This window comes from Hyla sarda, chromosome 6 (genome assembly GCF_029499605.1).
Source record: "Hyla sarda isolate aHylSar1 chromosome 6, aHylSar1.hap1, whole genome shotgun sequence".
Classification (NCBI taxonomy): Eukaryota; Metazoa; Chordata; class Amphibia; order Anura; family Hylidae; genus Hyla; species Hyla sarda.
In genome coordinates, this window is record NC_079194.1 from 17,030,750 (window position 1) to 17,162,657 (window position 131,908).

At 45.5% G+C, this 131,908-nt stretch overlaps 1 protein-coding gene and 1 long non-coding RNA gene across 2 annotated transcripts; one reads left to right on the forward strand and one right to left on the reverse strand.

Annotated features, from left to right (window-relative positions):
* Nucleotides 1-41,611: 41,611 nt before the first annotated feature.
* On the reverse strand, nt 41,612-45,617 carry LOC130275363 (uncharacterized). The gene is made up of 3 exons (XR_008844744.1): nt 45,594-45,617; nt 42,072-42,157; nt 41,612-41,793 (listed from the first exon to the last, which is right to left on the reverse strand). It is a non-coding gene; the product is annotated as an uncharacterized LOC130275363 (long non-coding RNA).
* A 73-nt stretch (nt 45,618-45,690) lies between these two features.
* On the forward strand, nt 45,691-119,811 carry LOC130275362 (putative nuclease HARBI1). Its single transcript, XM_056523239.1, has 3 exons — nt 45,691-45,736; nt 57,356-57,410; nt 119,257-119,811. Exons 2-3 carry the CDS (start codon nt 57,377-57,379, stop codon nt 119,628-119,630), a joined length of 408 nt encoding a protein of 135 aa, XP_056379214.1. The 5' UTR covers nt 45,691-45,736; nt 57,356-57,376; the 3' UTR covers nt 119,631-119,811.
* Nucleotides 119,812-131,908: the final 12,097 nt, after the last annotated feature.

Consider the following 131,908-nt stretch of genomic DNA (forward strand, 5'->3'; position numbering starts at 1 on the left):
TGTGTGTTGTTTGCTCTTTAAAGTAAGAGTTGTAATTTTATGTTAAATGGTTTAAAAAAAAAAAAAGAGATAGATAGATATGAGATAGAAAGACAGATAGATCAGTGTTCCCCAACCAGGGTGCCTCCAGCTGTTGTAAAACTACAACTCCCAGTATGCCCACAAAGCCAAATACATGCTGGGAGTTGTAGTTTTACTATAGTTAGAGGCCTCTGCTGGGAAACACTGATAAGAGTTTCCCTTTACCTGTCTCCCGATCCTGACCCCCCCCCCCCCTCCCCCAAAGTTACTTACCATGAAGGGCAGCATCAGTGTGGGCAGTGGGGGGTCTAGAGGCATCGGGTGGTTGTCTGGGCCTGTGGTGCAGGGCAGTAAGCTGAGACCGGCCTGCTGGAAACACAGAGGGGTGAGAGGGGGGGGAGCTTATCTCTTCCCAGCCCCTGCACAGTGTAATGGCTGCAGACTGAATGATGCTGAGACCGAAGCATCCTCAGCACTGACAGGCAACCCGTGCGGCCGGCAGAGAATAGTGTCCTGCAGAGAATGGTATCCTGCAGAGAATGGTGTCCTGCAGAGAATGGTGTCCCCGGGTGCAGTTGGGGCTGACAGCTCCAGCTCATCACTAATATAGTATCGGGGGGGCAGCAATCTCGGGGGGGGGGGGGCAATTGCGCCGTTGCCCCCCCCCCCTGGATCCGCCACTGGGCACAACAAGGTGAGATATGGGGACTAATGGAGACAGTAAAATCTCTGGCAAAGCTTACCTTGCTAGGGACTTTTGATAAGTCCCATTTGGATTTTTATGGAATGAAAGGCAGGATTGGAAGTGGGACATGCCAAGTTTTCTGAGAAGCCCAGAATGGTACATGTGACATTCAGAAAGTGTGTTAACCCTTTAGGTGTTTCACAGGAATAGCAGCAAAGTGAAGGAGGGAATTCAAAATCTTCATTTTTTACACTTGCATGTTCTTGTAGACCCAGTTTTTTAAATTTTACAAGGGGTAAAGGGAGAATAACCCCCCCCCCCCACCAATTTCTCTCAAGTAAGGAAATGCCTCATATGTGTATGTAAAGTGTCCGGCGGGTGCAGTAGAGGGCTCAGAAGGGAAGGAGTAACAATGGGATTTGGGAGAGTGAGGTTTTTCTAAAATGGTTCTTGGGGGGCATGCAGCATTTAGGAAGCCCCTATGGTGCCAGAATAGCAAAAAAGAAACCCAACATGGCATACTATTTTTGAAACTACACCCCTCAATGAACATAACAAGGAGTTCAGTGAGCCTTCACACCCCACAGGTGTTTGACTACTTTTCGTTAAAGTCAGATGTGTAAATCATTTTTTTTCCCTCTAAAATGCTGGTTTTACCCCAAATTTTACATTTTACAAGGGGTAATAGGAGAAAATGCCCCCCAAAATTTGTAACCCCATTTCTTCTGAGTATGGAAATACCCCATGTGTGGACGTCAAGTGCACTACGGGTGCACTATAATGCTCAGTAGAGAAGGAGTCACATTTGACTTTTGGAAAGCAAATTTTGCTGAAATGGTTTTTGGGGGGCATGTCGCATTTAGGAAGACCCTATGGTGCCAGAACAGCAAATAAAAACACATGGCATACTATTTTGGAAACTACACTCCTCAATTAACTTAACAAGGGGTACAGTGAGCCTTAACACCCCACAAGTGTTTGACAAATTTCCGCTAAAGTTGGACGTGAAAATGAATGAGAAAAAGCCTCCCAAAATTTGTAACCCCATTTCTTCTGAGGATGGAAATACCCCATAAGTGAATGTACAGTGCTCTATGGGTGAACTACAATGCTCAGAAGAGAAGGAGCGCCATTGAGCTTTTGGAGAGAGAATTTGGTTGGAATGGAAATCGGGGGGCCATGTTCGTTTACAAAGCTGCCTGTGGTGCCAGAACAGTGGACCCCCTCCCCACTTGTGACCCCATTTTGGAAACTACACCCCTCACAGAATTTAATAAGGGGTGCAGTGAGCATTTACACCCCATTGGCGTTTGACAGATCTTTGGAACAGTGGGCTGTGCAAATGAAAAATTGAATTTTTCATTGTCATGGACCACTGTTCCAAAAAATCTTCACTTCACCCCTTATTAAATTCTGTGAGGGGTGTAGTTTCCAAAATGGGGTCACATGTGGGGGGGTCCACTGTTCTGGCTCTATGGGGGCTTTGTAAACACACATGGCCTTCAATTTTGGACCAATTCTCTCTCCAAAAGCCCAATGGCGCTCCTTCTCTTCTGAGTATTGTAGTTTTCCCGCAGAGCACTTTACATCCATACTATGTTCTTACTCAGAAGAAATGGGGCTACAAATTTTGGGGGGCTCTTTTACTATTCGCCCTTGTGAAAATGAAAAATGTTGGGTAACACCAGCATTTTAGTGAAAAATATTTTATTTTTTTCATTTTCACATCCAACTTTAATGAAAACTTGTCAAACACCTGCCTGTTAAGGCTCACTATACCCTTTGTTACATTCCGTGAGTGGTGTAGTTTCCAAAATGGGGTCACATCTGGGTATTTATTGTTTTGCGTTTATGTCAGAACCGCTGTAAAATCAGCCACCCCTGTGCAAATCACCAATTTAGACCTCAAATGTACATGGTGCGCTCTCACTTCTGAGCCATATTGTGTGCCCACAGATCACTTTACACCCACATATGGGATATTTCCGTACTCAGGAGAATTGCATTGCAAATTTGGGGGTCTTTTTTGCTTTTACCTCTTGTGAAAATTTAAAGTATGGGGCAACACCAGCATGTTAGTGTAAAAAATGTAATTTTTTTACACTAACATGCTGGTGTAGACCCCCACTTTTTATTTTGTGTAGTGTACTGTAGTGTTTTTAGAGTACATTCACACGGGTGGGGGTTTACAGTGAGTTTCTCACTGGGAGTTTGAGCTGCAGCGTTAAATTTGCCTGTACATTCACATGGGGGGGGGGGGGGGGGCAAACCTCCAGCTGTTGCAAAACTACAACTCCCAGCATGCACTGACAGACCATACATGTTGGGAGTTGTAGTTATGCAACAGCTGGAGGCACATTGGTTGCGCAACACTGAGTTAGTTGTCCTCCTAGCTTAAAGTTTTGACTTTTTGATTTTTTGGTTTAGGGTTTTTTTCATTTGCTTTGTTTATATATGAATTGCTTGCGCCTGTGTGGATGGGGGGTGGGTGTAGGGACTTATGTCTCCTGCGCCCTCGCCTGCACCCATGCAGGGGCATAACCATGTAGTGGGTTGCGACTGATTGACGCACCCAGAAGATGCATCTTCTTGTAAAATATAAAAATTATATTTATTTATAATCCCTTTTTTTAATAAAAATTTTATTTTATTTTATTTATTTTTTTGTTCCTTAGCCGGGGCTATTTATCATTATTATTTAATAATTTTTGTACTTTTTCATATTACACCTTATGTCTTCTGTGTGGGCGGGTTTGCGGTGTCTGCTCTCGTCCCGCCCCTCTCCTACTCGTTTTTTTGTGGGGTGGGGGGGGGGGGGGACGAGACCTGATGCCCGACTATAACTGTCAGGCTGGGTGGGATGTGTGTATTATACTCGCATCCTGTATATAGGATTTTTATATACAGTTGTTGTGCATATATATTCAATATATCCAAATTTTCGGCCCCACTTCCGGCCTCTCTGTGTGTAGTGTGATTGCCCCGCTTCCGGTCATGTTGGCCGACCTATAGCACGCCAGGATGGGTGGATACGCGTGTCCGGATGTGCGGCTGAATATTTTGACCGCACACCCGGATATGATATTGTGCGAGTACAGCCCCACTTCCGGCTACGTCACACACCACCTGAGCGTGCTTCCGGTAATGTGATACATGAGAATATTGACTATGGGGAGACGGGGAGAGCACGGAACACGGGGCCACAGGTGAATATGATTCATTTACAAATATTCATATATATATAAGGGATCGCAACACAGCACACAGTCACTCCTGAGGAAGCTACCAATAGGTGGCGGAACGCGTGGAGCTGCTGTGTCCTCCCAGGGTGGTGAGGGGTCCTGTCCTATGCCTTGCATTTAGCTACCATATTCTCCTGGTCGCATAGGTGGTTTTAGCGGCGTTATCATTGGGGCATTTATCCCCTGTTATTGTGAATTGTTTATATTACAGTTGCTGCTATATATTTTTTTGCACCTTATATTTTGTACTGTATTACTGTGCAATATTGTGAATAGGTTTTATCAGGGGATTGATTTGTATATAGGACAGGTTTTTCCTTCAGGTCATCAACACCATTTTTTCCCCCTGGGGGGGCTTGGTGTTTTGAGGTTTATCTTTCCTCCACCTAGGATTGTATCTTTTTAAGTGTTTTTAACTGTGTGTTGTGTTTCCTAATAAAGGTTATATATTATTGATCATTATTTGGTTGTGCATTTGAATATAGTGATCAGCTGTTTTCTACTGGAGGTTTAGTTGTATATTTTGGTCACTGTTTGCACCCAATTCAATATATTACTATTATTTTTATGGTGCCCATCCACTCATCTCTTTTTCCAACACTGAGTTAGGACACAAACTCTGTTTCACAACTAATGTGTCCCCAGCTGTTGTAAAACTGCAACACTCAGCATGCATTGACAGTCAAAGGGCATGCTGAGAGTTGTAGTTTTGCAACAGTTGGAGGCACACTGCTACAAATCCCAGCATGCCCTTTGGTAGTCTGTGCATGCATAGAAAAAATGTGCCTCCAGATATTGCATAACTACAACCCCCAGCATGCACAGACTACCAAAGGACATGCAGGGAGTTGCAGTTTGAACTCCAGCTGTTGCAAAACTACAACTCCCAGCACGCCCTTTGGCTGTTCATGCTGAGAGTTGTTGCTAAGCAACAGCAGGAGATGAACAGATGAACAGATGAATAGATATCAGCAGTCATCCCGGTCCGGTCCCCGCCCAGCACGTGGCGGGGACTGAAATTCCCACGGGCATACAGGTACGCCCTGGGTCCTTAACCCCTTAACGACGAAGGACGTATATTTAGCGATATGAAGCGATATGAAGCATCACATCGCGTCGGTCCCGGCGCTCATCAACGGCCGGGATCCGCGGCTAATACCACACATCGCCGATCGCGGCAATGTGCGGTATTAACCGTTTAGAAGCGGCGCCGCTTTTCTCAGTCAGGCTGTTCGGGACCGCCGCGGTGAAATCGCGGCGTCCCGAACAGCTTAAAGGACACCCGGAGGGCCCTTACCTGCCTCCTCGGTGTCCAATCGATGAATGACTGCTCCGTGCCTGAGATCCAGGCAGGAGCAGTCAAGCGCCGATAACACTGATCACAGGCGTGTTAATACACGCCAGTGATCTGTGTAAGAGATCAGTGTGTGCAGTGTTATAGGTCCCTATGGGAGCTATAACACTGCAAAAAAGAAGTTAAAAAAAAGTGTTAATAAAGGTCATTTAACCCCTTCCCTAATAAAAGTTTGAATCACCCCCCTTTTCCCATAAAAAAAAATAAAACAGTGTAAATAAAAATAAACATATGCGGTATCGCCGCGTGCGTAAATGTCCGAACTATAAAAATATATTGTTAATTAAACTGCACGGTCAATGGCGTACACGTAAAAAAATTCCAAAGTCCAAAAAAGCGTATTTTGGTAACTTTTTATACCATTAAAAAATTTATAAAAAGTGATCAAAAAGTCCGATCAAAACAAAAATCCTACCGATAAAAACTTCAGATCACGTCGCAAAAAATAAGTCATCATACCGCCCTGCAGGTGGAAAATTAAAAAAGTTATAGGGGTCAGAAGATGACATTTTTAAACATATAAATTTTCCTGCATGTAGTTATGATTTTTTCCAGAAGTACGACAAAATCAAACCTATATAAGTAGGGGATCATTTTAACCATATGGACCTACAGAATAATGATAATGTGTCATTTTTACCGAAAAATGCACTGCGTAGAAACGGAAGCCCCCAAAAGTTACAAAATGGCGTTTTTTTTCGATTTTGGCGCACAATGATTTTTTTTTTCCATTTCGCCGTGAATTTTTGGGTAAAATGACTAATGTCACTGCAAAGTAGAATTGGTGACACAAAAAATAAGCCATAATATAGATTTTTAGGTGGAAAATTGAAAGGGTTATGATTTTTAAAAGGTAAGGAGGAAAAAGCGAAAGTGCAAAAACGGAAAAACCCTGAGTCCTTAAGGGGTTAAGTACCAAGGAGCCAGGGCGTACCCATACGCCCTGGGTTCTTAAGGGGTTAATATTTCCTTATTAACGCTATGGCCAATAGTGTTTTTTCTGTGGTTTTATTTAAAAAAAAAAAAAAAAAAAATGTCTAAAACCACAATGTTTTGGGAAAACAGCTACTGTGGTATTTGAGCCTAAGCCAGAAATGGATCTAGCAGGAAAGGGAAGTACAAGTCCTTCCTTCATATTTCCATTTTTTTTTTCTTAAATCCATTTCTGGCTTTGGCATGTTCTGTTGGCGCTCCACTATCAGAGGGAATTTCCGCACAGAAAATTTCCATGCAGACATTCTCCTTGTGAACATAGCCTTAGAGTTCAGCATCTCAATCTATCGACTCTTAATCTGAGTGAATGCTCTGAAGATCATTTTTGCCCTATGATGCTGTAGGAGACATGTCTGTACATGTCTTTACTCACCTGTTTTGGATAAATCCTCTGAATAAATGATCCATAAGGTTTCCCAGCTATATATTCTGCCATATACATATTGGTCAAGGCGTAAGCAACAGCATAAACTGCAAGGTAGACACTGTATGTGGTACGAAAGTTTTCAACATCATAATCCATGTTAGAAAGTGATTCTAGTGTATAGTTCTCCCTGCACCAGTACTTTTTATTTACTTTGTTATCTGGTGGCACACAATAAAAATATGAAAACCATACATTTTGTAGCATCTTGTTATTTGGGTAATCTACGGGGTTGACTTTTTGAAGCACTTCCTTTAGGCCAATAATGTTGCCTTTTTGAGGAACAAATAATAATGCTTTATCCAAAAGAAATAAAACTCTGTCATCAATGGCCTTATCAGTCAGTATATCTTTTGTAAAAATTAAATTGTTTGGGTTTTGTAATACCATCCTTAATACATTACCTAATGACATTAATGAAACATTAAGGATAAGAACTTTTGAATTTGTCGACTTCAGAGGTTTGATTATTTCAAGAACACTTTCAGGAATTTTATGGCTATATTCCACACAAATCTGACGTTTAAAACTTTCCTCCTTGAGATTTTCACTGGCTTTTTGAAGGTCATCTTGATTTTCAGTAATTAATCCAATCCATGTCCAACCAAACTTTTTCAGTAACTTTATTATCGCTTTGTTCACAACTTTTGGCCCATGTGCAGTGTGATAGAAGAATGGAAAACTCATTTTGTTATTAAAACTTTCTCCATAACCTATCTGACAAACATAAAAAATGATTTATTACTGAAAATGATCTAGTGATCTAAGCGTAAGGCTACACGTGGCATATACACTGGGATTTACAGCAGCAGAAAAAAATGCAGCTTTTTCTCAGGGAGTTTTTGAAGTTTTTGAAGGGAGTTTTTGGATTTGAAGGGTCTTCATATTAGAAATACCCCACAAATGACCCCATTATAAAAACTGCACCCCCCAAAGTATTCAAAATGACATTCAGTAAGTGTTTTAAGCCTTTAGGTGTTTCACAGGAATAGCAGCAAAGTGAAGGAGAAGATTCAAAAGCTTCATTTTTTTACACTCGCATGTTCTTGTAGACCCAATTTTTGAATTTTTGCAAGGGTTAAAAAGGAGAAAATTTTTACTTGTATTTGAAACCCAATTTATCTTGAGTAAGGACATACCTCATATGTCCATGTAAAGTGTTCGGCGGGCGCAGTAGAGGGCTCAGAAGGAAAGGAGCGACAAATGGTTTTTGGGGGTCATGTCACCTTTAGGAAGCCCCTATGGTGCCAGAACAGCAAAAAAAAAAAAAAAACACATGGCATACCATTTTGGAAACTAGACCCCTCGGGGAACATAACAAGGGGTAAAGTGAACCTTAAAGGGGTATTCCAGGAAAAAACTTTTTTTTATATATCAACTGGTTCCAGAAAGTTAAACAGATTTGTAAATGACTTCTATTAAAAAATCTTAATCCTTTCAGTACTTATGAGCTTCTGAAGTTAAGGTTGTTCTTTTCTGTCTAAGTGTTCTCTGATGACATGTGTCTCGGGAACCACCCAGTTTAGAAGCAAATCCCCATAGCAAACCTCTTCTAAACTGGGAGGTTCCCGAGACACGTGTCATCAGAGAGCACTTAGACAGAAAAGAACAACCTTAACTTCAGAAGCTCATAAGTACTGAGAGGATTAATATTTTTTAATAGAAGTAATATACAAATCTGTTTAACTTTCTGGAGCCAGTTGATATATAAAAAACGTTTTTTCCTGGATAACCCCTTTAACCCCTTAAGGACGCAGGACGTAAATGTACGTCCTGGTGCGGTGGTACTTAACGCACCAGGACGTACATTTACGTCCTGTGCATAACCGCGGGCATCGGAGTGATGCCCGTGTCATGCGCGGCTGATCCCGGCTGCTGATCGCAGCCAGGGACCCGCCGGCAATGGCCGACGCCCGCGACCTCGCGGGCGTCCGCCATTAACCCCTCAGGTGCCGGGATCAATACAGATCCCGGCATCTGCGGCAGTGCGCGATTTGAATGGATGATCGGATCGCCCGCAGCGCTGCTGCGGGGATCCGATCATTCAGAACGCCGCACGGAGGTCCCCTCTCCTTCCTCCGTGCGGCTCCCGGCGTCTCCTGCTCTGGTCTGTGATCGAGCAGACCAGAGCAGAAGATGACCGATAACACTGATCTGTTCTATGTCCTATACATAGAACAGATCAGTATTAGCAATCATGGTATTGCTATGAATAGTCCCCTATGGGGACTATTCATTTGTAAAAAAAAAATTAAAAAAAAATTAAAAGTAAAAGTTAAAAAAAAAGTGAAAAATCCCCTCCCCAATAAAAAAGTAAAACGTCCGATTTTTCCTATTTTACCCCCAAAAAGCGTAAAAAATTTTTTATAGACATATTTGGTATCGCCGCGTGCATAAATGCCTGAACTATTAAAATAAAATGTTAATGTTTATTTTATAGGACAGTTCCCTGCTGGATGGGATTGTAGTGCATTAACAGACTTATGCAGGTAGTAACAGAAGGTCCCTGTCAAGCCCACAAATTAATAGTGTGCTCACCTTGTAATGTGATAGTTTTGCAGGTTTGGATCACTTCTTTCTGGGATTTGTCGTGCCCAAACAGACTTCTGTTCTGCAGGTACTGACAGGACAAAAGGCCCATTTGTGAGATCAGCCCACAGATCAATGCTGTGCTCAGCTTGCTGTGGAATTGTATAGATTAGCTCTCAGCAGTGCTTGCTCACACACAGTCATGGGGCTTTTTCTCTGTCTACTGCAACACCCCAACCCCTCCCTTCCTCTTAGAACTAAACTTCAGAAGCTCATAAGTACTGAAAGGATAAAGATTTTTTAATAGAAGTAATTTACAAATCTGTTTAACTTTCTGGAGCCAGTTGATATATAAAAAAAAGTTTTTTCCTAGATAACCCCTTGAATACCCCACAGGTGATTCACGACTTTTGCATATGTAAAAAAAAAAAAAAAAATTTTCCTAAAATGCTTGGTTTCCAAAAAATGTTACATTTTTAAAAAGGGTAATAGCAGAAAATACCTCCCAAAATTTGAAGCCCAATTTCTCTCAATTCAGAAAACACCCCATATGGGGGTGAAAAGTGCTCTCCTGGCACACTACAGGTCTCAGAAGAGAAGGAGTCACATTTGGCTTTTTGAAAGCAAATTTTGCTCTGGGGGCATGCCGCATTTAGGAAGCCCCTATGGTGCCAGAACAGCAAAAAAAAAAAAAAACACATGGCATACCATTTTGGAAACTAGACCCCCTCGGGGAACATAACAAGGGGTAATGTGAACCTTAATACCCCACAGGTGATTCACGACTTTTGCATATGCAAAAAAAAAGAAAATACCCCCCAAAATTTGTAACACAATTTCTCCTGAGTACGGCGATACCCCATATGTGACCCTAAACTGTTGCCTTGAAATACGACAGGGCTCCAAAGTGAGAGCGCCATGCGCATTTGAGGCCTAAATTAGGGATTTGCATAGGGGTGGACATAGGGGTATTCTACGCCAGTGATTCCCAAACAGGGGGCCTCCAGCTGTTGTAAAACTCCCAGCATGCCTGGACAGACAGTGGCTATCTGGCAATACTGGGAGTAGTTGTTTTGCAACAGCTGGAGGCTCCATTTTGGAAACAGTGGCGTACCAGACGTTTTTCATTTTTATTGGGGAGGGGGGCTGTGTAGGGGTATGTGTATATGTAGTGTTTTTAACTTTTTTATTTTATTTTGTGTTAGTGTAGTGTTTTTAGGGTACAGTCGCACGGGCGGGGGTTCACAGTAGTTTCTCGCTGGCAGTTTGAGCTGCAGCAGAAAATTTGCTGCAGCTCAAACTTGCAGCCGGATACTTACTGTAAACCTCCGCCCATGTGAGTGTACCCTGTACGTTCACATTGGGGGGGGGGGGGGAATACCTCCAGCTGTTGCAAAACTACAACTCCCAGCATGTATGGTCTATCAGTGCATGCTGGGAGTTGTAGATTTGCAACAGCTGGAGGCACACTGATTGTGAAACACAGAGTTTGGTAACAAACTCAGTGTTTTGCAACCAGTGTGCCTTCAGCTGTTGCAAAAGCTACAACCCCCAGCATGTACGGACAGCGGAAGTGCATGCTGGGACTTGTAGTTATGCAACAGCTGGAGGCATACTACTTTGGCTGGGGATTGTATTTATGCAACAGCTGGAGACACACTGGTTTGCTACTTAACTCAGTGTTTCACAACCTGTGTGCCTCCAGCTGTTGCAAAACTACAACTCTCAGCAGTCACCGACAGCCAACGGGCATGCTGGGAGTTGTAGTTATGCAACCAGCAGATGCACCACTACAACTCCCAGCATGCACTTTAGCTGATTGTGCAAGCTGGGAGTTGTAGTTATACAACAGCTGAAGGTACACTTTTCCAAAGAAAAAATGTGCCTCCAGCTGTTGCAAAACTATAAGTCCCAGCATGCCCATAAGGGAATGCTGGGAGTTGTGGTGGTCTGCCTCCTGCTGTTGCATAACTACAGCTCCCAGCATGCCCTTTTTGCATGCTGGGAGCTGTTGCTAAGCAACAGCAGGAGGCTGTCACTCACCTCCAACTGCTGCTCCACGCCGCCTGCAGGTCAGTCCCTCGCCGCCACCGCTCCTGGGGCCCCGATCCCAACAGGGACGCCGGGGATCGGGGTCCCCAGCTCCCGGGGTCTTCTTCCCGCACCCGCTCACGTCCTCTGGAAGAGGGGCGGAGCGGGTTGCGGGAGTGACACCCGCAGCAGGTGCCCTGATTGGTCGGCCGGGAAACCGGCCGACGAATCAGGGCGATCGTGAGGTGGCACCAGTGCCACCTCACCCCTGCTGGCTATGGCTGTTCGGGGCCGTCAGAGACGGCCCCGATCAGCCAGTAATTCCGGGTCACCGGGTCACTGGAGACCCGATTGACCCGGAATCCGCCGCAGATCGCTGGACTGAATTGTCCAGCGATCTGCAGCCATCGCAGACATGGGGGGACATAATGACCCCCCTGGGCGATATGCCGGGATGCCTGCTGAATGATTTCATCAGGCATCTGGCAACGGCTCCCCTCCAGCTAGCGGCAGGGGCCGGAAATGCGCAGGGCATATCCATATGCCCTGTGTCCTTAAGGACTTGGAAACAGGGGCGTATGGATACGCCCTGTGTCCTTAAGGGGTTAACATTACCCTATTTTTTGTACTTGTAACCTCAGTGCCATATCTCAATTTTTAGTGTTCTTTAAATACTAATGTTTTTATGTATTTTCATACTAATAAAGAATTCAATGTTTTGTACAAGATTTGGTGCCTGATTTACTATTGTAAACTCGACCTGTGAATCCCTTCGTAAATAGTGTGGAATTCTGCAAGTCGAAAACTTGAATGCTTTAAATGCATATTTATGTTAAAATATAGGTCAGGCCCCTACTTTGCTCAACTTGCTTTGTATGGTAATGTGATCACTTTTATGGGCTTGTTCTTCAATGACACTGCTGGGATCTGTAGTGCACCAACTGGACACAGTAATTCAGATGACAGGAGGTCACTGTCTGTGGTCAGCCCACTGCTCAATGCCTTGTTCAGCTTGTTTTCTGTTGAATTAGTGAAGGCTTTCTGGAATTAGAAGTTCCTGTGCACTGTCTGCTCTCTCTGTTTTCTTTTATCCAAGATGGTGGCCACACTGCAGTGTATTGGGTTTTATCAGCCTTTTAAACCCACTACTATGCTGTCTCTTGATTGGCCTGTAAGCTGTATGTCACATAATACAAGTAATAATTGGCTAACCTGGGGGTCATGTGATCTTGCTGCTAGCTACAAGGTATGCTGGGCTACCCTGATGTCATTAAAGTGTTCCTAGTACTTCTACCATTTATTCCGACAACAGAATGCCGTGTTCCTCATCTTTTCTGCTACTAATAGCGCCGTGACAAGCCTGGCATAGTTTGAAAGCTCTGCGAGCCGAGTACTGAGCAAGACCGACTCGCTCAATCTTTTTTAGATTTCTTTGTAACAATCTCTTACCTGGGGGTATCCATATAGATTGAGTATCTGTGATATTGATTCTGATGGAGTAGGAAGTAGATGACCAATAAATGCTGCGATTTTGCCATTGTCACCGCACCTGTAGTTCCAATGGTGCTTTACACCTCCTGACAGAGCTCTCATTGTGGCTTGCATTGCTTGCTCAGGAAAGAAGCAAGTGTCATAAATGTCATATCCCAGAGTGATGTTGGGAAGAATATCTGTGTTTTTGTTTATTTCTTCAATAGCAAAATCAAATGCAAGGAAATGGCGCAAGTATTGAAGATGAATGCTGTAAATGAATCAATTAAAGAAATGTAATAAATACAAGATAAATGATCAAACATTCACTGCTTTTACAAATTATTCTAAACACTAATTTGTGACGCCTCACCTGGGATTTTCATTAAATTGTCACTTTAAAAAAACTTTTTACATACTGTATCGCACAGACATGCTAAAACTTTTAATCAGTAGGTGTCTGGGTGTTCAGACCCATCGTTTGATAGAGCTGAGAGATTTGTGGGGCTCAGCTCTTCTCTCCCTATCTCTCTGCCTATTTGGTCTCTCTCTGAAGGAGAAAGGTTCCGTTATAAGTCTTTGGAGCCTTTCCCCCACAGTGAGCTAGGTTCAGGTTTGTTGTTTCATGTATTGAACATAAAGCCAGAATGGATTTGGAAAGAGGAGGAGTCCTAGTCTTTTTTTTTCAAAAGGGTTATCCACCATAAGGTGTCTTTAGTACATACCTGTCAGACAGTAATGGACATGCTTAGGAAGGATCCGTGCTTATTTTGCGACTAAATGACATAGTTGTGAGTCCACCTTAACGCTGCTGCTTTTTTTGTGAAATGTCTTTTTCCTATTGGAATTCCCTTCCTCCAACTATAAGTCCCAGGATCCCTTGTTTATTAGTGTGAGGCCGCTTTTCTCTCTCCCACACATCAGCCACCCGACTCATTGCAGCACTGCTAAGCTCCCTTGCATGCTGTGCTGTGGTCAAAACTACAATTCCTCGTTGCCCTGAGGACAATGATCTCCCTCCCACCAAACGGTCACTCCACCCATTCAACTACAGACAGGCTCCAATTCAACACCTGACTAGGGATGTAATGTCTGGGGCTACACTGCAACCTGGAAAAAGCTTAAGACAAAACTTATTTTTTATGCTTCCAAAAGTAAACATTGGGGCAAAGATCACATAAGAATTTTGAGACCAGCCATCAAACACAGGTAAAGACTCTATATTATGAACTACACTAACTCGACAACCCCTATAGCACAGTCAAATAAATAAAAAAATCCCTGAATACCCCTTTAATATTACATTACATTACATTTTCTATTACTGGATTTATATTCAGTAATTGAAAAACTGAACGTGTACACATCCTCAAGGAAATACAGGTCACAAAGACATAATAAATAATTTTAATTGGAAAGATGTACAGGTTGTTTGGGAGTGATAGGCAGCCGTAACTACACTCCTAACCTACCTTTCAAAACGCATCCCTACCTAGGCATCCCAGCCCAGTATGGTACAGTAGCAGCAGTCCGACTGTAAACAGAAATTCCTGCTCCTGTAATTTACCACATCAGCACACAGTGGCACAGAGGTAGGCAGGAGACCTCTAGCTGCCATGCTAACTGAGTGTAACCGTCACACTGCACAGCAGAGATCCCAATCAGATATCCGAACCCACCATGACCACTGGCACTTTAATATTTAGATGTCACAATCTACATTGATTGCAGCATCTAAAGTGTTAATTTGGCTTGTGCGAACCTTGCAATGTGCACAGTTATTACACAAGGGACGAGGAACACATGGGGGAGATCTATGAAAACCTGTCCAGAGGAAAACTTGCTGAGTTGCCCACAGCAACCAATCAGATCTCTTTCATTTTTTAAATGGCCTCTGGAAAATGAAAGAAGCCATCTGATTGGTTGCTATGGGCAACTGGGAAACTTTTCCTCTGGACAGGTTTTGATAAATCTCCCCCACAGGAAAGGAGGAATTACTGAGGCAGTAAGATGACAGCATGGTATACCCACCATACCTTGCACTTATCACATGACCCCAGGTTAATACAATGATTTGCTGTTTGTGTCAATCAGCTTCCGGGCAAATAAGGCACAGAACTGGGAGGAAGGGAGGGGTTGGGGTGTTGCAGTAGACAGAGAAAAAGCCCCATGACTGTGTGTGAGCAAGCACTGCTGAGAGCTAATCTATACAATTCCACAGCAAGCTGAGCACAGCATTGATCTGTGGGCTGATCTCACAAATGGGCCTTTTGTCCTGTCAGTACCTGCAGAACAGAAGTCTGTTTGGGCACGACAAATCCCTGAAAGAAGTGATCCAAACCTGCAAAACTATCACATTACAAGGTGAGCACACTATTAATTTGTGGGCTTGACAGGGACCTTCTGTTACTACCTGCATAAGTCTGTTAATGCACTACAATCCCATCCAGCAGGGAACTGTCCTATAAAATAAACCACATGCAAATATTTAGCAAACTGAGCAAAGCAATGAGCTGACTTATATTTTGGCAATAGGTATTAAAAGCGATGTGAAAGTGGCATCGACATCTAAGTGTCAGTTACAGGTAGTTACTCAGTTTAATCATGCATATTTTTCCTGTGTGTAACATAATATTGCAGTTCAAGGCATTGAAATTGAACAAGGCTTTGTCATCTAAGTATCAGTTGTGTATAGTTAATCTAAGTATCAGTTGTGTATAGTTACTTAGTTTAAAGGGGTTATCCAGGAAAAAAACTTTTTTTTATATATCAACTGGCTCCAGAAAGTTAAACAGATTTGTAAATTAAAAAATACAATGTAGCCCGGACCTTCTAGGTGAGTATAAAATGGATATACGTGGATCGTGCTTCAATAATAATTATCATTTATTTATAAAATATAGATAAGATTTCGACACTTCTCACAGGGCCCTTGTGAGAAGAACATACATATTAAAAGGCAACCTAACAATGTATTAGGCAATAATATAAAAACTATAAACTTGGCATAGAATAATAAAATGTAATAGCAAAGTAAGATCTGTACCATGCAAGTATATTAGAGAGTTGCTCTTCTAGATATTTAGGGTAGATATGTCCCTTTTAGATACAGTAGCAAACAGTCTGTGTTATTAGAAATTGTTACCGGTCTGTAAATTGTAACTCAGGCGATGGATATTGCTCCCGCAATGGCTGAGTGTCCGTGGTGTGCACAGTTCACTGTGCGGTGCTTCCAATTGTGACCTGGTCCAGTAGGATCTGAGCGTGGTGGCAGTCGCTGTCGGGGTTTCAGGGTTGTATAATGTAACCCTTTCCTCAGTAGTCATGACTACTGAGGAAAGGGTTACATTATACAACCCTGAAACGCGTCTAGTCGTTATCTACTGGCATAGCAGTACTTTAACTGTGCCCAAATTTTATGGCCAGTTACCCTTCATGAACTGTACCATCATTAGTGCTCTCACTCTGCTACCTACCCGGTTCAGCAGTTCAGATCCATCCCGATGCAACTATCCTGTTGTAGCCATCCCGGCTCTGACGTAAGACGCCGGCACCACGAGGTGAACTTCCAGCCCTCCAGTACATGGTCCTGTCTACCAACTAACAAAGCGGTGAGGAATACCAACTCCAGCGCACGCCAGCGCCAGCAGTCCCCGGACACCACTACGATCTTCGGCGCCTGCCAGCGCCTTAGCCGACAGCGACTGCCACCACGCTCAGATCCTACTGGACCAGGCTCACAATTGGAAGCACCGCACAGTGAACTGTGCACACCACGGACACTCAGCCATTGCGGGAGCAATATCCATCGCCTGAGTTACAATTTACAGACCGGTAACAATTTCTAATAACACAGACTGTTTGCTACTGTATCTAAAAGGGACATATCTACCCTAAATATCTAGAAGAGCAACTCTCTAATATACTTGCATGGTACAGATCTTACTTTGCTATTACATTTTATTATTCTATGCCAAGTTTATAGTTTTTATATTATTGCCTAATACATTGTTAGGTTGCCTTTTAATATGTATGTTCTTCTCACAAGGGCCCTGTGAGAAGTGTCGAAATCTTATCTATATTTTATAAATAAATGATAATTATTATTGAAGCACGATCCACGTATATCCATTTTATACTCACCTAGAAGGTCCGGGCTACATTGTATTTTTTGGTTTCCCTTTTTCTAGCAATTAAGGTATAGTTGCTCGCCCAGTTTGACCTCAGTGCGTAATAGTTGTGAGCTGCACACACCTACATAGTTTTTTCTTTTTAGATTTGTAAATTACTTCTATTAAAAAATCTTAATCCTTTCAGTACTTATGAGCTTCTGAAGTTAAGGTTGTTCTTTTCTGTCTAAGTGCTCTCTGATGACACATGTCTCGGGAACCGCCCAGTTTAGAAGAGGTTTGCTATGGGGATTTGCTTCTAAACTGGGCGGTTCCTGAGACACGTCATCAGAGAACACTTAGACAGACAAGAACAACCTTAACTTCAGAAGCTCATAAGTACTGAAAGGATTACATTTTTTTAATAGAAGTAATTTACAAATCTGTTTCACTTTCTTGAGCCAGTTTATATATATATAAAAAAAAGTTTTTTTTCCTGGATAACCCCTTTAATCGCACGCAATTTTGCCTACCTGTGTGAAACAATACAACACAGTTAAAGGTGTTTGAAAGTTGACCAGTAGGTGAGAGACAAATCACCCAAAAAAAAATAAAAGATAAAATCCAAATCTTTTACAATAAAAATATATTTCTGAAAGTAATTGCTGGACGGAGTAGAGGACAGAACCATGCCCTCTGCTAGTAAGAATGTTAGTGGCAGTACCAGTACAGGTAACAGCAGCAGGCAGGTGCCTGGTGGTAGTAGCAGCAGCCATGTCAGCAAACAAAAGTTTATGCTGTCTTCAAGGGATTGTGTTGTGTCAATTGATACTATAGCTCTTGTGGACTGGTTGAACCTACACAAGCTGGAACAAGCTGGCCCCTTGGAAAAGCTGGCCAGGATGGCAAGCCGCAGACGCGTAGCTTGTAGCTTCTGGGCCCCGATACAGGTACACCGTTGGTCCCCAGTACTTAATGACCATGGGCGTACCTGTATGCCCTGGTCCTGCTCCCGCAGTTTGAAGCGCGCGCATGAGCTGAGCGCGCTTCATACCCAGTGGGTTCTGGTTGCTATCAGCAGCCAGGACCAACAGTTAATGCCAGGCATTGTGATTGGGCCGGTGCCTAGATTTAACCCTTTAGACGCTGCAATCAAATTTGATTGCGGAGTCTAAGTGCAGGTTTTAACATGATGAAAAGCAGGGTTCTGTACACTTAGGACAAGCAGGGCTCTTTAGACTAAGGACAAGTAGGGCTCTGTACACTGAGGACAAGTAGGCAGTGAGGTTCTCTGACATGCTCCTGGCTCACACAGCAGGATGATTGACAAGCCAGGAGCCTGCACAGAGCCCTGCTTGTCCCGTCCTCACTTCCTGTGTTTGGACTCCTCATAGACACACAGACAATAGCTGCAGGGACATCATTTTTTCACCCAAAAATTTTCATTTTTGTTTACCAATGAATATTAGAAATATACATATAACGGTATTACCTAGATTATATAAAACGTTTTTGCAAACGACAGGTACACTTTAAGTCCCAGCTGCTGAAATTTACCATCGATGGAGCAAGTTTAGCTCCTAAGTTCACTTCATTGTGACCATGCACGCACACAGCACACATATACGTTGTGTTTCGTAAAGCGGATGAGTAATTCAGTGCAGTTACATCCAGTGACTCACAGGTGACATTTTTTCTGATCAGAGGCATTTTCTCTGATAATTTCCGTCCAACCAAAAGTGGTATGATAATTCCTTCCAGCAACAACTTGTATGTGCAGAATCTGCCTCTGTCAAACATCTTAGATTTCTCATTTAGGCTTCTGGACAAACAACTTAGTTTCCTTACTTTTCCTCATCTTTTAGTGTCCTGTACAATAAATTGGGTAGGTAAGTGGGTTGGGTCAGGGGGGGGGGGAAAGGTAGGTCCTCCCAGTAGGTAGACTGATCCCCACACTGGGTAAATATCCCTGGTAGGTAGCTGTCTCCTGTAGGTAGTTTCTCCCATTAGGTGGGTCCCTTCAACAGGTAGAGATCAGGTAGGTCCTCTAGTAAATAGTGCCTCTGTTAGGTGGTAGATGGGTAACTCAACAGCTAGACAGATATCCCTAGAAGGTAGGTCATAGTCCCCATTAGGTTGACAGGTTCCTCCACTAGGTTCATAGGTAGTTTCCCCTATTATTCATAGCTAACAGCAATAGATATTAGACAACAGGAGAGACACATCCAGTAGATCAGTCAGGCAAATTTCAAAGTCTAATCTTTTTAGTCAGGCTGCAGACAAGAACAGAGTTACCTCAGTGACGCCTGCTGCAGATAAATAAAGAGGACATTGAGGCTACAGGTAGGGGTTAGGCTGCATTCAGACCTAGTTTTCACAGTACGGGTGCTGGATCTGGCTGGGGGAGGGCAAAATCGGGCGCTCCCTTACCCCAGCCGGACCAGCGCTGAAATCCATTTACTTTAATGGGCCAACCGGAGTCAAACGGTGACTCCGGTCGGCTCATTTTTGTACCCGTATCCAGTTTTGTGACCGGACCTAAAACCGTAGTATACTACGGTTTTAGGTCCGGTCATAAAACTGGATACGGGTCAAAAATGAGCCGACCGGAGTCACCGTTTGACTCTGGTCAGCTCCTTAAAGTAAATGGATTTCAGCGCTAGTACGGCTGGGGTACGGGAGTGGCCGGTTTTCCCCTCCCCCAGCCGGATCCGGCACCCGTACTGTGAAAACGAGGTGGGTGTGAATGTAGCCTTACAGAGGAAGCCATGGAGACTACAGAGAAGGACTATGGATAGGGACATGAGGGCTAAGAAGAAATATGAGGACAAGAAGGCTGTGGAGGAAGATAATGGTAAAAAACACGGAGGCTAAGGAAGGAGGGCACAGAGGCTAAGGAAGCTAATAAGGGCACTAGAGCTACAGAGAAGAAGCCATAGTGGGGCTCCCTTGAACCCTATGTAATCTTTTGTTGATGGTTTTCCCCATCAGTATTTTTGTGGGATTAAAGCTAGCCAAAAATGTAAACCACACAGAGCATTTGGTTGGTTATAATGTATATGTCATACTTTATTAATAGTGAATGAGCCCAATGGCTCTCTATTGTGTTCCTCCTGGATAAAGTATCAATCAAGGAATCCTGAAGGTGGTCATAAACCTCAGATAACTCTTGGATAAAGTCTCTTTCATCTGACAATTATCTCTTCCAAACCCTCCTACACACATCCAGGCGTTCTAAATTTGAAGAGGGGAACAGGTTGCTGCCATACACCTCTGACAGTGGCTTATCGCCTATGAGAAAAAGGTTTGGCCATGATGAAATCCAACATGCCAAATCATTTTTCACCCAACATCTGTTGTATTGAAAATCAGAACTCCTCCATAACTTTTAGGCTGTTGGTTGGCCCTACCAGGATTAAACGTTTCAGCTGATGCTAATCTAAAGTGTTTGACAATCTTTAGTTCTCATAAATATACTAAGCTTTCAGCCAAACAAGGCATGATTCTTAATGGGATATTGGGTGTCAGAAGTATGGGCAGCTGAAGGCAGTACATTGCAGGTTATACACACACAAGACAGAAGGAATATAGTTTTAAAATTGTACATACGATTTACACATATGATCTTCTGGTTGTATTACATTGTTGAATTGAATCTCCTGATAAAATCCATGTGTAAACTGAAAGATCCCGGCCAACATTATATCTCCTTGTTTAAAAAACCTAGGTATATCTCCTGCTGAATGGAGCACACAATTTTTTTGTGATTTAGCTGTGTGTAAGGTAGAGAGTAATAACAGAGTTGCGATCTTTAGCAATTTCCATCTGAAAAAAAGAAAATATTATATTATTCCATCATATCATGTAATTAGAGATGAGCGAACTTTTCAAAAATTCGATTCGGCCGATTCGCCGAATTTTCCGAAAAGTTTGTTTCAATCCAATTTTTTTTGCGGTGAATCTATATTAAAAAAGACTATTTCTAGCCTACATACAGCCTCTATAGGGGTATAGAACACTTTGCTTTGTTCTAAAACGCATATGGAGTGTGCTGGGGTAGTGAAATAATACTGTTATTCAGAATAGCATGCAGATTACCGACATCGCTCTTAGAATCACTGACGCACAGCAGCACAATGACAGAGCATGGTGGTGGCATCAGTGTCAGGAGACCATATAGTGACTGAATAACATAGTGTGGAGGTGTTGGCAGCATGAGGACACCATATAGTGGCTGAATGACACAGCATGGACATGTTGCCAGCATGAAAAGACCATATAGTGGCTGAATGACACAGCTTGGATGAGGCTGAAGCATGAGGACACCATATAGTGGCTGAATGACACAGCTTGGATGAGGCTGAAGCATGAGGACACCATATAGTGGCTGAATGACACAGAATGGAGGTGTTGGCAGCATGAGGACACCATTTAGTGGCTTAACCCCTTAAGGACCCAGCCCAAATATACCTTAAGGACCCGGCCATTTTTTGAACATCTGACCACTGTCACTTCAAGCATTAATAACTCTGGGATGCTTTTACCTTTCATTCTGATTCCAAGATTGTTTTTTCGTGACATATACTACTTTATGTTAGTGGTAAAATTTTGTCGATACTTGCATCGTTTCTGGGTGAAAAATTCCAAAATTTTGCATTTTTTTTACTTTGAAGCTCTCTGCTTATAAGGAAAATGGATATTCCAAATAAATTATACATTGATTCACATATACAATATGTCTACTTTATGTTTGCATCATAAAGTTGACATGTTTTTACTTTTGGAAAACATCAGAGGGCTTCAAAGTTCAGCAGCAATTTTCCAATTGTTCACAACATTTTCTAAATTGGAATTTTTCAGGGACCAGTTCAGTATTGAAGTGGATTTGAAGGGCCTTCATATTAGAAATACCCCATAAATGACCCCATTATAAACACTGCACTCCTCAAAGTATTAAAAATGACATTCAGAAAGTTTGTTAACCCTTTAGGTGTTTCACAGGAATAGCAGCAATGTGAAGGAGAAAATTCAAAATCTTTATTTTTTACACTCGCATGTTCTTGTAGACCCAGTTTTTGAATTTTTACAAGGGGTAATAGGAGAAAAAGCCCTCCAAAATTTGTTACCCAATTTCTCTCGAGTAAGGAAATACCTCATATGTGTATGTCAAGTGTTCAGCGGGCTCAGTAGAGGGCACAGAAGGGAAGGAGCAACAATGGGATTTTGAGAGTGATTTTTTTCTGAAATGGTTTTTGAGAGGCATGTCAAATTTAGGAAGCCCCTATGGTGCCAGAACAGCAAAAAAAAAAAAAAAACACATGCAATACTATTTTGGAAACTAAACCCCTCAAGGTATGTAACAAGGGGTCCAGTGAGCCTTAACACCCCACAGGTGTTTGACGACTTTTCGTTAAAGTCGGATGTGTAAATGGAAAAAAATGTTTTCACTTAAGTGCAGTTTTTTCCCCAAATTTACCATTTTTACAAAGGGTAATGGGAGAAAATTCCACCCAAAATGTGTAACCCCATCTCTTCGGATTATGGAAATACCCCATATTAGGGTGCAAAATGCTCTTCTGGCTGTAACGGACCGTTTCAGCAGACAAGGGGTTAAAATCTGTTTAGGCGATATGCCCCTTTCTGAGAGACAGGCACAGCTACTGCAGAACACCAAACTCCCGAACTGGATACAAAATAGCACTCCAAACTGGAACCTCACGAATGGCTGCTAGCAGACGAACAGGAAAAGCTCCCAAGCGGCTTACACTCCTGGCAGTCAGTCCCTATCAGCATACAGTGAATCCCCCCAAGAACGAGACATGGCTCCGTGTTGAGGGTCAAGCAGTGGTCTGACTTTAATTGGGCTACCTGCCCAGTATTTATGCAGGTCTCCACCAGATGGACACTCCCCTAGGGGACCTGATGGAAGAAAGTAGAACATAGTTGTCAGGATTCGGCAGGCTGGAGGTGGATCCTCTGTGTCAGAGAGGGATTGGCGTGGACCGTGTCGGTGGACCGGTTCTAAGTTGCTACTGGTTTTCACCAGAGCCCGCCGCAAAGTGGAATGGACTTGCAGCGGCGGTAGCAACCAGGTCGTATCCACCGGCAACGGCTCAACCTCTCTGACTGCTGAGATAGGCGCGGTACAAGGGATTAGACAAGAGCAGGGTCGGACGTAGCAGAAGGTCAGGGCAGGCAGAAAGGATCGTAGTCAGGGGCAACGGCAAGAGGTCTGGAACACAGGCTAGGAACACACAAGGAACACTTTCACTGGCACAATGGCAACAAGATCCGGCAAGGAAGTGCAGGGGAAGTGAGGTAATATAGGGAAGTGCACATGTGAAGACACTAATAAAAACCCATGCGCCAATCAGTGGCGCACCGGCCCTTTAAATCGCAAAGACCCGGCGCGCGCGCGCCCTAGGGAGCGGGGCCGCGCACGCCGGGGCAGCACAGACAGGGAGCGAGTCTGGTAAGCGGGTCGGGATGCGCACAGCGAGCGGGCGCGTCCCGCATCATGAATCGCATCCCGGCTAGGGACATTATCGCAGCGGACTCGGTCAGCGGGTCTGACCGGGGTGCTGCGAACAGGAGAACGCTGTGAGCGCTCCGGGGAGGAGCGGGGACCCGGACCGCTCGGCGTAACAGTACCCCCCCCCCCCCTTGGGTCTCCCCCTCTTTTTAGAACCTGAGAATTTGTGGATAAGGTCCTTGTCAAGGATGTTGTCCTCGGGTTCCCATGACCTCTCCTCCGGGCCTCAATTCTCCCAATGTACAAGAATTTTTTTTTTTATCTCTGACCGTCTTGGATGCCAGAATTTCTTTAACCGAGAAGATGTCAGAGGACCCGGAGACAGGAGTAGGAGCAACAACCTTAGGAGAGAAGCGGTTAAGGATGAGTGGTTTAAGGATAGAGACATGAAAGACATTAGGAATACGGAGAGAAGGAGGAAGAAGGAGTTTGTAGGAGACAGGGTTGATTTGGCATTTGATTTTAAAAGGACCAAGATAACGTGGTCCCAGTTTATAACTGGGGACACGAAAGCGGACATACTTGGCGGAGAGCCACACTTTGTCTCCAGGAGAAAAGACAGGAGGAGTTCTTCTTTTTTTGTCGACATGTTTCTTCATCCGGGATGAGGCCTGTAGGAGAGATTTTTGAGTCTCTTTCCAGATGGTGGAGAAGTCCCGAGTCACCTCATCAACAGCGGGAAAACCAGAAGGCATGGGAGTGGGGAGGGGGGGAAGAGGGTGACGGCCGTACACCACAAAGAATGGGGATTTAGCGGAAGACTCAGAGACTTTGAAATTGTACGAGAATTCGGAGATCGGGTAGGAGATCGGCTCAGTCATCCTGGCGGGAGGAAACAAAATGTCGCAAATAGTCACCAAGAACCTGATTAACTCTTTCCACTTGCCCATTGGATTGGGGATGATAAGAAGACGAGAAGTTTAATTTGATTTTAAGCTGATTACAGAGGGCCCTCCAGAATTTCGACACAAATTGAATGCCTCTATCCGAGACGATATGCGTAGGAAGCCCGTGAAGGCGAAAAATGTGCACAAAAAATTGTTTTGCCAACTGAGGCGCAGAAGGAAGACCTGGAAGAGGAATAAAATGTGCCATCTTGGAGAAACGATCAACGACCACCCAAATAACTGTGTTGCCATGGGATAAAGGTAAGTCTGTAATAAAGTCCATAGCAATCTGAGACCATGGTCGCTCAGGAACAGGCAGAGGATGGAGGAGGCCGGCAGGCTTTTGGTGAGGAGTCTTGTCCCGGGCACAGACTGTACAAGCCCGAACAAAATCAGCAACATCTGCTTCCAGGGTAGGCCACCAATAAAAACGAGAGATGAGCTGGACGGATTTTTTGATGCCAGCATGGCCGGCGAGGTGTGAGGAGTGTCCCCACCTGAGAATCCTGAGGCGCTGGCGTGGAGGGACGAAGGTCTTTCCTGGAGGAGTTTGTCTGATGGAAGCTGGAGAAGCGGAGATCAGACAGTCAAGAGGAATAATGTGTTGCGGGGAGGCTTCCATTTCAGAGGCATCCGAGGAACGAGAGAGAGCGTCAGCCCTAATGTTCTTGTCAGCGGGGCGAAAATGAATCTCAAAGTTAAAACGGGCAAAGAACAACGACCACCTAGCCTGGTGAGGGTTCAACCGTTGGGCAGACTGAAGATAAGAGAGATTCTTGTGATCGGTGTATATAATAACTGGGAATTTGGACCCCTCCAGCAGGTGCCTCCATTCCTCGAGAGCCAGTTTTATGGCCAGTAGTTCTCGATCACCAATGGAGTAGTTTTTCTCCGCCGGAGAGAAGGTCCTAGAAAAGAAACCACAAGTAACAGCATATCCGGAAGAATTTTTCTGTAGGAGTACAGCTCCAGCTCCCACCAAGGAGGCTTCTACCTCCAGTGAGAAGGGTTTAGATGGATCAGGTCTGGAGAGTACGGGAGCAGAAGAAAAGGCAGTTTTGAGACGGTTGAACGTCTCTTCCGCTTGAGGAGGCCAGGACTTAGGGTTGGCATTTTTCTTGGTTAGGGCCACAATTGGGGCCACAATAGTGGAAAAATGTGGAATAAATTGTCTGTAGTAATTGGCAAACCCCAAGAAACGTTGGATAGCTCGGAGTCCGGAGGGGCGTGGCCAATCCAATACGGCTGATAGTTTGTCCGGGTCCATTTGGAGTCCCTGGCCAGAGACTAAATATCCTAGGAAGGGAAGAGATTGACATTCAAAGAGACATTTTTCCATTTTGGCATATAACTGATTGTCCCGAAGTCTCTGAAGAACCATGCGGACATGCCGGCGGTGTTCTTCTAGGTTAGAAGAAAAAAATCTAAATATCGGCCAGGTAGACCACAACACAGGTATATAATAGATCACGAAAAATTTCATTTACAAAGTCCTTGAAGACAGCAGGGGTGTTGCAAAGCCCAAAAGGCATAACCAGATATTCAAAGTGTCCATCTCTGGTGTTAAACGCGGTCTTTCACTCGTCCCCTTCCCTGATGCGGATGAGATTATATGCACCTCTTAAATCCAATATGGTAAAGATGTTGGTGCCACGTAGGCGGTCAAAGAGTTCCAAGATAAGTGGTAGGGGATAGCGTTTTTTTATAGTGATTTTATTAAGACTGTGGTCTCCAAAAAAGGAGCCGTCTTTTTTGGAGACGAAGAAGAATCCAGCTCCGGCAGGGGAGGAAGACTTGCGGATAAATCCCCTTTTTACATTTTCTTGGATGTACTCCGAATTGGCTTGTGTTTCCGGAGCAGACAGAGGATAGATTCTGCCCCGGGGTGGAGTAGTACCAGGGAGGAAATCAATAGGACAGTCATAAGGCCTGTGAGGAGGCAAAGTCTCTGCTTGTTTTTTGCAAAAAACATCAGCATAGTCCAGATAGGCCTTGGGGAGACCTGGTATCGGAGGAGACATAGGGTTTTGACTGACAGGACTGGGAGCAGACATAAGACACTTTTTGTTGCAAGTAGTACCCCAGTTCTTGATTTCCCTGGTGGTCCAATCGAGGGTAGGGGAATGGCGTTGAAGCCAAGGTAGTCCAAGAAGAATTTCAAAAGTGCAGTTAGAGAGGACCAGAAATTCAATCTTTTCATGATGGGATCCAATGCACATTAAGAGGGGTTCCGTGAGGTAACGCACAGTACAGTCCAATCTTTCAACATTAACAGAGGCGATGTAGAGGGGTCTGGCGAGACTGGTCACTGGGATGTTGAACCTATTAACGAAAGAGGCCAAAATAAAATTTCCTGCAGATCCGGAATCCAAGAAGGCCACAGCTGAGAAGGAGGAAGGTAGAAGAAGAAATCCGCACAGGCACAGTAAGACGTGGAGAAGCAGAGTTCACACCTAGAGCTGTCTCACCTTTGTGCGGAGTCGGAGTGCGTCTTTCCTGGAGTGGAGGTCGGATAGGACAATCCTTCAAGAAGTGTTCGGTACTGGCACAGTACAGGCATAGGTTCTCAATGCGGCGGCGTGTCCTCTCTTGAGATGTCAGGCGAGACCGGTCTACTTGCATAGCCTCCACGGCGGAAGGCACAGGAACAGATTGCAGCAGACCAGAGAAGAGAGGAGCCGGGGAGAGAAACCGCCCCGTGCGAACAAAGTCCATATCCTGGCGGAGCTCCTGACGCCTTTTGGAAAAACGCATGTCAATGCGGGTGGCCAGATGAATAAGTTCATGCAGGTTAGCAGGGATTTCTCGTGCGGCCAGCACATCTTTGATGTTACTGGATAGGCCTTTTTTGAAGGTTGCGCAGAGGGCCTCGTTATTCCAGGACAATTCGGAGGCGAGAGTACGGAATTGGATGGCGTACTCGCCAACAGAAGAATTACCCTGGACCAGGTTCAGCAGGGCAGTCTCGGCAGAAGAGGCTCGGGCTGGTTCCTCGAAGACACTTCGAATCTCCGTGAAGAAAGAGTGTACAGAGGCAGTGACAGGATCATTGCGGTCCCAGAGCGGTGTGGCCCATGACAGGGCTTTCCCAGACAGAAGGCTGACCACGAAAGCCACCTTTGACCTTTCAGTTGGAAATTGGTCCGACATCATCTCCAAATGCAGGGAACATTGCGAGAGAAAACCACGGCAAAGTTTAGAATCCCCATCAAACTTGATAAGCGGAGGCTGGATGCGGCCACTCGCTGCGGAGGAGGTGCAGGAGCTGGTGGAGGAGATGGTTGCTGAAGCTGTGGTAGAAGCTGCTGTAGCATCACAGTCAGTTGAGACAGCTGGTGGCCTTGTTGCGCTATCTGTTGCGACTGCTGGGCGACCACCGTGGTAAGGTCAGCGACAACTGGCAGCGGGACCTCAGCGGGATCCATGGCCGGATCTACTGACAGGATTCGGCAGGCTGGAGGTGAATCCTCTGTGTCAGAGAGGGATTGGCGTGGACCGTGTTGGTGGACCGGTTCTAAGTTGCTACTGGTTTTCACCAGAGCCCGCCGCAAAGCTGGATGGACTTGCAGTGGCGGTAGCAACCAGGTCGTATCCACCGGCAACGGCTCAACCTCTCTGACTGCTGAGATAGGCGCGGTACAAGGGATTAGACAAGAGCAGGGTCGGACGTAGCAGAAGGTCAGGGCAGGCAGAAAGGATCGTAGTCAGGGGCAACGGCAAGAGGTCTGGAACACAGGCTAGGAACAAACAAGGAACACTTTCACTGGCACAATGGCAACAAGATCCGGCAAGGAAGTGCAGGGGAAGTGAGGTAATATAGGGAAGTGCACAGGTGAAGACACTAATAAAAACCCATGCGTCAATCAGTGGCGCACCGGCCCTTTAAATCGCAAAGACCAGGCGCATGCGCGCCCTAGGGAGCGGGGCCGCGCACGCCGGGGTAGCACAGACGGGGAGCGAGTCTGGTAAGCGGGTCGGAATGTGCATCGCGAGCGGGCACGTCCCGCATCGCGAATCGCATCCCGGCTAGGGACATTATCGCAGCGCACCCGGTCAGCGGGTCTGACCGGGGCGCTGCGAACAAGAGAACGCTGTGAGCGCTCCGGGGAGGAGCGGGGACCCGGAGCGCTCGGCGTAACAATAGAGAACAGTAGCCAATCGCAGTGGCTTCAACATAAGCCCTTCACACTTTACTCATACCTCCCTCCTCTCTATCCCCCAGACAACTGGGAAGAAATCCAATTATCTTCCAGGACGAAGAAATCCAATTATCTCCCAGGATGAAGAAATCCAATTATCTCCCAGGGATAGAGGCAGACTCCATTGAGCACATGGTTGCAAAAAGGCATAAAACTACACAATGCCGCAATTACTACATAAAACATATACATGCAACATATCCCCATATAGCTTAGGTCTGAGCGCATATTATCAAATGGTGCTCAGACCACACACATATAGTTCAATTGCCATGGAGCTAAAGTCTTTCCCATAGTCTTTCATTATATGAACGGGCTCCATGGCATAGCTATCTGGGGTATCACCGCTCACACAGGGCAAGTACCGAATGACCCCACTGTATTTAAAGGGCCAGAATGAGTGACATATACTCTGGTATGGCTGAATACTGTTTTTTAAAGGGCCCAATCTCCCAGGGCCATAGTCCAAAGGCAGCAGGCGGGCAACCAGGCTTCTCCAATGCAATGGGGCGAGATTGGTCTCGTCACACGGGCGAACTACAATGCTCAGAAAAGAAGGAGTCACATTTGGCTTTAGGAAAGAAAATTTTGCTGAAATGTTTTTTTGGGGGCATGTCATATTTAGGAAGCCCCTATGGTGCCTGGACAGCACAAAAAAAAAACACATGACATACTATTTTGGAAACTACACCCCTCAAAGAATGTAACAAGGGCTACAGTGAGCCTTAACACCCCATAGGTGATTGACGAACTTTAGTTAAAATGGGACGTGAAAATGAAAAATTAGATTTTTAACACTGAAATGCTGGTGTTACCTCAAACTTTTAATTTTCACAAGGAGTAATAGAAGAAAATGCCCCACAAAATTTGTAACCCCATTTCTCTCGAGTATGGAAATACCTCATATGTGGATGTAAAGTGATCTGCGGGTGCACTAAAGGGCTGAGAAAGGAAGGAGCGACACTGGGCTTTTGGAGAGTGAATTTTGCTGAAATGGTTTTGGGGGGCATGTCGCATTTAGGAAGCCCCCATGATGCCAGAACAGTATAAAAAAAAACACATGGCATACTATTTTGGAAACTACACCCCTCACAGAACTTAATAAGGGGTGCAGTGAGCATTTACACCCCACTGGCATTTGACAGATCTTTGGAACAGTGGGCTGTGCAAATGAAAAATTACATATCTCATTTTTACAGACGACTGTTCAAAAAATCTGTCAGACACCTGTGGGGCGTAAATGCTCACTGCACCCCTTTTTACATTCCAGGAGGGGTGTAGTTTCCAAGATGGCATCATATGTGGAGGGGGTCCACTGTTCTGGCACCATGGGGGCTTTGTAAAAACACATTGCCTTCAATTCCAGCCTAATTCTCTCAAAAAGCCCAATGGCGCTCCTTCTCTTCTGAGCATTGTAGTTCGCCCGCAGAGCACTTTACATCCACATATAGGGTATGATCTTACTCAGAAGAAATGGGGTTACAAATTTGGGGGTCTTTTTTCCTATTAGCCCCCCAAAATGGGGTCACATGTGGGTGTTTTTTTTTTGCGTTCATGTCAGAACCGCTGTAACAATCAGCCACCCCTGTGCAAATCACCAATTTAGGCCTCAAATGTACATGATGCTCTCTCACTCCTGAGCCATGTAGTTCCTCCGCAGAGTATTTTACGTACACATATGGGGTATTTCCGTACTCAGAAGAAATTGTGTTACAAATTTTGGTGGTCTTTTTCTCCTTTTACCTTTTGTGAAAATGAAAAGTATGGGGCAACACCAGCATGTTCGTGTAAAAATTTAAACATTTTTACACTAACATGCTGATGTAGCCCCCAACTTTACCTTTCATAAGGGGTAAAAGGAAAAAAATCCCCCCAAAATTTGTAGTGCAATTTCTCCCGAATATGGAAGTACCCCATATGTGGCACTAAACTGTTGCCTTGAAATATGACAGGGCTCTGAAGTGAGAGAGCGCCATGCGCATTTGAGGCCTAAATAAGGAATTTGCAATAGGGGCGGACCCGGTTACCTACAGTAAAACCCTACAGCAGTGTTTTCAAACAGGGTGCCTCCAGCTGTTGCAAGAATCCCAGCCTGCCAGGACAGTCTATGGCTGTCCGGCAATACTGGGAGTTATGGTTTTGCAACAGCTGGAGGCTCCGCTTAGGAAACACAGCCGTATGAGATGTTTTTCATTTTTATTGGGGGGGGGGACGACGACTTCTAAGGGGGTGAATATGTAGTGTTTTAACTTTTATTATTTGTTAGTGTATTGTAGTGTTTTTAGGGTACATTCACACAGGCAGTGGTTCACAGTAAGTTTTCCGCTGGGAGTTTGAGCTGCGGTGGAAAATTTGCCGCAGCTCAAACTTGTAGAAGGAAACCCACTGTAAACCCGCCTGTGTGAATATACCCTGTACATTCACATGGGGAGGGGGGGGGGACGCCCTAAACCTTCAGCTATGGCAAAATGACAACTCCCAGAATGCACTGACAGACCGTACATGCTGGGAGTTGTAGTTTTACAACAGCTGTAGGCACACTGGTGGAGAACCACTGAGTTAGAAAACAGAATCTAGCTCAGTGATTCCAACCAGTGTGCCTCCAGCTGTTGCAAAACTACAACTCTCAGCATGTACGGTCTGTCAGTGCATTCTGGGAGTTGTATTTTTGCAACAGCTGGAGGCACATGGTTTGGAAACATTGAGTTAGGAAACAGACTCTAGCTCAGCGTTTCCCAACCAGTGTGCCTACAGCTGTTGCAAAACTACAATTCCCAGTATGCTCAGACAGTCAGAGATGCTGGGTGTGTAGTTCTGCAATATCTGGCCCTTCAGATGTTGCAGAATTACAACTCCCAGCATGCCTGGACAGTCTGGACATACTAGGAGTTGTAGAAGAACAGTTTGGAGACCGCTAAGTAGTGGTCTCCAAACTGTAGCCCTCCAGATGTTGCAAAACTACAACTCCAAGCATGCACTGACTGCCTGGCCATGCTGGGAATTGTAATTTTGCAACATCTGGAGAGCTACAGTTTGGAGACCACCGTATAGTGGTCTCCAAACTGTGCCACTTCAGATGATGCAAAACTACAACTCCCAGCATGCCCAGACAGCCAGTGCATGCTGAAAGTTGTAGTTTTGCAACATCTGGAGGACCACAGTTTAGAGACCAATACACAGTGGTCTCCAAATTGTGACTCTCCAGATGTTGCAAAACTACAACTCCCAGCATGCCCTGACAGCCTGTCTGTGTGGGCATGCTGGGAGTTGTAGTTTTGCAGCTTTTAAAAGGCCACAGAGAAGATCACTTACCGCGATCTTCACTGCAGCCTTCTCCACACCGCACTTTCCGGCCGCTCCTCCTGTGTCGATGCTGCCACCACTGCTCCAGGATGCCGCCTCCGCCGCCTCCATCGGTCCGGGTAAGCCGGCCATGTTCCCCCCTCGCCACCCGTGTTCCCTCGCTCTGCCCCGACTTCGATCGGTGGGCAGAGTGGGGGAAATTAACTCTAACTCAGCCTGATCGACCAATGGAAGGGGATAGGAGGGGGTGGCAACACTGCCACCTCGCTCCTATCCTTTAGGATGGTCGGAGCTGGCTCTGACAGCTCCGATCATTCTTATTTTTTGGGCGATCGGGTCACCAGTGACCCGATTGGCCCAGATCGCAGCAAATCGCAGAGTCTCCGGACCCCCCCTAGGCATTACCACGGGATGCCTGCTGATAGGTGACAGGACGAGAGGGCGTATGCATACGCCCATTCGTCCCCAAGGAGTTAAAGGGGTACTCTGGTGGAAAACTTTTTTTTATCAATTGGGGCCAGAAAGTTAGACAGATTTGTAAATTACTTCTATTAAAAAATCTTAATCCTTCCAGTTCTTATTAGCTGCTTAACACTACAGAGGAAATTATTTCCTTTTTGGAACACAGAGCTCTCTGCTGAATCACGAGCAAAGTGCTCTCTGCTGGCATATCTGTCCATATTAGGAACTGACCAGAGCAGCATATGTTTGCTATGGGGATTTTCTCCTACTCTGGAGAGTTCTTAAAATGGACAGATATATCAGCAGAGAGCACTGTGCTTGTGATGTCAGCAGAGAGCTCTGTGTTCCAAAAAGAAAATAATTTCTTCTGTAGTATTCAGCATCTAATAAGTACTGGAAGGATTAAGATTTTTTAATAGAAGTAATTTACAAATCTGTTTAACTTTATGGCACCAGTTGATTTAAAAAAAAAATAATAATAAATCCACCGGAGTACCCCTTTAACCCCTTCACGACAAGCGACATCCATGTACGGCGCCGCGAAGTGTCACTTGGCGCGCGGTGACGTACATGTACATCGCGGGGTTCCGGGAGCGCCGCGTCACCGGTAGCGGTGATCGGGATGACTGCTGTTATCTAACAGCAGGCATCCCGGCAAATCGCCGAGGGGGGTCCTGAGACCCCCCCATGACCGGCGTGCTCGCAAATCGCAGGTCAATTCAGACCTGCGGTCTGCGTGATTCCGCGTCATACGGGTCACTGGTGACCCGGTGACCCGGAAAATAAGAGGGATCGGGGGTGTCCGAGACACCCTCGATCCCCCTAAAGGGATAGAAGTTTGGTGGCAGGGGTGCCACCCCTCCTATCCCTGCTATTGGTCGGCCGAGCGACCGACCGATAGCAGACCGGGGGAGGGGGGGTTAAAGTTCGGTTCCCCCGCTTTGCCCACCTATCGGTGTCCAGGCAAAACGGGGGAACCGTCCAGGGAAGGTCGGCGCCGAAAGTCCCTCCCCCACGTGCGGCGGCGGCAAATATACTTCCGGGTCCTGCTAGGTGAGTTGCTGCCTAGCAACATCCGGAGGCCCACAGTTTACAGTGGTCTCATAACCGTGGCCCTCCAGTGTTTCCAAACAGGGTGCCTCCAGCTGTTGCAAGAATCCCAGCCTGCCAGGACAGTCTATGGCTGTCCGGCAATACTGGGAGTTATGGTTTTGCAACAGCTGGAGGCTCCGCTTAGGAAACACAGCCGTATGAGATGTTTTTCATTTTTATTGGGGGGGGGGGGGGGGAACGACTTCTAAGGGGGTGAATATGTAGTGTTTTAACTTTTATTATTTGTTAGTGTATTGTAGTGTTTTTAGGGTACATTCACACAGGCAGTGGTTCACAGTAAGTTTTCCGCTGGGAGTTTGAGCTGCGGTGGAAAATTTGCCGCAGCTCAAACTTGTAGAAGGAAACCCACTGTAAACCCGCCTGTGTGAATATACCCTGTACATTCACATGGGGGGGGGGGACGCCCTAAACCTTCAGCTATGGCAAAATGACAACTCCCAGGATGCACTGACAGACCGTACATGCTGGGAGTTGTAGTTTTACAACAGCTGTAGGCACACTGGTGGGGAACCACTGAGTTAGAAAACAGAATCTAGCTCAGTGATTCCAACCAGTGTGCCTCCAGCTGTTGCAAAACTACAACTCTCAGCATGTACGGTCTGTCAGTGCATTCTGGGAGTTGTATTTTTGCAACAGCTGGAGGCACATGGATTGGAAACATTGAGTTAGGAAACAGACTCTAGCTCAGCGTTTCCCAACCAGTGTGCCTACAGCTGTTGCAAAACTACAATTCCCAGTATGCTCAAACAGTCAGAGATGCTGGGTGTGTAGTTCTGCAATATCTGGCCCTTCAGATGTTGCAGAATTACAACTCCCAGCATGCCTGGACAGTCTGGACATACTAGGAGTTGTAGTTATGCAACATCTGGGGAAGAACAGTTTGGAGACCGCTAAGTAGTGGTCTCCAAACTGTAGCCCTCCAGATGTTGCAAAACTACAACTCCAAGCATGCACTGACTGCCTGGCCATGCTGGGAATTGTACTTTTGCAACATCTGGAGAGCTACAGTTTGGAGACCACCGTATAGTGGTCTCCAAACTGTGCCACTTCAGATGATGCAAAACTACAACTCCCAGAATGCCCAGATCGCAGCAAATCGCAGAATTTCCGGACCCCCCTAAGGCATTACCACAGGATGCCTGCTGATAGGTGACAGGACAAGAGGGCGTATGCATACGCCCATTCGTCCCCAAGGAGTTAAAGGGGTACTCTGGTGGAAAACTTTTTTTATCAATTGGGGCCAGAAAGTTAGACAGATTTGTAAATTACTTCTATTAAAAAATCTTAATCCTTCCAGTTCTTATTAGCTGCTTAACATTACAGGGGAAATTATTTCCTTTTTGGAACACAGAGCTCTCTGCTGAATCACGAGCAAAGTGCTCTCTGCTGGCATATCTGTCCATATTAGGAACTGACCAGAGCAGCATATGTTTGCTATGGGGATTTTCTCCTACTCTGGAGAGTTCTTAAAATGGACAGAGATGTCAGCAGAGAGCACTGTGCTTGTGATGTCAGCAGAGAGCTCTGTGTTCCAAAAAGAAAATAATTTCTTCTGTAGTATTCAGCATCTAATAAGTACTGGAAGGATTAAGATTTTTTAATAGAAGTAATTTACAAATCTGTTTAACTTTCTGGCACCAGTTGATTTAAAAAAAAAAAAAAAAAATCCACCGGAGTACCCCTTTAACCCCTTCACGACAAGCGACGTCCATGTACGGCGCCGCGAAGTGTCACTTGGCGCGCGGTGACGTACATGTACGTCGCGGGGTTCCGGGAGCGCCGCGTCACCGGTAGCGGGGATCGGGATGACTGCTGTTATCTAACAGCAGGCATCCTGGCACATCGCCGAGGGGGGTCCTGAGACCCCCCCATGACCGCCATGCGCGCAAATCGCAGGTCAATTCAGACCTGCGGTCTGCGCGATTCCGCGTCATACGGGTCACTGGTGACCCGGAAAATAAGAGGGATCGGGGGTGTCCGAGACACCCTCGATCCCCCTAAAGGGATAGGAGTTTGGTGGCAGGGGTGCCACCCCTCCTATCCCTGCTATTGGTCGGCCGAGCGACCGACCGATAGCAGACCGGGGGAGGGGGGGTTAAAGTTCAGTTCCCCCGCTTTGCCCACCTATCGGTGTCCGGGCAAAACGGGGGAACCGTCCAGGGAAGGTCGGCGCCGAAGGTCCCTCCCCCACGTGTGGCGGCGGCGGCGGCAAATATACTTCCGGGTCCTGCTAGGTGAGTTGCTGCCTAGAAACATCCGGAGGCCCACAGTTTACAGTGGTCTCATAACCGTGGCCCTCCAGATGTTGCAAAACTACAACTCCCAGCATGCCCAGACAGCTGTTTGCTGTGTGGGCATGCTGGGACTTGTAGTTTTGCAATATTTAGAGGGGTTCAGGTTGTAGATCACTAAGTGGTCTCAAACTGTAGCCCTCCAGATGTTGCAAAATTACAACTCTCAGCATGCCCAGACAGCAGTTTGCTGTCTGGGCATGCTGAGAGTTGTAGTTTTGCAACATCTGGAGGGCCACAGTTTTGAGACCACTGGACAGTGATTTACAACCTGAACCCCTCTAAATCTTGCAAAACTACAACTCCCAGCATTCAGGAACAGCATAAGGCTGTCTTGGCATGCTGGGAGTTGTACTAGCCTGCCTCCAGCCATTGCATAACTACATCTCCCAGCATGCCCTTCCGCAATCAGTACATGCTGGGAGTTGTAGTTTTGCAACAGCTGGAGGCACACTGGTTGGAAAATACTGAGTTAGGTCATAGAAACTAACTCAAGGTTTTCCAGCCAGTGTGCCTCCAGCTGTTGCAAAACTACAACTCCCAGCATGCATGGTCTGTCAGTGCATGCTGGGAGTTGTAGTTTTGACCCCCCCTCCCATGTGAATGTACAGGCTACATTCACACTGGCGGCAGATTACAGTGAGTTCCCCGCTACAAATTTGAGCTGCAGCAAATTTTCCGCCGCAGCTCAAACTCCTAGCGGGAGACTAGTGTAATCCGCCGTCAGTGTGAATGTAACCTAAAAACACTACACTACACTAACACAAAATAAAGAGTAAAACACTACATATACACACGTACACTGCCCCCCCCACCCCCCTCCCCAATAAAAATTAAAAACGCATTGTACAGCAGTGTTTCTAAGATGGAGCCTCCAGCTGTTGCAAAACAAAAACTCCCAGCATTTCTGGACAGCAATTGACTGTCCAAGCATGCTGGGAGTTTAGCAACAGCTGGAGGCACCCTGTTTGGGAATCACTGGCATAGAATACCCCTATGTTCACCCCTATGCAAGTCCCTAATTCAGGCCTCAAATGCGCATGGCGCTCTCACTTTGGAGCCCTGTCGTATTTCAAGGCAACAGAATAGGGTCACATATGGGGTATCGCCGTACTCGGGAGAAATTGCCTAACAAATTTTGGGGGGGCTTTTTCTCCTTTTACCCCTTATGAAAAGGAACAGTTGGGGTCTACACCAGCATGTTAGTGTAAAAAAATAAAAATGTTTACACTAACATGCTGGTGTTGCCCTATACTTTACATTTTCACAAGAGGTAAAAGGGAAAAACGCCCCCCAAAATTTGCAACGCAATTTCTCCCGAGTACGGAGATACCCCATATGTGGGCGCAAAGTGCTCTGGGGGCGCACAACAAGGCCCAGAAGGGAGAGTGCGCCATGTACATTTGAGGTGATTTGCACAGGGGTGGCTGATTGTTACAGCGGTTCTGACAAACGCAAAAAAAAAAACACCCACATGTGACCCCATTTTGGAAACTACACCCCTCACGGAATGTAATAAGGGGTGCAGTGAGAATTTACACCCCACAGGTGTCTGACGGATCTTTGGAACAGTGGTCCGTGAAAATGAAAAATTTTGCACAGCCCACTGTTCCAAAGATCTGTCAGACACCAGTGGGGGGGAGGGGAGGGTAAATGCTCACTGTACCCCTCATTACATTCTGTGAGGGGTCTAGTTTCCAAAATGGTATGCCATGTGGGGGTTATTTTGCTGTTCTGGCACCATAGGGGCTTCCTAAATGCGACATGCCCCCCGAGCAAAATTTGCTCTCAAAAAGCCAAATATGACGCCTTCTCTTCTGAGCATTGTAGTTCGCCCGCAGTGCACTTCAGGTCCACTTATGGGGTACCTCCATACTCAGAAGAGATGGGGTTACAAATTTTGGGGGGTCTTTTCTGCTATTAACCCTTGCAAAAATGTGAAATTTGGAGGGAAAGCCACATTTTTATTTTTTTATTTTTTTACATATGCAAAAGTCGTGAAACACCTGTGGGGTATTAAGGCTCACTTTTTCCCTTGTTACATTCCTCAAGGGGTCTAGTTTCCAAAATGGTATGCCATGTGTTTTTTTTTGCTGTTCTGGCACCATAGGGGCTTCCTAAATGCAACATGCCCCCCGAGCAAAATTTGCTCTCAAAAAGCCAAATATGACTCCTTCTCTTCTGAGCATTGTAGTTCGTCCACAGCGCACTTCAGGTCCACTTATGGGGTACCTCCATACTCAGAAGAGATGGGGTTACAAATTTTGGGGGGTCTTTTCTGCTGTTAACCCTTTAAAAAATGTGAAATTTGGGGGAAAACCAACATTTTAGTGAAACATTTTTTTTTTTTTTTACATATGCAAAAGTCGTGAAACACCTGTGGGGTATTAAGGCTCATTTTATTCCTTGTTATGTTCCTCAAGGGGTCTAGTTTCCAAAATGGTATGCCATGTGTTTTTTTTTTTTTTGCTGTTCTGGCACGATAGGGGCTTCCTAAATGCGCCATGCCCCCCAAAAACCATTTCAGAAAAACTTACTCTCTAAAATCCCCTTGTCGCTCCTTCGCTTCTGAGCCCTCTACTGCGCCCGCCGAACAATTTACATAGACATATGAAGTATGTGCTTACTCGAGAGAAATTGCGCTACAAATATAAGTATACATTTTCTCCTTTTACCCCTTGTAAAAATTTAAAAATTGGGTCTACAAGAACATGCAAGTGTAAAAAATGGAAGATTTTAAATTTTCTCCTTCACTTTGCTGCTTTTCCTGTGAAACACCTAAAGGGTTAAAACATTTACTTAATGTCATTTTGAATACTTTGGGGGGTGCAGTTTTTATAATGGGGTCATTTATGGGGTATTTCTAATATGAAGACCCTTCAAATCCACTTCAAACCTGAACTGGTCCCTGAAAAATTGCGAGTTTGAAAATTTTGTGAAAAATTGGAAAATTGCTGCTGAACTTTGAAGCCCTCTGGTGTCTTCCAAAAGTAAAAACTCGTCAATTTTATGATGCAATCATAAAGTAGACATATTGTACATGTGAATCCCCCAAAAATTTTTGGGAATATCTATTTTCCTTACAAGCAGAGAGCTTCAAATTTTGGGATTTTTCGGCTTCGTCCTAGAGGTGAAAATGGTCTCCGTCCGTAAGGGGTTAACCCCTTTGTGTTCATGAAGCCAGGTTGTGGTTTGCCTATGTAACCAGCCGAAGAAATCCTGTTAGTCCTAGGTTAGGCAGGGGTAAATAATAATCCAAGGCCAGGATTAGGTTAACAGTAGTTAGGTGTCCCAGTACCACATTCTATACGTGGGTATCGCATTATATTTGTGGGTCCCCATAGCCAGAGTCCCTAGGACTTAGGGATCCCTGTTAGCCAGTCTACCCCTAGTCACCTCTATTCTAGTGTATAGATCTCTAATTTATTCATAGGTTAATGTAAATAGGATAATATATGTAACTAAATGGTTAATTACTTGTTTCCATTAGCGTTGCAGGACCTGCGGGTCAAGTGACAAGGTGAACTCTATGGAATTTAGCTTAAGGACCTTTGGAAGCCCTGTGATGTAAGCAATCCCATCACACCATGTAATGGTGAATGGCAGACGTTCGGACCAATCAGATTCGCCCCGCTACCTGCCCATATAAGGGAGCGGCGGCCATGTTTCTCTCTCTCTTGTTCCTGGTCAAGCAAGCAAGCAAGACCTGTACAGCAGTAATCGCAGTGAATTAGGCCTGAGCCTTGCGGCAACGGCTGAACGATTATAACTATAGAGTGTATCAATCCCCAGACACTCTGCAGCATCACCGGACCTAATAACTCCCCTAAATCCGGACGGATCTGCAAATCTTTTCCTAAATTCAGAGACTTTATGTCTAGCTCAAGGTCCGCAACTACTGCCAGTCGCTAAGCAACCTAAGGACTGTTTGTATGAGACTGTTACTGTGCCGTGGTTATTGCAAGCACTTCAGTAAAAGTTATTCAAGTTCAAGTTCAAATCTCCTTGTGGACCTTCAGTTATTTTATGCACCTATCGTTACTGGTAAGGGCGGCGATAGGCCGGAACATTGATTCAGCATACCAGCCCTCAGCCTGGCGTCACGAACTCTAGGGTTGACATTAACCCCTTATATACCTATACCATACCCCCACTACCATACACCCCCCAAGGGCTGCCACAGTAGTTTTATTGAACTTGAACAGGTATAACAGTCTTTACAGGGCAGGAAGGCTCCCAGAGAGTGGACCAGTAACACAAGGAACCTCGCAGCTTGCTGGGACTTGCAGTGACTTCACAGACTCTAGCACAGCCACGCAGATCCAAAATCTTCTTCAAAACTTGTTGTGTTTTTTCTTAGGGATTGTGAAGCCCTGGTGTGTACTCATGCATCAGCCAACTCCAGGCTGTGTCATTCAGGCAATATATGGTTTACTGATGCCGCTGCTGTGCCTGAGTCTGGGAATAAAAACGTTGTTATGGTAGGTAGCACCAGCTATCCAAAATCTTCAGTTTAAATTTCTAAATTCATCTTTTAATCTTAGGGATTGTGGAGGCCTAGTGCCTACTCATGCTGCTGGCAACTCCGGGCTGTGCCATTCAGCCACTATATGGTCTCCTCACGTTGCCAACACCTCCACGCTGTGCCATCCAGCCACTATATGGTCTCCTGACACTGATGCCACCACCAGACTCTGTCATTGTGCTGCTGTGCGGCAGTGATTCTAAAAGTGATGCTGGTAATCTGCATGTTATTATGAATAACAGTATTATTTCACTACCCCAGCACACTCCATATACGCTTTAGAACACAGCAAAGTGTTCTATACCCCTATTGAGGCTGTCTGTAGGCTAGAAATAGCCTTTTGTAACCCCTTAACGACCACGGACGTAAATGTACGTCCTGGTTTGGCGGGACTTCCCGCACCAGGACGTACATTTACGTCCTGTATATGACCGCGAGCATCGGAACATTGTTTGCGTCATACACGGCTGGCTCCGGCTGCTAGCAGCAGCCGGGGACCCGCCCGTAATGGCCGACATCTGCGATCGCGCGGATGTCCGCCATTAACCCCTCAGATGCCGTGATCAATACAATGCGGTATCAATGCGATACTTTGGATGATCGGACTGATGACCACAAGGCCGGCGGCGTGTGATGTCACGCCTCCACCCCCGTGTGACGTCACGCTCCGCCCCTCAATGCAAGCCTATGGGAGGGGGCGTGATTGCTGTCACGCCCCCTCCCGTAGGCTTGCATTGAGGGGCGGAGTGTGACGTCACACTGGGCCGAAGGCGTGACGTCACACGCCGCCAGCCTTGTGGTCGTCGGTAGTCAGACCCGGAGCGAACATGCTCCGGGGACTAATTACAAACGGGGTGCCTTGTGCATGATCCCGGGGTCCCCAGCGGCGGGACTCCCGCGATCAGGCATCTTATCCCCTATCCTTTGGATAGGGGATAAGATGTGTAAGCACCAGAGAACCCCTTTAAGTCCCAGGTGCTGATATTTACCATCGATGGAGCAAGCTTAGCTCCTAAGTTTGCTTCATTGTGACCATACACGCACACAGCCTGCATATACGTTGTATTTCGTAAAGCGGATGAGTAATTCAGTGCCGTTACATCCAGTGACTCACAGGTGACATTTTTTCTGATCAGAGGCATTTTCTCTGATCATCTCCATCCAGCCAAAAGTGGCATGATAATTTTTTCCAGCCACAACTTGTATCTGCAGAATCTGCCTGTCAAACATCTTAGATTTCTCATTTAGGCTTATGGACAAACATCTTAGCTTTCTTACTTCCTTACTTTACAAACAAGGCATGAATGATAATGGCATATTGGGTGGGAGAAGTATGGGCAGTTGTAGGCAGTACATTACAGGTTACATTACAAGACAGAAGCAATATAGTTTTAAAATTGTACATACAATTTACACATACGATCTTCTGGGTGTAATAAATTGTTGTATTGAATCTCATTATAAAATCCATTTGTAAACTGAAAGACCCCGGCCAACATTATATCTCCATGTTTAAAAAACCTAGGTATATCTCCTGCTGAATGGAGCACACAATTTTTTTGTGGTTTAGCTGTGTGTAAGGTAGAGAGTAATAACAGAGTTGTGATCTCTAGCAATTTCCATCTGAAAAAAAGAAAATATTATATTATTCCATAATATCAGGCAGGGGTAAATAATAGTCCAAGGCCAGATTAAGGTTAACACTAGTTTTACTGAAGTTGAACAGGTATAACAGTCTTTACAGAGCAGTAAGGTTCCCAGAGAGGTGACCAGTAACACGAGGGACCTCACAGCTTGCTGGGACTTGCAGTGACTTGACAGACTGTAGCACAGCCACGCTGACTACAACTGACTTGACTTGACTGAAGATAGTGACAGCAGACATAGAAGACTTGACTTACTGACTTGTGGCTGCAAATTAGGCTTGAGGCCTCCAGATGTGCTGACACTGGCTCTGAGACATCTGGACTGGACTTGACCTCAGGATCTAAGAGAGGTGTAAGAGCAAAAGAGACAGATTGAGGCTCCTCCCTTCCTTATAAAGGGGGGCTGTGCAAGGGGCCCATAGGCTAGCTGCGGGTCATCTGGTCACCTGGTGTTCTCTGGGTAACAAAACATATGACTTAAACATGTGACAACCCTTATCATGTGACTAAAAACATGTGACCATATCAAAGGTCCTTTACACTTAGTATATGACTTATACACATTATGGGGGAACACTGTAGGTGAGCCCTGAGGATGTACAGGAACTCAACCTGACAGGACTGTAGGAGCATATCCTGTACCGGGACACCACAATCCTCAAAGCTATAAAGTCCCTGCTGCTTCATATTAGAGGTGTCCGTGCCATTCACATATAAGAGACATGTTTCATGTAGTGATGAATGGTTAAAGGGGTTAACTGACTTTACAATAATATAATATAACCATCTTTAGTCCATAGTCCCTTTTCCAGCCAAACAAGGCACGCACATTAACCCCTTTTTCACCTTAAGGACCAGGCCAATTTTATTTTAGCATTTTCATTTTTTCCTCCTCGCTTCCTAAAATCCATAACTCCTTTATATTTCCCTCGACAGACCCATATAAGGGCTTGTTTTTTGCGTGATCAATTGTACTTTGTAATGAAACCTCTAATTTTACCATAAAATGTATGGCGAGCCCAAAAAAATATTTTTTTTAGGGAGGAAAATTAAATGAAAACCACAATTTTGCACATTTTGGAGGGTTTCCTTTACACACTGTGGTAAAAATGATGTGTTCTTTATTCTGTGGGTCAATCCGATTAAAATGATACCCATGGCTAGATACTTTTATATTTTTGTACAGCTTAAAAAAAATCTAAAACTTTTTGAACAAAATCAGTAATCAAAAATTGCCCTATTTTGACCACCTATAACTTTTTCATTTTTCCATATATAGGGCAGTATGAGGGCTCATTTTTTGTAACGTCATCTGTACTTTTTATCGATACCACATTTGTATATATAAAACTTTTATATCATTTTTTATAAAAAAAAAATTTGAATAAAATTTGACAAAAAAGCAGCATTTTTGGATTTTTTTTAATTTTTTTACGTTTACGCCATTCCCCGTACAGGATCAATAACATTATATTTTGATAGTTCCGAAATTTACGCATGCGGCGATACAAAATATGTTTGTAAAAAAATATATTTACGCTTTTTGGGGGTAAAATGGGAAAAGCGGACAATTTTCATTTTTATTGGGGGAGGGGATTTTTCTACTTTTTTTTAAATGTAGGACTATCTATAGCAATCATTTGATTGCTAATACTGTTCAGTGCTATGCATAGGACATAGCACTAATCAGTATTATCAGTGGGAGCTGGGAGACAGACAGAGGCAGGTGAGGGGACCTCTGTCTGCCATTACAGTTGATCGGCTCGCTGCGGCAGCACTGCGGGCGATCCTCTCATTTATTTTATCATGCGCATTGCCGCAGATGCCAATATCCATGCGATCGTGGATGTCGGACATTACCGGCGGGTCCCTGGCTGCTGATAGCAGCCGGAACCTGCCGTGTATGATGCGAGCACCGATCCGATGCTCGCGGTCATACACAGGACGTAAATGTACGTCCTGGTGCGCCAAGTACTGCCAAACCAGGACGTACATTTACGTCCGTGGTCGTTAAGGGGTTAAAGGGGTTATCCACCATAAGGTGATTTTAGTACGCACCTGCCAGACAGTAATGGACATGCTCAGAAAGGATCTGTGCTTGTCTTGGGGTTAACTGGTGTTGTGAGTCCACCATAACATTACTGCTTTATTTTGGTGAAATGGCTATTTTCTGTTGGAGTTCCCTGTCTCCAACTACAAGTCCCAGGATCCCTTGTTTGTATGCGTGAATCTTACCTATTTTCATTGAACTAACAGTATTTTGTAAAGTTTTTGGGAGTCCTCCCTTTGTAAATAGTCCTTGGTTGGTGATGGAAGATCTGTGAAGGTTTATCCTTTTATTGAATTTCTAGCTGGTTTCACCATCTCACACTTGGTGCAATCTATCATGTATACCACACATTCTCAGTTTTGCAGGAGTATAGTCCCTTAAAGGGGATAAGATGTCTGATCGCAGGGGTCCCGCCACTGGGGACCCCCCGCAATCTCGGCTGTGGCATCCCAGACATCCAGTGCACGGAGCAAACTTTGCTCTGTGCAGGATAACTGACAATGCGGGGCGGAGGCTCGTGGAATCACGGCCACATCCTGCTTGTGACGTCACGGCCACACCTACTCAATGCAAGTCTATGCAGGGCCGGCGCCACCTATAGGCATGATAGACAGCCGCCTATGGCGCTCTCTTGATGGGAGTGCTGCTTCAGCCTCAGCAAGAAAGTTGTCAGCAACATTTCAATGTTATGGTGGACAAAACAGCGCAGCGCATAGCGCCGAAAGCCCCCCCCCCCCCAGAAAAAAACCCTTGCCCCCTCCAAGCGCTTGTGGTGTACAAGAGGACCACAGCACCGACAGCGCATGTGGTGCCGACAGCTCTGCATCCCGTCCTTTCACCCACCTCCTTCCCGTCCAGCTACTACTGTCAGTGAAGAAGTGGTACTGTGCAGTGTGTATACAGGCAAATAGAAGTGGTACTGTGCAATGTGTATACTGTCAGTGAAGAAGTGGTACTGTGCAGTGTGTATACAGACAGATAGAAGTGGTACTGTGCAGTGTGTATACAGGCAGATAGAAGTGGTACTGTGCAGTGTGTATACAGGCAAATAGAAGTGGTCCTGTGCAGTGTGTATACAGACAGATAGAAGTGGCACTGTGGAGTGTATACAGGCAGATAGAAGTGGTCCTGTGCAGTGTGTAAACAGGCAGATAGAAGTGGTACTGTGCAGTGTATACAGGCAGATAGAAGTGGTACTGTGCAGTGTATACAGGCAGATAGAAGTGGTACTGTGCAGTGTATACAGGCAGATAGAAGTGGTACTGTGCAGTGTATACAGGCAGATAGAAGTGGTCCTGTGCAGTGTGTAAACAGGCAGATAGAAGTGGTACTGTGCAGTGTATACAGGCAGATAGAAGTGGTACTGTGCAGTGTATACAGGCAGATAGAGGTGGTCCTGTGCAGTGTGTATACAGGCAGATAGAAGTGGTCCTGTGCAGTGTGTAAACAGGCAGATAGAAGTGGTACTGTGCAGTGTGTATACAGGCAGATAGAAGTGGTACTGTGCAGTGTATACAGGCAGATAGAAGTGGTACTGTGCAGTGTATACAGGCAGATAGAAGTGGTAGTGTGCAGTGTGTATACAGGCAGATAGAAGTGGTACTGTGCAGTGTATATACATGGCAAGGGCAGATACTGAAAATACACCTGGTTTATCACACAAAACTCTCACACTCAATCTCACATACACTAAAACTCACTGACATTTACACAAACACTCCACTTACCTTCCTTTTCCTGTCCAGAAATTTGCCATCCTTGTGTGACTTGAGGACCTTTTGATCATGTGATGAGGTCATGTGATGCTCTACAAAAGGTCTTTCAGTCACAATTACAAACAGACTGTGGAGGAGGCTGCTGCTTATCTGTGGTATGTGTGGAGGCTGCTGCTTACCTGTGGTATGTGTGGAGGCTGTACACAGATGTATGCAGGGACTGATAACCTGCAGTTAGTCCATAATATAGACATACAAATCAATCCATAATGGCACAGCTTTTCTCGGATCACTGGCCTATGGGTAATGCGTTCCTTTCTGTGAAACAGACACTAACTGGTTAACCCTTACCTCTGGCCGTGACAGGTCACTCTGTATGTCCGCTATCTCCTCCTCTGGCTCTGACAGGTCACTCTGTATGTCTGTTATCTCCTCCTCTGGATGTGACAGGTCACTCTGTATGTCTGTTATCTCCTCTGGCTGTGACAGGTCACTCTGTATGTCCGCTATCTCCTCCTCTGGCTGTGACAGGTCACTCTGTATGTCCGCTATCTCCTCCTCTGGATGTGACAGGTCACTCTGTTTGTCCGCTATCTCCTCCTCTGGATGTGACAGGTCACTCTGTTTGTCCGCTATCTCCTCCTCTGGATGTGACAGGTCACTCTGTATGTCCGCTATCTCCTCCTCTGGATGTGACAGGTCACTCTGTATGTCTGTTATCTCCTCCTCTGGCTGTGACAGGTCACTCTGTATGTCCGCTATCTCCTCCTCTGGATGTGACAGGTCACTCTGTATGTCCGCTATCTCCTCCTCTGGATGTGACAGGTCACTCTGTATGTCCGTTATCTCCTCCTCTGGCTGTGACAGGTCACTCTGTATGTCCGCTATCTCCTCCTCTGGCTGTGACAGGTCACTCTGTATGTCTGTTATCTCCTCCTCTGGCTGTGACAGGTCACTCTGTATGTCCGCTATCTCCTCCTCTGGCTGTGACAGGTCACTCTGTATGTCTGTTATCTCCTCCTCTGGATGTGACAGGTCACTCTGTATGTCTGTTATCTCCTCCTCTGGATGTGACAGGTCACTCTGTATGTCTGTTATCTCCTCCTCTGGATGTGACAGGTCACTCTGTATGTCCGCTATCTCCTCCTCTGGCTGTGACAGGTCACTCTGTATGTCCGCTATCTCCTCCTCTGGATGTGACAGGTCACTCTGTATGTCCGCTATCTCCTCCTCTGGATGTGACAGGTCACTCTGTATGTCCGCTATCTCCTCCTCTGGCTGTGACAGGTCACTCTGTATGTCCGCTATCTCCTCCTCTGGATGTGACAGGTCACTCTGTATGTCCGCTATCTCCTCCTCTGGCTCTGACAGGTCACTCTGTATGTCCGCTATCTCCTCCTCTGGCTGTGACAGGTCACTCTGTATCTCCGCTATCTCCTCCTGTGGCTGTGACAGGTCACTCTGTATGTCCGCTATCTCCTCCTCTGGATGTGACAGGTCACTCTGTATGTCTGTTATCTCCTCCTCTGGCTCTGACAGGTCACTCTGTATCTCCGCTATCTCCTCCTGTGGCTGTGACAGGTCACTCTGTATGTCCGCTATCTCCTCCTCTGGATGTGACAGGTCACTCTGTATGTCTACTATCTCCTCTGGCTATGACAGGTCACTCTGTATGTCTGTTATCTCCTCCTCTGGCTGTGACAGGTCACTCTGTATGTCCGCTATCTTCTCCTCTGGATGTGACAGGTCACTCTGTATGTCCGCTATCTTCTCCTCTGGATGTGACAGGTCACTCTGTATGTCCGCTATCTCCTCCTCTGGCTGTGACAGGTCACTCTGTATGTCTGTTATCTCCTCCTCTGGATGTGACAGGTCACTCTGTATGTCCGCTATCTCCTCCTCTGGCTGTGACAGGTCACCCTGTATGTCCGCTATCTCCTCCTCTGGATGTGACAGGTCACTCTGTATGTCCGCTATCTCCTCCTCTGGATGTGACAGGTCACTCTGTATGTCCGCTATCTCCTCCTCTGGCTGTAACAGGTCACTCTGTATGTCCGCTATCTCCTCCTCTGGATGTGACAGGTCACTCTGTATGTCCGCTATCTCCTCCTCTGGCTCTGACAGGTCACTCTGTATGTCTGCTATCTCCTCCTCTGGCTGTGACAGGTCACTCTGTATGTCCGCTATCTCCTCCTCTGGCTCTGACAGGTCACTCTGTATGTCTGCTATCTCCTCCTCTGGATGTGACAGGTCACTCTGTATGTCCGCTATCTCCTCCTCTGGATGTGACAGGTCACTCTGTATCTCCGCCATCTACTCCTCTGGATGTGACAGGTCACTCTGTATGTTCGCTATTTCCTCCTCTGGATGTGACAGGTCACTCTGTATGTCTGTTATCTCCTCCTCTGGCTGTGACAGGTCACTCTGTATGTCCGCTATCTCCTCCTCTGGCTGTGACAGGTCACTCTGTATGTCCGCTATCTCCTCCTCTGGCTGTGACAGGTCACTCTGTATCTCAAAACACTATACAGGGACCAAAACCACCACCAGATAAGGGACAAATAACTGTAATTCACCACGATCACCACCATTACTATCATATAATGACGGGATAATATGGCCATACTGATACTGAATAAAACCAATACACACAGACCAATTTCACCAATTACACCACTATATAAGGGTCAAATAATACCGCAACACTATGACCACTACCATTACCACCATATAATGACGGGATAATATTACCATACTGATAGTGAATAAAATCACTACATAGAGACCATTATCACCGCTATAAAAGGGACAAAGAATTGCACCACACCATGACCACTACCATTACCACCATATAGAGACGCGATAATACTACCATACTGATATAAATATAACCACTGTACACAGATCATAATCATCAATAACACCACTATACAAGTTACAAATAATACTGCCACAATATGGCCCCACAATTAACACCATATAATGATGGCACAGACTAATATGCCCCCATACAGTGACCATAAAGTAGTGACCCCCGCTCTACGCAGGCTTTACAGATCATATTAGTGATTACAAACAGTTACATCAGGTGACGTCTTCTCTAATTGGAGTCGATAATATTCTTTTTCATTTCCATCTGGCCCAGACCGTCATGTCAATTCTTCCATCCACAATTTGTCTCCACAGAACGTGCCAGACAAACATTTTAGGACCCACACTCTTTAAGCACCTATAGCGCTCCATATGGTAATAATAACCCTTTCACACAGTAGAATAAGTAGATAAGCAGATTAGGGAAAGAGTAGATAGGTACCCACATTAAGTAGATCCTTTCACATGGTTTCCCCCCCATTACTGAGGTGCTCCGAGTAGGTAAGTGCCTGTAGGTATTTACTCCCTGTAGGCAGTAGCATACACATATCATACATACACCTGCCGCTGCCCTCCTACATCATACACTACATTACATACACACATCACACATATACACCCATCACACATATACACCCATCACACATATACACACATCACACATATACATCAAACCAACCTCCCCCTTACACCCCCCACCCTGCACCCCCTCACACACACACCCCACCCTGCACCCCCTAACACAATGCCCCCCTCACCCTGCACCCCCTTACACAATGCCCTCTACCCCTCACCCTGCATTCCCTCACACAATGCCCCCCCTCACCATGCACCCCTTCACACAATGCCCCCCTCACCCTGACCCCTTCACACAATGCCCCCTCCTCATCCTGCACCCCTTCACGCAATGCCCCCCTCACCTGCAATCAGCCATGAGTGGAGATCAGCGCTGAGGTCCCGGCATCAGGGCTCAGAGGCGGTGCTCAGCTGCTGAAAGCTAGCAGCATGGACTCTTTCTTCACCCGTGCCCCGGCACAGAGACACCTCAGGGGCAGACATACGTGCGTGGCGGCCCGTGCCACAGCAGCACAGCCAGGGGGGTGGCCCGGCCTGACGGCTCTATCTCCCATAAGTGAGTACACCCCCTATAGTCCCGGGGGGCACCGACACTGACATATTGATCTTCTCCCACATTCTTGTGACATCACACCACACAACGCCCCTTCATGACATCACACCACGCCCCTTCGGGACGTCAGTGGACAGAGCACACTGATCAATTTAATGATTCCTCCTAACAATCCTCTAAGGGGACTAAAAGTGTAAAAAAAAAAAAAAAAAAGTTTAAAAAAAGTTTAACACACACATTAACCCCTTATTAAAAGTTTAAATCACCCCCCTTTTCCCAAATTCCATATAAAAAATATATAAACATAATAAAAATAAACATATGTGGTATCGCCGCATGCGTATATGTCTGAACTATAAAAATATATAGTAAATTAAACCGCAGGTCAATATCGTACGCGCAAAAAATTCCAAAGTCCAAAATAGAGTTTTTTGGTAACTTTTTATACCATAAAAAAAGGAATAAAAAGTGATCAAATAGTCCGATCAAAACAAAAATGATACCAATAAAAACTTCAGATCACTGCACAAAAAATGAGCCCTCACACTGCCCCGTAAGCATAAAAATTAAAAAGTTATAGGGGTCAGAAGATGACAATTTTAAATGTATTAATTTCCGTGCATGTAGTTATGATTTTTTCCAAAAGTACGACAATATCAAACCTACATAAATAGGGTATCATTTTAATCTTAAGGACCTACAGAATAAAGATAAGGTGACATTTTTACCGAAAAATGTACTGCGTAGAAACCATTTACTGCCATTCTGTGCAAAGCTTTTATGTGTAGATCCCTTTGTATTTGGGCAAGAAATTACTGATGTACCCTTTATCTCTCCTTTATTTCTCCTTTTGTCACCAGCCCAGTCAGTTCTATTAGGCTAAGTTTCTACTTGTTTTTTCGTGCTGCGTTTTTTTGGGATTAAAAAGAAACGCATGAAAAAACACCTGAAATAACGCCAGTGCAATTTCCTGCGTCTGGCGTTTTTTCTGGCGTTTTTTCATTTGTGTGATAATTGCACCTTGGCAGTTTTTTTTTGGTATCCAAAATTCATTGTGTACCATAAAAAAAAAAAAAAATAAATAAATAAATAGATGCAGCAGTGATGGAAAATGTTTAATTAAACAAAATGTATATAAATACTGTTCCATGATGGGAGTAGTAGTACCTGTACTAATAGACATATCGCCTCGGTTGTCAGTCCTGACACCCGATGCGATTGTCCATAATATAGCAGAGATGCGTAGCGGCTCTATACAGCGCTCACATCTCTGCTCTGTACTCCGGTCAATGATGTGAATAGAACATCATTCATATTTTCTGCCCAGAGCTGTGATTGGCTGCCACCATCCGGCCAATCACAGCTCTGGGCGGAAAATATGAATGATGTTCTATTCACATCTGAGGGAAATATGAATGAGTGAGTGGCTGGGCCAGAGTATAGTGCAGAGCAGAGATGCGAGCGCTGTATATAGCCGCTCCATATCTGCTATAGACAGGACAATCACAGCGGGTGTCAGTAGTGATACCCGCTTTGATCTTTCCTTAACTGCAAGTACTACTACTCCCAACATGGAACACACTCTGCTCCATGCTGAGAGCTGTAGTACCTGCATTAATAGACAGATCGCAGCGAGTGTAACTTCTGACACCCAGCTGTGATCTTTCTATTAATGCAGGTACTACAGCTCCCAGCATGGAGTAAAGTGTGAAAAGTGTGCTCCATGTTGGGAGCTGTAGTACCTGCAGTTAAGGAAAGATCACAGCGGATGTCACTCCTGACACCCGCTGTGATCCTCCAGTATAATGTATAGATGCGGCTGCTCTCCTATGGTCCCCTGCACTGACGTATATATACACATATTCATATATCCCACAGAGAGCTGTGATTGGCTGGAAGCATCTGACCAATCACAGCTCTGCGGGAAATATGAATAGGTGTACATCTATACATTATACAGGAGGATTGCAATGGGCGATCTGTCAATTAGTACAGTGTGTTCCATGCTGGGAGTAGTAGTACTACCGAAACAAATGTAAAAAAAAAAGTGAAAAACATGCACACATTACATTTTTATTATTGTCGGCTACATTTTTAGGTCCTCGTCCGCCCACATAAATTTATCACTGTTTAAAAAGTAATAAAAATGTTGGTATAAAAAAAGATACATTTCGTTAGATACAATTTTTTCCTTCACTACTGTATCCTTTTTTTTTTTTTTTTTTAATGGTACCCTACAAAATTTTATTAAAAAATGGTATCTCCATCACTTTTTTGGATCACTAAAGTCCAAAAAATAATGAAAACCGCCTGCAAAAATGCCAAAGTTAAAACTCGCATATCGTTTTTCTTGCCGTTCTTTCACTCCCATAGATGGGAGAAAAACGCCACGATTTTGACTAAAAAAACTCCAGTGGCTCAACATGCTGTGATTACCAACAATCTGAAAAACACCAAAAAAAGAGTGAAAAAACGCCAAAAGCATTAAAAAAAAAGCCAAAGTGAAAAACGCCAAGTGGAATAAGAATTTAGCAATTTCTCATTGATTTACAGCTAACACCTGGCCGCAGCGTTTTTTGGCGGAAAAAACTGCATGCAGCAGAATTGGCGTTTTTCTTGGCATTTTTCCCCCAAAAAAACAAGTGAAACTCCAGCCTTACTATAGTCCAGGGCCTCAACAACATCTTATTTCCTGTGTTTTCCCTATGTGATATGTTATGTTATTTCTACAGTCATTCACACAGCAAGTTAGTAAATAATATTCATAATGGAGGTGACACTCAACAGAGACGCTGTATGTGAGGGGCGGGGGCGGATCTGTGTGTTAGGAGGCTACCACAGCAAGAAGCTGATGGAATAAAATGTGCAGGAACTCACCCAAGATTTCTATTCAAGGGCTGGTCCTGCAGGACTCCTGCTAATGGGAACAGTGTTTCTGCTCCAGGGAAAGTGCAGGAACTATGGGGGGCATTTATCATTGTGTTTAACGCAGTTTTTGTGTGTAGGTGTGTCTCTATTTTGGCGCAGGACTGCACCTCAGGCTATTTGTTGCAACTTTTTGGTTAAAGCAGTACTCCACTGGAAAACGTTTTGTTTTTTTTGTTTTTTTTATATCAACTGGTCCCAGAAAGTTAAACATATTTGTAAATTAATGAAAATCTATAGCTTATGCCTCTAGGACCTCACCAATGGTGCATAATGGTGTGGGCAAAGATAGATATAACAGCGTTTACTCAGAATTTGTTTTTTAATTCAGATTATAAAATATAAAATAGAATATATAAATAAGTAAAACAGTAACAAAATATCACATTACACCGGCACTATCTAATGAAAATCTCACTGGGCCCTAGTGAGATATCCAAAATCTAAAAAAGATATATGAATAAATTCATATTCTAATGAGTCCATAAATCTGCAGATAAAAAATAAAAATAAAATAAATCCGCAAAAGGTGTGGATAGATGTTTGGGTTTATGGCAACATAATTATAACATAAAGTCAAAAAAAAAGTTGATGAATGGATGATACAGAGTATCTCTCACCACTGCTTCTGGCTTGATGGATTGTGATGGATGAGTCGCAGCCTTGTGTTCCTCGTGTGCCCCAATAGGTGAAGGGGGGCACAAGTTGGTATGTCTCCCTTAGCAGCCCCGTTGGCGGGGGGGCGCAAATAGATGTTGCGTACCGTGAGTTCCGATAGCGGAGGAGCATACAGCAGTTTCAGCGCTGGGGACCTCGTTCGCTGGCCGGCTTAGCACAGATGGCATTAGTCTGGCACTCCGGCAGGAGTGTCAGTCGGCTCGGGTGCGACAAAGGGTCTGGCAATGGTGGTACGCCAGGAGCGATGGAAGGTCCGGGATTGGCGTCCCACGTGGAAGCAGGAGATGAGGCTATGCGATGCAGTAGATGGTAAAGTTACAGCCAGGCAGGGCGGAGTAGGACAGATTTAACTCCTCTGTTGCCAAGATGTTTGCAGATGGACACTGATGGTAACTGTGTGAACTGTTCACACAGTTACCATCAGTGTCCATCTGCAAACATCTGTTGTGAGCTGCACCTTATTTTTAAGTTTTTATATTTGTAAATTACTATCAAAAAATCTTAATCCTTCCAGTACTTATTAGCTGCTGTATGCTCCATAGAAAGTTTTTTTCTTTTTGAATTTCCTTACTGTCTCAGAGTTGGAGCAAATCCCCATAGCAAACCTCTCCTGCTCCCGACAGTTCCTGACATGGACAGAGGTGTCAGCAGAGAGCACTGTGGTCAGACAGAAAGGAAATTAAAAAACAAACAAACTTCCTCTGGAGCATACAGCAGCTGATAAGTACTGGAAGTATTAAGATATTTTTACAGACGTAATTTACAAATCTGTTTAGCTTTCTGGCACCAGTTGATTTAAAAATTTTTTTCCAGTGGAGTACTCCTTTAATCCTCCCACATAGATAATCTGATAGCTTGATACAATTGTTATTATAATACTGGAATATCTGCTTGAATTGCCCTGTGTGATTTCTTTTGTCATTGTCTGTGCATAATTTTTTTGCTTTTATGAGATTTTTGTATATATATATATATATATATATATATATATATATATATGTGTGTGTGTATTCAATAAATATTTTGTGTGATTATATTAATCTAGTCTACTGTATTTTTGTAGGATTTATGTACTTATTTGGTAGCATTATTGTATAGGTGGGCACCTTATAGGAGTTGTACAACTTCATCTGGAGCATACAGCAGCTGATAAGTACTAAAAAGATTAAGATTTTTATAAAGAAGTAATTTACAAATCTGTTTAACATCATGCCACCAGTTTATTTGAAAATATTTTCTTCCCTCCACAGTAACACTTTAAGGATCTATTCACACGGCAGACTTTCCGCTTTCAGAATTCCGTCCAAATTAAAGCCCATAGACTTCTATGGGATTTTGCACTCCAATTCATACCTCTGAATTTCCGCTTGCGGAATTCCGCAAGCAGAAATTCAGAAGTGTTAATGGGAGTGCGGAATCCCATAGAAGTCTATGGGCTTTAATTTGAGGCAAAATTCTGAATAGACCTTAACCTCTTAAGGACTCAGGGCGTACCTGTACGCCCTGAGCCGGGTTCCGGTGTGAAAAACGGGGTCACGCCGTGACAGCGCATCACACCGGGTCGGTCCCGGCTGCTAGCGATAGCCGGTACCCTGGGCTAACAGCGTTTGGCACCGATCGTTGTGCCGCGCGCTGTTAACCCATCAACTTTGATCGCCGCATCTGAAAACAAAAGTAAATGCTTCCCGGCAGCTCAGTCGGCTGATCGGGACATTGCAATAAAATCGCGATGTTCCGATCAGCTGGGACGCAGTCGGAGGTCTCCTTACCTCTCTCCGGTAAGGAGATCGGGGTCCGATCGGGGTTTGATTGCTCCAAGCCTGAGCTACAGGCTTGAGCAATCGAGCCCCTATCTCGCTGATCCGTGCAAAACTATGGCTTTGCAGGGATCAGCATAAGAGATCAGTGTGTGCAGTGTTATAGGTCCCTATGGGAGCTATAACACTGCAAAAAAAAAGTGAAAAAAAAAAGTTAACAAAGGTCATTTAACCCCTTCCTTAATGAAAGTTTGAATCACCCCCCTTTTCCCATAAAAAAAAACTGTGTAAATAAAAATAAAAATTAACATATATGGTATCACCGCGTGCGTAAATGTCCGAACTATAAAATGATATAATTTATTAAACCGCACGGTCAATGGCGTACGCGCAAAAAAATTCCAAATTCCAAAATAGCGTATTTTTGGTCACTTTTTATATAATAAAAAATGAATAAAAAGCGATAAAGTCCGATCAACACAAAAATGGTACCGATAAAAACTTCAGAACACGGTGCAAAAAATTAGGAAAAATAAAAAAGTTACAGGGGTCAGAAGATGACAATTTTAGACGTATAAATTTTCATGCATGTAGTTATGATTTTTTTCAGAAGTGCGACAAAATCAAACCTATATAAGTAGGGTATCATTTTAACCGTATGGACCTACAGAATAAAGATAAGGTGTCATTTTGACCAAAAAATGCACTGCATAGAAACGGAAGCCCCCAAAAATTACAAAATGAATTTTTTTCTTCAATTTTGTCACACAATGATTTTTTTTTTCCGTTTCGCCGTGGATTTTTTGGTAAAATGTCACTGCAAAGTAGAATTGGTGGCGCAAAAAATAAGCCATCAAATGGATTTTTAGGTGCAAAATTGAAAGTGTTATGATTTTTAGAAGGTGATGAGGAAAAAATGAAAATGCAAAAACGGAAAAACGCTGAGTCCTTAAGGAGTTAAAGGGGTATTCCAGGAATTGTTTTTATGTCACTATGCTACAGGGGCTGTAAAGTTAGTGTAGTGCATAATATAGTGTCTGTACCTGTGTGTGATGGTTTTCTCACAATCATTGTGTGATTTTCACCCCAATATTTATTTTTAACAGCATATAAAATGACTGTTGTCCCAGGTTGCAATGCAGCGACACCTGACATCCCTAGTCAGCTGATGACAGGGAGCCTGTCTGCTTCAATGGGTCGAGGGATCGCTTAGTGGGAGAGAGATCAATCTGCAAATAATTGTATGTTTGCAAAAGCTGTAGGCACCCTGATTGAAAACCTAAGGTCTTTTGAATGGATGCAGCTCATTTATGTTTCAGTGGGTGGGCTGGCTGATGTGTGGGAGGGAGGAAAAATGGAATCATGTGATTTGTAGGCAAAGAAGAAAACTCAAACAGGAAATACCAGTTCACAAAAAGCTAGCCACAGTGTTATGGTAATCTCACAACATAGCCATTTAGCCCCAAGCATATCCTTCCTAAGCATGTCCATTACTGTCTGGTAGGTACGCACTAAAATCACCTTATGGTGGATAACCCCTTTAAGGCCTAAACAGCCCTGATTCTTATAGGGTTAAATCCAAATAAAAACTAGACTGACTAAACTAAAAATGCAATTGTGAACAACTTTTGAAAGCACGTGCTCATATTCTTACACACTTGTCTTAACAATTATATGTCTGATTCTCTGTTTATACCTTTATTGTTTGTCTCCTCTTGACATCTCAAGTAATACTGTGTATGTATTTTAAGCTCATCTATAAAGTTTTGTGACTTCATGGGATTTATGAAAGTTTTTTTGGTGTAACCTTTGATAGTAGCCGTGCATATGAATGAACAACATGAAATTACTGAAAATCTTCACAAAATGGCGAAGAAAAGTTTTTTCCAAAGTCACCAAACCTTTTATGTCCATGTAGCAGTTTCCAGTGTTAATTCCTGCCTACTTTATTTGTGAACTCTTAATCTATTTAATAATGTGCAATTAATCATAAATATTTCAGTAAAATTCTAAACATTTTTTTAAGTTAACATTTTCATATAGTACAAAAAAACGTCACCTGTGTATAATGTATCACTAACACAAAAATCATTACAAACCCAGTGTATTAATGTGTGATGAAAAATAATACAAAATAACGAATAAGGTAAGTGGACAGCCCCAGGGTCTAGGTTCACATTCACACCACACACTCTCTGTTCTTTACATACATATCATCACTATACATTATATATAGTGTGTTACAAGTACTTACATGACAAAGAGCATTATCTGTATAGAGCACACAAGTAATCTTGTCCAGCTGTAAGACATAGGATATAAGCCTCTTAACAGTCCTGATGTGATAATTTACTTGACTGTTCCCAAAAACTGAAGAAAGTTGATGTTTAATTAAAGACCTGACTTTCCCCCAGGGGTCTTTCCCACTGTCACACATGCAGCGTGCAAGGGAAGAAGACCGTAGTGCAGGTAGGAAGGCCTCTTATATACAGAACTTGTTCCTTTAGATCCTATGGAAAGAAAACCTTTTTTGCCCACAGGGTATTCCTCGATATTCTGAGCATTTTCTCATCACCTTATAATTATGCCGCAGCTGGAATCCTTCAAAACATGTTTATGTGACAAAAAAATAACTACAACTTTATTTTCTCGTTTGTTTTTCTGCTTCTGTTATACTATATCGAAGAGCAATGTGCAGTTCTTATCTCAGCAACAGTAATAAGTGAACTTTTTTATATTAGAACTTATTTTTATTGACTTTTTGAAAAATAACAACATAGCAAAAGCATCACATGTACAGTATTGATAAGCAAACTTTTCAAAAGTTTAGCTGGTTGGCTGAATTTCGGCACACAGTTTGGATTGTCCATAAAACTCTTGTACAACTCTGTATGACTCCTTCATGACCCTGCTAGTTTTGGCCTGTAGGACCCAGTCCGTTTTTTTCAAATCTGACATGTCTCTTTAAGTGGTAATAACTTTGGACTGCTTTTACCTGGCAAAGTGATCCAGAGATTGTTTGTTTATTTATTTTTTTCAAGACATATTGTACTTTATATTAGTGGTAAATTTTTGTTGAAACGTGCAGCAAATTTGGTGAAAAACCCTAAAACATTGTGAAAAATTTGAAAAATTAGCATTTTCTATATTTGAAATTTTCTAGTTGTTAGAGAGATAGTCATGCAAAATAAATGTAGTTATTAATTCACATGCAAAACATGTCTACTTTATGCCGGCATCATTTGGTAAACATTATTTTACTTTTTTAGGACATTAGAAGGCTTACAATATTATGAGCAGTTTTTTCAAATTTTCTACTAAGTCCAAAATCTAATTTTTTAAGGGACTACTTGAAGTCTAAATATATATATATATATATATATATATATATATATATATATATGTGTGTGTGTGTGTGTGTGCGTTTGTGTGTGTGTGTGTGTATATATGTATATATACAGTAGTCAGCCACCAATTGTGCAAGTTCTCCCACTTAAAAAGATGAGAGGCCTGTAATTTTCATCATAGGTATTCCTCAACTATGAGAGGCATAATGAGACAAAAATCCATAAAATCCCATTGTCTGATTTTTAAAGAATTTATTTGCAAATTATGGTGGAAAAAAAGTATTTGGTCAATAACAAAAGTTCCAGAAATATGGATGATGGGGGGGCTCTACCATACACATACAAAACATGCAGGTGCTACTACAGTGAAAAAGCAAGACAACCTCTAGAAGAAATAATCACTGAAAAAAGCACACACCACTGTATCATAAATATGAGAACAAATACTTTTTTAATTATAGCAAACACATGAAAAAATTCATATAGCAGACATATAACAGGGGACATTTAAAACCAATTAAAACAGCTTACACAGAGGACAGCACAATCCTGGAGAGGGGCCATAAACCCCTTCCCACAGGTGAGTGACCCCGTCCAGTATAAATAACAATCCACCAATAACAGTGTATAGCAGGTAAGGATGTCTCAAAATGTCTACCTCATACCACACTATAACCCATAAATGCTGTAAAGAAATGGTCCTATAGGTATACTTAGTATTAATAAATAAGTGGGCTCAACCACAAAAACTCTTATTAGTAATGGGTGCTTATCCCTGCTTCAAAGCAAAATGTACAACCAGAAGATAGAAAAGAAAAAGCAGAAAGTGATAGCACACCAAATATATATATATATATATATATATATATATCAAAGTAATTCTTTATTGTACAAAAAATAGCCATATAATATTAAAAACATTTAAAAAGGAGGTCCACAAAACATCTCGGACCAACCTAAAGCCATGGGGAAGGATCCCAGACTAACTCTGGTACTCCCCCCACAAACAAAGACACCCGTCTAATATCTATATGTCTAAAGATACGCCCCTGAGGAAGTCACCAAGAGTGACGGAACGCGTGGGGACTTAGGGATTTTGTGAGACACCCGTTCTCTACATGACAGTGTGATGTATATGTATTTGCTCCCTTGATCATATCATGTGACTTGGTTATTTGATTTATTTATTGTTGCAGCAGTAGTGTATGGATTGTTAAGCTTGGTTGATGTAGAAACTGCACTTTTTGCAGCAAGACTGTATACATCTTTTACCCATAAGAGCTGCCATTTGTGTACCCTAGAATATACTGTGTTGGGGCCAGAAGTCACAGGGGGATTATTGCATCTTATTCTTTAGACATATAGATATTAGACGGGTGTCTTTGTTTGTGGGGGGAGTACCAGAGTTAGTCTGGGATCCTTCCCCATGGCTTTAGGTTGGTCCGAGATGTTTTGTGGACCTCCTTTTTAAATGTTTTTAACATTATATGGCTATTTTTTGTACAATAAAGAATTACTTTGATATATATATATATTTTTGGTGTGCTATCACTTTCTGCTTTTTCTTTTCTATCTTCTGGTTGTACTATAGGTATACTTAGGCAAGAGACAGAGATGGACATCCACAACGGTCAGTATGGTAAGGACGGGGTCACGCCAAAGCCCCACACATTCCGTTTCTGAGCGACTTCCTCAGGGATGTTGTGCTGAATCAGTGTCCCCAACACAGATATATATATACACAATAATTACACCACAATTACACCACAATTCCCAATGTCAGGCAGCGTGCACGCGTCATGGCCTATGCCGCTCAACACTATTAGTGACCCTGCATGAGCTTGTGTTAAATCAATCCTATTTTATCCATCTATCCAATTGATAGTCTGAGTCAGTTCAGGTTGTCTGATGGCAATAACAAAAGTTCATCTCAATACTTTGTTATACATCCTTTGTGTGCAATGACAGAGGTCAAACGTTTTCTGTAAGTCTTCACAGGGTTTTCTAAGACTGTTGCTGGTATTTTGGCCCATTCCTCCATGCAGATCTCCTCTAGAACAGTGATTTTTTGGGAGCTGTCGCTGGGCAACACAGACTCTCAACTCCCTCCAGAGGTTTTCTATGGGGTTGAGATCTAGAGACTGGCTAGGCCACTCCAGCACCTTGAAATGCTTCTTATGAAGCCACTCCTTTGTTGCCCGGGCGGTGTGTTTGGGATCATTGCCATGCTGAAAGACTCATTCACATTTCGTCTTCAATGCCCTTGCTGATGGATGGAGGTTTTCACTCAAAATCTCACGAATCATTCTCCTCCAAACACGACGAGTTGAGTTTTTACCAAAAAGTTCTACTTTGGTTTCATCTGACCATATGACATTCTCTCAATACTCTTCTGGATTATTCAAATGCTCTCTAGTAAACTTCAGATGGACCCAGACTTGTACTGGCTTAAGCAGGGGACACATCTGGCACTACATGATTTGAGTCCCTGGCGGCGTAGTGTGTTTTGTTACTGATGGTAGCCTTTGTTACTTTGGTCCCAACTCTCTGCAGGTCATTCACTAGGTCCCCCCGTGTCGTTCTGGGATTTTTGCTCACCGTTCTTATGATCATTTTGACACCACGGGGTGAGATCTTGCGTGGAGCCCCAGATTGAGGGAGATTATTAGTGGTCTTGTATGTCTTCCATTTTCTTATAATTGCTCCCACAGTTGATTTCTTCACACAAGCTGCTTGTCTATTGCAGATTCAGTCTTCCTAGCAGGTCTACAATTTTGTTTCTGGTGTCCTTCGACAGCTCTTTGGTCTTGGCCATAGTGGAGTTTGGAGTGTGACTGTTTGAGGTTGTGGACAGGTGTCTTTTATACTGATAACAAGTTCAAACAGGTGCCATTAATACAGGTAACAAATGGAGAACAGAGGAGACTCTTGAAGGAGTTACAGGTCTGTGAGAGCGAGAAATCTTGCTTGTTTGCTGGTGACCAAATACTTATTTTTCACCATAATTTGCAAATAACTTCTTTAAAAAATCAGACAATTTGATTTTATAAATTTGCAGGCGGCAAGCAGGCTGGTTAATGCCCGCTGTCTAGCAATGCGATGTCTGTGTTTCGCTTATCAGCTGCGTTCAGCTTTTCTTTCATGCCGGCACTTCGTTGTACCCTCATGGCAGTACCTGCATGCGGGCGGGAGTCCGGATGTCTGCACGTTTCTTAACCCCTTAAGGACACATGACGCACTGGAACGTCATGTGTCCGCTCCCGATCTATAACGCGGGGCCACGGGGTTGTTAGAGGCCAGGACCCGTGGCTAATAGCGCGCGGCATTGATCGCGGTGCCGCGCGCTATTAACCCTTTAGACGCGGTGTTCAAAGTTGAACGCCGCATCTAAAGTGAAAGTGAAAGTATCCCGGTTAGCTCAGTGGGCTGTTCGGGATAGCCGCGGCGAAATCGCGGCATCCCGAATAGCTTACAGGACAGCAGGAGGGTCCCTACCTGCCTCCTCGCTGTCCGATCGCCGAATGACTGCTCAGTGCCTGAGATCCAGGCATGAGCAGTCAAGCGGCGGAATCATCGATCACTGGTTTCCTATGAGAAACCAGTGATCAATGTAAAAGATCAGTGTGTGCAGTGTTATAGGTCCGAATTATAAAAATATATCATTAACCCCTTAAGGACTCAGGATTTTTCAGTTTTTGCACTTTCGTTTTTTCCTCCTTACCTTTTAAAAATCATAACCCTTTCAATTTTCCACCTAAAAATCCATATTATGGCTTATTTTTTGCGTCGTCAATTCTACTTTGCAGTGACATTAGTAATTTTACCCAAAAATGCACGGCGAAACGGGGAAAAAAATCATTGTGCGACAAAATCGAAGAAAAAAATGCCATTTTGTAACTTTTGGGGGCTTCCGTTTCTACGCAGTGCATATTTCGGTAAAGATGACACCTTACCATTATTCTGTAGGTCCATACGGTTAAAATGATACCCTACTTATATAGGTTTGATTTTGTCGCACTTCTGGAAAAAATCATAACTACATGCAGGAAAATTTATACGTTTAAAAATGTCATCTTCTGCCCCTATAACTTTTTTATTTTTCCACGTACAGGGCGGTATGAGGACTCATTTTTTGCACCGTGATCTGAAGTTTTTAACGGTATGATTTTTGTTTTGATCGGACTTTTTGATCACTTTTTATTCATTTTTTAATGGTATAAAAAGTGACCAAAAATGCGCTTTTTTTGACTTTGTAATTTTTTTGCGCGTACGCCATTGACCGTATGGTCTAATTAATGATATATTTTTATAGTTCGGACATTAGCGCACGCGGCGATACCACATACGTTTATTTATTTATTTTTTTACACTGTTTTATTTTTTTTATGGGAAAAGGGGGGTGATTAAAACTTTTATTAGGGAAGGGGTTAAGTGACCTTTATTAACACTTTTTTTTTACTTTATTTTTGCAGTGTTATAGGTCCCACAGGGACCTATAACACTGCAGACACTGATCTTTTACACAGATCACAGGCGTGTATTAACACGCCTGTGATCAGTGTTATCGGCGTTTGACTGCTCCTGCCTGGACCTCAGGCACGGAGCAGTCATTCGCCGATCGGACACCGAGGAGGCAGGTAAGGGCCCTCCCGGTGTCCTGCCAGCTGTTCGTGATGCCGCGATTTCACCGCGGCGGTCCCGAACAGCCCGACTGAGCAGCCGGGTCACTTTCGCTTTAGAAGCGGCGGTCAGCTTTGACCGCCGCTTCTAAAGGGTTAATACCGCACATCGCCGCGATTGGCGATGTGTGGTATTAGCCGTGGGTCCCGGCCGTTGATGAGCGCCGGAACCGACGCGATATGATGCGGGATCGCGGCGCGATCCTGCTTCATATCGCGGGAGCCGGCGCAGGACGTAAATATACGTCCTGCGTCGTTAAGGAGTTAATTAAACCACACGGTAAATGGCGTACGCGCAAAAAAATTCCAAAGTCCAAAATAGTTTATTTTTGGTCACTTTTTATATCATGATCAATAAGTTCTATCAATGCAAAAATGGTACCGCTAAAAACTTCAGATCACGGCGCAAAAAATGAGCCCTCACACCGCCCCATACGCAGAAAAATAAAAAAGTTATAGGGGTCAGAAGATGACAATTTTAAACATATTAATGTTCCTGCATGTAGTTATGATTTTTTCCAGAAGTACGACAAAATCAAACCTATATAAGTAGGGTATCATTTTAATCGTATGGACCTACAGAATAAAGATAAGGTGTCATTTTTACCGAAAAATGTACTGTGCAGAAACGGAAGCCCCCAAAAGTTACAAAATGGCGTTTTTTTTTTTTGTCTCACAATGATTTTTTTTTTTCAGTTTCGCCGTCGATTTTTGGGAAAAATGACTAACGTCATTACAAAGTAGAATTGGTGGCGCAAAAAATAAGCAATCATATGGATTTTTAGGTGCAAAATTGAAAGAGTTATGATTTTTTAAAGGCAAGGAGCAAAAACGAAAATGCAAAAACGGAAAAAATCCCGGTCCTTAAAGGGTTAATGCCGGTCTGTGTCTTATGTTATGGTTCCGTACTCTCCACACATGCTATGCAAGTTAGGTGGTGGTACATAGCACAGCTGTCTCTGCCTGATTGACGGGCTGTGGGGTACTTTGTACATAGGTTTATACTGTGGCCCGTAATAGGTATCGGAAAATAGCTAATTCTTGCGTTATTCATACATGTCCTGCCTCAATTCGGTTGCTACTAGATACAACCACACAACCAGGTTACAGTCACATGGTAATAGTGATCTGATTCCTTAACATGCTTACACGTTTGTTTGCTTTAGTTATGTTATGAGGTACATCTGCATCAATTTCCTTGTTAGTACGAGGCTTTGTCTGCCTGTCTTTTTCTGCATCTTATACCCCTAGTACTAAAATTCCCTGGCAGGATAAGGTCTTCCGGGTACGTGAACTTTGCATGTTTTTATATTCTGTTGTTCATGTTATTAGCAGGTTTTCATGTTCTTATGTCAATTTTCAGGTGTTTTCCATTAGCTGCATCTATATTTGCTGCCTATTCATTCTGAGTATCTTAAATCCTGCAGTTGTTTAGGGTACGTAATATTGTTATTGACTGGCGCTTCTTTCAAACAGTTATACACATGTTGCTATTTTTTACAGGGTCATATACTTAAAAACTCCTTGCGTTCCCATCACTAACAAGTTTCCTAGTATCCAGAATGTATATTCATCAAGTTGTCTGCTTCTCCCATCACTAGCGTGCTTCCTAGTACTCAGGGTGAGTGGCTTATCTGTCTAAGGATGGGTGCAGATATTAGTCAGTACATATTTACAAGCTGCCACGTCCATTTGCAGGTATTCTCCACTAATTCGTCCATTTCTGCAAGTGTCTTCCATTTCCGCAGGACTTTCCATAGCATAAGTCCTGCTGGTGTTCTGGGTGTGTAAATCATTTCTTGCTTAGGAGGGTTTCTTTTGTAAATCAAAGTCTATAAATGTGTTCATTATGTTTATACAGGTTCTGGGCATCGTTTTGTTCCGTTCTGATCAAGCATATTTCTATATACCCGCATATCCGGGTAGGTCATGTCCTAGTTATTAATGTGTCTGCAGCTTTTCGTTTAGTTCACTGGTTAGTTGATGTTTTGAGATAGGTTAGTGGCACATAGCATGTGCGGTATGTAGTATGGTCTTTTCTTTCTGTTGGTGATGGTTAAATATTTATTTCCAGTCAGGGTGTGGTCAGACAGCTATGTTGGGTCATCACTGTTAGTTGGTGTGGTTACATGTATCATCACTCATTGGTAGTCTGGCGTGTCTTAAAGTATTTTGTAGGCATGATGGTGATGTTATTCTGATCACGCTGTTGCATGGGTGTTTACACAGCCCTATCACGACTATAGGCATGTATAGGCTAGACTTGTCTTCACTACAAGCACATCGGTTACGCTAGACCTGTCATGACTACAGGTATGTGGTTATGCTAGACCCGTCACAACTACAGGCATGTTGGTTATGTTAGACCCGTCACGACTACAGGCACATTGGTTACTCTAGACCTGTCAGGACTAAAGGCACGTTGGTTTCGCTAGACCTGTCACGACTATAGGCACGTTGGTTACGCAAGACTTGTCACAACTAAAAGCACAATGGTTACGCTAAGACCCGTCATGACTACGGGCTCCAGGTTCACACAGAATGTTTTTTCGGACACCTTGTGGTGTTTTAGCCTGTGGAGGGCTGTTCAGTTATTTCACGAGTAGCTTACAGGTCTTGTTGTGATTTTGACTGTTTCCCCCTTTTTTTCTGATTAATTCACATTCAATATGTCTCACATATCAGACATAGAAGAAACTGCTTCTCTACCAGATAATGTTGATCAGCAATCCGAGCACTACAGTATGCCATCACTTAGAGCAATGTTTCCCAACAGGGTGCCTCCAGCTGTTGCAAAATTGCAACTCCCAGCATGCTACTTGAAGGCAAACTAGTAAACTTAGCATCCTTATTGGTCGCCTCACATGAGGCCCCAGACAACAAGACTATTGCATGTGGTGAAGTCTCCAGCATTCTGAAGTCTAAGGATGTTAGGTTGAATCGCAAACTTACCTTGCCAGAATTTGTTCTGGCTTTTAGTCTCTTCCGTGGCATAGTCTGTTCTGCCAGTCCCCAAAGAAGGGAGGAACTAGACTTATACATGTACAAAGTAGTGGATTTGGGTTACAAGTACGGAGGCTCTGCCCTCTATGAATACCACAGATCCTACACAGCCAAAGCGGTGGCAGCCTTGGTCCAGTTTGACCATGTCACCAACTGGGCCAAGGTAGACACCGAACTCTTCTGCACCACTTTGCTGGTCTCAGAGCCCCTGCTTGTAACCAATTAAATTCCATGACCCACACTACTGAATGGTGCAACGAGCAAAACTTAGCCTCACAGCTAGTTCAGCCCAGACATGTTAAAGCTCCATTTACTTCTGTTATTCCTAAACCAGGAGCAGCCCCAGACAAACTAGGTCGCCCCCATCAGGTAGCTCGGCAGGCCGCAGATTTGTGATCATTTTAATTACACCTCCTGCCATTACAATCAGTGCAGGCTTTTTTACCTGTGTTCAGTTTGTTTTCGTGCTCACCCCAAATTGTCATGTCCTCATTGGGTTAATGGAGGGGTTTCACACCGTCATAGTGTCACTTCCCCAATCATCTTTTGAATGCAAAACTTTGTTGTCAGCCGCCAGGGATCCAGTTTCAGTCACAACCCTACTGGAAGTAAAGTTTCAGAAGGGCTTTATCATCTCATTTTTTTTTTTTATTTCAAAAAGTTTTTATTTTCAAATATAGAAAACAAACAATACAAAGTTATAAAACTTAGGCACATATCAGTCTTCTCCAATCACATATAGTCTAAGACCGCTAATCAGTACAATAATTGGTCCTAGCCTTTAGGCCGTAGCCGTACTAATATACCAAAAAGAAGAGAAAGACATGAAACATAACAAGTATAAGTGAACAGCATATAATGAGTAGTCATACTCAATGTACATCTTAACCGAATATACAGTGCAGTCTAGATCAGCAATCGTTGAATTAAATCGATGACATCTGTCAGTTGCATATTCTACAAAATGTGTGAGATATTTCAGCTTTACGTTCTTCAGTGGTACGTTCTTCAGTGTCAGACCAGTAAAGCCCCATAGGTTCTAAATTCTACAACCCCCCTTCAACAGTGTAATCAACCGGTGTTCCATAAGGGCAATGTGGACTGGACAACCAGGTTCCCCATTTCATAATATATTTTAAGCATTGACCATTAGCTAAGGCAAAAACTCTTTCGTACACACATGAAATATTAACCAAAGTTATCACGTCTATCAAGCTTGGTGGGTCTACTGTCTTCCATTTTCTTGTAATCTGTAGTTTAGTGGACATAAGAATGAAAGCAATAGGAGTGCGAACTTCCCGAGGGATAGTATCTAAGTCCATGAATAACAGAGCTAGACTAGGTGTTAAGTCAATGTCATGGCCCAGCAGATTACCCACAATCATAGCAACTCCCAACCATAATGGAAGCAGTTTAGGACAACTCCAAATGACATGCTGTAAGGTACCCACTTGTCCGCAACCTCTCCAGCACAAGTTAGAACAGTCTGCATTCAATAGGTGTAATCTAGAGGATGTGAAATACCATCTGTAAATAGTTTTGGCCATAGCTTCTTGGAAATTTGTACATCTAAACAGTTTTCTGGAGTTGGATAAAGCCCAAAACCACTGTCCATCTGAGAACTTATTTCCTATATCCCTTTCCCATTTGTCCATAAATGGCAGTCTCAAAGGAACCTGTTTGTCGTCCTGTAAATTATAGAAAAAAGCAATATCCTTTTTCTTTACGGCTCATTTCTGGAAGAAGGAATATACAACTGCAGGTAGTTGGATAGTTTGTCTAAAATCATATGTGAGTAAACTCCTAAGTTGCAAGCATTTGAAAAATTCCTTGTGCGGGAGTTGGTATTTGTCCCACAACATTTGAAAATGTATGTCTCCCTGTGGGCTCAATAGATCCTGCACTGTATTCACGCCTCTCTCCTTCCATAACCCGAGGTCTAGGTCAGAAATGTGATAAGTTACAAAATCCAACTGTACATTATCTAAGGGCACCTAGTTTGTATAAGTGGTTGTTTAAGTAATGCTTTCCACATGGAATCTGAGACTGTGATTGCGGAGAGGTACGAGATAAGGGGATTAATATTCCTAGCCAACAAGAGCAGACGGGACCGGAGTGATACCGGAGCAGAACAGCCCATTTCCAGGGAAACCCATAGCTTTTCAGTATTATTGGACCACCAGTGTTGCAATTGGTCTAAGATACTGTTACGCCGAGCGCTCCGGTTCTCCGCTCCTCCCCGGAGCGCTCACGGCGTTCTCCTGTTCGCAGCGCCCCGGTCAGACCCGGTGACTGGGTGCGCTGCGATTATGTCCCCAGCCGGGATGCGATTCGCGATGCGGGACGCACCTGCTCGCGGTGCGCATTCCGACCCGCTTTCCAGACTCGTTCCCCGTCTGTGCTGTCCCGGCGTGCGCGGCCCTGCTCCCAAGGGCGCGCGCGCGCCGGGTCTTTGCGATTTAAAGGGCCGGTGCGCCACTGATTGGCGCATGGGTTTTAATCAGTATCTTCACCTGTGCACTTCCCTATAATACCTCACTTCCCCTGCACTTCCTTGCCGGATCTTGTTGCCATTGTGCCAGTGAAAGCGTTTCCTTGTGTGTTCCTAGCCTGTGTTCCAGACCTCCTGCCATTGCCCCTGACTACGATCCTTGCTCCCTGCCCTGACCTTCTGCTACGTCTGACTCTGCTCTTGTCTACTCCCTTGTACTGTGCCTATCTCAGCAGTCAGAGAGGTTGAGCCGTTGCCGGTGGATACGACCTGGTTGCTACCGCCGCTGCAAGTCCATCCTGCTTTGCGGCGGGCTCTGGCGAAAACCAGTAGCAACTTAGAACCGGTCCACCGACACGGTCCACGCCAATCCCTCTCTGACACAGAGGATCCACCTCCAGCTTGCCGAATCCTGACAGATACTTGCTCTATAGTAATCCTCCACGTGGAGAAGACACAAACCCCCTACATCTCTGTGTTTAGTCATTATTTTCCTAGATATTCTCGGCTTAACCTTATTCCAGACAAAGGTGGACATAGATTTATGTATAGAGTCAAAAAATGTTTTGGGAACTTTAATCGGTATTGTTCTAAACAACTAGAGTAGTTTAGGCAGGATCAGCATTTCATATGCCGCTATTCGACCGAGCCAAGAGAGAATCACCCTTGAATAAGATGCCAAGGATTGTGAAATAGAAGTAGCTAGAGGTAGAAAGTTGGCTTGGAAGAGTTGCGTAGAAGGGAATGTCAATTAAATGCCAAGATAAGAAACTGCTGTGTCCTGCCAATCTGGTTTAAACAATGTTTTCAAGTAATTCAGCTGGGTAGCAGGGATGTGTAACGGGAGAATCTGGGACTTAGTTGCATTGAGTTTGTAAAATGAGATATTGCTGAATTCATCTATGATTCTAAAAAGAGCAGAAAGTGAATTTTCCACATCAGTCAGGGTGAGTATGACGTCATCCGCAAATAATGCCATTTTATGTTCCACACCATTCACCTGGATACCTTTTATGTTAGAATTGTTGTGGATTGCATGGGCTAAAGGCTCCATTGAAAGAATGAACAACAGGGGGGAGAACGGGCAGCCCTGTCTGGTGCCGTTCGACAGGGTGAACTGGTCAGACAACACTCCATTATTGAACACCATCGCTGCAGGGTCCGAATATAATGCTCGGATTGCTGACAGGATAGGGCCCGATATACCATAAGCTTCCAACACAGCGAAAGCATACTGCCAGTTCACCCTGTCGAAAGCTTTTTCCGCGTCTAAAGTTAAAAAAGGCTGACGGGAGTTCACAATGTTGAAGTAGGGATATGACACGCCTCATGTTGTCTAGGGCTTGCCTACCTAGAGTGAAACCCACCTGATCCTTCCCCAATATATTAGGGAGTAAAGGGGCCAACCGGGTCGCTAAAATCTTGGCATATATCTTTACATCACTATTTAAAAGCGAGATGGGTCTGTAATTGGTGGTCAAGTTAGCTGGTTTAACCGTTTTTGGTATAGTAGTAATAATAGCCGTCAGCATTTCTTTCGGCAGTGTCCCTGACTTCATGGCTGCAGTGAAAACATTGTGGAGGTGGGGTAAAAAACGGAACTATATTTTTTATAATATTCGTTGGGCAACCCGTCTGGCCCAGGAGTTTTGTGAGCAGGCAAAGATCTTATGGCTTTTAGTATTTCTTGGCTAGTAATAGGTTAATTAAGAGGTGAGATAGAAGAGGCAGGCAAAGAAGGCAGATTCAGAGAGGACAGAAAAGAGTCAATAGCTTCTCTACTTGGCTGGTTCGTCTGTGTGTCATCTTTGAGATTATACAAACTAGCATAATAGTCACGAAAGGCATTTGCTATCCCCCTAGGGCATAGAGTCTTAGCTTTAGTGGTGGGGTGTATGATTTCTTGTATGCGACTCTTTGCAGCTCTAGGTTTCAATTTGGCCGCCAAGCTTGGTGGGTCTACTGTCTTCCATTTTCTTGTAATCTGTAGTTTAGTGGACATAAGAATGAAAGCAATAGGAGTGCGAACTTCCCGAGGGATAGTATCTAAGTCCATGAATAACAGAGCTAGACTAGGTGTTAAGTCAATGTCATGGCCCAGCAGATTACCCACAATCATAGCAACTCCCAACCATAATGGAAGCAGTTTAGGACAACTCCAAATGACATGCTGTAAGGTACCCACTTGTCCGCAACCTCTCCAGCACAAGTTAGAACAGTCTGCATTCAATAGGTGTAATCTAGAGGATGTGAAATACCATCTGTAAATAGTTTTGGCCATAGCTTCTTGGAAATTTGTACATCTAAACAGTTTTCTGGAGTTGGATAAAGCCCAAAACCACTGTCCATCTGAGAACTTATTTCCTATATCCCTTTCCCATTTGTCCATAAATGGCAGTCTCAAAGGAACCTGTTTGTCGTCCTGTAAATTATAGAAAAAAGCAATACCCTTTTTCTTTACGGCTCATTTCTGGAAGAAGGAATATACAACTGCAGGTAGTTGGATAGTTTGTCTAAAATCATATGTGAGTAAACTCCTAAGTTGCAAGCATTTGAAAAATTCCTTGTGCGGGAGTTGGTATTTGTCCCACAACATTTGAAAATGTATGTCTCCCTGTGGGCTCAATAGATCCTGCACTGTATTCACGCCTCTCTCCTTCCATAACCCGAGGTCTAGGTCAGAAATGTGATAAGTTACAAAATCCAACTGTACATTATCTAAGGGCACCTAGTTTGTATAAGTGGTTGTTTAAGTAATGCTTTCCACATGGAATCTGAGACTGTGATTGCGGAGAGGTACGAGATAAGGGGATTAATATTCCTAGCCAACAAGAGCAGACGGGACCGGAGTGATACCGGAGCAGAACAGCCCATTTCCAGGGAAACCCATAGCTTTTCAGTATTATTGGACCACCAGTGTTGCAATTGGTCTAAGATACTGTTACGCCGAGCGCTCCGGTTCTCCGCTCCTCCCCGGAGCGCTCACGGCGTTCTCCTGTTCGCAGCGCCCCGGTCAGACCCGGTGACTGGGTGCGCTGCGATTATGTCCCCAGCCGGGATGCGATTCGCGATGCGGGACGCACCTGCTCGCGGTGCGCATTCCGACCCGCTTTCCAGACTCGTTCCCCGTCTGTGCTGTCCCGGCGTGCGCGGCCCTGCTCCCAAGGGCGCGCGCGCTCCGGGTCTTTGCGATTTAAAGGGCCGGTGCGCCACTGATTGGCGCATGGGTTTTAATCAGTATCTTCACCTGTGCACTTCCCTATAATACCTCACTTCCCCTGCACTTCCTTGCCGGATCTTGTTGCCATTGTGCCAGTGAAAGCGTTTCCTTGTGTGTTCCTAGCCTGTGTTCCAGACCTCCTGCCATTGCCCCTGACTACGATCCTTGCTCCCTGCCCTGACCTTCTGCTACGTCTGACTCTGCTCTTGTCTACTCCCTTGTACTGCGCCTATCTCAGCAGTCAGAGAGGTTGAGCCGTTGCCGGTGGATACGACCTGGTTGCTACCGCCGCTGCAAGTCCATCCTGCTTTGCGGCGGGCTCTGGCGAAAACCAGTAGCAACTTAGAACCGGTCCACCGACACGGTCCACGCCAATCCCTCTCTGACACAGAGGATCCACCTCCAGCTTGCCGAATCCTGACAGATACTTGCTCTATAGTAATCCTCCACGTGGAGAAGACACAAACCCCCTACATCTCTGTGTTTAGTCATTATTTTCCTAGATATTCTCGGCTTAACCTTATTCCAGACAAAGGTGGACATAGATTTATGTATAGAGTCAAAAAATGTTTTGGGAACTTTAATCGGTATTGTTCTAAACAACTAGAGTAGTTTAGGCAGGATCAGCATTTCATATGCCGCTATTCGACCGAGCCAAGAGAGAATCACCCTTGAATAAGATGCCAAGGATTGTGAAATAGAAGTAGCTAGAGGTAGAAAGTTGGCTTGGAAGAGTTGCGTAGAAGGGAATGTCAATTAAATGCCAAGATAAGAAACTGCTGTGTCCTGCCAATCTGGTTTAAACAATGTTTTCAAGTAATTCAGCTGGGTAGCAGGGATGTGTAACGGGAGAATCTGGGACTTAGTTGCATTGAGTTTGTAAAATGAGATATTGCTGAATTCATCTATGATTCTAAAAAGAGCAGAAAGTGAATTTTCCACATCAGTCAGGGTGAGTATGACGTCATCCGCAAATAATGCCATTTTATGTTCCACACCATTCACCTGGATACCTTTTATGTTAGAATTGTTGCGGATTGCATGGGCTAAAGGCTCCATTGAAAGAATGAACAACAGGGGGGAGAACGGGCAGCCCTGTCTGGTGCCGTTCGACAGGGTGAACTGGTCAGACAACACTCCATTATTGAACACCATCGCTGCAGGGTCCGAATATAATGCTCGGATTGCTGACAGGATAGGGCCCGATATACCATAAGCTTCCAACACAGCGAAAGCATACTGCCAGTTCACCCTGTCGAAAGCTTTTTCCGCGTCTAAAGTTAAAAAAGGCTGACGGGAGTTCACAATGTTGAAGTAGGGATATGACACGCCTCATGTTGTCTAGGGCTTGCCTACCTAGAGTGAAACCCACCTGATCCTTCCCCAATATATTAGGGAGTAAAGGGGCCAACCGGGTCGCTAAAATCTTGGCATATATCTTTACATCACTATTTAAAAGCGAGATGGGTCTGTAATTGGTGGTCAAGTTAGCTGGTTTACCCGTTTTTGGTATAGTAGTAATAATAGCCGTCAGCATTTCTTTCGGCAGTGTCCCTGACTTCATGGCTGCAGTGAAAACATTGTGGAGGTGGGGTAAAAAACGGAACTATATTTTTTATAATATTCGTTGGGCAACCCGTCTGGCCCAGGAGTTTTGTGAGCAGGCAAAGATCTTATGGCTTTTAGTATTTCTTGGCTAGTAATAGGTTAATTAAGAGGTGAGATAGAAGAGGCAGGCAAAGAAGGCAGATTCAGAGAGGACAGAAAAGAGTCAATAGCTTCTCTACTTGGCTGGTTCGTCTGTGTGTCATCTTTGAGATTATACAAACTAGCATAATAGTCACGAAAGGCATTTGCTATCCCCCTAGGGCATAGAGTCTTAGCTTTAGTGGTGGGGTGTATGATTTCTTGTATGCGACTCTTTGCAGCTCTAGGTTTCAATTTGGCCGCCAGATAAGAACCAGGCTTATTATCTTGCGTGTAAAATTTAAACTTGGACTCATGAAGGCCTTTTTCATATCGGTGCAGTAGTTGCTGCCTCAAGTGCGTCCTCTCCTGTACCAATTGTGTGAGAGTTTCAGAGTTGGGAGACATTTTATGTAACTTTTCTAGAGTAGCAATTTTACCTAATGATTCTGTCACTTGTCTAGAGCGCTGTTTCTTGAGTGTGGAACCCAGTTGTATAAAAGAGCCTCTAACAACCGCCTTATGTGCCAGCCACAAGTGTAACGCCGAGCGCTCCGGGTACCATTGCTTCCCCGGAGCGCTCGCGGCGTTACTCTGCTTGCAGCACTCCGGTCGGCGCTGCTGACCAAGAGCGCTGCTACCCTGTCACCGTAGGGGATGCGATCCGCGGGACGGGACGTGCCCGCTCACGGATCGCATCCCATGTCTCTTCTCACCTGCTCCGTCCATCCTCTGTCCCTGCCCGGCACGCGCGGCACCGCTCTCTAGGGCGCGCGCGCGCCGGCTCTCTGAAATTTAAAGGCCCAGTGCACCACTAATTGGTGCCTGGCCCAATCTAGTCCAATCACTGTTTTCCCTATAAAACATCACTTCCCCTTCCTGTCCCTGCCGGATCTTGTTGCCTAGTGCCTAGTGAATGCGTTCCAGTGTGTCCTTGCCTGTGTTTCCAGAATCTCTGCTGTTGCCCCTGACTACGAACCTTGCCACCTGCCCTGACCCTTCTGCTATGTCTGACCTTGCCTTGCCTTGTCCTTTTGTACCGCGCCATCTCAGCCGCCAGAGAGGTTGAGTCGCTACTGGGAGGAACGACCTGGGGGTTACCTGCCGCAGCAAGTCCATCCCGCTTTGCAGCGGGCTCTGGTGAATACCAGTAACCCCTTAGACTCCGTTCCCCTGGTACGGCCCACGCCATCACCTCTCTGGTACAGAGGATCCACTTCCAGTGTCCTCACCCTCCGCCAACCCGGATCCTGACAGTAGATCCGGCCATGGATTCCACTGAGGTGCCGCTACCTAGCCTTGGAGACCTTTCCTCCGTTGTGGCCCAAAAGTCTCAACAAGTAGTCCAACAAGGACATCAGTTGTCACAACTGACTGCAATGGTTCAGCAACTTCTGCCTCTACAGCCATCTTCTCCACCAGTTCCTCAACTGCAAGCTGCCGCTTCCAGCACCAGAGTCCGTCTTTCTCTTTGATGGGGACTCTAAATTGTGCCGTGGCTTCCTGACCCAATGTTCTCTGCACTTGGAGCTATTGGCTGACCAGTTTCCCACGGAACGGTCTAAGGTGACATTCGTGGTCAGCTTATTCTCTGGAAAGGCGTTGTCTTGGGCCACTCCGCTTTGGGACCGCAACGATCCTGCCACCGCTTCAGTCCAGACCTTCTTCTCAGAAATACGCTCTGTTTTTGAGGAACCAGCCGAGACGGCCTTGTTGAATCTTGTTCAAGGAAACTCTACAGTGGGCGATTACGCCATTCAGTTCCGGACTCTTGCCTCAGAATTAGCCTGGAATAATGAGGCTCTCTGCGCGAACTTCAAGAAGGGTTTATCCAGCCACATCAAAGATGTTCTGGCCGCACGAGAGATACCCTCAACCCTGTCTGAACTAATCCATTTGGCCACCCGCATTGATATGCGTTTTTCAGAAAGGCGACAGGAGCTACGCCAAGAAAAGGATCTCGTTCACACCAGGTGGTTTCCCCACCCAACACCTCTCTTCCAGCATCCGCTGCAACCTGTGATTGTGCCTTCCGCCGAGGAGGCTATACAAGTGGATCGGTCTCGTCTGACCCAACTTGAGAGGACTCACTGCAGGAATGAGAACCTTTGCCTTTACTGTGCGAGCTCCGACCATTTCCTGAATTACTGTCCTATTTGTCCTCTGCGTCTGGGAAGACGCACGCACCTAGTAAACGTGCGAGAGGCGTTACTGGGTGTGGATTCTACCTCTCCACGCTTAACTATTCCTGTACGGATTTCTTTGCCTGCTAAATCTGCCTTTTCTGCCGTGGCCTTTCTGGACTCAGGTTCAACAGGTAACTTCATTGAGGCCTCATTAGTCAACAGATTCAACATCCCTGTGACCCGTCTCGACAAGCCTCTCTTCATTTCTTCTGTCAGCGGACAGAATCTGGACTGTACCGTGTGCTATCGCACAGTGCCCTTGCGCATGAACGTAGGTGTCCTCCATCATGAGGAGATTTAATTTTTTGTGCTTCCCAACTGTACTTCTCAAGTTCTACTAGGCTTGCCTTGGCTCCAGCTCCACTCTCCTACTCTCGACTGGTCTTCTGGGGACATTAGAAGTTGGGGTCCTACCTGTCACCAGCGATGCCTTAAGACCTTACCCATCAGTCAAGTAACCGTCGCTTCTTCTCTGCCAGGCCTGCCTAAGGCCTACCAGGACTTTTTCGATGTTTTTTGTAAAAAGCAAGCAGAGGTCTTACCACCACACAGACCCTTTGACTGCCCTATTGACTTGCTTCCTGGTACTTCTCCACCGCGTGGCAGGATTTATCCGCTCTCTGCCCCAGAGACCCAAGCCATGTCCGAGTATATTCAAGAAAATCTAAAAAAAAAGGATTTATCAGAAAATCTTCATCTCCTGCTGGAGCAGGATTCTTCTTCGTTGCTAAGAAAGATGGAACCCTACGCCCATGCATCGATTACCATGGTTTCAATAAAATTACCGTTAAGAACCGTTACCCACTCCCCCTCATCTCTGAACTGTTTGACCGTCTGCGGGGAGCGAAAATTTTTACCAAACTCGATCTAAGAGGGGCTTATAATCTTATCCGTATACGTGAAGGAGACGAGTGGAAAACTGCATTCAACACCCGTGACGGACATTTTGAGTATCTTGTCATGCCTTTCGGCCTTTGCAACGCCCCAGCAGTTTTCCAGGACTTTGTCAATGAGATTTTTCATGACATGCTATATACTTGTGTAGTGGTCTACCTGGATGACATTTTTATTTTTTCTTCTAACCCTGAGGAACATTGCCTCCATGTCCGTCAGGTGTTACAGCGCCTACGCAAAAATCACCTTTACGCTAAGATTGAAAAGTGTCTCTTTGAACGCAGTAGTCTACCTTTCTTGGGTTACATTGTGTCCAGCCAAGGCCTTCAAATGGATCCTGTCAAACTCTCTGCGGTTCTGGATTGGCCACGCCCCTCTGGATTGCGAGCTATCCAACGCTTCCTCGGGTTCGCTAATTACTATCGTCAAATTATTCCCCACTTCTCCACCATCGTTGCACCTATTGTAGCATTGACCAACAAAAAACGCGAACCGGAGGTCCTGGCCATCTATGGCGGAGGAGGCCTTTAATCTGCTCAAGGCTACCTTCGCTTCTGCACCTGTTCTGTCCAGGCCTGACCCCTCGAAGCCTTTTATCCTTGAAGTAGATGCTTCTTCTGTTGGTGCCGGTGCCGTTTTAACTCAAAAGACCACTACTGGGAAAAATCGCACGTGTGGCTTTTTCTCCAAGACCTTCTCTCCTGCAGAAAAAAATTATTCGATTGGAGATCGTGAGCTTTTAGCTATTAAATTGGCACTCGAGGAGTGGAGACATCTTTTAGAAGGGTCCCTGCATCCCATCATCATTTACACGGACCATAAAAATGTATCGTATCTCCAGACTGCCCAGCGATTAAATCCTCGCCAAGCTAGATGGACATTGTTTTTTGCCCGCTTCAATTTTGAAATTCATTTTCGTCCAGCCGACAAGAACGTTAGAGCTGACGCACTATCACGTTCCACCGATATTTCCGAATCTGAAGCCCCTCCACAGCACATCATACCTCCTGAGTGTCTCATCTCCTCCGCTCCTACCACTCTTGTGCAAGTTCGTCCAGGGAAAACCTTTGTACCTCCACGCCTTCGCCACAAGATTCTTAAATGGAGTCATTCTTCTCTTTTGGCCGGACATGCTGGTGTCAAGAAGTCGGAGCAGTTGATTTCCAGACACTATTGGTGGCCCACCTTGCAGAAGGATGTGACTGATTTTGTTCGGGCGTGTACTACCTGTGCCCGTGACAAGACTCCACGCCAGAAGCCGGCAGGTCTCCTCCTTCCTTTACCTGAACAGCCATGGTCCCATATTGGTATGGACTTCATCACCGATCTGCCACTTTCCCGCAATAATACAGTCATCTGGGTGGTCGTTGATCGTTTTTCTAAAATGGCTCATTTTGTTCCTCTGCCGGGTCTTCCTTCTGCGCCTCAATTGGCGAAAAAAATTTTCTTCATATTTTTCGCTTCCACGGGCTTCCCACGCACATCGTCTCAGACAGAGGCGTCCAGTTTGTTTCTAAATTTTGGAGGGCACTCTGCAGTCAATTAAAAATCAAACTAAATTTTTCTTCTGCTTGCCACCCTCAATCCAACGGTCAAGTGGAAAGAGTAAATCAGAGACTTGGTGACTACCTGCGACATTTTGTCTCCTCTCGCCAAGACGATTCGGTGGACCTCTTGCCCTGGGCTGAATTTTCGTACAATTTTAAAAACTCTGAGTCTTCTTCCAAATCCCCATTTTGTGTGGTGTACGGCCGTCACCCGCTTCCTCCCCTCCCTATCCCCACTTCCTCTGGGGTTCCTGCCGTTGATGAATTGACGCAAGATTTTTCTTCCATTTGGCGTGAGACTCAAAAGTCGCTTCTACTGGCCTCATCTCGAATGAAGGCGCATGCTGATAAAAAGAGAAGGGTTCCTCTGGTATTTCCAAGGTATGGCTTTCTGCTAAGTATATTCAATTCCGTGTACCCAGTTACAAGTTGGGCCCCCGATTTTTAGGGCCTTTCAAAGTCAAAAAACAAATCAACCCTGTCTCTTACCAACTTTATCTGCCCTCCTCTCTCCGTATTCCTAACTCCTTCCATGTCTCTCTACTCAAACCTGTTGTTCTTAACCGCTATTCTCCCAAAGTCATTCTGCCTGCTCCTGTCTCTGGATCCTCTGATATCTTCTCTGTGAAAGAGATCCTCGCCTCCAGGGTTGTCCGAGGTAAAAGATTTTTTCTCGTTGATTGGGAGAATTGTGGCCTCGAAGAGATGTCCCGGGAATCCGAGGTCAATATCCTTGACAAGGAACTCATTCGTAGATTTCTGGGTTCCAAAAAGAAGGGGAGACCCAAGGGGGGGGGTACTGTAACACCGAGCGCTCCGGGTCCCGCTGCTTCCCCGGAGCGCACGCGGCGTTACTCTGCTTGCAGCGCTCCGGTCGGCGCTGCTGACCGAGAGCGCTGCTACCCTGTCACCAGAGGGGATGCGATCCGCGGGACGGGACGTGCCCGCTCACGGATCGCATCCCATGTCTCTTCTCACCTGCTCCGTCCTTCGTCTGTCTCTGCCCGGCGTGCGCGGCACCGCTCTCCAGGGCACGCGCGCGCCGGCTCTCTGAAATTTAAAGGGCCAGTGCACCACTAATTGGTGCCTGGCCCAATCTAGTCCAATTACTGTTTTCCCTATAAAACATCACTTCCCCTTCCTGTCCCTGCTGGATCTTGTTGCCTAGTGCCTAGTGAAAGCGTTCCAGTGTGTCCTTGCCTGTGTTTCCAGAATCTCTGCTGTTGCCCCTGACTACGAACCTTGCCGCCTGCCCTGACCCTTCTGCTACGTCTGACCTTGCCTTGCCTTGTCCTTTTGTACCGCGCCATCTCAGCCGCCAGAGAGGTTGAGTCACTACTGGGAGGAATGACCTGGGGGTTACCTGCCGCAGCAAGTCCATCCCGCTTTGCGGCGGGCTCTGGTGAATACCAGTAACCCCTTAGACTCCGTTCCCCTGGTACGGCCCACGCCATCACCTCTCTGGTACAGAGGATCCACTTCCAGTGTCCTCACCCTCCGCCAACCCGGATCCTGACAACAAGGTAGTGTTGGTGATGTCTGGAGAAGTATTATAATCAAAGTATTCTATAATGGACTTTCCAATCTTTTCGCTATGTTCAGAATGTTCAATGATGTGTGTATTTGCTCTCCAAACAAAGTCACTATGTCCTGGCTGTCTAGTCGATAGTTACAATAAGACTGGGGCATGATCTGTCCACGTTAGTTCTTGAATTGACGCTTGGGAGACCACATCCAAGAGTCCCCGTGATATAAGTATCATATCTATCCTCGAATATATGTACCAAATCTAGGAGAGAAGAAGGTATAATCAAGTTTGGATGCGTGATGCAGGCGCCAAGCGTCAAATAGGCCATAGGAGTCGATTAAATCCCTGTTGTAAAAGGATCTACGCTTTGTAGGATCCGAGAGGTCCATGTCAGGGTCTGCTACAGAATTGAAGTCCCCGCTCAAAATGACCTCGCCACACTGCACTGTGGAGATTAACTTAAGGACTTTTTTCAGAAACCTTCCCTGATTCGATTTGGCGCATACATGTTAGCTATCGTGTATGTGCGCCCTTCTATGGTACACACTATGATTATAAATCTACTCAGTGGGTCAATTATTTGTTTAGTGATGGTAACAGCAAGGTCGTCTTTAAACGCAATCATTACCCCCTCTTCTTTTTTTTGAAAGTGGAACACAGTATGACAGGAAACCTTCTATGTCTAATAGTGGGAGGATTTAGGGAGGCTATGTGAGTTTCCTGTATGCAAACTACAGACGATTTGTGCCGTTCTATTTCCCGCCACATGAAATTACGTTTTTGACATTTAGAGAGAGGATACTAAGACTCATAGTGAATATCTAAACACAATCAGGTGAAGTGTTGGTGGGGAATATAGGATTTAAAAACTCGACTGGACCTAACAGGACTCAGACAAGGATGTCACAACTTAACAATACAAAGATTAAAAACCCGGCTGAGGTCCAAGACCACTAGACTAGACTAGACCACTTACCCTATTTCAGTAGGCCTCCGGTCTGACACTGAACGCTATATAGATTGCAGAAACTTGCAAATATGACTGGTCACAATTCTAAAACAGCAATGAACACAGTAAATAAACTTTAGAAATAAATCAACCTTACACTGAAAAGGAAAAAGGTCGTCCTAAAGAAGGCGACAGTAGTGCAGTATCAGTTATAGTCTCACAAGCAAACCGCCGATCAGGTGAATAAAAGAAAATGAAAAGTCATTCTGAAAGAAAAGTCACTGTAGGGTTAAAAACAAATTACGAAAAAGTATCGCTGACTAATCCTGTAACAGGTAGACCGATATATCGGGTGCGGGTAGAGTAAAAAAGAACAAAAATCATAACTACTCAGTGCAACACCGAATGATATGCAAAGGCAACATTATGAATATAATATCAGTCCGGAGCGCAGTCTGTTGAAGAAGCCTTCTTGGGGGGCATCTCATCTCCTTCATCAGGAATCATACCCCAGTCACGCAGTTGCTGCAGTCCCTCCTCAGGTGACAGGAAAACGTGGACCTTCCCTTGGTGGTTAATAAGCACTTTTGCAGGGAACCCCCACCTGTAGGGAACCCCTAGATCTTTCAACACTCCAGTCAGCTGGGCAAATCCTCTCCTAGCCTGAAGGGTGGCGGCAGACAGGTCTGTATACATATGGACCTCTTCATACGGTGCAGGTAGTGTTGGATGTCTACGGGAGTACTGCAGTAGTAGGTCCTTAGTGCGAAAAAAGGTAAATCGAGCTAGTACATCTCGCGGTACATCCTCAGGCAAGTTGCGGGGTTTGGGTACTCTATGAGCCCTGTCCACACTATATTCATAGGGTTCCATATCAGGTAAGAGGTGCATTGCCATTTGGGGAACATATTTAGCCAGCTGGTTGTTCGCCACTGTCTCAGGGATGCCCCTAAACTTGACGTTATTACGCCGATTTCTGTCCTCATAGTCCACCATTTTTGCATGTAAAGCATCCACCTTATCGTCTAATGCATTATGCGCTCCCTGCAAGTCATTATGGGCTTTTGCAAATGCCACTAGTTTAGTCTCAGCATGAGTGACTTTACGCTCTAAAATGGTAGTGGTGACTTGTATGGGTTGAATTAATTTGGAAAAGTCCACTTGTAATGAGTTGCGCAGGGCCAGCAGCATCTCTTTAAGGACCGTGTCTGACACCATTTTGTCTGAGGTGGGATAGGAGGCAAATAAATCCGTCTCTGAGTGTTCCTCAGAGACAGAGAGGGAGCCAGTATCCTCGCCTGGGGCAGCCAGAGGAGGCATTTGCTTCAATGGACTGACCTGCGGTGAGCTCCGGTTCCCAGAAACAGCCTCCCGGGTTCTGCGAGTTCCAGCTGCATGGAGGACCCTGCCCCGCCATCTTCACCCCTCGCTGTAAGGGAGGTCTTCTCCGGGCCGTCAACTGCTCCTGGGGAGCTCCAGTGAAGAGGTACCTCAAACGTTAGGGGTTGGTGCACTCTCGTAGAGGGCAGGTTATGAAAAGGACTTAATCTCAGAGGCGCTTAGTCGCCCGTCTTTGCACGTCGTCCTGCAGGTTCTGAGGAGTGTGAGGATAGCGCTGTGGCGCCATCTTGGAAGGATCTGCGGCCTGCTACTCCGGTCCGGAAAAACTGTGTTAGCTGCTTAGAACCTCCGCCTTTTGTATTCCTTCTCCTGCCGTAAGTCGCCATGATAGTTTAGAGAGCCCAACGGGCAGATGAAATGTCGCTGGCAGGGTTTTTTAACTGCTATTAGCGGTGTTGTGGCAGGAGCTCTGTCTCTAAGTGGCCATCTAGCACGGCGGCCAAACCACGCCCCCTCTTTCCTTCTTTTTGTTATCTGGATAGTGAATCCAGTGGGAGTGGTGTGTGGAAAATCTTCAAATAAAAAAAAGGTTAATTTACAACCTTTCTGCGCCTCATTCTTGTCACATCCCCAGTCTAAAATTGTTGATAACATCGGAGGAGTTCTCGATGAAGTACTACTCCACAGATGAGACCATACAGGTAATTCTCCATTTAGGGAAAGGGTCCTTTTTTATCCAAGGCAGACATAACAGTTACTCCCCATTAAACCCAGTTTATGGCAGTGACATCAAGAGGAACAATTAGTATTATTTCACCAGCAAACTGACATTTGGCTCCAAAAGCAGCCCATGGATTTTTGACCAGTTTGCACAGGCCCTCCACTGGGCGTTAATCAATAGAGGTTATTGTAACTGTGTAATACATTATCTTGATGACTTTCTGTTAAATGAGCACCCTGACATGATCCCTCATGACCTTGATACCTTACGAAACAATTTTGCTAACCTTCATGTTCTGGTGGCACCAAACAAGGTTGAGGGCCCTAGTACTGAGATCACCTTTCTGGGTTTACAGTTAGATACGGTAAAAATGCAAGCCAGTCTCCCTTAAGATAAGCTGTCAGGGATCAGTGCTGCCATACACAAGGTAGTAGTGTCACAGCTGTCCACTAAGGTGGAGCTGCAATCGCTCCTCGACATGACAAATTTTGCTGTAAGAATCATACCCCAAGGTAGATCCTTTGTCTCTACTTCAGTTGCTAACCACAGCCCCTGATCAAGACAGCACTATACGGTTAGGTAGAGTGGCACTAGCTGACCTAGCTGTGTGGGATACATTTTTGTACCAATGGAATGGCATATCATTGTTCATACCAAAGGCCTCACAGCAGTCCCCATGTGTCCATACCTATGCTGCTTCCACTGATGGCTTTGCAGCAACCTATCGCTCTCACTGGATGACCAGTGCCTGGCCTGCCGAAGTAGCCAGCCTGCCTGGCTTTGGGCAAGTCTACTCTTTGTTTGAAATCTAGCCTGTGTTGGCAGCCACGCAGGTCTGGGGCAGGGAGTAGACCAATACTACTGTCATATTCTTGACTGATAATGCTTCTGTCACAATCATCTTGGATAGCGGTTGCTCTAGTTCTAAGGAAATCATGTCCTTTGTGAGGAGATCAAATTTGGCTTTCTTTGCTTCATAAGTTACATTTCTTTGGGGGGCATATTAGCAGGGAGAGGAATATTGTGGCAGATGCCTTATCTCAGCTTAATTTTGATCGTTTTTTTCCAGGTGTGTCTAAAGGCCGATGCCATGCCCACTCCTACTTCTCACCTCAGGTCATTGATGATGGATTAAATCAACATATTAACAGTGATAAGACGCTCATTTCACAGTCACTTTCATACGATACGCTCAAATAATATAATACAGCATGGAGATTGTTTGGCAAGTTCAAGCATACATACCCTCAGCAGCATCTTGGTAATATCAAATACCTGGTTAGTCATCTGGGTCACCTCTTAATCAATAAAATACTATTCAGATCATTGGAAATGTAAAAAATATATAAAAGATAATAGACTGATATAACATGTGACCATACACCTAATAGAACTAGTCCAATTATTACAAATAGCAAGTTCTGTTACTGTCTCTTAGTGCAAAAAATACTTGGCTGGTATACTTAACAAGAAGACTTGAGGATAGTACTCCATTAGTATCCTCAGAGGTTAAATGCAATGCATGTAGTACGTTCAATTGCAATCTTGCTCACCAATCCTAGGATGTTGGATACAGGTGAGGAAAATGTACCTTCCTGTAATGCTGGTCAGTATTAGGAGACCATATAGTGGCTGAATGACACAGCGTGGAGGTGTTGGTAGCATGAGGAGACCATATAGTGGCTGAATAACACAGCTTGGATGAGGCTGCAGCATGAGGAGACCATATAGTGGCAGAATGACACATCCTGGATCTGGCAGCAGCATGAGTAGACACCAGGGCTTCACAATCCCTAAGATTAAAATATGAATTTTTAAATTTAAATTGAAGATTTATGGTAGCTAGTACTACCATAAACATTTTTTGGCCAAGACCCAGGCCCAGCAACATCAGTAAACCATATATTGCCTGACCTACACAGTCTGTAGTTGGTTGAGGCATGAGGAGGCCATATAGTGTCTGAATGGCACAGCCAGGAGTTGGCAGCAGCATGAGTAGACACTAGGACTTCACAATTCCTAAAATTAAAAGATTCATTCTGAAATTTAAACTGAAGATTTTGGGTAGCCAGTGCTACCATAACAAAAGTTTAATTCCCAGACCCAGGCCCAGCAGCATCAGTAAACCATATATTGCCTGAGTGACACAGCCTGTAGTTGGCTGAGGTATGTGGACACCATATAGTGTCTGAATGGCACAGCCTGGAGTTGGCAGAAGCATAAGGAGACCATTGAAATTAATGAATTTTAAATAGAAATTTAAGATGTTTAAATTGAAATTGAGGGTTTTGAAATTGAACTCTTAATTCCCAAGTGTTTAGTGCACCGGCATGTGGGTACAAAGGACCTAATCTAACAAGGAGTCACATGTCACATGGCAGCAAAATGACAGAGCCTGAAGGTGGCATCAGTAGGAGGAGACCATATAGTGTCTGAATGGCACTGTTACGCCGAGCGCTCCGGGTCCCTGCTCCTCCACGGAGCGCTCGCGGCGTTCTCCTCTCTGCAGCGCCCCGGTCAGACCCGCTGACCGGGAGCGCTGCACTGACACTGCCGATGGGGATGCGATTCGCATAACGGGACGCGCCCGCTCGCGGATCGCATCCCAATCCACTTACCTGTCCCGGTCCCCGACTGTCACATCCTGGCGCGCGGCTCCGCTCTCTAGGGCACGCGCGCACCAGCTCTCTAAGATTTAAAGGGCCAGTGCACCACTAATTGGTGCCTGGCCCAATCAGCTGTGGCCTTCTTGGACTCTGGTTCTGCGGGAAATTTTATTTTGGCCTCTTTTGTTAATAGGTTCAGCATCCCAGTGATCCGTCTCTTCAAGCCGCTCTACATTTCTTCTGTCAACGGAGTAAAATTGGACTGTACTGTGCGTTACCGCACAGAACCCCTGCCTATGAGCATTGGACTGCATCCCGAAAAAATTGAATTTTTTGTTCTGCCCAACTGCACCTCTGAAGTCCTCCTCGGTCTGCCATGGCTCCAACGTCATTCTCCTACCCTTGACTGGACCACCGGGGAGATCAAGAATTGGGGTCCTTCTTGTCACAAACGATGCCTCACATCTGCTCCCACTTGTCTAACTCCTGAGGTTCCACCCATACCGGCTCCTCCCAAGGCTTACCAGGATATTTTCGGCAAAAAGCAAGCTGGGATTTTGCCTCCTCATAGCCCCCTCCCTGGTAACACTCTGCCCCGTGGCAAGCTTCACCCTCTGCCCCCCTCCCCATTACCACTTCTTCTGGATTGCCTGCCATTGATGAAGTTACCCAGGACTTCTCTGTCATCCGGAAGGAAACTCAAGAATCGCTCCCAATGGCCTCGTCTTGTATGAAGGGACAAGCAGACAAAAAGAGGGGGAGACCTAAGGGGGGGGGGGGGGGTACTGTTACGCCGAGTGCTCCGGGTCCCTGCTCCTCCCCGGAGCGCTCGCAGCGTTCTTCTCTCTGCAGCGCCCCGGTCAGACCCGCTGACCGGGAGCACTGCACTGACACTGCCGATGGGGATGTGATTCGCATAGCGGGACGCGCCCGCTCGCGGATCGCATCCCAATCCACTTACCTGTCCCGGTCCCCGGCTGTCACGTCCTGACGTGCGCGGCTCCGCTCTCTAGGGCGCGCGCATGCCAGCTCTCTAAGATTTAAAGGGCCAGTGCACCACTAATTGGTGCCTGGCCCAATCAGTGTAATTAGCTTCCACCTGTTCCACGCCTTTATAACCTCACTTCCCCTTCCCTGCATTGCCGGATCTTGTTTCCCTTGTGCCTAGTGAAAGCGTTTCCTGTGATTGCCATACCAGTGTTTCTAGACCTTCTGCCGTTACCATTGACTACGAACCTTGCCATCTGCCCTGACCTTCTGCTACGTCTGACCTCGCCTCTGTCTAGTCCTTCTGTCCCACGCTTTCTCAGCAGTCAGCGAGGTTGAGCCGTTACCGGTGGATACGACCTGGTTGCTACGCCACAGCAAGACCATCCCGCTTTGCGGTGGGCTCTGGTGAATACCAGTAGCAGCTTAGAACCGGTCCACCGGTACGGTCCACGCCAATCCCTCGCTGACACAGAAGATCCACATCCAGCCTGCCGAATCCTAACAGGCACAGCCTGGAGTTGGCGGCAGATGAGGAGACAATAGGGCCTCACAATCTCTAAGAATAAAAGATGAATTTTGAAATTTCCATTGAAGATGTATGGTACCTAGTGCTACCATAAACATGTATAGGTAATGTCCTAGGCCCATGTAGTTGCTGAATGACACAGATGTGAGCTGGCTGAAGCATCAGTAAACCATGTATTGGATGAATGGCACAGCCTGGAGGTGGATGAAGCCTGAGGAGACCATAAAGTGGCTGAATGACAAAGCCTGGAGTTGGCTGAAGCATGAGAAGAGACCATATAGTGGCTAAATGAGACCGCCTGGAGGGGGCAGGAGCAGCATCAGTCCTGAAAGTGACCCGGTGACAGAGTGGTGTGGTGGGTGGCAATACCAGTACCCGGTGATGAAGGTGGGTGAAAAAATGGTCTGATGCGGAGGTATGTTTGTAACTGGGGAGCAGTGCCTTAAATCTGTTTGGCACTATCCATATTTGTGAAGTGTTGGTGTGGCACCATGGTCAATCTACTCTCATGCATCAGGCATTGGTGGTTGGAAATCCTGGCTGATCCATGCCTGATTCACCTTCACAAAGGCCAGTCTCTCCACATTTTTCATGGACAGACGAGATCTCCTTGGGGTGACTATGGCCCCCGCCGCACTAAACACCCGCTCTGATGGCACATTACTGGCCGGACAGGACAACTTTTCCAGGGAAAACTCTGGTAGTTGCGGCCACCAATTACGTTTGGATGCCCAGAAGTCCAGCGGATCTTCAAGGTGTGTTATCATGGGCATGTCAAGGTATGCCACCACCTTTTGGTTAAGGTCCTGCTCCAGGTCTACCTGCTGCTGATGAGTTGCTTCACTATGCGGGTGAAGAAAGCTACTCATCAGCGACTGTAGACTCTGGCTGCTGCTGATGGAGCTGGTACTGCTCCTGCCACGCCTACCCTTCCCAGCAGCCATTGCAGTGGAAGGTGAGCGCAGGGGGCTCCCTGATTTTAGACCTGCGAGAGGATGGACGATGGCGCCAATAGGCATTGGCCAACTAACTACATAAGATTCCTCTGTAGTAGGTCCTTTTGTCCTCCCTCTCAGTGGGTGTAAAAAATGTCCCTATTTTGTGGCGATAGCAAGGGTCCAATAAGGTGGAGATCCAGAAGTCATCCCACTGCCGAATGGTGACAATTCGGCTGTAACTACGCAAGCAGGTAAGCACGCATCGTGCTATTTGTGCAAGTTACTCGGAGGAACTCCCTGCCTCCATCTCCACTGTAGTTACACAGGGGAGTACCCCAATCTGCTTGAATCATCAAGAAATCGGTAATGGCTTTTCTCTGTTCGTACAATCGGTCCAATATATGGAGGGTGGAATTCCAACGTGTGGCAATGTCACAATTCAGACTATGTTGTGGGATAACGTTCTTGCGCTGCAGCTCAAGGAGGGTGTGCTTTACGCTGTACAAGTGGCTGAAGTGCATGCAAAGTTGCTTTCCCATTGTTATAATGTCTTTCAAATAGGTGGAACACTTCAGGAACTGCTTCAAAGCCAGATTGAACATGTGTGCCATGCAGGGCGCATGGCTCAGCCTTCCCATTTGCAACGCATGCAAGATGTTCTTCCCGTTGTCAGTCACCATGGTTCCCATTTCCAGTTTTGGTGGAGTAAGCCATGCTCCGATTTCTTTACGAATTACTTTTAGCAGTTCCTCCCCTGTGTGACTCTTTTCGCCAAGGCAAACCATATGAAGAACAGCATGACACCGATGTGCAATGCACACATGGTATGCTGAAGGGCCACTGAGATTTGTCTGGGCAGTGGAGGCTGAGGACATGGTGGAGGATGAGGAGGCAGAGTCACACACTGTCACAGGAGGGCTGAGAGCGTGGAGGAGGAAGCGGCGTGACATTTCCAAGTTGGGGTTGTGGCTGTGCAGGAACCACATTCCCCAGTGAGCCTTCAAGGACATGTATTGACCCTGACCATAGTTACAGCTCCAGACGTCGGTGCTGCCGTGCACTGTGGTGCACACCGACAGGGTTAAGGACTGGCCCACCTTCTCTTCCACAAAATTGTGCAGGGCTGGTACTGCCTTCTTTTCATATAAATGACGGCTTGGCACTCTCCACCTCTGCTCAGCACAAGCCATCAGTTCTCTGAAAGGTGCAGAGTCCATCACTTGAAAAGGGAGGGACTGCAGCACCAGCAACTTAGACAGGAGCACATTCAGCGTCTGCGCCATTGGATGAGTGGGCGCATACTGTTGTCTCTTGGACATGGCTTCGCCAATGGATTGTTGGTGGAATGGATGACTAAAAGTAGGAGGAGCAGGAGCATCTGGAGCGACAGAAGGAGGGTATGACACAACCGCTCCCTTCGGCTGAGGTGGAGGAGCCTTGGCTGGCTGAAAGAGGGAGCGGCGTGCCACTGGGTGATGCAGCAGGCTGGACCACTACATCGGAGCCACGGTTCTCCAAGGCTGCTTGATGATGGTGAACCGTATTTTGACGCAGGGCCATGGTGCCAACATTGGGACTCTGGTCACGCATCACCTTCTGCCGACATATCTTGCATGTGGCTACGTGAACCTCCTCTGAATGCTTGATGAAAAACTGCCACACTGCCGAGTAGCTGATTTTCCCACCAAAAGTCCTCACTAATTGACTGATACTGCTGTGGTCTCCAGGAACCCCTATTCCACTTCCTCCCGGGAAAGTAGGCTGCCGCGAAGCAGGTGGTCTCCCCCGGGCACATTTGGCTCCAGAATTTCAACTTCTGCCACCACGCTGACTGCCAAACATGCTACCGCCTTGCTGACTCAGCTGCTGCCTCACGGGCAACCTGCAACTCTCTTCTCCTGATAATGATGAAGCCCCTTCTGCACCCATCATCAAAAAAATGCACTACAATACACCTAAAAACTCTGCCGATGATTACTTTTGACTATCCTTTCACAGTATGTAGGCCCTTGATAGATTAACAGGTACAAAATAGTAGACTACTTAGATGTACATATGCAGTATGTACTTATGAGGGCAGAAAAATGCACTACAGTACGCCTAAAAACTCTGTATTTTTGTAAAACACCAGACGGTGAGTACTAGTGCTTGGACTTTCACAGTATCTAGGCCCTTGACAGATTAACAGGTAAAAAAATAGTACAGTACTTAGATGCACATATGCAGTTTGCACTGATGAGGGCAGGAAAATGCGCTACAATACGCCTAAAAACTCTATCATTTTGTAAAATACCAGCATGTGATTACTTTTGCCTGTCCTTTCACAGTATGCAGGCCCTTGACAGATTAACAGGTACAAAATAGTACACTACTTAGATGTACGTATGCGGTATGCACTTATGAGGGCAGAAAAATGCGCTACAATGCGCCTAAAAAGTCTGTATTTCTGTAAAACACCAGCCGATGAGAACTTTTGCTGTCCTTTCACAGTATGTAGGCCCTTGACACATTAACAGGTACAAAATAGTACCCTACTTAGATGTACATATGCAGTATGCATTTATGAGGGCAGAAAAAATGCGCTACAGTACCTTTAAAAAAATGTATTTTTGTAAAACACTAGCAGTACACAACAGGGCTGCAGCCCAAAAAAGCTGTGTACCAAACACAAAATTGCACTCTGTGAAAGGCTATTAGGAATGGACTGCTGTGTATTATACCGTCTACAGACTAGTGTGACCAGCAAATGATTATTGGGGGAACAAAGACACTCAATTGCACTGAAAAATTATTCCTGCCTCCTCTGCTAAGGTTTATGAAGTTGATGCAGCTTGTTGAAATGTCAGAGTCAACACACAGCTATCTGCCCCTCTCTGTAATACTATGCCGAAGAAAGTGACTGGGAGGTTAATGCCTGCAGCTGCAGTAAAAATCCTTTTCAGTCAAAAAAACAATGCTCTCCGTCCGCAAGAACGCTGATGTGACAAGGAGGATATTAAATACTGCTGGACTGCGCTTTTCTCTGCTGTAACACACACACAGGCTCTGCGTCCTATGATCCTTCTGCAGTGTAATGAAGTGGCTGGCCGCAATATGGCTGCCGATTATATAGGGCTGTGACATCACAAGGGTTACTGGCTGCTGATAGGCTGCATCCTGCATGTGATTCAGGGTCATCCCGCCTACTTCCCTTCCCACCTTGCCTTCCCAGCGTTCCTTGCCCCATGTACTGACATGTGGATCCGCCATTTTAGATGCCCTGGAGCCTGCACCGCAGTAAATTGAGTTTAATGAAGCGATTTGCGCGATAGAATCACGGCGATATTCGCATTCATTGCGAATCAAATATTTCCTGAAATTCATAACAAAATTGGGTTCGTCAGCTTCGATTCGCTCATCTCTAATAATAGCCCATAAAAAAGATATCTCTTGTGGCAATTTTTTTTCATAATGCCTGGGCTGCCTGCAAATAAAAAAAATAAAAAAAGAATACATACCTGTCGTCGCTCCTCCGGTGTCCTGGTATCTTGCTCCACTCCAGCACCTCTGTCTTTTTCCTGGTCCTGCTGTGGTCAGCAAATCACTGGCCACAGCGATGTTCCGCATTAGCCAGCGATAGGCTGAGCGGCAGGGTAATGCATTGAGCCATGAACAAAGTATTTCTGAGCTAATAGAAAGTGTTTTCATCGTTCTGGATCTTAGTGCTGAGAACCCCACTGATTTCTAGATAAAGCCATACTTTACTCCGCTCCTTCTCATCTTAGCTATTTTTTAAATATTTGGATCATTGCATGGAAATCGCGATGTCCCAAACAGCTTGGGAGATCCTTACCTGCCTCATCGCCTTCCAATCGGTTCTCCAAGGCTGGAGCAATGGAGTAGCAATAACACTGATCAATGCTCTGGCATAGCATTAAACACTGTATGCAATCTAATGATTGCATGTAATAGTCCCCCATGGGGACTAAAAAAAATTTCGAAAAAAGTTTTTACAAAAAAGTTAATAAATGTGAATTAACGCCTTCCCTAATTAAAATTTAAATCACCCCCCTTTTCCCATAAAAAATAAAACAAAATAAACATATGGGGTATTGCTGCGTGCGTAAATGTCCGAACTGTAAATATATAATGTTAATTAAACTGCACGGTCAATGGCGTATGCCTAAAAAAATGCCAAATTCCAGAATTGTGAATTTTTGGTCACTTGGTATAAGCTAAGAAAAATTATAAAAAGTTGATCAAAAAGTCCTATCAAAACAAAAATGGTACCTATAAAAACTACAGACTATAGCGCAAAAAAATGAGCCCTCGTATAGTGCCGTATACAGAAAAATTCTAAAGTTATAGGGCATAGAAGGACATTTTTAAAACATGATAATTTTTTTTTAAAGAAGTAGAACAAACTAAAACCTATATAAGATTGGTATAATTTTAATTGTATGGACCTACAGAATAAAGATAAGGTGTCATTTTTGCAGAAAAGTGCACTATGTATTTTTTATCTGTTCCTAGTAAAGCTGGATGCTAATCAATAAAGATGAGCAAATAGAATCTGACGAATCCGAATTTGTTACGAATTTCATGAAAAATTTGATTCGCAACAAATGCGACTATCGCCAAGATTCTATTGCGTGAATCATTTCATTAAACTCCATTTAACGTGGTGCAGGCTCCAGGACATCTAAAATGGCGGATCCACATGTGAGGACATGGGGCAAGAAACTCTGGGAAGGCAGGGATGACCCTGAATTACATGAAGGATTCAGCCTATCAGCAGCCATTCACCCCTGTGATGTCAAAGCCCTATTTAATCGGCAGCCATATTCCGGCTAGTCACTTCATCCTTTCACTGCAGAGAGATAGGATAGCGCTGTGCGTTACACAGACAAGCTTTTTACAGCAGCGTTTCACCTCATAGTCACGTCAGCGTTCTGGTGGACTGAGAGCAGTGCATTTTTCAAAGGAAATAATTTTTACAGCAGCCATTAACTTCCCAGTCACTTTCAACAGCAGTGTATTACAGAGAGGAGCAGAGAGCTGTGTGTTGCCTCATACATTTGAACAAGATGGCTCAGCTGGAGAAACAGGAATAATTCTCCACCGCAACTCTGTGTCTTTGTTCCACAACAAATGGTCTGCTGGTTATACTAGTATGTAGACAGTATAATACCCAGCAGTCCATTCCTAATAGTCTTTGAGAGAGTGACATTTTGGGTTTAGTACACATCGACTGTGTGCTGCAGCACTGTTGTGTACTGCTTGTGTCGTGCACAAATACGTTTTTAAGTGTATTGTATTGCATTTTTATGCCCTCATAAGTGCATACCACATACCTACATCTAAATAGTGTACTATTTTGAACCTGTTAATCTGTCAAGGGCCTAGATACTGTGAAAGGACAGGCAAAAGTACTCACCGGCTGGTGTTTTACAAAAATACTTTTTTAAGCGTACTGTACTGCATTTTTCTGCCCTCATAAGTGAATATCACATACCTACATCTAAATAGTGTACTATTTTGTACCTGTTAATCTGTCAAGGGCCGAGATATGTGAAAGGCCAGGCAAAAGTAATCACCAGCTGGTGTTTTACTACAATACGTTTTTTAAGCATACTGTAGCGCATTTTTGTGCCCACATAAGGGCCTACCACATACCTACATCTAAGTAGTGTACGATGTTGTACCCGGTTAATCTGTCAAGGGCCTAAATACTGTGATAGTCTAGGCAAAAGTAGTCACCGGCTGATGTTTTACTCCACTACTTCTTTTGGCGTACTGTAGCACATTTTTCTGCCCACATAAGTGCATACCACATACCTACATCTCAGTAGTATACTATTTTGTACCTGTTAATCTTTCAAGGGCCTAGATACTGTGAAAGGACAGCAAAAAGTACACACCTGCTGCTGTTCTAGACAAATCCTGTTTTAAGCGTAGTGAAGTGTATTGTACTCCCCTCATATACGCACTAAGTATGTCAGGCAAAGAAGTGCCGGGATGTGCACAGGGGAGTGGCAGTAGCCTTAATTCATCAGTAAGAAGTCACAGCAGAATAGGGGCGAGTGGCAGCAGGAGTTGCAGCGAGAGGCCGGAGCTCCGGGTATCAGTTACTCGACCAGCAACCCATTTGCCGTCATCGATTGGTTAACAACACGGTCATCCACTTCATCACAAGTGACATCTCAGACACAGTCCTCAGTGTGCATGGCCCGGGAGCAGTTCCTGTCCTCCCATTGCCTCTGTCCTGTGCTATTCAATCCCCTACAGAAGTATCTTATGCTGTGGGTTTAGCTCCACCAGTCAGTGAGGATGATCTAATAGCGGACAGTCAGCAGCTATTGCCCAGCCAAGAAGTGGAGGAGACATCCGCTGCTTCCTACGCTAGGTGGGCAAGTAGTGATGAGGAGAGTGACGTGGGAGGCGGTGTTGCAATCGTTCAGGGTCCTGAAGCAAACGCTGTTGAAGAACCTGAGGAGGATATCAGTGATGTGCAGACACTTGTTGATGATGATGAAGCCAATCGCAATTGGGAGCCGGGTGCAGAAGGTGCTTCATCATCATCAGGAGAAGAGGGTTACAGGTTGCTCCTGAGGCAGCAGCTGAGCCAGCAAGGTGGTAGCAAGGTTGGCAGTCAGCATGGTAGCAGGAGTAGAAATTCTGGAGCCAAACATGCCCGGGGTAGACCACCTGCATTGCGGCAACGTGCCTTCCTGGGAGTTAGTGGAACAGGGGTTCCTGGAGACGGCGGCAGTAGCAGTCAATTAGTGCGGACTGTTGGTGGGAAAATAAGCGACTCGGCGGTGTGGCAGTTTTTCATCAAGCATCCGGATGCATGCAAGATGTGTCGGCAGAAGGTGATGTGTGGCCAGGGTCCCAATGTTGGCACCAAAGCCCTGCGTCAACACATGCTGCGCCACCATAAAGCAGCCTTGGAGAACCGTGGCTCCGATGTAGTGGTCCAGCCTGCTGCATCACCAAGTGGCACGCTGCTACCTGTTCCAGCCAGCCAAGGCTCCACCACCTCAGCCAAAGGGAGCTGTGTGTCATACCCTCCTTCTGTCTCTCCAGATGCTCCTGCTCCTCCTACTTTTAGTCAGCCATTCCGCCAACAATCCATCGGCGAAGCCATGTCCAAGAGACAACAGTATGCGCCCACTCATCCAACGGAGCAGAAGCTGAATGTGCTCCTGTCTAAGTTGCTGGTGCTGCAGTCCCTCCCTTTTCAAGTGGTGGACTCCTTTCAGAGAACTGGTGCACCTTTCAGAGAACTGATGACTTGTGCCAAGCCGAGGTGGAGAGTGCCAAGCCGTCATTTCTTCGCGAAGAAGGCAGTACCAGCCCTGCAAAATTTTGTGGAAGAGAAGGTGGGCCAGTCCTTGAGCCTGTCGGTGTCTACCAAAGTGCACGGCAGCACCGAAGTCTGGAGCTGTAACAATGGTCAGGGACTATACATGTCCTTTACGGCCCACTGGGTAAATGTGGTTCCTGCACAGCCACAACACCATCTTGGACAGATCACGCCGCTTCCTCCTCCGGGCTCTCAGGCCGTTGGTCCTGTGACAGTGTGCGACTCCGCCGCCTCATCTTCCACCGTGTCCTCAGCCTCCCTGCACAGACAAGTCTCAGTGCCCCTTTAGCATAGCATGTGTGCAGGGCATGGCGTTATCACACTGTTAATAAAATCACACAGGGGAGGAACTGCTAAAAGTCATTCATAAAGAAATCGGAGCATGGCTTACTCCTCAAAAACAGGAAATGGGAAACATGGTGACCGACAACGGGAAGAACATCTTGTCTACTCTGCGACAAGGAAGGCTGAGCCATGCACCCTGTATGGCACACGTGTTCAATCTGGTTGTCAAGCGGTTCCTGAAATATTCCACCCATTTGCAAGACATCCTAACAATGAGAAGGAAACTTTGCATGCACTTCAGCCACTCATACACCGCAAAGCACACCCTCCTTGACCTGCAGCATCAGAACGGTATCCCCCTGCACAGTCTTATTTGCGACATTGCCACACGTTGGAATTCCACCCTCCACATATTGGACTGACTATACGCACAGAGAAAAACCATCACAGATTTCTTGATGATCCAGGAGGATAGGAGTACTCCCCTGTGTAACTTCAATGTGAACCAGTGGCAGCTCATACGTGACACCTGCCGTTTGCCCAGGCCCTTTGAGGAAGCCACATTATTAGTCAGTCTCCAGGATTACGGGATGAATGACTTTATTCCACTGCTTCATTTCCTACAACACATTTTGGAAAAGATGGCTGGTCAGGGCAATGGAGACATGGCCTGCATCTCACGGCCAAATGAGCCCTGTGGGGGTGGAACTGGAGGAGGAGGGGAATGGGCAGAGTGGAGCACTGTTTAGGTTTCCCAAATGAGCAGTTTGTCTTGTCATCTGACAGGAGAGGAGGAACAGGAGCAGCCAGAGGAGCTAGAGGGTTATGAGGAAGACGAGATAGAGGACTTAGACACACCGTGGCAGTATGCAGTGGAGATGGAGTCAGTGAGTACCTAAGAGTCACTTGCACAAAGCACGATGCATGCTCACTTGCTTGCGTAGTGACCACCAAATTGTCACCATTCGGCAGCAGAATGACTTCTGGATCTCCACCTTATTGGACCCTCTCTACCGCCACAAAATGGGGGCCTTTTTTTACACCTACTGAGAAAGAGGACAAACTGATCTACTACAGAGACCTCCTACCTAGTCAGTTTGCCGATGCTTATCGGCGGCATCATCAATTCTCTCGCAGGTCTGACTAATTTGTGTTAAAGGCCAGGCCTGCAGATACACAGGACAACCCATGTTGGCTATTACAGTTCTTACCAGTCTGTTACCTCCTGCTGTACTCTGACTATTACAACTCTTACCAGTCTACCACTGCATTCTGTCCTTTACCTTGGCTACTACAACTCCCAGCAATCTGCCATCTCCTGTTGTCCGCTACCTACTAAAGCTCCCACCAGTCCACCACTTGATGCTGTCCACTGACTACTACAAATTCCACTAGTCCGCCATTTCCTGCTGTCCGCTGCTTACTAAAACTCCAACTAGTCCACCACTGCCTGTTGTATGTTGGCTACACTTACCACCAGTCCACCATTACCCTTGCTGCTGTTTCTAATAGCCAGGCTTACACATACACAACCCATGATTTCAAAAAAAGGGATGATTTTTGGAACACTTGGAAATAGTAATTGGGTCCCCCGAAACCTATGTGTGCATTTTAACACTGGTAGACATCTGCCAACAACCAGGGATCCTTTATGCAGATTCATTTTAGTGTTGAGGCTTATTTCATTGTCAGCTCACAGAGAACTAGTTCAACATGAACTGAACATTTTCTGGAAGCGAGCCGACAAACTTTTCAAAAGTTCGCTCATCTCTACCCAATGTTAATGCTGCTTCTTCTCTATTCCAATACAGAGGAATTGACCGCCCAGTGAATCAGTGGCTACTGGTCTACTGACTATACCTCTATCTAGGCAGCCAAGCATTCGACTTTCATTTCCTACCTCCTGGATTCACTGTTGACTCAGGATTGATCAGTGTTATCAGCATTCCCTTACTAAAGGCTGCTGAGGCTGCCTGCTGTATTGGAGCACCGATCGGATAGGATGGAGACAGGTAGGGAATTTGCCGTGATGGTCCTGATCAGCTCCTTGAGCTAGCCAGCAATGCTATTTTACCATCTCAGATGCTGTAATTAACTTTGATTATTGCATCTATAGGGTTAATGCTTGGCAATGTCAGTCATTAGCTGGGGTCCTGGCTGATGATAGCATTTGTGACCCATGGGAATGAAGCTCGCTCGTTTCCTGAGAGGACTCAGGACATGCATGTACATCCTGTGTCCTCTAGAGGGCATTTTGTAAATGCATTGTGTTACAATAGGCCCACGTTTTTTTTAAGTTTTTTTTTTTTGTTTACCCATACAAAAGGAGGGGTGTGTAATGTATTCTACTAACTCTGCACTTTATTTACCATATTAGATGCTTTTTCTATAGTATTTTTACATTATATTATTGAATTACAATACACCTATTCATAATCTTGCATCTAATGTACAGGGTGGGCCATTTATATGCATAAACCTTAATAAAATGGGAATGGTTGGTGATATTAACTTCCTGTTTGTGGCACATTAGTATATGTGAGGGGGGAAACTTTTCAAGATGGGTGGGGACCATAGCAACCATTTTTAAGTCGGCCATTTTGAATCCAACTTTAGTTTTTTTAATAGGAAGAGGGTCATGTGACACAAAACTTATTGGGGATTTCACAAGAAAAACAATGATGTGCTTGGTTTTAACGTAACTTTATTCTTTCATGAGTTATTTAAAAGTTTCTGACCACTTATAAAATGTGTTCAATGTGCTGCCCATTATGTTGGATTGTCAATGCAACCCTCTTCTCCCACTCTTCACACACTGATAGCAACACCGCAGGAGAAATGCTAGCACAGTCTTCCAGTATCCGTAGTTTCAGGTGCTGCACATCTCGTATCTTCACAGCATAGACAATTGCCTTCAGATGACCCCAAAGATAAAAGTCTAAGGGATCAGACCGGGAGACCTTGGGGGCCATTCAACTGGCCCATGACAACCAATCCACTTTCCAGGAAACTGTTCATCTAGGAATGCTCGGACCTGACACCCATAATGTGGTGGTGCACCATCTTGCTGGAAAAACTCAGGGAACGTGCCAGCTTCAGTGCATAAGGAGGGAAACACATCATCATGTATAAATTTCCCATATCCAGTGGCCTTGAGGTTTCCATTGATGAAGAATGGCCCCACTATCTTTGTACCCCATATACCACACCATACCATAAATTTTTGTGTTCCCACAATCTTGGAGGGATCTATGCAATGTGGGTTAGTGTCAGACCAATAGCGGTGGTTTTGTTTGTTAACTTCACCATTCACATAAAAGTTTGCCTCATAACAGAACAAAATCTTCTGCGTAAACTGAGGGTCCTGTTCTAATTTTTGTTTTGCTCATTCTGCAAATTCAGTGCGCCGAACTGGGTCATCCTCGTTGAGATGCTGCAGTAGCTGGAGCTTGTAAGGGTGCCATTTGTGAGTAGCTAATATCCGCCAAAGGGATGTTCAACTAATGCCACTCTCCAGTGAAATGCGGCGAGTGTTACGCTGTGGGCTCTGGCTAAATGAAGCTAGGACAGCCACTGATGTTTCTTCATTAGTGACAGATTTCATGCGACCACATTTTGGCAAATCCAACACTGAACCAGTTTCACGAAACTTAGCAAGCAGTTTGCTAACTGTAGCATGGGAAATGGGTGGTCTCGTAGGGTGTCTTGCATTGAAATCTGCTGCAATGACCCAGTTACTGCGTTCACCAGACATCAACACAATTTCTATCCGCTCCTCACGTGTTAACCTCGACGACATTTCAATGGCTGTAAACAAAGAGAAACTTGTAAATAACTCATGAAAGAACAAAGTTACGTTAAAATCATGCACATCATTGTTTTTCTTGTGAAATTCCCAATAAGTTTGATGTGTCACATGACCCTCTTCCTACTGAAAAAACTAAAGTTGGATTCAAAATGGCCGCCATGGTCACCACCCATCTTGAAAAGTTTCCCCCCTCACATATACTAATGTGCCACAAACAGGACGTTAATATCACCAACCATTCCCATTTTATTAAGGTGTATCCATATAAATGGCCCACCCTGTATTATATTGGTATGTTATTTATTTATGGAAAGAAAACAATTCCTCCTGGCACATTTGGACAGAAGATGAATATGTCTTGAATAATGTTTTTTATTAGAGACAAGGCAAATTAGGTTAAAAACAAAGATGAAAAGTGGTATAAAAGGTAGGATGGACAACAATGGATAACATTAGTAATATAAATATAATAAGCAGTATCACAGGATGGTAAACAAATATAAAAGATTATAAATATATATTTAGACACTATTTTTAGTAGCACAGCTCCACTCCATCCCACTGAGCACACCTGAGCTTCGGACCCACTGGCACCACACCGGCTTCAATGCAAGATCTAAGTACAAAACAAATGTCCAGTGTTCAGATACAAATTCTTGGCTCTTTATTGGGATCAACAGGATAAAACAGGCACAATGAAACTTCTGACGCGTTTTAAGCAATAATGCGCTTAGTCATAGAGTGATTTCTTAATACACACAACATGTTACAATACTCTTAGAATTGAGTCACATGATAAATTTAAAAGCAATAGCTGGAAAACATGGTACAGATTCAATGCCAGTAATATAACATTTTCAAAAAGACATATGATCACATGCATTTATTTTTTTTTAGCAAATCTGTTTTTATTGATTTTGTCATATAACATAACAAATAGGCAAGGCAATATCGCAGACAGTAAACAGGGAAAAACAATCTGCCTTCAACATGTGCATGTAGTCATATATGGCATAAGACAAGTTGACGATGATATTTACTGCACAAAGGCAACAGTCTATAAACAATAACAAACAAAAACATAAAGGTGTAAAAAAATATATAGAGTATCATCTGAGTCGGGCCTAGGTAGCGCAATCGCAGGTCCCGAATAATTGGGTCGAGGGGGGGGAAAGGTTTGAGGGGGTGGGTAATATATGTACCTAATGAGCATATGAGTTTCACGAACAGATGTCCGGGCACTGAGGGAAGAGGAAGGGGTACAGGGGGGGGGGGGGGAGAGGGTGTGGTAGTCACCTCTTCTACAGCTTATGCGGATTACGTCCATAAGACCTGGTAAGCTATATCAGTTATCTAAGGTGGGATACAAGTAATATTTTGGGTCGCATCCGGGTGTTTGTATTTGAGCCAGGGGCCCCATATAACTTCAAATTTTTCATGGGATAATGTTTGCCAGCTGGACATTTCTTCCATTCTGCAAATTTGGTTAATTTTATCAACCCATTGATATTTGGTGGGGGGTATTGTTTGGTGCCACAACTGAGGGACAAGTAATTTAGCTGCCGCTAGCATATGAGTGGGCAAGGATTTGGCAGAGGGTTTAAAGGTAGGAGTGGGTAAGGCCAAGGCGATAAGCGCCATAGACATCTGGATAGAGCTCCGGCACACTACATTAATAACATCTTCTACCTCCCTCCAGAAGGGTTGAATAATCGAGCATGTCCACCAGATGTGGGTCAGTGTCCCCACTTCCTTCCCGCATCTCCAACATAAGTTTGAATTCGCGAGGCCGAACCTATGTAGGACCTCAGGTGTTTTGTACCATCTGGTCAATAATTTGAAATGGTTTTCTTGCAACTTAATGCATTGGGAGAAGCCATGGGAGCAGCGAAGCACATGCCGGCGCACTCATCAGAGAGCTGAATATTTAGTTATTTTTCCCAAGAGTGTAGATATAGTGGTAAGTTAGATGCCGTGTCTCGTAAGAGAGGGCCACTAAATGAGGACAGCTTAAGCTTACCTCTTTTATCTGTAACAGCGAGATCGTCCAACCACGTAGTATTCTCGGCAATGGAGTATTCCTTCATGAAAGCTATGCAAACCTGTCTTGCAGCGTAACCAAAGAAGGTGGCAGAGGGGTGAGAGTGTATCAAGGATTTGAGTAGCTCTAGACTAGGCGGGGTGGTGTTATGGAATAAATCAGCCAATGTAACTGTAGTTAGCCTATGCCAGACAGGGTTCCTATGTTGAGCAGGAACATTCAGCAGCTGCGGAACGAGTGAGGCTGGAGCCACAGGGGTTATCACCTTAGGGGTATGATTCCTAGTAGAGAATTCATATTTTACCAGTAAGGTGCCTTTTAAAAAAGGGTTGCTTAGGGAAGCAATTTCCGCCTTTTCAGGCGCCCATAGTAAGCTCAACTTTCTTGGGCCCAGCGGCTCAGTCTCAATGTCCGAGTCTCGCAAGGTTCCAGTGCCGGTGACCAACTCAACCCAGCGTTTCAGGTGCATAGCTTTGTAGCACAGTTCAGCATCAGGTAAACCCAGTCCTCCTGACTGTGTTTTTCGAGTTAGTAGAGAGTATGCCAGCCTGGGTCTAGCGTGTTTCCACAGAAAATTGGAGAACATACGTTTAATTTTTTGGAAGAAGTGTCTGGGTATATGGATCGGTAGAAGTGTTAAAGTGTATAAATAGATTGGAAAAACATAGGTATGGAGAAGATTTTTACGTCCCATCCATGAGAGATAGGGAAGGTCATACACTTTCAAAATGTTGGTGAGTTTTTGCAGTAGCGGGGCAAAGTTAGAACTATATAATAGGGAAAGGGAGTGAGGTAGTTGTATGCCGAGGTACTTTATAGAAGTTTGGGGCCAAGGAAAGGGAGCCATCGGAGCCATCTCCGACTTAGAGAAATTGACCTTAAAGTTAGACACTTCGCTGTATAGCGCCAGGGCCCTGAGAACTCCTGGCAAGGATTCGTTAGGGTTTGTAAGGAGGAGTAGCACATCATCCGCAAATGCAGAAGTCAGGTGCGTATGCGTTCCTATTTTCAAGCCAGATATCCCAGGGTCCTGTTGGAGGTACTGCAAGAGTGTCTCCACTGATAATATGAATAGGGTGGGCGAAAGGGGGCAGGGATTGCAAAAGGGGGGGACAAGACACCATTGAGTTAATACGCGCATAAGGTTCGGTATACAGAGAAAAGATTGCGTAAATTAGTTGGGGTGGGAAGTTGAATTTATGCAATGTGCTTTCCATAAAATCCCAAGCCACTCTATCGAAAGCCTTCTCGGCGTCAGTCCCCAACAGTAGTAAAGGGACATCATGGTCTTTTGCGTGTTGAATGGCGTGAAGTACTCTCAGGACATTATGCCTACCCTCCCTTCCTTTCACAAAGCCCGTTTGGTCAGTATGAATTAGGTTGGGCAAGACTTTACTCAGGCGTACTGGCAGTAATTTAGCCCAAATTTTAATGTCCAAGTTAAGAAGTGAGATTGGTCTGTAGCTGGCACATAATGTCGGGTCTTTACCTTCTTTAGGGAGTATAGTTACATGGGCCTCTAATGATTGTTTCGAGAAATGGCCTCCGTCTAAAAGGGCGTTACATGCGTCAGTTAAGTGGGGAATTAGGTCATTCGAAAATTTTCTATAATATGAGATAGTAGACCCATCTGGGCCGGGGCTTTTACTAGTGGGGAATGAACAAACAATATCTTTGACCTCTTGTTGAGTTACCCGGGTTTTAAGTTGCTCTATCTACAGGGGAGAGAGAGAGGGAAGGTCAAGTTTTTCCAAGTAGGAGGTGATTAAGGTGGCCCTGACCGTCGGGGAAATTGACGGAGAGGGAAGGTTATAGTGGGAAGAATAGTACTCTGTGAATGTTTTTGCTATGTCTTGCGTGGACGTATGTGTTATCCCATCTGGCGATTTAATTTTATGGATAAATGACCGTTCCCTTTGCTTTTTAAGTAAGGCTGTCATCATTGGGGGAAGGGAGTATAGAGAGGGTGGAGGGTAAGAAAGAACTTATAGTTCTAAGACAGGAGGGAGTTAGATAAAGCAAGAAACGTTATACGGAGAGTGAGAGCGGATAAGGAGATGGTAGAAGGGAAGAAGAAGATTTAGGTGAGGTTAGCAGAGAAGTGTAATAAGAGAAGGGAATCGCTTGTCTCCCACAGGCTCCCAGAAAGGGCAGGTCACCCGGTGTAGTAGAAAATTTGCAAATGGGTGGGAGTAAGTATGTAGTCTTATAGGTATGTATACAAATGATGTTGAATGAGTAAAAGGAAATGAGCAGTAAAGTGAGGAAGAAACTCATTTCTATGTAAGAATATCACTAGCGGTAACAATTCGCTAAGGTCGGCCATAGGACCTGAGAACAGTCAACACACACATTTTAGGGGGGGGGGGGGGGGACATGTCAACATGATCTAGTGCCTAAATCTCTAAGCATAACTAAATATGGAGATAAGTTTTGGAGTAAGGAAAAGAGACATTACTATATAAGAATATCACCAGTGGTAATAGGTCGCTAATGTCGGTCACATGAACTGAGAACTGTCAACATACAAATCCCAGGGGGGGGGGGGCACATGTCAGCATGTTCTGTCAACTAAATCAATATACACAGCGACATATGAGTATCTTCTCAATGAAAGACTTCAAGATCGTGACTGATGTCTACATCTAGATCACCATAAGTAGTTGAACCGCACTAGAGGTTAGTTGGAACATATTGAGTTAAGTACCTGCCCACTGAGGGCATTCGGGCTATTGGATCCGCCCATGTCTGGCATTCAGAAATGGGTTAACTACGTGGGCGAGAAATGTATAATGCCTGATATGTAAAAGTCACGGAACCAGCAAAGATGATTCAGACAGAGTCCATGTCAATACGTTTAGGCGTCATCTTGTGGTTCTTTTTCTTCTTTTGGGACTTGTGAGATCCAACGTGTAATCGTACATAGCTCAGTAAGGTCAGTTACAGCGGACCAGTCTTGAATATCCATGTCGGTTTGGTCCAGGGCTTCCAGGGCCGGTGTCAAATCCTGGATTCCTGATTGTGAACCTTTTACCCTCCACTGCAAAGGAAACTCCAAAGGGAAAGAGCCATCTGTATAGAATGTTCTTTGAGCGTAAGTATGTTGTCAATGGGCGCAGCATTCCCCTTTTTGAAATAGTTATCCTAGCAAGATCTTGGAAGACAGCAAGAGGGGGGTCCTCAAATCTCAGGTCTTTGCATGTTCTCGCTTTCCGTAGAATTTCATCACGCACTGTGGAGTTTAACAGGCGGCAAATCACATCGCGTGGCGGGTCTTGAGCTCTGGGCTTTGCTTGAAGAGATCGGTGGGCTCTCTCTAGTTGGATCTCTAGGGGGTACGCCTCACCTAGAATGCAAATGAAAATAAGCTTCAATGTGGCAGACAGCGATTCTGGTAGTACCGCTTCTGGGAGTCCTTTAATTCGCAAAATGTTCCTTCTACTCCGGTTATCTTGGTCCTCAAGCCAGTCAATGACTTTATTTAAATGGTTTTGGCAGGAGCCCATAGCAGTAGTGGAAGCTACTGTATAGGCCACCACTTGTGTGTGTGAGGTTTCCAACTGTTCCACTCTGTTACCAATTTGTCTAATGTCTGATTTTAGATCCTGGATCTCCTTAGTGACTGGTTCTAGGGCGTTCCTGGGAAGTCTATCCATAAATGTGCGCGACACAGGTAAAGAATTATTCAAGATGAGTTCATCAGAGTCGCTTTCTCGATCTGCAGTAGGTTCTTTGCGCGCCTTAGGCGTCGAGGATTTTTCCTGTATTGAAGCCATTTCGATAGATTTTCTTGAGTCAGAAGAGTTGGATCTTTTCATAAAAGTATCAATACTCCCTTTTTTTTGTATGGAGAGCTGGGTCTAGATTTGGCTGGTCCAATTTTCACCATCATGTAGTTGCAGAGTCATCAGAAGATTCATTTAAACATTAGCAAGGGGGGGGCGCTGGCATTATAAGAGGGACGCCCGACAGTCCAAATGTTAAGGTATGTTATTTCATGGCATCAGTCTCCAACTTGTGGCACGTAAAGGGGGGGGGGGGGAGTTGTCCTATTGGCTGCTGGTACGCCGTGGTGGGGAGGCTAGCAGTTGAACATGAGCAGTTAGCTTGCTCTTTAATATTTCTCCACACAAGAGAGATGTAGTACTTCTAGTTAGTCACTAGATGGCAGCAGAGGGCTGCTGTATAGGAAGACTGGTTCATAATGGAGCAGCTTGTGAAACACAGTGTATAAATTGTGCACAGTGACCGTAGATGATGACAGTCAGATATCCTGGTCACCTTATCTCATAAGCACACTATGCAGTGCCCCAGCAGTCTCTCAATAGCAGACAGGTAGATTAGTAATGATCATAGGGCAGTTTTAGGGAAGCGGGTAAAGGAGGGCCAGTGAACCCGTCTGCCCACACACCTTGCTTTAGGACCCCTCATACACCGTTGCAGCGTCCAGGTCTCCTGTAATTATGCCTGGAGCGCTATGTGGCGAGCTTCCACCAGTCCCACTGCACAAGCGAGCCAGACCGGGACTGTCCTCCACTGCACACGTGTGCCTGGGGCCGCGCCGCGACAACCGAGTGAGGAGCGGGGGGAAGGCAGAGATGAAGTACCAGCCGGGCTCAGCTCTGGTCGGCCGACACAGGTATGTGCAAGTCCCTTGTTCTTGAGTGGCCCAGGGCGTTCTTCACTCCCCTTGGGATTCTCTCAATAGGGGGAGCGCAGGACCACGAGATGGTGGCGTCGGGTCTCCCGCGCCGGGCCGCCCTATAAGTAGCCGCCGCACACTCCGGCAGTGGGGCCAGGCGATCCCCTCTGGCAGGAGGGGACCACAGGTACCTCTGTTGCAGCTCAGGGGAGCCGGTCAGTACTCACAACTATGCTCCTAATCTGGGGGACAACTAAGCTCCTAATCTGGTGGACATCTATGCTGCCTAATCTGGGTGACATCTATGCTGCCTAATCTGGGGGACATCTATGCTGCCTAATCTGGGGGACAACTATGCTCCTAATATGGGGAAAACTGATGCTTCTGGCCTTGGGCCTATAATTTTTTGAAGTTTAGCAGTAGCTAAATACATGCTTAATGCAAATGTCAACATTGATCTTTAAATGTAAGGGGTTATGAAACCCTCTTGGGTACTGCGAATGACTGCTCCAGACTCATTCTGTGTCTTTCACAAACTACGTGCCTCCCTGGTGCCTCAGGCCTTGGGCCTATAATTTTTTGATGTTTAGTAGTAGCTAAATACTGTTACGCCGAGCGCTCCGGGTCCCCGCTCCTCCCCGGAGCGCTCGCTACACTCTCCTCACTGCAGCGCTCCGGTCAGATCCACTGACCCGGGGCGCTGCGATACCGCCTCCAGCCGGGATGCGATTCGCGATGCGGGTAGCGCCCGCTCGCGATGCGCACCCCGGCTCCCGTACCTGACTCGCTCCCCGTCGGTCCTGTCCCGGCGCGCGCGGCCCCGCTCCTTAGGGCGCGCGCGCGCCGGGTCTTTGCGATTTAAAGGGCCACTGCGCCGCTGATTGGCGCAGTGGTTCCAATTAGTCTGATCACCTGTGCACTTCCCTATATCACCTCACTTCCCCTGCACTTCCTTGCCGGATCTTGTTGCCATCGTGCCAGTGAAAGCGTTTCCTTGTGTGTTCCTAGCCTGTGTTCCAGACCTCCTGCCGTTGCCCCTGACTACGATCCTTGCTGCCTGCCCCGACCTTCTGCTACGTCCGACCTTGCTTCTGTCTACTCCCTTGTACCGCGCCTATCTTCAGCAGCCAGAGAGGTGAGCCGTTGCTAGTGGATACGACCTGGTCACTACCGCCGCAGCAAGACCATCCCGCTTTGCGGCGGGCTCTGGTGAAAACCAGTAGTGACTTAGAACCGGTCCACTAGCACGGTCCTCGCCATCCCTCTCTGGCACAGAGGATCCACCTCCTGCCAGCCGGCATCGTGACAGTAGATCCGGCCATGGATCCCGCTGAAGTTCCTCTGCCAGTTGTCGCTGACCTCACCACGGTGGTCGCCCAGCAGTCACAACAGATAGCGCAACAAGGCCAACAGCTGTCTCAACTGACCGTTATGCTACAGCAGTTACTACCACAGCTTCAGCAATCATCTCCTCCGCCAGCTCCTGCACCTCCTCCGCAGCGAGTGGCCGCTTCTGGTTTACGCCTATCCTTGCCGGATAAATTTGATGGGGACTCTAAGTTTTGCCGTGGCTTTCTTTCCCAATGCTCCCTGCACTTGGAGATGATGTCGGACCAGTTTCCCACTGAAAGGTCTAAGGTGGCTTTCGTAGTCAGCCTTCTGTCTGGAAAAGCCCTGTCTTGGGCCACACCGCTCTGGGACCGCAATGACCCCGTCACTGCCTCTGTACACTCCTTCTTCTCGGAAATCCGAAGTGTCTTTGAGGAACCTGCCCGAGCCTCTTCTGCTGAGACTGCCCTGTTGAACCTGGTCCAGGGTAATTCTTCCGTTGGCGAGTATGCCGTACAATTCCGTACTCTTGCTTCAGAATTATCCTGGAATAATGAGGCCCTCTGCGCGACCTTTAAAAAAGGCCTATCCAGCAACATTAAAGATGTTCTGGCCGCACGAGAAATCCCTGCTAATCTTCATGAACTCATTCACCTAGCCACTCGCATTGACATGCGTTTTTCCGAAAGGCGTCAGGAGCTCCGCCAGGATATGGACTCTGTTCGCACGAGGCGTTTCTTCTCCTCGGCTCCTCTCTCCTCTGGTCCCCTGCAATCCGTTCCTGTGCCTCCCGCCGTGGAGGCTATGCAGGTCGACCGGTCTCGCCTGACACCTCAAGAGAGGACACGACGCCGCATGGAGAACCTCTGCCTGTACTGTGCTAGTACCGAACACTTCCTGAAGGATTGTCCTATCCGTCCTCCCCGCCTGGAAAGACGTACGCTGACTCCGCACAAAGGTGAGACAGTCCTTGATGTCTACTCTGCTTCTCCACGTCTTACTGTGCCTGTGCGGATGTCTGCCTCTGCCTTCTCCTTCTCTACTATGGCCTTCTTGGACTCCGGATCTGCAGGAAATTTTATTTTGGCCTCTCTCGTCAACAGGTTCAACATCCCAGTGACCAGTCTCGCCAGACCCCTCTACATCAATTGTGTAAACAATGAAAGATTGGACGGTACCATACGTTTCCGCACGGAGCCCCTTCTAATGTGCATCGGATCTCACCACGAGAGGATTGAACTTTTGGTCCTCCCCAATTGCACTTCTGAAATTCTCCTTGGACTTCCCTGGCTTCAACTTCATTCCCCAACCCTGGATTGGTCCACTGGGGAGATCAAGAGTTGGGGGCCCTCTTGTTCCAAGGACTGCCTAAAACCGGTTCCCAGTAACCCTTGCCGTGACTCTGTGGTTCCTCCTGTGACCGGTCTCCCTAAGGCCTATATGGACTTTGCGGATGTTTTTTGCAAAAAACAAGCTGAGACTCTACCTCCTCACAGGCCTTATGATTGTCCTATCGACCTCCTCCCGGGCACTACTCCACCCCGGGGCAGAATTTATCCTCTATCCGCCCCAGAGACTCTTGCCATGTCTGAATACGTCCAGGAAAATTTAAAAAGGGCTTTATCCGTAAATCCTCCTCTCCTGCCGGAGCCGGATTTTTCTTTGTGTCCAAAAAAGATGGCTCCCTACGTCCTTGCATTGACTACCGCGGTCTTAATAAAATCACGGTTAAGAACCGCTACCCCCTACCCCTCATCTCTGAACTCTTTGATCGCCTCCAAGGTGCCCACATCTTTACCAAACTGGACTTAAGAGGTGCTTATAATCTCATCCGCATCAGAGAGGGGGATGAGTGGAAAACGGCATTTAACACCAGAGATGGACACTTTGAGTATCTGGTCATGCCCTTTGGCCTGTGCAACGCCCCTGCCGTCTTCCAAGACTTTGTTAATGAAATTTTTCGTGATCTTTTATACTCCTGTGTTGTTGTATATCTGGACGATATCCTGATTTTTTTCTGCCAATCTAGAAGAACACCGCCAGCATGTCCGTATGGTTCTTCAGAGACTTCGTGACAATCAACTCTATGCCAAAATAGAGAAATGTCTGTTTGAATGCCAATCTCTTCCTTTCCTAGGATACTTGGTCTCTGGCCAGGGACTACAAATGGATCCAGACAAACTCTCTGCCGTCTTAGATTGGCCACGCCCCTCCGGACTCCGTGCTATTCAACGCTTTTTGGGGTTCGCCAATTATTACAGGCAATTTATTCCACATTTTTCTACCGTTGTGGCTCCTATCGTGGCTTTAACCAAAAAAAATGCCGATCCCAAGTCTTGGCCTCCTCAAGCGGAAGACGCCTTTAAACGGCTCAAGTCTGCCTTTTCTTCGGCTCCCGTGCTCTCCAGACCTGACCCTTCCAAACCCTTCCTATTGGAGGTTGATGCCTCCTCAGTGGGAGCTGGAGCTGTCCTTCTACAGAAAAATTCTTCCGGGCATGCTGTTACTTGTGGTTTTTTTTCTAGGACCTTCTCTCCGGCGGAGAGGAACTACTCCATCGGGGATCGAGAGCTTCTAGCCATTAAATTAGCACTTGAGGAATGGAGGCATCTGCTGGAGGGATCAAGATTTCCAGTTATTATTTACACCGATCACAAGAACCTCTCCTACCTCCAGTCTGCCCAACGGCTGAATCCTCGCCAGGCCAGGTGGTCTCTGTTCTTTGCCCGATTTAATTTTGAAATTCACTTTCGGCCTGCCGATAAGAACATTAGGGCCGATGCTCTCTCTCGTTCCTCGGATGCTTCTGAAGTTGAACTCTCTCCGCAACACATCATTCCTCCTGACTGCCTGATTTCCACTTCTCCAGCCTCCATCAGGCAAACTCCTCCAGGAAAGACCTTTGTTTCTCCACGCCAACGCCTCGGAATCCTCAAATGGGGTCACTCCTCCCATCTCGCAGGTCATGCAGGCATCAAGAAATCTGTGCAACTCATCTCTCGCTTCTATTGGTGGCCGACTCTGGAGACGGATGTTGTGGACTTTGTGCGAGCCTGCACTATCTGTGCCCGGGATAAGACTCCTCGCCAGAAGCCCGCTGGTTTTCTTCATCCTCTGCCTGTCCCCGAACAGCCTTGGTCTCTGATTGGTATGGATTTTATTACTGATTTACCCCCTTCCCGTGGCAACACTGTTATTTGGGTGGTCGTTGATCGATTCTCCAAAATGGCACATTTCATCCCTCTTCCTGGTCTTCCTTCAGCGCCTCAGTTGGCTAAACAATTTTTTGTACACATTTTTCGTCTTCACGGGTTGCCTACGCAGATCGTCTCGGATAGAGGCGTCCAATTCGTGTCTAAATTCTGGAGGGCTCTCTGTAAACAACTCAAGATTAAATTAAATTTTTCTTCTGCATATCATCCTCAATCCAATGGACAAGTAGAAAGAGTTAACCAGGTCTTGGGTGATTATTTACGACATTTTGTTTCCTCCCGCCAGGATGACTGGGCAGATCTTCTTCCATGGGCCGAATTCTCGTATAACTTCAGAGTCTCTGAATCTTCCTCCAAATCCCCATTTTTCGTGGTGTACGGCCGTCACCCTCTTCCCCCCCTCCCTACCCCGTTGCCCTCTGGTCTGCCCGCTGTGGATGAAATTTCTCGTGACCTCTCCATCATATGGAGAGAGACCCAAAATTCTCTCTTACAGGCTTCATCACGCATGAAGAAGTTCGCGGATAAGAAAAGAAGAGCTCCTCCCATTTTTTCCCCTGGAGACAAGGTATGGCTCTCCGCTAAATATGTCCGCTTCCGTGTCCCTAGCTACAAGTTGGGACCACGCTATCTTGGTCCTTTCAAAATTTTGTGCCAGATTAATCCTGTCTCTTACAAACTTCTTCTTCCTCCTTCTCTTCGTATTCCTAATGCCTTTCACGTTTCTCTTCTTAAACCACTTATCATCAACCGTTTCTCTCCCAAATCTGTTCCTCCCACTCCTGTTTCCGGCTCCTCGGACATCTTCTCCGTCAAAGAAATTCTGGCATCCAAAAAGGTCAGAGGGAAAACCTTTTTTTTAGTGGATTGGGAGGGTTGTGGTCCAGAAGAGAGATCCTGGGAACCTGAGGACAATATCCTAGACAAAAGTCTGCTCCTCAGGTTCTCAGGCTCTAAGAAGAGGGGGAGACCCAAGGGGGGGGGTACTGTTACGCCGAGCGCTCCGGGTCCCCGCTCCTCCCCGGAGCGCTCGCTACACTCTCCTCACTGCAGCGCTCCGGTCAGATCCACTGACCCGGGGCGCTGCGATACCGCCTCCAGCCGGGATGCGATTCGCGATGCGGGTAGCGCCCGCTCGCGATGCGCACCCCGGCTCCCGTACCTGACTCGCTCCCCGTCGGTCCTGTCCCGGCGCGCGCGGCCCCGCTCCTTAGGGCGCGCGCGCGCCGGGTCTTTGCGATTTAAAGGGCCACTGCGCCGCTGACTGGCGCAGTGGTTTCAATTAGTCTGATCACCTGTGCACTTCCCTATATCACCTCACTTCCCCTGCACTTCCTTGCCGGATCTTGTTGCCATCGTGCCAGTGAAAGCGTTTCCTTGTGTGTTCCTAGCCTGTGTTCCAGACCTCCTGCCGTTGCCCCTGACTACGATCCTTGCTGCCTGCCCCGACCTTCTGCTACGTCCGACCTTGCTTCTGTCTACTCCCTTGTACCGCGCCTATCTTCAGCAGCCAGAGAGGTGAGCCGTTGCTAGTGGATACGACCTGGTCACTACCGCCGCAGCAAGACCATCCCGCTTTGCGGCGGGCTCTGGTGAAAACCAGTAGTGACTTAGAACCGGTCCACTAGCACGGTCCTCGCCATCCCTCTCTGGCACAGAGGATCCACCTCCTGCCAGCCGGCATCGTGACAAATACATGCTTAATGCAAATGTAAACATTGATCTTTAAATGTAAGGGGTTATGAAAACCTCTTGGGTACTGCAAATGCATGCTCAGACTCATTCTGTGTCTTTCAGGAACTACTTGCCTCCCTGGTGCCTCTGGCCTTGGGCCTTAAATTTTTGTATGTTTAGCAGTAGCTAAATACATGCTTAATGCAAATTTCAACAATGATCGTTAAATTCTCGGCGCTCTGCCAGGGCCTTCTCCTACCCCGCCTGGGCCGATCCGAGGACCTCACTAACCAACTCACTAACTAATCCAATCGCTTATAGCGACGGGCGGTGTGTACAAAGGGCAGGGACTTAATCAACGCCAGCTTATGACCCTCACTTACTGGTAATTCCTCGTTTTAAGGTTAAAAAGTTGCAATCCCAGATCCCTATCACGAACTGGTTTCAGCGTGCAAGACGCACCTGTCCTTGAAAGATAGAGACACGCTAATCCGTTCAGTGGAGTGCTAGTGCGGCCCAGGACATCTGAGGCCATAACACACCTGTTATTGCTCGATCTCGCAATTGATCGGGCAAGGTAAGGGGTTATTAAAGCCTCTTGGGTACTGCTGAGGCCTACTCCTGACTGCTCCTGGTGCAATGTATGGGGTAATTAAACACTCTTGGGTAGTGTTATTGTTAAATTTACTGATAATTTTATTCGTAATAAAATTGAATTTTACAGAATGCTAACCGTTACACAACGGAACGCTTGTTGCGTGTGATTTTTTTATGAAAAAAATAAAGAGATGGAGAGGGATTAACTCTGCTTAATCATTTTTGGCGATTAGAATCTTTTTGTCATCTGATTTTTTGGAGACAGATGCGCTTACACACATGTAATAATTTTATTAACCAAATTTCAAACATTGTGTGGTTTATTATTTTTGAGAAGAATGTCTTTTGGTGGTCCACCATCCTGCATTATCGAGTCTTCTGAACTGCTGTATATGCACTTGTTTTTAAAAAACAGGTATTTTGTCGGACAATTTCCATAAAATTTTGCGATTTTTTGGGGTGGATTGTGAAGCCCTGGTGTGTACTCGTGCATCAGCCAACTCCAGGCTGTGTCTTTCAGGCAATCTATGGGTTCCTGATGCCGCAGAGGAGGGGCCTGGGTCTGGGAATTAAACATTTTTGTATTGCGGGTGCTACCAAAAAAGATGGACACACCCTAATCCGTTCAGTGGAGCACGCCTGAGGCCCCGGACATCTGAGGGCATAACACACCTGTTATTGCTTGATCTCAGGAGAAGGGGGGTTCATCATCGGGAGAAGAGAGTTGCAGGTTGCCCTTGAGTCAGCAAGGCGGTAGCACGGTTGGCAGTCAGCGTGGTGTGGCAGTAGTGGAAATTCTGGAGCCAAACGTGCCCGGGGGAGACCACCTGCTTTGCGGCAGCTTACCTTTCCGGGAGTTAGCGGGTTACCAGCACCGGTCGATGAAAGATAGAGACACGCTAATCCGTTCAGTGGAGCGCGCCTGCAGCCCCGGAAATCGGAGGGCATAACACACCTGGTATTGCTCAATCTCGCAATTGATTGTGCAAAGGTAGGGGGTTAATAAAACCTCTTGGGTACTGCTGAGGCCTACTCCTGACTGCTCCTGGTTTAATGTATGGGGTAATTAAACACTCTTGGGTAGTGTTTTTTTTTTTATTTACTGATAATTTTATCGGTAATAAAATTGAATTTTCCAGAATGCTAATCGTTACACAACGGAACGCTTGTTGCGTGTGATTTTTTAATGAAAAAAAAAACGGACAGTGATTAACTCTGCTTCATCATTTTGGGCGAAAAAAGTCCTTTGGTGATCTGATCTTTTGGAGACAGATGCGCTTACACACATATTGAATTAGTTTTTGTAAAAAAAATTTCAAACATTGTGTGGTTTATAATTTTTGAGAAGAATGTCTTTGGGTGGTCCACCGTCCTGCATTATAGAGTCTTGTGAACTGTTGGATATGCGCTTGTTCTTACACAAAGGTATTTCTTTAAAAAATTTCATAAATGTTGTTGTTTTTTGGAGGGGATTGTGAAGCCCGGGTGTGTACTGGTGCATCAGCCAACTCCAGGCTGTGTCCTTCAGGCAATATATGGGTTCCTGATGCCGCAGAGGTGAGGCCTGGGTCTGGAAATTTCTGATTTTTGGATAGCGGGTGCTACCTATGAGAAATCATTGTTAAAAATTTCTCATTGTGTTGTTTTTGGAGGGGGGATTGTGAAGCCCTGGTGTGTACTGGTGCATCAGCCAACTCCAGGCTGTGTCATGCAGGCAATATATGGGTTACTGATTCCGCAGAGGTGGGGCCTGGGTCTGTTAATTTCAAATTTTTGGATAGCGGGTGCTACCAATGAGAAATCTTTGTCAAAAATGTCATATATTGTGTTGTTTTTTGGGGGGGGGATTGTGAAGCCCTGGTGTGTAGTGTACTAGTGCATCAGCCAACTCCACGCTGTGCCATTCAGCCACTAAATGGTCTCCTCTTGCTGCCAACATGTCCACGCTATGTCATTCAGTCACTATATGGTCTCCTGACACTGATGCCACCACCAGGCTCTGTCATTGTGCTGCTGTGCGGCAGTGATTCTAAGAGCGATGCTGGTAATCTGCATGCTATTCTGAATAACAGTATTATTTCACTACCCCAGCACACTCCATATGCGTTTTAGGACGCAGCAAAGTGTTCTATACCCCTATAGAGGCTGTATGTAGGCTAGAAATAGCCTTTTTTAATTTTGATTCGCCGCGAACAAATTCGGATCGAAACAAACTTTTTGGGAAAATTCGGCGAATCGTCCGAATCGAATTTTTGAAAAGCTCGCTCATCTCTAGTCGTGACATGATATACATTTTCAATTAAAAGCATTTCCTCTGTAGTGTCAAGCCCCTATAGAATCCAGGAACGATTATAATTAGTTCCAGATCCAAAATTTAAAAATAGGTTTCACTTACTGTCAACAGTTGATAAAAAATAAAAATAAAAAATAAAAGACGGGAGTACCACTTTAACATTGTTACACAATTATTGTGGGCAAGTTTTAATAAAATGTCCAAAGGATAAGTTTACCTGTTGCACATTGTAAATAAGCATATTGCTTCTTTCATTATGCCGAGGCCTTGAAAAAAATGAAATAAGTCAGATGATTGTTTGCTATGGGCAACTGTGGAAAAAATTAGAGACACAGCTTTACAGAAATCGAGCAGAAGGTTTACAACAATAAGAAAGCTAAGAAATTTAACATTATTAGGCATTTGCCAAGCTGACACAGATAAGGAATAATCATTTTAATTTTTCCCTCCATCAACAGACCTTGGAAAAAGTGATGGAAGCAGCGCCCAAGATTGTTTAAAGCCAGGCTAAACATAAATTCATTCACAGATGAAGAAATCTTTAAAAACTTTAGGCTAAACAAATATACCATTACCCAATTATATAGGCAAATACAAGACGGGCTGGACTTCACCACCAGAAGATCCAATGCTATCCCTGGGATGACAAAGTTAATATCGGTCATCCACTATCTAGCTACTGGTTCATTTCAGCACTGTGTGGCCAGCAAACTTGGCTTTTCACAGCCCACTTTCAGCCTTATCTTACGGCAAGTGGTAGATGCTATTGGCTCTGTTAGCACAGAGTACATAAAATTGCCTTACAGTGTCCTGGAACAAAACAGAATTAAACAGAGTTTCTATGGCAAACATGGCTTTCCGAATATTTTAGGCCTAATTGACTGCAGCCATGTTGCGCTTTTGCCACCTAGTGCGGATGAGGTCAGTTAACGCAATAGGAAATTGTACCACTCCATCAATGTTCAAATCATCTGTGGGCCAAATAGTGAAATTTTGGACGTCGTTGCTCGCTATCCTGGTGGGACACATGATTCATACATTATAGGAAACAGTGGCATTGGTGAACTCTTACAAAGTGGCTACTTTGGTGATGTTTTTTTGCTTGGTAAGTGTTTAATGTGTCGAATTTTGTAATCATGATTTTTTATATACCAAGGTGTGTTTAAGGTTTTGATGTTTTAAAAATAAAAACATAAGCAATAAGGGTAGGTTCACACTACGTTTTCTCTGTATGTGTGCTGGCTCCGGTTGGTGGGAGCGAAAAGCGGGCGCTCCCGTATCCCATCCGGACCCGGACCATATCTAATGCATTTCAATGAGACGATGGTAGACAAACGGTGACTGTTTTGCTAATTTTTGGCCCATATCCTCTTTTCGGAGCGGGACAAAAAACGTGGTATCCCACTGTTTTATGTCCGGTCCTAAAAGCAGATAGGTGTCAAAAATGTGACAAACGAAGTCACCGTTTGACTCCAGTTGGCTCATTGAAATGCATTAGATACGGGCCGAGTCCAGCTGGGATACAGGAGCGCCTAATTTTCACTACCACCAACCGGATCCAGCACCCATAGAGTGCAAACTTATTTTTACCCTACCCTGACATATGTGGATATTTTTTATAAGGTACACATGTAATTTTACAATTTGGAACATAGCAAAACTTTTTTGGATACCAATTTATTATTTGCCTATATCAACCATTCCAAAGAATTTATGTAAGTTTACTTAAAGGGGTATTCCATGAAAATATGTTTTTTCTATAGATCAACTGGCTCCAGAAAGTTAAACAGATTTGTAAATTACTCAAATAAAGAAGGACTCGGCACCACCTCTATTACCACTTAGGATATAGTAATATACTCGGTTATCCTGTGTCTATCCTTGCAACTGCTGGCGGGACTTCAGTGGTGCTCTACGTTAGGGCAAGTTAATTCAATACGTGTATAACAGAGAGATAGTAAAACGGAGCAACTCACCACACGACCCAGGTATTCTTTGCAAGTGGTTCTTTATTCCATGTCTTCAACCATAGAAAACAAGCAGGGGAGGACGTGCACGTGGGACGCTGGGGGTATCCTCTCTGTGACGGGACCGTTTGGCGCCGAGGCGCTTCGTCAGACCGGGATAGGGAAGTCACGGGAAGGGGTGTGCTTTAAAATAGGTAAGACCAAGTGACACTGCAGGTAAATTGCAGGTCATTGGCTCCCTACTCAAGTACAAAAACATATTACAAAATTTATTGTACAAACATTAAAAGCAACTACCTATCATGCGAACAAACAGTACAGTATAATTACATCTTATAATAACGCTCCATATTCCTGTTTCTCATTGAGCCCAAGCGGGCCAGTGGCATCTGTCCGGATAATCCATCTGGCCTCGCTTTTCTGTAGTTGTTGGTGTCTGTTCACACCTCTAGGGGCATTGTCAACACGTTCTATCCCTGCAAATTTGATATCATCAGGGTTATTATTGTGATGTGTACGCATGTGGGCGAAAAGGCGGGGTGCCCCTACTCCAGTGGATAATGACTTAAGATGCTCTCTAACTCTATGGTAGAGGTGCCGGATAGTTTTCCCCACATAGAATCGCCCGCATGTGCAGACTAAACAATAGACTACATAACTTGTCTTGCAGGTAAAGAATTGCTTCAACTTGATGTTACACCCACCTAACTTGATCACATTACCTTTTAGATTATTTCTGCATTGTTTACAGGATCCACAAGAAAAAATACCTACAGGTCTAGAGTCTGTTAGCCAGTTTGTGTTAGGTTTTTTTACTCTTTTTCTTTTTGTAATAAAAATCCTGAATAGTTATATTTTTACGATGTGTAACTATTGGATTTGATGCTGTTAGGGATTGAAGATCCTCATCCTGCTGTAACATGTACCAATGTTAGCGGATCGATTTCTTGATTATCTCATTGATATTAGTATTCTTGAAAGTGAATGTGAACCTATTATTATCATCTTTTTTGTTTTTATGTGAATTTATAAGAGTGTGTCTAGGAATTTGATCTACAGTCTGTCTAGCATCTTTAAGTACTTTCTCTGGATATTCTCTTCTTAGTAGTCTGTCCTGTAGGGCATCTGCTTGTTCCTTGTATTTATCTGAATTATTGTTAATTCTTTTCAGTCTTATAAATTGACTCTTTGGGATTGCATTATTTGTATGTATGGGATGGGAGAAGGCATAATGTAGTATTGAGTTCCGGGATGTAGGATTCCTGAATCCACTGGAGTAGGGGCACCCCGCCTTATTGCCCACATGCGTACACATCACAACAATAACCCTGATGCAATTTACCTGCAGCGTCACTGGGTCTTACCTGTTTTAAAGCACATCCCTTCCCGTGACCTCACTATCCCGGTCTGACGAAGCGCCTCGGCGCCAAACGGTCCCGTCACCGAGACGACACTCCCGCGTCCCACGTGCACTCTCCCCTACTTGTTTTCTATGGTTGAAGACATGGAATAAAGAACCACTTGCAAAGAATACCTGGGTCGGTGTGGTGAGTTGCTCCATTTTTCTATCTCTCTGTTATACACAGATTTGTAAATTACTTATATTAAAAAATCTTAAAGGGGTAGTCCAGTGGTGAAAAACTTATCCCCTATCCTAAGGATAGGGGATAAGTTTGAGATCGCGGGGGGTCCGACCGCTGGGGCCCCCTGCGATCTCTCTGTACAGGGCCCCGGCTCTCCGGCCAGATAGCTGATGTCGACCCCCGCACAAAGCGGTGGCCGACACGCCCCCTCAATACATCTCAATGGCAGAGCCGGAGATTGCGGAGGTCGACACACCCCCATCCCGCGAGCTCTCGGGGCTCCGTACAGGAGATCGCAGGGGGCCCCAGCGGTCGGACCCCCCGCGATCTGCAACTTATTCCCTATCCTTAAGATAGGGGATAAGTTGTTCACCACTGAGTCACCACTGGACTACTCCTTTAATCCTTTCAGTACTTATGAGCTTCTGAAGTTAAGGTTGTTCTTTTCTGTCTTTGTGCTCTCTGATGACACCTGTCTCGGGAAACGTCCAGTTTAGAAGAGGTTTGCTATGAGGATTTGCTTCTAAACTTGGCGTTTCCCGAGACAGGTGTCATCAGAGAGCACTTAGACAGAAAAGAACAACCTTAACTTCAGAAGCTCATAAGTACTGAAAGGATGAAGATTTTTTAAGAGAAGGAATTTACAAATCTGTTCAACTTTCTGGAGCCAGTTGATTGCTATATATATGAAAGATTTTTTCCTGGATAACCCCTTTAACCCTGTCAATAATACAAAAGGCTATGTTATGGTTTGTGATGGGCTACTGTTGAGATTTTTCTATGCTCAAAATGTTATGAGTCTGTGATTATGATGTTGCAAGTTCTTGTATTCAAATTATTTAGCTACGTGACTAAAATTATTTACAATAATGTTCTTCCTACAGGAGACAATGGATATCGCCTCATGCCATGGCTGCTCAACCCATATTTACATCCCCCAAATCAGGATCAACGCAGGTATAACGTGGCCCATCGCAGGACACGCAGCCAAATTGAGAGAGTATTTGGGCTTCTCAAAAGTCGCTTCCGTTGCCTTGATGTAACGGGCTGGGCAATGTTATATAACCCTGTACTTGTGTGTAAAATAATCCTTGCTTGCTGTGTGTTGCATAATATAGCCACAGCAAATGCAATTCCTGTAGAAATTGCAGAAGACCTGCAAGAACATATTAACTGTCCCGGGGAGGTTGGTAATGAAAGCAGTCAAGCTGGAATTTTACGTAGGAATGAAATAGCCAAAACATTTTTCCATTTCTAAGTCTTGTTCCAGACATTTTTTGTTTAAAACATGTTTTTGCTAATTGTGTTTAAGTCATAATGGATGTTAACCACACCCTCTTGCCAATGTGGCTCTTGTTTTTGTTGTTTGCTTATGTTTTGGCTCAAACTATGTAAATAAAAATGTCTCTTTATTTGGAAGGGCAAAATATTGCATTAGGACAAGGAAAATTGTATAAAATAAAACAATTATGTCTGAAAATAAATCACACATTGCAGAGTCTTGAAACTTTAAAGCTGTATATGATGTTGGCTAACCTTTGCCAAACAAATGAAAAGTGCTAACATTTTATCAATAATATTTTGATTAACAGATGATTAAAGTAAAAATTTTCACAGCCGAGGACACCTCGAACAAGTAAATTGATCACACTTAAAGGGGTACTCCGCGCTAGGTACATCCCCTATCAAAAGGATAGTTGATAAGTTGCCTAATCATGGTGTTCGTCCGCTACGGACCCCCGCAATGTTGCACGCAGCACCCAGTTATCAGCCCCGGAGCTTGTTTGCTCCGGGTATGATGACTGGCAATCACGGGCAGGGAGTATAGTGATGTCAAAGCTCCGCCACCCTGTGAGGTCATGCTCCGCACCCTCAATGCAAGTCTATGGAAGGGGGCGAGGCAGCCGTAACGCCCCCTCCCATAGGCTTGCATAGATAGGGCGGAGTGTGACGTCACATGGGGCCAGATGAGTTACGTGACTATACTCTGTGCCCGTGATCGGCAGACAACAGACCCTGAGTGAACACGCATCATGATAACGGGGGTGCTAAGTGCGAGATTGCGGCTGACCCCAGCAGCGGAAACACCACGATCATGCAAATTATCCCCAATCCTCTTGATAGGGGAGAAATTTTCTTAGTGCCGGAGTAGCCCATTAACAGTGACATGACCTTTGTATTTTAGACACACATATGTGGCTAACTTTTAAAAAAAAATTTTTTTTTTTTTGGGGGGGGAAGGAAACAATGGTCTGGTTGAATGTGTGGCTTCCACTGGGTCAGATGGCTGTGAAAGTTCCTTCTTGCATGCCAACAAAAAGGATGATGCATTTGAATGCAAAATGGGAGGCCCAGCAGGTAAAGGCTCAGAATGTAATTCAGCCCTTAGTTTACAAGAAAGTAGCACTGATAAATCAAGGGGATTTAGTGTCGGAGATGTGCTTGAAACACTTGATTGCACTGGTGAAAGGCCACTATGTGGATCAGCCAAGCTTGGGGTTCTTAAGCATCCTACACTTTCTGGGCTACTTAACAAGATTGGTGAGGAGCATGTTAGCAAAATTAGACTAACCCCTTGATTAGAATCACCAGAGATTGATCCAGGAAATGTGGTGCGTTGGGGAGGTACATGTAACCAAGGAGATTGAGTATGCTGTAGGTTCTGAGGTATAATTGCTAAACTGTTGCTCATGTTGTTTGTCCCCCCAACTACAGCAGTAGTAAGCGTTTGTAGACAGGCCTCCATGCCTTCTAACCGCTTATCTAACCTACCCATGAATTGAAAGTGTTGTTGAATGAAATCATTCAAAAAAGTTTGTTGGGATTCACTTAGGCCAAGATTAGAAGGAAGGAGATGCTGTGGTTCATCTTGCATTCTTCTTGGCTCATGAAGAATGTTCTCCTGTTTGGATTCTGCTATTTCCTCGATTACAATGTCCTCCCCTTCACTTACTGATATCTCACACTCCAAAGGCTCTTCAACATGTCCTGGTGCTTCTTGTTGAATGGCTGGGACTGGTTTGGGATAAAAATTTGAACAATATAACATTAACCCCTTAAGGACACAGGACGTCCGGGGAGGTCCCCGCACCCTGGGATTTAAGGATCAAGGACGTCCCCGGACGCACCCGGACGCACCCGGCGGAGATCGGAAGCGGATCCCTGCTGAAGGATTTCAGGATCCAGGGCAAACGGCGAGGGGGGCCATGTCGGCGATTTGCGGCAATACCGGGCTGATCGGGTCTCTGGGACCCGACTGCCCACTAAATTAGCATGATCGCTGGCTGTCACAGACAGCCATGACCATGCTGGAGGCTAGGAGCGAGGTGGCAAGCCTGCCACCTCCTCCTATCCCCTGTGATCCGTCGGTTAGAACTAACCGACCAATCGCAGGGGGAGGCGGTTACTTACGCCCGCTCTCCCCGGCCCCTGGAAGCCTGGAGAGTGCGGAAGGAAGACTGGAGGACGCGGCGGGGGACAGTGGAGTGCTGGGGCCTGGCCCCGGTACTTACCTCGTCCCTGAAGACCCGGATCCCGGCAATGAAGAAGGCGGCGGTGGCGACAGGTGAGTTCCTCTTCAGCTGCGGTCGGGCCCTTTACAGCAATGCACATCGCCGTAAAGCGACATGCATTGCTGTATTGGGACCCTGTATACTACAACTCCCAGCATGCCCAGACAGCCCTTGGCGTCTGAGCATGCTGGGAGTTGCAGTTTTGCAACATCTGGAGGTCCACAGTTTTGGGACCACTGTGCCCTTCAGGATGTTGCAAAACTACAACTCCCAGCTTGCCAAGACTGTCCAGGAATGCTGGGAGTTGTAGTTCTGTAACATCTGGCCCTTCAGATGTTGCAGAACTACAACTCCTAGCTTGTCTGGGCAGTCTTGGCTTGCTGGGAGTTGTAGTTATGCAACATCTTTAAGGGCACAGATTGCAGACCACTAATAAAGTGGTTCCCAATCTGTAGTCCTACAACTCCAAGCCTGCTCAGACATGCTGGGAGTTATAGTTCGGCAACATCCAGCTCTAAAGATGTTGCCGAACTACTACTTCCAGCATGCCTGAGCATGCTTGGAGTTGCAGTTTTGCAACATCTGGAGGACTACAGTCTGGACACCACTACACAGTGCTCTGCAAACTGTTCTCCTCCAGCTGTTGCATAACTGCTACTCCCAATATGCCCTTCGGCTGTCTGGGCATGCTGGGAGTTGTAGTTTTGCAACAACTGGAGGCACACTGGTTGCAAAACACTGAGTTAAGTAACAAACTCTCAGTGATTTGCAACCAGTGGGGCTCCAGCTTTTGCATCACTACAACCCACAGCATGCACAGACAGCCAAAGGGCATGCTGGAAGTTGTAGTTTAGCAACAGCTGGAGGATTACCCCCCCCCCCCCCTTGAATGTACAGGGTACATTCACATGGGCAGGGGTTACAGTTACAGTATCCTGCTGCAAGTTTGAGTTGCAGCAAATTTTGCGCGGCAGCTCAATCTTCAGCGGGAAACTCGCTGTGATCCCCCGCCCGTGTGACTGTACCCTAAAAACACTACACTACACAAACATAAAATAAAATAAAAAGTAAAAAACACTACATATACACATACCCCTACACAACCCCCCTCCCCAATAAAAATGAAAAACGTCTGGTACGCCACTGTTTCCAAAACGGAGCTTCCAGCTGTTGCAAAACAACAACTCCCAGTATTGTCGGACAGCCGTTGACTGTCCAGGCATTCTGTGAGCTTTGCAACAGTTGGAGGCACCCTGTTTGGGAATCACTGGCGTAGAATACCCCTATGTCCACCCCTATGCAAATCCCTAATTTAGGCCTCAAATGCACATGGCGCTCTCTCATTTTGGAGCCCTGTCGTATTTAAAGGCAACAGTTTAGGGCCACATATGGGGTATTGCCGCACTCAGAAGAGATGGGGTTACAAATTTTGGGGGGTCTTTTCTGCTATTATCCCTTGCAAAATGTGAAATTTGGGGGGAAACACACATTTTTTTTTTTTACATATGCAAAAGTCGTGAAACCCCTGTGGGGTATTAAGGCTCACTTAATTCCTTGTTACATTCCTCAAGGGGTCTAGTTTCCAAAATAGTATGCCATATGTTTTTTTTTTTTTGCTGTCCTGGCACCATAGGGGCTTCCTAAATGCGACATGCCCCCCTAGCAAAATTTGCTCTCAAAAAGCCAAATATTACTCCTTCTCTTCTGAGCATTGTAGTTCGCCCCCGGTGCACTTCAGGTCAACTGATGGGGTACCTCCATACTCAGAAGAGATGGGGTTACACATTTTGTGGGGTCTTTTCTGCTATTAACCCTTGAAAAATGTGAAATTTGGGGGAAAACACACATTTTAGTGACATTTTTTTTTTCATATGCTAAAGTCGTGAAACACCTGTGGGGTATTAAGGCTCACTTAATTCCTTAATACGTTCCTCAAGGGGTCTAGTTTCCAAAATGATATGCGATTTGTTTTTGTTTTTTTGCTGTTCTGGCACCATAGGGGCTTCCTAAATGCAACATGCCCCACAAAAACCATTTCACAAAAACGTACTCTCCAAAATCCCCTTGTCAATCCTTCCCTTCTGAGCCCTCTATTGTGCCCGCCGAACACTTTACATAGACATATGTGCTTACTCGAGAGAAATTGGGCTACAACTATAAGAATACATTTTCTCCTTTTACCCCTTGCAAAAATTCTAAACTTGGATCTACAAGAACATGCAAGTGTAAAAAATTAAGATTGGGAATTGTTTCCTTCAATTTGCTGCTATTTCTGTGAAACACCAGATATAACACAAAGGGTTAAAATGCTGACTGAATGTCATTTTGAATACTTTGGGGGTGCAGTTTTTATAATGGGGTCATTTGTGGGGTATTTCTAATATGAAGACCCTTCAAATCCACTTCAAACCTGAACTGGTCCCTGAAAAAAATCGAGTTTCATAATTTTGTGAAAAATTGGAAAATTGCTGCTGAACTTTGAAGCCCTCTGGTGTCTTCCAAAAGTAAAAACTCGTCAATTTTATGATGTAATCATAAAGTAGACATATTGTATATGTGAATTTAAAAAATATATTTTGGAATATCTATTTTTCTTAAAAGCAGAGAGCTTCAAAGTTAGAAAAATGCAAAATTTTCAAATTTTTCATAAAATTTTGGGATTTTTAACCAAGAAAGGATGCAAGTTACCATAAAATTTTATGACTATGTTAAAGTAGAAAATGTCACGAAAAAACAATTGTCACGATTCGGCTGGCAGGAGGTGGATCCTCTGTGCCAGAGAGGGATTGGCGTGGACCGTGCTAGTGGACCGGTTCTAAGTTACTACTGGTATTCACCAGAGCCCGCCGCAAAGCGGGATGGTCTTGCAGCGGCGGTAGTAACCAGGTCGTATCCACTAGCAACGGCGCAGCCTCTCTGACTGCTGAAGATAGGCGCGGTACAAGGGAGTAGACAAGAGCAAGGTCGGACGTAGCAGAAGATCGGGGCAGGCAGCAAGGATCGTAGTCAGGGGCAACGGCAGGAGGTCTGGAACACAGGCTAGGAACACACTAGGAAACGCTTTCACTGGCACAATGGCAACAAGATCCGGCGAGGGAGTGCAGGGGAAGTGAGGTATACATAGGGAGTGCACAGGTGAACACACTAATTAGACCAACTGCGCCAATCAGTGGCGCAGTGGCCCTTTAAATCGCAGAGACCCGGCGCGCGCGCGCCCTAGGGAGCGGGGCCGCGCGCGCCGGGACAGGACCGACGAAGAGCGAGTCAGGTACGGGAGCCGGGGTGCGCATCGCGAGCGGGCGCCACCCGCATCGCGAATCGCATCCCGGCTGGGGGCGGTATCGCAGCGCACCCGGTCAGTAGATCTGACCGGGGCGCTGCAGTAGCGAGGATGTTGCGAGCGCTCCGGGGAGGAGCGGGGACCCGGAGCGCTCGGCGTAACAGTACCCCCCCCCTTGGGTCTCCCCCTCTTCTTGGAGCCTGAGAACCTGAGGACCAGACTTTTGTCTAGGATGTTGTCCTCAGGTTCCCAGGATCTCTCTTCAGGACCACAGCCCTCCCAATCAACCAAAAAAAATTTTTTCCCTCTGACCGTCTTGGAGGCCAGTATCTCCTTCACGGAGAAGATGTCAGAAGAACCGGAAACAGGAGTGGGAGAAACAAGTTTGGGAGAGAAACGGTTGATGATGAGTGGTTTAAGGAGAGAGACATGAAAGGCATTGGGAATACGAAGAGAAGGAGGAAGAAGAAGTTTGTAAGAGACAGGATTAATTTGGCACAAGATTTTGAAAGGACCCAGATAGCGTGGTCCCAGTTTGTAACTGGGGACACGGAAGCGGACATATTTAGCGGAGAGCCATACCTTGTCTCCGGGAGCAAAAATGGGGGAAGCTCTTCTTTTCTTATCGGCAAACTTTTTCATGCGAGATGAAGCCTGTAAAAGAGAATTTTGGGTCTCTTTCCATATGGTGGAAAGATCACGAGTCACTTCATCCACAGCGGGCAAACCAGAGGGCAAGGGAGTAGGGAGGGGGGGAAGAGGGTGACGGCCGTACACCACGAAAAATGGGGATTTAGCAGAAGATTCAGAGACTCTGAAGTTGTACGAGAATTCGGCCCATGGTAGAAGATCTGCCCAGTCGTCCTGGCGGGAGGAAACAAAATGCCGTAAATAGTCACCCAGGACCTGGTTAATTCTTTCTACTTGCCCATTGAATTGAGGATGATAAGCAGAAGAGAAGTTTAATTTAATCTTGAGTTGTTTACAGAGAGCCCTCCAGAATTTTGACACGAATTGGACGCCTCTATCCGAGACGATCTGCGTGGGCAAACCGTGAAGACGAAAAATGTGTACAAAAAATTGTTTTGCCAACTGAGGCGCTGAAGGAAGACCAGGAAAAGGAATAAAATGTGCCATCTTGGAAAATCGATCAACGACCACCCAAACAACAGTGTTGCCACGGGATGGGGGTAAGTCTGTAATAAAGTCCATACCAATCAGAGACCAAGGCTGTTCGGGGACAGGCAGAGGATGAAGGAGACCAGCAGGCTTCTGGCGAGGAGTCTTATCCCGGGCACAGACAGTACAGGCCCGCACAAAATCAACAACATCCGTCTCCAGAGTCGGCCACCAATAGAAACGAGAGATGAGTTGCAAGGACTTTTTGATGCCCGCATGGCCTGCGAGGTGGGAGGAGTGACCCCATTTGAGAATCCCGAGACGTTGGCGTGGAGAAACGAAGGTCTTCCCTGGAGGAGTTTGCCTGATGGAGACTGGAGAAGTGGAGATCAGACAGTCAGGAGGAATGATGTGTTGCGGAGAGACCTCTACTTCCGAGGCATCCGAGGAACGAGAGAGAGCATCGGCCCTAATGTTCTTGTCGGCAGGGCGAAAGTGAATTTCAAAGTTAAAACGGGCAAAGAATAACGACCACCTGGCCTGGCGAGGATTCAGCCGTTGGGCAGACTGGAGATAGGAGAGATTCTTGTGATCGGTGTAAATGATAACTGGAAATTTTGATCCCTCCAGCAGATGCCTCCATTCCTCAAGTGCCAATTTAATGGCCAGTAGTTCTCGATCCCCGATGGAGTAGTTCCTCTCCGCCGGAGAGAAGGTCCTAGAAAAAAAACCACAAGTAACAGCATGCCCGGAAGAATTTTTTTGTAGAAGGACCGCTCCAGCTCCCACTGAGGAGGCATCAACCTCCAATAGGAAGGGTTTAGATGGGTCAGGTCTGGAGAGCACGGGAGCAGAAGAAAAGGCAGACTTGAGCCGTTTAAATGCGTCTTCCGCTTGGGGAGACCAGGACTTAGGATTGGCATTCTTCTTGGTTAAAGCCACGATAGGAGCCACAATAGTGGAAAAATGTGGAATAAATTGTCTGTAATAATTGGCGAACCCCAAAAAACGTTGGATAGCACGGAGTCCGGAGGGGCGTGGCCAATCTAAGACGGCAGAGAGTTTATCTGGGTCCATTTGTAGTCCCTGGCCAGAGACCAAGTATCCTAGGAAAGGAAGAGATTGACATTCAAACAGACATTTCTCCATTTTGGCATAAAGTTGATTGTCTCGAAGTCTCTGAAGAACCATGCGGACATGCTGGCGATGTTCTTCTAAGTTGGCAGAAAAAATCAGAATATCGTCCAGATACACAACAACACAGGAATATAAGAGATCACGAAAAATTTCATTAACAAAGTCTTGGAAGACGGCAGGGGCGTTGCACAGGCCAAAGGGCATGACTAGATACTCAAAGTGTCCATCTCTGGTGTTAAATGCAGTTTTCCATTCGTCCCCCTCCCTGATGCGGATGAGATTATAAGCACCTCTTAAGTCCAGTTTGGTAAAGATGTGGGCACCTTGAAGGCGATCAAAGAGTTCTGAGATAAGAGGTAGGGGGTAGCGGTTCTTTACCGTGATTTTATTAAGTCCGCGGTAATCAATGCAAGGACATAGGGAGCCATCTTTTTTGGACACAAAGAAAAATCCAACTCCGGCAGGAGAGGAGGATTTGCGGATAAACCCCTTTTTTAAATTTTCCTGGATGTATTCAGACATAGCAAGAGTCTCTGGGGCGGACAGAGGATAAATTCTGCCCCGGGGTGGAGTAGTGCCCGGGAGGAGGTCAATAGGACAGTCATAAGGCCTGTGAGGAGGTAAAGTCTCAGCTTGTTTTTTGCAAAATACGTCAGCATAGTCCATATAAGCCTTAGGGAGACCGGTTACAGGGGGACCCACAGGGTCACGGCAGGGAGTACTGGGAACCGGTTTAAGACAGTCCTTGAAACAAGAAGTACCCCAGCTCTTGATCTCTCCTGTGGACCAATCAAGGGTTGGGGAATGGCGTTGAAGCCACGGTAGTCCAAGGAGAATTTCGGAAGTGCAATTGGAGAGGACCAAAAACTCAATTTTTTCGTGATGAGGTCCGATGCACATTAGGAGGGGCTCCGTGCGGTAACGCACGGTACAGTCCAATCTTTCATTGTTAACACAATTGATGTAGAGGGGTCTGGCGAGACTGGTCACCGGGATGTTGAACCTGTTGATGAGAGAGGCCAAAATAAAATTTCCTGCAGATCCGGAATCCAAGAAGGCCATAGTAGAGAAGGAGAAGGTAGAGGCAGATATCCGCACAGGCACAGTAAGGCGTGGAGAAGCAGAGTTGACATCAAGAACTGTCTCACCTTTGTGCGGAGTCAGCGTACGTCTTTCCAGGCGGGGAGGACGGATAGGACAATCCTTCAGGAAGTGTTCGGTATCGGCACAGTACAGGCAAAAATTCTCCATGCGGCGTCGTGTCCTCTCTTGAGGTGTCAAGCGAGACCGGTCAACTTGCATAGCCTCCACGGCGGGAGGCACAGGAACGGATTGCAGAGGACCAGAGGAGAGAGGAGCCGGGGAGAAAAAACGCCTCGTGCGAACAAAGTCCATATCCTAGCGGAGCTCCTGACGCCTTTCGGAAAAACGCATGTCAATGCGAGTGGCTAGATGAATGAGTTCATGCAGGTTAGCAGGAATTTCTCGTGCGGCCAGAACATCTTTAATGTTGCTGGATAGGCCTTTTTTAAAGGTCGCGCAGAGGGCCTCATTATTCCAGGATAATTCGGAAGCAAGAGTACGGAATTGGATGGCGTACTCGCCAACGGAAGAATTACCCTGGACCAGGTTCAGCAGGGCAGTCTCAGCAGAAGAGGCTCGGACAGGTTCCTCAAAGACACTTCGAATTTCCGAGAAGAAGGAGTGTACAGAGGCAGTGACGGGGTCATTGCGGTCCCAGAGCGGTGTGGCCCATGACAGAGCTTTCCCAGACAGAAGGCTGACTACGAAAGCCACCTTAGACCTTTCAGTAGGAAACTGGTCCAACATCATCTCCAAGTGCAGGGAACATTGCGAAAGAAAGCCACGGCAAAACTTAGAGTCCCCATCAAATTTATCCAGAAAAAGGCAAAAGTTGGGCCGTTGGTGGCGCTGGTCCTGATGAAAAGAAAGCTCTGTAGACCCTTCTCAGTGTCTAAATGTGGTTTTATTAGCACAGAAAGCAACGCGTTTCTGGTCCGAACTGGACCCTTCGTCTGGCAGATGCACACTGCCAGACGAAGGGTCCAGTTCGGACCAGAAACGCGTTGCTTTCTGTGCTAATAAAACCACATTTAGACACTGAGAAGGGTCTACAGAGCTTTCTTTTCATCAGGACCAGCGCCACCAACGGCCCAACTTTTGCCTTTTTCTTGTTATTTACACTGCTGGGACATCACCTTTGCTCCAGAGGACCGTGGCTGCAGACCTGAGACATCACCTAAGGCTATCACAGATGTTGTGCTCTCAGCACAACGAAAATAGGTGAGTGTTGCAACTTAACTTGTTTTCATCTCACCTATAAACATCCTTCACTAGGGGCGCATATCCCTGTTTTTTTCTTCTACTTTCTACATCAAATTTATCCGGCAAGGATAGTCGTAGGCCGGAAGCGGCCACTCGCTGCGGAGGAGGTGCAGGAGCTGGCGGAGGAGATGATTGCTGAAGCTGTGGTAGTAGCTGCTGTAGCATCACGGTCAGTTGAGACAGCTGGTGGCCTTGTTGCGCTATCTGTTGCGACTGCTGGGCGACCACCGTGGTGAGGTCGGCGACAACTGGCAGTGGAACTTCAGCGGGATCCATGGCCGGATCTACTGTCACGATTCGGCTGGCAGGAGGTGGATCCTCTGTGCCAGAGAGGGATTGGCGTGGACCGTGCTAGTGGACCGGTTGTAAGTTACTACTGGTATTCACCAGAGCCCGCCGCAAAGCGGGATGGTCTTGCAGCGGCGGTAGTAACCAGGTCGTATCCACTAGCAACGGCTCAACCTCTCTGACTGCTGAAGATAGGCGCGGTACAAGGGAGTAGACAAGAGCAAGGTCGGACGTAGCAGAAGGTCGGGGCAGGCAGCAAGGATCGTAGTCAGGGGCAACGGCAGGAGGTCTGGAACACAGGCTAGGAACACACTAGGAAACGCTTTCACTGGCACAATGGCAACAAGATCCGGCGAGGGAGTGCAGGGGAAGTGAGGTATACATAGGGAGTGCACAGGTGAACACACTAATTAGACCAACTGCGCCAATCAGTGGCGCAGTGGCCCTTTAAATCGCAGAGACCCGGCGCGCGCGCCCTAGGGAGCGGGGCCGCGCGCGCCGGGACAGGACCGACGGAGAGCGAGTCAGGTACGGGAGCCGGGGTGCGCATCGCGAGCGGGCGCCACCCGCATCGCGAATCGCATCCCGGCTGGGGGCGGTATCGCAGCGCACCCGGTCAGTAGATCTGACCGGGGCGCTGCAGTAGCGAGGATGTTGCGAGCGCTCCGGGGAGGAGCGGGGACCCGGAGCGCTCGGCGTAACAACAATCTTGGAATCAGAATGATAAGTAAAAGCATTCCAGAGTTATTAATGTTTAAAGTGACAGTGGTCAGATGTTCAAAAAAAGCTCTGGTCCTAAGGTGTAAAATGGCCTGGTCCTTAAGGGGTTAATATCCTTTTTATATTTTTGAAAACAATCAAATTTTTAGCAAACATCAAATCTTTAGGATAAAATATATACCTTGTTACCTTGCTAACATGCACACATCTAAAGTACCAATGCCTTCAATTTGGTTTTGGCTACAGGTAGAAGCCACTTTTTCCTCAAGTAGGCTCAATTGAATATTTGGTCTTGATCTACCACCTGTTTGTCTTGCGTGCTGTCCAATCAGGGCAAGTTTTCCTTTGACTTTTTTTCGGAGATCACCCAGTTTTTTTTTTTTAATTTATGGCACTGTCCTTTTTGCTATACCAAGGGAATTGACTTTAAAAAGAATATGCATTGCGCACTGACATGGGTATTTTCTCATTTTTGCTTGAAAACAATGTGTGACGGTGGGCAAGGAACTAATGGAATGACAGAAGCAGAGATAACATTAACTTTCCTGATAGGATGTAGCATGTCGGTCAAGAACAAAAAATTTAAAATGTATCAAGATTTCGATATTACTTGTAATCGCACAACTGAAACATTTAATTTGAGATGATGTATGCTCAACATAAAGTTGGGTCTTTATTTATAATACAACAACAGTGCTCTCTGCTGTGTAATGAACTGGTGTCCATTTATCCAAACATGGTCGTAGACAAAAGCATTACATTACCCCTAGCAACCAGTTTGCTTAGTTCCTATTTGGGCTCTGGACACATCCTGAGACGTACTAAGGTGTCATCAGGGAGCACTGAGATCATCAACGGGGCTAGAGGAAGAGTGTTGCATTTGCCATGGCTAGCTTTTTTTGTTTTAAGTTTGAACACAGTGTTTGATTACGTTTGCATGTTTTGAGCCGAAGCAAGAAGTGTATTCAACAGGGATAGGACAGATAAAGGAAGGACTTACACTTCTCCTCCCTTATAGATCCACTTCAGACTTTGGCCCAAAAAATGCAGTGGCAGTATTCCAAAAAATATTTAAGCATAAAAAAAATAACAGAATAGGGCAATAAGCTATATGATTATTTTTTTTACAAGGTA

Excerpts from the sequence above, each read along its gene's own strand:
- LOC130275362 (XM_056523239.1), top strand. The coding sequence starts at position 57,377 with ATGCAGCGTGCAAGGGAAGAAGACCGTAGTGCAG. Across the intron at positions 57,411-119,256 it reads GGAAGAAGACCGTAGTGCAG|GAGACAATGGATATCGCCTC; the intron begins GTAGGAAGGCCT and ends TTCTTCCTACAG.